Source organism: Indicator indicator, chromosome 2 (assembly GCF_027791375.1).
Source record: "Indicator indicator isolate 239-I01 chromosome 2, UM_Iind_1.1, whole genome shotgun sequence".
In the NCBI taxonomy this organism is placed as follows: domain Eukaryota; kingdom Metazoa; phylum Chordata; class Aves; order Piciformes; family Indicatoridae; genus Indicator; species Indicator indicator.
The window spans coordinates 64,641,136-64,785,314 of NC_072011.1; the positions used below are offsets into that span (position 1 = coordinate 64,641,136).

At 44.4% G+C, this 144,179-nt stretch overlaps 1 protein-coding gene across 8 annotated transcripts; it reads right to left on the bottom strand.

The window, feature by feature from the left end:
- Positions 1-227: 227 nt before the first annotated feature.
- Positions 228-71,285, bottom strand: FAM135A (family with sequence similarity 135 member A). 8 transcript variants are annotated; one of them, XM_054392532.1, is made up of 21 exons: positions 71,194-71,285; positions 48,459-48,542; positions 46,185-46,189; positions 43,561-43,694; positions 43,374-43,444; positions 42,051-42,224; positions 40,359-40,485; positions 35,882-36,035; positions 31,731-31,808; positions 29,013-29,062; positions 26,153-26,308; positions 18,211-18,284; positions 17,775-17,929; positions 14,705-17,006; positions 12,687-12,847; positions 9,690-9,781; positions 7,690-7,787; positions 5,491-5,642; positions 2,907-3,017; positions 1,818-1,931; positions 228-466 (listed from the first exon to the last, which is right to left on the bottom strand). In XM_054392532.1, the coding sequence occupies exons 1-21, from the start codon at positions 71,268-71,270 to the stop codon at positions 261-263; spliced, it is 4,575 nt and encodes a 1,524-aa protein (XP_054248507.1). In that variant the 5' UTR covers positions 71,271-71,285; the 3' UTR covers positions 228-260. The 8 variants fall into 8 exon arrangements, with proteins under 8 accessions (XP_054248507.1, XP_054248556.1, XP_054248564.1 ...); XM_054392581.1 differs by lacking the exon at positions 46,185-46,189 and having other exon boundaries at positions 14,705-15,520; positions 16,190-16,441; positions 17,771-17,929; ... (1 more) ...; positions 48,463-48,542; positions 71,194-71,270; XM_054392589.1 differs by lacking the exons at positions 31,731-31,808; positions 46,185-46,189 and having other exon boundaries at positions 14,705-15,520; positions 16,190-16,441; positions 17,771-17,929; ... (1 more) ...; positions 48,463-48,542; positions 71,194-71,270.
- Positions 71,286-144,179: the final 72,894 nt, after the last annotated feature.

Here is a 144,179-nt window from a genome sequence, read left to right on the forward strand (position 1 = left end):
GAAAAAATAATAGAAAAGTAAAAAGAAAAAATAATAATTAAAAAAAATATTGCACAGCCACATTACCTAGAAAGTAAAAGTTGATGTTAAAAAGCCCTAAGTGTGGATGATATAAATTATCTTCCATATAAAAAGTATAAATATCTCTTAAAATACAGCTGCAGCTAGACTTTAATACCACACATTATTTGATTCATCTGTTAATGAGGTAAGAAACCAAGTTGCTTACAATGCTTGTGTTTGTTTGTTTGTTTTTTTGTTTACTGAAAATATTTGAGGGCAGCAACAAGAAAGAATTTCTCTAAAAAGATTTCTGAATCCAGGACAGCGATGTGCGCGGCTCTGCCGATCAGAGAGTCTGCCGTGTTGGGCAGGGCGTTAATCACGTTGTAACGAACCAAGGTACAGTCCTTGTTCTGCAGAACTGGCAGCAGCAGGTTCTGGATCATTTCGGCATAAATTGGTCCTGGAGAAGAAAAAAGAAAAAATTCAGACCATGTCAATTCCCAGGCATAAGTAACACTTATTTGACCTTGAGGTCAAAATGATTGAACATCTCCCCTGCAAAGAGAGACTGAGAGCCCTGGGGCTGTTTAGTCTTGAGAAGTCTGAGAGGGGATCTGATCAATGACTATCAATATCTGAGGGGTGGGTGTCAAGTGGAGGGGGCCAGGCTCTTTTCAGTGGTGCACAGTAATAAGACAAGGAACAATGGATACAAACTTGAACAGAGAAGGTTTCACCTCAACAGGAGGAGAAACTTCTTTACAGTGAGGGTGACAGAGCCCTGGAGCAGGCTGCCCAGAGAGGTTGTGGAGTCTTCCTCTCCAGAGACTTTCAAAACCCACCTGGATGCATTCCTGTGCAGACCACCCTAGGGGATCCTGCTTTTGGCAGGGGTATTGGACTCAATGATCTCTGGAGGTCCCTTCCAATCTCTAACATTCAGTGGTTCTGCAGTCCCAGAGGAATAAGAGAAGTGCTGTGTTGCTATTCTGGGCAGACAGAATATGCAGGAAGTTTAATTTGCCCAGAAATGGTGGGAAAATGATTTCAAGGAATGCATTTTAGAGTTTGTATATTTATAGTCAGGATGTTCTCATTGGTATTCATTTATCAGACTATGTTTATTTGCTGTTGTTTATTTGTAAGGCTGGAATGAATCCCTGCAGACAGGGATCTGCTGGAGAGAGTCCAAGGGAGGCTATGAGGATGATGAAGGGACTTGAACGTATCTGCTGTAAAGAAAGACTAAGAGGCCTGGGGCTGTTTAGTCTGGAGAGGAAAAGGCTGAGAGGGGATCTGATCAATGTCTATAAATATCTGAGGGGTGAGTGTCAAGATGAAAGTGGTAGGCTCTTTTTGACATCTTACTGTTTCCACATTCCCATAGGATTCCCTTTGTCCCTGTAGCATTATCATAAAGTAAACCCAGGGTCTCAATATCTAATAGAGATGCCTCAGTTAAGCAGCCAAAATTCAATGGGATCAATGTGAGACCTTGGAGGTTTCACCTGAGTGCTCTATTTCCTTTGCAGGGGAGGGCTGGAGAAGGATTTTCCATGAGGGTGTCTAGGTCAAGGAGGATAATTTGAAGCTGAGGGAGAGCAGGGTTAGACTGGAGCTTAGGAAGAGGTTGGTGAGACTCTGGAACAGGTTGCTCAGAGAGGTTGTGGATGCCTCTTCCCTGGGGGTGTTCAAAGCCAGGCCGGATGAGGCCTTGAGCAGCTGAGTCTAGTTGAAAGGTGTCCCTGCCCATGGTGGAGTAGATGATCTCTGAGGTCCTTTCCAACCTAAGACATTCTACGATTCATTACCTGATTGTTTATCTTTTAAAGCTGTTTTACACATCTCAATGCGAGCTGAGTGATAAGGAACATAACGATCCTGCAGAGATCCAACCAACACAATGTTCTTGAAGTAATGAAGACCTACAGGAGAACAGAAAAAGGTACCCATTAGAGCAAATCCCCTGACAATTAATACCAAATGATTAACATACTCTAATATGATTAATATATTCATATAGAATTAATACAGTCTAATATAATACAGGAAAATAATATAGAAGTTTAATTAATATATAAATATAACTACCATAGAAATATAATATAGAAATTAATATAGAAATATAATTGTATACAAATATAATAGTATAGAAATATAAGCAATATCTGTTGTATTATTTTATACACTATTATCATTAATAATTTCACAACTGAATTTTGGCACTGATTTATTACAAGATGTTGCACTAAAAGGCAAAAAACTCCCCAGTGCATTAAGCAGAGATAGAGAGTAACAAAATGTTTGCTTCCTTTCCTCTGCACATACTGTAATACACAGAGGCATGACCCAGTTGTGATGTCTCCCGTTTCATAGATTCACAGAATGGTTTGGGTTGGAAGGGACCTTAAAGATCACATCCAGTTCCAATCCCCCTGCCCCCAGCCCAGGTTGCTCAAGGGCTCATCCAGCCTGGCCTTGAACTACTCCAGGGAAGGGACATCCACAACCTACCTGGGCAACCTGTTCCAGTGTCTCCCTACCCTCACTGCAAGAATTTCTTCCCAATCTTCAGTCTAAATCTGCCCTCCTCAAGTTTCAATCCATTTCTCTTCATCCTATCACTCCAAGCCCTTCCTCTTGATTCTTAGGAGGAAAGTGGTTGGTTTCTGGCTAGCAGAGAGCAGTAAAGCCTCCACATTGCTTAAAGAAACCTCAAGGTGGTTGGTGCCTTGTCTTCACTGGTATTTCAGTCACCATCGCAGCTGCAGCAGGATTCATCACCATCACTCTAGCATCCCTGGTCACAGTTCTGTATTGCTGCCTTTCAAAGAGCAAGTACCAAAGCAAGGATCCCCCAAAGCAGGGATCCCCCAAAGCAGGGATCCCCCAAAGCTTACCTGCTTTTTTACTGAGTTTGTAGAGGAAGGTTTGGCGTGGATCTGAATGGTCTCGACAGGTCAACTGCAATAAAGACCCAGACTTCTTCCATTTCTGCATAAACCACAGTCCTGCATTGTTAGGTACAACATCAGTATAGGGCCACAATAAAAGATGGAAACTCATTAAATGTGAGTAAAAAATGCAAAGTTCATATGCTTAGCCTCTGAGATGTTCATATTTCTCCTTGCCAGGAGTGACAACAGACAAATCTGTCAGCCACAAGGCAATACACAAACTCTATTATAGTAATTTCCAGACTCTTAGACCACTTTGATGCTCAGAGCACCTCTCCTATAAAGACAAACCGAGAGAGCTGGGGCTGTTCAGTCTGGAGAGAAGGTTCCAAGGAGACCTTATTTTGGCCTTCCAGTATCTGAAGGGGGCTCCAAGAAAGCTGGGGAGGGACTTTTTAGGGTGTCAGAGTGACAGGACTGGGGGGAATGGAGCAAAACTAGAAATGGGTAGATTGAGATTGGATGTTAGGAAGAAGCTCTTCACAGTGAGGGTGGTGAGACACTGGAACAGTTTGCCCAGGGAGGTGGTGGAAGCCTCATCCCTGGAGGTTTTTAAGGCCAGGCTGGATGTGGCTGTGAGCAACCTGATGTAGTGTGAGGTGTCCCTGCCCATGGCAGGGGTTTGGAACTGGATGATCCTTGAGGTCCCTTCCAACCCTGACAATTCTATGATTCTATGATTTTCAGATTCCCAAACATCACTTTATAGAACTGGGTTCATTAAATAGAACCTGACAAAAGGAAGCAGAATTTTCTTTGCAGGAATACCACAGTAGAACATTTTCTCTTGTGCTGTAGCCTCTTTATTAGTCAATGAGATTAATTAATCCAGATAATCTTCCTTCCCTCCCCAAGCAAAACAAAAAAGCAGGAAAGCAAGTGCTTGTAAGCCTCAAGAATGTATTTATGTGTTGCTTCAGCTCTCAGAGAAATCGTTATTGATTAGATTGCAATTTATTAGCAGTGAAACAGAAGAGTCATTTAGACGTCAGCAGCCAGGATTTATTATCTTGGCATCTTCTAAAATCTTAAGAGCTTGAAATACAGAGGAAGGCTATTGTATAAAAAGGATAGTTTGTACAGCCTTTAACTATACTCCAGAAATCCTTACTTTCTCCAGAATACATTCTGGATTATCCTCTGAGAGCTTTAACTTGAATTAACTGAAAGTCATTTGCTGGCAGTGATATAAACAAGCAAACAGCTCTCCCTGTCTGTATCCTGCAAAACTGCACTTTCTAAAAGTAAAATCACTTTGGGGTATTTGGGTGAAATTCAGTCACAGATTCTAATATCTGAAAGATATTGACAGTAGCCCTGAAGAAAAGGACTTGGGGGTGCTGGTGGATGAGATACTCAACAGGAGCCACCAGTGTGCTCTTGCAGCCCAGAAAGCCAAGCAGAGCCTGGGCTGCAGCAAGAGAAGTGTGGCCAGCAGGGCCAGGGAGGGGATTCTGCCCCTCTGCTCAGCTCTGGTGAGACCACACCTGGAGTATTGTGTCCAGTTCAGGAGCCTCTATTAAAGAAAGATCTGGAGGTGCTGGAACATGTCCAGAGAAGGGCCACAAGGATGAGCAGAGGGCTGGAGCTCCTCTGAGGACAGACTGAGAGTTGGGGTTGTTCAGTCTGGAGAAGAGAAGGCTCCCAGGAAACCTTCTTGTGGCCTTCTGGTATCTGAAGGGGGCTCCAAGAAAGCTGGGGAGGGACTTTTTAGGATGTCAGGGAGTGACAAGACTGGGGACAGTGGATCCAAGCTAGAGGAGGGGAGATTTAGATTAGAAGTTCTTCCCCATGAGGGTAGTGAAGTGAGTCCAACCCTTTAACCATTCTATGATTAAATGCCCAGCAGGTACCCACAGTGAATTACATTGTAGATATCTTTACCTTGAAGCCCATCTCCCTGGTAGTGTAGCAAGGGCTACAAGCTGTTTCAACCAAATTCAAAGGGCTCTGATGTTGCCCCTGCTTCTATTAACTCCAACAGTAACTCCACTTAGCCACCAATTCTTTTGTGGCACAATAGAAAACTTGAATCAAACATACTGGAAAATGCTTATAGAGTGCATCTCTTGCACACTTTTCATAGGATGGCTTAGTTTGGAAGGGACCTCAGAGATCATCCATTCCAACCTCACTGCCATGGGCAGGGACACCTCTCAACTAGACTCAGCTGCTCAATGCCAACCTGGCCCTGAACACCCCCATGGAGGAGGCATCCACAACATCCCTGGGCAACCTATTCCAGAGTCTCACCACCCTCATACTGAAGAGGTTCTTCTAAGCTCCAGTCTAACCCTGCTCTCCCTCAGCTTCAATCCATTCCCCCTTGGCCTATCGCCAGACATCCTTAGAAAACTCCTTCTCCAGCCTTCCTGTAGGATCCTTCAGGTACTGGAAGGCAGCTCTAAAGTCTCTCATGTTACAACAGTGAGATCTAATCACCAAAACAATGCAGAAACGTGCAGCCCACACTCACTTCCAAGACAAAATCCCCCCTTAAAGTGACAGTAGTGAAAGAAGACTTTACCTGTGTTCACAAGAGCACTGCTGTTGTAGAGGGTACCGAGGTGTGGTCCAGACAGAGACAGGAAGGTATGGAGTTTGGTGAGGTAATATTTAAATCGAGGTCTTGTGAGCACTGAACGGATTATTAAATTACCCAGGGAGTGTCCAATAAAGCTGTTTAAAGAGGGGGAAAAAAAAAACAGAGGAAAAAAAACCAAAGTGATGTCATAAAATGTTGGAAGAGCACAGGGAGAAAATGAATCAAGTTTTCATTCAGCAGCCTGGATTTTAGGCAACACAAAATATAGCTCGTGCACATCTCCCAGTCTCCTTGCAAACATGCTTCTGAGCTCCTCTGGAGTTATTTCATACATCACTTTTGAAAAGCTAATGAAAACAAACTCTCCTTCCACCTCTATCTCCCACTCAAACCCCAGATGATTTCTGGGTGTATATCCCACTCAAACTAGAGGTTGTTCAGCCTGGAGAAGAGGAAGCTCTGGGGAGACCTAGTAGTGACCTTCCAGTACCTGAAGGGGGCTACAAGAAGGATGGAGAGAGACTGTTTGCAAAGGCCTGCAGGGACAGGACCAGGGGCAATGGCTTCAAACTTGAGGAGATTTAGATTGGATGTTAGGAACAAGTTCTTTATCATGAGGGTGGTGGAATACTGCAACAGGTAGCCCAGTGATGTGGTTGAGGCCCCATCCCTAGAGATATTCAAGGTGAGGCTTGACAGGGCTCTGGGCAACCCAATCTAGGTGAGGATGTCCCTGCTGACTGCAGAGGGGGTTGGACTGGATGAGCTTTGGAGGTCCCTTCCAACCCAGACTATTCTATGATTGTTTCTGGATTTCTTTCTCTTAGCACCAAGTCCTGAGGAAATACTTGGTGAGTTGTGGTATGAGTGAATAAATCACCACTTTGATAGTGCTGGCACTCAGTATGATAACTGTGTGAGAGTCACTGAGACAGCTGAGTGGAGAAGGATTCCAAAAGTAACCCTGTAAGGAGGAAAATCATTACTTAACTGGATCTGATTACTTTAAAATAGAAGCAACATCTCAAATCTGCTTAACAGCTGGACCAAGATAAGTGATGATCAGTTTGAGTCAGGCAACTGAAGAGTATCTGTCTGCCTGGAGAAGACTACATTTAATTGTTTCTCCAGGGGGCAGATGGATGGGACTCCAGCTTTTTGTATCTAAGAGTAATTATCACTTAATCTGAGGTGCCTGTGATCAAACTCCCAAGTCTGCAGAAAGCATTTCTTTAGAAGGGACACCACAACATGGCAGGTATTTTGCAGCATTGCTTACAGAGCCCTGCTGAGGTAAGGACCACAGCATCCTAGGCTCTGTCTTAAAGAAGATGTAGTAGAGACAAGACTCAAAATTTCAAGGAAAAAAAAAGTGTCTTCTTATCTTAAAAATATAGTCTCGAGAAATGGAGAGAACAGCAAACCATCCCAAAATCTATAGTAGAGCTATTGTGAGGTGTCTCTGCCCATGGCAGGAGGCTTGGAACTGGATGATCTTGAAGTTCCCTTCCAACCCAAACCATTCTATAAGTCAATTGTGGCTGAATCATCTCCATGCCACACTTTTACACTCTTAAGATCACCCTTTCTATTTGCTCTGTATGACTAAATTCACCAACCAAAAAATAGCTGAACCAAAGCTACTGCTGATACCTGGGTAAAATATTGAGCTAAAAAATTCTGTGCCTCTTTAAATGCTTCCCAGTCAAAAATTAGTGCCTCTGAAAATTCCAATTTACAGCCAAAAGAAAATATTTAGACCTTAGGTTGTGGAATGGCAGAGCCACTTCTGAGCTGGATGAGGACTTGAGCAACCTGGGCTAATGGAAAGGTCCCTGCCCATGCTTGGGGATTGGAAGTGGATGATCTTTAAGGTCCCTTCCATCTTAAACCATTCCATGAATCTGTGAGGAAGCACAGGACAGCAGCTCCTTCCACAGGACAGCAGCTCCTTCCCTGCAGTGCTTAGCTCTGCCCTAACCCCACCAACAGGACTAGGAGAGCTTACAACCCTGCTCAGTCTTCTTTCAGTAGAGACTTCCCTCTCTCCTCTTTGTCCTCCTCCCTCCTCCCTGAAATGCTACTTCTCCCTCTCTCTCCCTCTCTCCTAAGCACCACATTTTCAGAACAAGCCAAGGCTCTGGTTTACTTTCTATAAATGGTATATAGAAGGGACTTTACCTGATTTTTGCCAGGGTTAGGTTATAAATCTGTATATACTGTATAATTTCATCTAAAAGGCGATCTGTCATGGAATCAAAATCAGCAAAGGTATCGTTCTGTAAGATAAAAGAAATTAAAAAACCAACCAATAACTCTCTTTTCTAATGCAGCAATGCACACCCTGCCATCACTGCGTTCTCACTCCCCAGTGTTTTGATCAACAGCACACGAACACGAGCATCCACATTAACTCTTAATACAAACACTACACCTACTTACTAGATTTTTTTCCCCCTTTTCTTTTTTGTCTTTCTTGGAACATGGGATAAAGTGATACACATTTTACTGTAAGAGCCATTTGTCTTCTGATACAGTAACCCAAATCTTAACCTCACACAGCCAGCCTTGCCTCTAAGCTTTCTTCTACACATAACCTTATCTGCAGTAAAACAGGAGAGCGAACTGCACAACTAAATCACGCTGCCCATGAAATAAAAATGGGACAATTGCTGCAATAGCAGAAAGAATCTATATTAATATTGCTTACTCCAAACAAAACAACTCTGTAAAGCCTTATTACCAGTTCATACCTGATTATCTACAGTGAGTACCAGTCAGAAGTTAAAACAGAAGTAGGCAAAGGCTTCGTAAAACATCTCAACACAAGTTCCAAAGGATCTGTGATAAAATCTGTTGTGTTCAACATATTGATAAATGATCTGGGAAAGGGAAGGGGGAGGTGTGAGATGTCAGAATTTGTAGATAAACCCAAATATTCAGAACTCTCCAGGATTTGAGAAGTATCTTACAGTTGTTACATGTCTGGGTGATACAATAGCAAGAAATGCAAATCAGGGGAAACCAGCCCTGACCATATCTGCATTCTGTATCGTCAGCTGTCTTAGGAAAGCAAGGCATGGACAGAAAATATCAGGGGAGCATTTTCTAAGTCCATAGTGCGCATCCACCTGAAAATGCCCTGTCTGGGTCCAATCATCCTATTTTAAATAACAAGAAGGTTGAAAGTGGGCAGGAGAAGGACCTCATGAATGGCCAGAAACTGTTTCACATGTGATCCCGAGTAATACTGGATGGACTAAGTCTCCCTCAGCTGCCTCCTGGGGGAGCAATTATACCTGTTTATAAAATACTTCATTAACTGAAGTGGAAAATGGGGAATCTTTTTTTTTTTAATTCCAAACCAGGCTTTAGTGGGATCTGCTGAAGTGTCCTTGTTTGCAGGTGAGTTACTGATGTGTATGAACTGTAGCATTAATCTCAGCTGTATGCTGTGGAAACTGGAAGTGAAAGCGTTCAAGGAGCAAAGTCCAGCCAGTAGCTACTAGGCCAAATGTCCTCAATGGAATTCCCAAATCAGAAAGTTTTAGAACTGTTGACTGCCAAAAAGCATAGGGCTGGAGAGGAGAAAGCATGGCCTGGTACCTGCCCAGTCTGTGTCACAAAGCATTCCAGCAACAGGAAAACGCTAAATGAACCTTTTTCTTTGAGCTCCTGAAGAGCCTCTTTGTTTTAATCCATCCCTGAAGCTGGCCTAACACACACCTAAAGCCTAAAAATTGCTCTTCTGTCATATTTACCTCATCTGAAAACAAGAACCACAGTTGACAGCAGCATGCTGAGGGAAGAACAAGAGGCAGGCATTCTGTATGTCTCAGGTGGTGTGAAGTAGCATCTCTCCCTTCCTGCCACACCACTTCTCACCAGCACCATTTCCACCACTAACAGAGAGGGGATTTTATCTACTCTCCTAAGTGATCACTGAGAACTTAGCAGCACACATAAATGTCACTCCTTAGATCTTTACCTTCAGTACCACCCTAAGTTTTGTAATGACTTCAATGCCAGCCACAGATCAATCCGATCACAGACTCCGTGAGAAAACAATAAAGGGCCAGAGAAACGTGGTGAGCTGCAAGGTGACAGTGCCACCAGACAGCCACATCTGAAGATGTCCCCTGGGCACTGCTTTGCAGAGCTGAAGTTTTGTTGGCAAATACCTGATTCCTTTCAGACATGAGAAAATCTATCCTCCCTCCAGGCAGCCCGAGCTCAATGTAAGTCTTCACTAATCTTAGATCTGCGCTGTTACCTTAAAAGGAAAAACAATCAAGAGTTAGAGACTGTGAGCTCGCACTGAAAGCTCTTACCAGACTCAAACGAACCTGGTTTATATTTAAACACAGCCAATGATGTTCTCAGCCCTAATTAAAATGCAGGGAGCTAAACTGCCAAGCCAAAAGTGGTGACAAAATGGGGCTATAAAAATGACACTCAATCCAGACATGGGTTTTGGAAGTCCTGTTCCTTTTTGTCTTAGCATCCCACAGATACACAGCACCCTGAACATCACAGTCTTGAAAACCTCATTAGTTGTGATAAAGGCCAGTTAAAGAATTCAGAGCTAGCTTAAGGAGTGAGGAATAAGGGCAAGTTGTAGATATTTTGGTGGAATGAAAGGGCAGAGTGGGCTGTTGGCAAATAAAGATGCATTTAGAGTGGTACCCAAGCCAACAAATCATAGAGTATCTTTGGCTGGAAGAGACCCTCAAGATCACCCAGTCCAACTTTTGACCCAGCAATGCTAGGTCACCACTAAACCCCATCCCCAGCATCCTGAAGATTTCTCTACATCAATGACCTTGCATTCTTTTGATTAAAGAGCAGCACTTTTGCCTTAATTAGAGAATGAGGGTTTGATTCAAACCTGTTATTAACAGGACAGAACTTGTATGAAGAACTCAGCATTTCAGGTTGTCCCTGCCCACGGTAGGGGAGTTGGAACTAGATGATCTTCATGGTCCCTCCCAACCCCAAACTATTCTATGAATCTGTAAATTCTAACTCTGTGGAATTGTCTAAGGCTTCAAAGAGGCGATGCTTTGTCACAACAGATTTTTCTGGCCAAGTTAACTTTTGCATCCATTCTAGGCATGCAACAGCACCTGAACATCTGCACGTCCCTTCCAACCCCTAGCATTCTATCATTCTAACACCTACACTAGTAAGAAGGAATACCTCTGAGTTTTGTTTTAAAAGAACTCAACAAAGGCTGCTATCTGCCCTGAGGAATCAAAAAACAGAGAGCTGTTCTGTTATTTTAATTATTTATTAACTTAGGAACTTGAAAAGTGAATGAGGTGGCTGTGCACTGTTGGTCCAGCCCAATATTCTATCATAGGATCACAGAATGTTAGGGGTTGGAATCCTATTGCTCTCTTGTGTTTTCTTGCATTGTTAAAGAAGCTGCTCAAAAAAAGATGAAACCATTGATCACAGAATGGCTTGAGTTGGAAGAGACCTTAAAGACCATCTAGATCCAACCCCCCTGCCATGGACAGGGACACCTCCCACTAGACCAGGTTGCTCAAAGCCTCATCCAACCTGGTCTTAAACACTCCCAAGGATAAGGTGTCCACAATTTCTCTGGGCAACCCATTCCAGTGTCTCACCACCCTCATAGTAAAGAACTTGATGGAGCACCTGAACTAGAGGGGTATAATTTCTTACCAGGCACAGATGCTCTGAACTAAAAGCAGGGGAACATATTCAAGCAATTACAACTTTCCAATTCTTTCAGTTTCCAAGAGATTTTATCATTTTGATCACTTCTGTGTCTCAGTCCTTGAAAATATTAAAACTCCAACTGGGTTCGGTCCTAGACAACACAGGCAACCTGCTGCAGGTAACCCTGCATTGAGCAGGGGAGGTGGGTCCAGAGGGAGTGAGTCCAGAGGAGGGCCATGAAAATCATCAGGGGAGTGGAGCACCTCTGCTATGAGGACAGGCTGAGGGAGCTGGGGGTGTTCAGCTTGGAGAAGACGAGGCTCCAGGGGACCTAATAGTGACCTGCAAGTACCTGAAGGGGGCTACAAGAAGGCTGCAGAGGGACAGGATGAGGAGTAATGGCTTCAAACTAGAGAAGAGCAGATTTAGATTGGATGTTAGCGACAAATTCTGCACCATGAGAGGTGGAACACTGGAACAGGTTGCCCAGGGAGGTGGTTGGGGGCCCATCCCTGGAGAAATTCAAGGCGAGGCTTGACAGCACTCTGGGCAACCTGATCTAATTGAGGATGCCCCTGCAGAGATGGTTGAACTAGAGGACCTTTGTAGTTTCTTTCCAACCCAGACCATTCTGTGATTCTGTGGACTTAACAGTCTCCAGAAATTCCTTCCAACTTCTGTGATTCACCAAATCAACCTTTTAAAAATCTTATAAACACTTGACTGCATTTTACAACTACTAATTGTTTACCCTAAGAAGAGACACCTATTTTATTTCCCTTGACAATCTAACACCTCAAATTCTGAACACAAATGGGTTGTTACTGGCTCCATTCTACTAGCATGACAGGGACAAATACCTATCTGACAGAAAAAAATGGGACATGTAGCTACTGTGAACTGTACTGTGAACTAAGGCCTTGAGCAACCTGCTCTAGTGTGAGGTGTCCCTGCCCATGCCAGGGGGGTTGGAACTGGATGATCTTTGAGTTCTGCTCCAACTCAAACCATTCTAAGATTCTGTAATTCTATTAAGTTGCTCAAAGCCTTGGTCTAGTGGGAAGTGTCTTTGCCCATACGAGGGGGGTTGGAACTAGATGATCTTTAAGGTCCCTTCCACCCCAAACCATTCTAGGATTCTATAATTCTATCAAGTTGCTCCTTGGACTAGTGGAAGATGTCCCTGCCCATACCAGGGGGTTGGAACTGGATGATCTTTAAAGTCCCTTCCAACCCAAACCATTCTTTTATAATTCTATGAGAAAAAGAGTTTATGTGCATGGAAATTTTACTAAAGCCAAATGTTACATAAAATTCTGCATGTAAATGATTCAGTGGAACGGGCTGGCAGATGTAGCAGTAGAAAGTCAGATTCCCATTTCCTTCCAGTGACTCTATCCCAGAAAGGTTCCCTTCAGAGTTGAAATGACAAAAGCTAAACCCAAGGGGTAGTCTGAACTGCTCTCTCAATATCACTTTCCCCAGCCTACCATCAAGGCCATGGACACAGACTATAAGATGTATTCCTTCTTCTGAGCAGTCATCCTCTTCCATACTGAAATAAGGTATTGAAGAAGCCAGTTTGAAAACATCACTGTACATAAATCCAGGAAGCTTCAGTTGTTTCAATTCTTCTTTAGCCTGCTGGAAACTGGAACAAAACCATATTTGTAATACATCAAAATTTACTCACAGGGTCTCCTAGGATACAGTTTTCTACTTTATTTTTGCTTTGTCTTCTCTGTAACTGATACAAAGGGAAATAGATTTATCAAATTATTATCTCCAAGCCAGTTCCCCAAAATCTTTTTTATTGCAGCTTCCTACAGCCCCTTTTCCTCTGTAACAAGATCTATCTATCAAGCTCTACTGACTTCTCAACTTGGAACATCTCTGCAGATCCTGAGGTGTGTCTGAAAATCAGTGAAAATCCTGGGTTAGCTCTGGTCTTGAGCAAGCACCAGCTTTGTTTAACAGCAGTAACAACATTCCAACAATCAAAACCAACCACGAGTCAGGGCAGACACTTCCCTTGACTTTGGTAGTTCTTGTCAAACTTAAAACCTATTTCCTAGGTCAGCAGAGAGCTGGAGCCAGGGCTGTAACTGCTCACCTGAAGTCCCTCTGGTAGGCTGAATAACTGATACTTGATTTAAAAGAACCCAGATGCAGAGCTCTGGTATTTTGTTTATTATCTGAAGATGTGCACTGTATGGTTTCTAATTGCTGCCTACATGCAAGGAGTTCCTTATGTTCCTCCTTTTCTTCCCCTTCCCTTAGTTTTATTGTGTAGGACCTTCCTACCTCATTTACTGTGTATCAGTTTCCCTGCAGCACTTCAAACCTGATGCTTCTTCCCCTCCTTAATCTCTCAGTGCTGTGTGCACCCTCGCAGCACCACACTGTGTCCCTCCTCTTCTGCCTGCTGTTTTCCTCCTGTTCTACTTTTTGTTCTCTCTTTCCCCAGTTTTATCTTTAGCTCATTCCTCACTAAGTGGCAAGAGCAAGCCTCAGTGAAGTCAGTCTCAACGGAAGCCACTGCAGGCAGTTGGTCTTATCACTCTGCAGCAGAAGTGACTTAGTTTGTTCTCAAGGTATCTCTTCTGAACTGAATGTACCAAGGTTGGTTCTCTACAGAGCAGATGGTGCCCTCTGCAATCCCAGTTATCCCATGCTCCACAAGACTCTGCTTTCCCCAAGGCCAAGTCCTTGATTTTCCTCTGAGTTCACTCTTTCATTGTTACAAAACAGCCCAAAACCAGTCCCTGCTTTTCATCCCATTCCACACCAGTACCCACTCTCCAGTATTTCAGAAGCTACTTCTCTGTGCACTTCTGTTTTACCCCAGCACCGCTCAAACCTTCCTCCTGTTCTCAGCTGCTTACCACAATTTTTTTAGCTTTTCTTCCTGTTTAACATTCTCCTTGCTTTAGTTTCTCTTCTAAGCCGCTTTCTTGACAGCCACCTGCACTGCAACCCATTAAGCTGCAGTATCCAAACTGCAGTGCACTGTGTTAGAGCCCTGTGGTCTCTGAGGAGTAAAATTTTGGCTGCCTGAAGTTAAGACTGAGAACTAAGGCCAAGACCTTGTCTCCCACTGCACATCTGCTTCATGCAACTCATTAGGTGGACAACCACTTACAGGATGTTTTTTTTTTTAAACTCAAAAGCACGTTTCCCTCTGCTAGAACTTCACAAAACACCATTTTTATGCTCAAATCATCACTTTCCTACCAAATAATTATTTTGTTTGTTTTCTAAATGAACACAATGAACAGAAAAAAAATCATGTGTGCTTTAGTTGAAGTTTGTCAAACCACAGGGAATGACAAGCCAACAGCAGAAGGAATTCAGTGCTAAGAACCTTTCTATCTGATCAGCTCAAACGTGATGTTACTTGAGCATGTGGAATCCACAAGCCACATTCCCGGGGGCATTCTAACCACGCTTCTTTCCCATAGTTCCATCACTTCTCAAAGCAAAATCTTTGTTTAAAGCAAGCACTTACGCTAACATTTGAGGTTCTGGAGAGCTCTCATACCAGGAAGCAGCTGAGGCTGAGCTGTAGTACGTGCTGCCTGGCTGCTGGGTAATTGCATCAGACTTACTACGTGCAGAACAGATCACGCTGCAAGGAGAGTCTCTCAGAGAAGAAGGGAAAGACAGACAGCCAGGAGCACAGACAGGAGGCACACTGATTCCATCTGGCAGGTGCCCACTGTCAATCCTTTCAGATCTGAGAGGTCTGTCTTCTGCTGAGCCATGACCCTGCTCAGCACTGGAAGCTCCATCTAACAGACTGTAGTCTGTTTCTTCATAATACCCATTTTCAATCATTTCTTGATCTTCCTCTTCCTCCTCTTCCTCGTCTTGCTGGGAAGAGCACATCATTTGTTTTTCATATGCTTCCTTCTGAGGGCTAACAGGATTGCTGCTGTCCAGAGGCCAGATATCAGAAATATCTGTGCTGCTTCGAGAGCCAAAATAGTTTTCCACAAGGCCCTGCTTTACTATGTCAGTGCTACTGGTTGGAGAAGGATTCTCTGTCCCAATGTCACTTCGAGCTGCTTCAGTTGTCTCCTTCAGTTCTAAAGGCTCAATATGTTTTCCTTCATTTGCTTTTCCAGCCTCACACACTGCATTTACAAACGAAGAACCTGAAACAGCAGACTGCTCACCCTTACAAGCAACTCCCACACTCAATTTAACTCTTTCTTCTGCAGCGCTGGGCTCCCTTTCAGGACCCTGAGCATCCTTGCAGGCTGTACCAAGCTCTGCCTGTGGGCTGTAACTTTTCACATCAGCAGATGCATCCTCATCTGACACAGCTAAGTGTAAAAGGTCTTTAGTTCCTGAGAGAGAGGAGTGTACAGAGAGAGCTTTGTTATCTGAGGGCCCTGAAAACGCAACACACTCTTGCTGCAAGGTGCTGTTGGTTCTGTTACTGTCACCAGGCTTTGGCAAGTCAGCTGCTCCAGGGTCTAACACAGTTTTACTGTCACTTAGCTGGCGCTCAGGTATGACAGAGATCTTTGAGTTCTCCTCAGGTGACAGCTCATCATCATCTGAAGGCAGAGAGTTGATGGATGTCAGGGACGACTGGATTTCACTCACCGCGCTGGTGCTCTCAGTGCAATGGCTTTCTAGGGCAGCTTTTACAGCACAGTCTGGCTTGAGTAAAAGCTGAGGAAAGGCTCTCTCCCCGTTCTGTGCACTTGGCCCTTGAGCATTTTCAAACACCTGGTCAGGGTTGGGGTGAGTTGCAAAGGAACTTGGCTCACTTTCTACCCCTGAATCCGAAAACCTGGAGGAGGCGCAGGTCACGCTGACGTCCGGTAGCTTGGTGCTGTCTGCGCTCGCCGAAAGCTGACTTTCCTTTGTGGCAGCAGCAGCCTGATTGCTCTTCACTCTTGTCAAGATGTCACTGCTGTGTGGGAGGGCATCTTCCTTTTCAAGCACTGCTTCGTGTTCTCCTGAAGTCAATTTATTTCCAGATTCCGAAGACTGGATATTTGGTACCTGCAGATTCTCTCCCTGCACTCCGTCCTGCGGGAGCTGAGCCCACGACCCGATGTGCACAGTGACCTTCTCCCCTTCGTAGGGATTCTTAGCACTTGGTTTGACCTCAATTGTCCTGACTCCTGAGGAAGCTGGTTGACCTCCATGACAACCTTCAAGTGTACCTCTGGGCTGTAGAGCACTATCTGCTTGTACAGTTCCAGAACCAGTCTGGGAGATAGTGAGTCTACCAAAACCAGCCACGTTTTCACAGTGCACAGGGCTAAGAGGACCTGGTTGGACACCTTCCACCTTGGCAGCCTTTTCCTCAGATCCAGATGGCAAAAATGGAAGTTCTCTTTGACTTGCTTGCCTGCTGCAGGTCTTTGTATCACAAGGAAATCCACCTAATGCAGGGTCCAGCCCTTCACTAGCATTGTATGAAGGCCTGCCTTCTGAGCTTCTAGAGGCATCTTCCAGTGCTGCACTTTTCAAGCATTTGTAGCCCACTAAGACCACAGAGTCCTTAGAGTTCTGTTTCACAACTTTTTTTGTGGTTTCAGGTTTCATTGTTTTCATGAGCTTAGTAACCTTAACTTTGGATTTATTTGCATCTTCATTTTTCCCTTTCAAAGCTTTTGTCAGCATCTTTTCACTTTCTGGATGCCAAAGGTTGGAGGCACCTGCAGGTCTCAGTTTCAGCTCTGGGCTAGTAAAACCAGCCACAAAACTTTCTTCAGCTTCAAATTTATCCAGTTTATTGGACTCTGACCTTGGAAGGCTCTGACCTGCCAACCAGGGTACATCCACATCTTGCATCAGAAGAAAAAAAAGGCAAGGAGAAAAAAGGATTGTTTACAACAAGGTTATGCAGGTAACTGAAGCTAGAAACTACTAATTACAGAGTTCTAACAAACCATCAAAACTCAACCTAAAGAAACATTTCTCCTCCCCCTCTATCCTGCCCTGGAGAGACCACATCTGGAGCACTAATATCCAGTTCTGGGCTCCCCAGTTCAAGAAGAATAGGGAGCTCCTGGAGAGAGTCCAATGGAGAGCTATGAGAATGATGAAGGGAATGGAGCATATATGTGATGAGGGAAGGTTGAGAGACCTGGGTCTGTTTAGCCTGGAGAAGAGAAGACTGAGAGGAGATCTTATGAATGTCTATAAATATCTGAAGGGTAGGTATCAAGAAGAAGGGTCCAGGCTCTTTTTGGTAGTGTCCTGTGATAGGACAAGGGGCAATGGATACAAACTGGCACACAAGAAGTTCCACCTCAACATGAGGAGAAACTTCTTTACTGAGAGGGTGCTGAAGCCATGGAGCAGGCTGCCCAGAAAGGTTGTGGAGTCTCCACTGGAGACTTTCAAGACCCACCTGGATGCATTCTTGTGTGATCCTGCTTTGGCAGGTGGCTTGGACTGCATGATCTCTGAAGGTCTCCTTCAACCCTTACCATTCTACAATTTCCTAGCAAATAAACATTCCCTTTGAGCCAGCAAGAGATGTGAATATTCAGGATACTCAGGTTTTACCTGGTTTTAACCCTCCTTTCATCAAAGGAGTGTGCATTTACCTTCAGTAACTGAATCCAAATATCGATCTTCAAAGATGATAGGCAGGGAGTTCATATCTCCATCTAGTTCACTGCATTCAATAGCGAGAGGTGGAAGAGAGCTGCAGAAGGAAGTGTTTTTGATAGCTGCACACATCTGTAGATGACTTTGAGCACTGAAAAGAAAAAGAGTAGTCCTACATGAAAACAGAACTATTTCTTTTTACATTCACAGGAAATAGCAGCAGTTTAATTACCTTTATTAGAAGCTTTTCTAATAGTCACTCATTTAATAGCTTTAGTATTCTTTAATAATTTCCTATACAACTGTCATTAAAAAAAAGCTTCAAATCTCTATTTGGAATCTAAGTTTCTCTCAACTTTTTACAGAAGTCTTTTTTTTGCACCACAGTGAAATACTGCACTAGATAATCATGTTGGGTAAGGTGCTACTTACTTTAGCTCTTGATAGGCAAGGGCAGCTTGCCTAGGATGCTCCAGACAGAAGAATGCCTCTGCGAACCTGCGCACCTGCAAGAGCCCAACAAAGTCAGACCTTCTTTCATGTCACATTCACTCTGCAACATCCAGCAGCATTCACAGAACCACAGGATCAACCAGGTTGGAACAGACCTCTGAGATCATCCAGTCCAACCCATCACCCAACCCTAACTAACCAACCAGACCATGGCACTAAGTGCCTCATCCAGGCTTTTCTTAAACACCTCCAGGGACCTCGACCCTACCACCTCCCTGGGCAGCACATTCCAAGGGCAATTTCTCTTTCTGTGAAGAACTTCTAAGATCAAGCCTAAACTTCCCCTGGCACAGCTTGAGCCTGTGTCCTCTTGTTCTTCTGCTGGTTGCCTGGGAGAAGAGACCAACCCCCACCTGGCTACAACCTCCCTTCAGGTAGTTGTAGAGAGCAATAAAGTCACCCCTGAGCCTCCTCTTCTCCAGGCTGAACACCCCCAGCTCCCTCAGCCTCTCCTCACAGGGCTGTGCTACAGACCCCTCCCCAGCCTTGTTGCCCTTCTCTGGACATGTTCAAGCAACTCAACATCTTTCTTGAATTGAGGGCTCAGAACTGGACATAATACTCAAGGTGTAGCCTAAGCAGTGCTGAGCACAGGGCAGAATGACTTCCCTGCTCCTGCTGGCCACACTATTCCTGATGCAGGCCAGGATGCCATTGGCCTTCTTGGCCACCTGGGCACACTGCTGGCTCATGTTCAGCCTCCTGTCAACCAGCACCCCCAGGTCCCTTTCTGCCTGGCTGCTCTCCATGAAAGTTAGAAAATCTGTTTTTTTCCCGTGTTGAGGCAGAGTAGGAGGGAAGAGGATGCCACAGACAAGGCTAGAGACTGAGAGTGTTAATTTGTGTACTGGATGAGTGAGGGGGAAATGATATGAAATTCAACTGCCTGCTGAAAATCTGATTGTGAAGAAAATCAATCAATCAATCAATCAATCATCCCAATCAGGCTCAGCTGAAAGAATAACACACAACAATATTATGAGATATTTCGATGAGAAGAAAAGGAATGACTGATGGACACTTCTGCATGTGCTTGAGGATTACCTTCAGAAGCAGAAACCCATTATACAGTCCCAAAATACACAGAATTATGTCTCACATTTTCATTGAGCACTCTCCAGCCCACAGTAAACTACTGTACAAAAAGTAATTCCTTTTGTAAACCTTCATGTAAAGATTTTGGGTGCAAATGACAAATACATAACAAAATCTATGCTAACCATAAGCATTCTGGCTAGCCTGATCTGGCTCTGGCCAGCCTGATTTAGTGTGAGGTGTCCCTGCCATGGCAGGGGGGTTGGAACTAGGTGATCCTTGTGGTCCCTTCCAACCCTGACTGATTCTATGATTCTGTTCAAGTCTTAATTGTATGCCTGAAGTCAATAAAGTATAGAATCCTAAAGTGGTGCTCCAACACCTGCAGGGGGCCTGCAAGAAGGCTGCAGAGGGACTGTTTTCAAAGGCCTGCAGTGATAGCATGTGGGGCAATGGTTTGGAATGAGAGAAGAGGATATTTAGGTTTGACATTAGGAAGAAGTTCTTTGCTATGAGGATGGTGGGACACTGGAACAGGTTGCCGAGGGAGGTAGTTGAAGCCCCATCCCTAGGGATAGTCAAGCTCAGGCTGCACAAGGCTCTGAGCAACCTGATCTGTCCTTGAACACCTGCAGGGAGGAGGCATCCACAAATTCCCTGGGCAACCTGTTCATCAGCCTGGTACTGAAGAACTTCTTCCAGTCTAGCCCTGCTCTCCCTCAGCTTCAAACCGTTCCCCCTTGTCCTGTCAATAGATACCCTTATGAAAAGTCCCTCTGCAGCCTTCCTGCAAGTTCCTTTGAGGTACTGGAAGACAGCTATGAGAAGTTCCTCTCCAGCTTTAACAGTTTCATGTTCTTAAGCTTCTATTTTTGCCTTTTTTTTTCCCCCTAAAAATAGAACTGGCAAAAAATTGCTCCATGGTGCTTAAGGAAAAAAACCCAACCACAAACCACAAACATTAAATCCCCAACCTCTAACCTGCTGTAGAAGCTGGAAGTCCTGACCCAACCTCCCAGAACTCAATTTACTGTTATATGAAATTAATCTCAGTGATAACAACATCTATGATTTGGCATGGAAAATGTTCTGCAGTAATAAGAAAACTACTTCATTCAATCCTCTCTTGTAAGTGCAACTTCTTCTCTCAGCTGGGACCAGACTTGCAGACGAAAGAGGGTCTGCTTTCCATCAGAAATCCTGTTAGGAGTTTGTGCAAACACATGTGGGATTAGAATCCCTGTTCCTAAGCACTCCCCTGTGTTTTCCCAGCTGCCTTTTCTAAGCAGACTTTTACCTTCCAAATACCAGGTTTTGTCAGTGCTAATTCCAAACCTTTCCCCCTAGAAAGAGAGAAGACTGTTCACAGAAACACAGAATGTTGGAGGCTGGAAGGGACCTTGAACATTATTGAGTCCAACCCCCCTGCCAGAGCAGGATCACCTAGGGTAGGTCACACAGGAGCACATCCAGGTGGGTTTGGAATGCCTCCAGAGAAGGAGACTCCACAACCTCTCTGGGCAGCCTGCTCCAGGGCTCTGTCACCCGCATAGTGAAAAGGTTTTTCCTCATCTTCATGTGGAGCCTCCTCTGCTCCAGCTTGAACCCATTGCCCCTTGTGCTGTCCTTGGACATCCCTGAGCAGAGCCTGGCTCCAGCCCTGCACATCTTTATCAACAGGAATGAGGTCATCCCTCAGGCTCCTCTGCTCCAAGCTCCAAGCCCCAGCTCCCTCAGCCTGTCCTCACAGGGAGATCTTCCACTGCCTTCAGCAGCTTTGTGGCTCTGTGCTGGACTCTTCTAAGCAGTTCCCTGAGGTCCTTCTTGAACTGAGGGGCTCAGAACTGGACACAATATTCCAGGTGTGGCCTCACCAGGGCAGAGTAGAAGAGGATACAATAGAGAGAAATTTACAGGTTTAAACATGTATTTTAAAATAACTGAGCATGGGGAGCAGGCTGATTATTCATCTAAACTACCAGTTGAAAAAGTAATTAAAGATCCTAATCCATCAGGAAATAAAACAGTAACAGGAATATTGCCCAGTTAATAGATGTCTGTAGTTCAAGTCAAGAAAAGAGCACCAAAGTGTTTCCCAGAAGGCAAGCAAGGTGGTTTAGACTTCAGAAGTGAGCACTCACATAAAGGAACTGGAGTTCTATGAGATCTTTAGAATTCTGCCACCCTCTCCAACAGAAAAGGAAGGCTTGGGGGATTTTGTCTGCAATAAACCTTGTTCATAATTAAGTAATTCTAGTGCTTTGGAAGAAAATCTCATTACCAGCTCCAGACAGCCCTTAGACTAATAGCAATGGGTATGAAACTAGTTGAAAGCAAGCTCCAAAAGCCCACATAAATCACTATTATGGAGGGAAAATAAACAAACAAACAAACAACAAACCAACAGTAGCTGACTGTGTTTAATCACTGCTTGACTTATGGAAGGACAGGAGGGGAATTTGCTAGGAGGCTGCTAAACAGGCTCTGCAGAACCACAAGTACCAGCTGGTGCTGCTGACTCAGGCTCTGCCGACTTGGGCTGACTCCACAATGACTTTGCAGCAGGAAATTGTATCCATCACTTCCAGACAAACTGCTATGGAATATATATGGAGTGCCTGCATATCTATCAGTGAGCAGGTGGAGATCTTACTTCCCACTTCTCATCTTTTAGGATTAATCAAAGTGAATCATTTTGGAAAAGCACTGAATCACAGAATTGGTTTTGGTTGGAAAAGACCTTTAAGATCAAGTCCAACCATTCTCTACCTCTGCAAAGGCTGATGCTAAACCATGGCCCTCAGCACCATAACTCTGCCCCTTTGAAACACCTCCAGGGATGGGGATTCAACCAACTCCCTGGGCAGCCTGTTCCACTCTTTGAGAATTCTTTCAGTCAATAGGTTTCTTCTAATATTCAATCTCAATCTCCATTGGTGCAACTTGAAGCCATTTCCTCTCATCCTATCACTTGTTCCTAGGGAGAAGAGACCAAACCCCCACCTTGCTCCAGACTCCTTTCAAGGAGCTGTAGAAAGCAATGAGGTCTCCCCTCAGCCTCCTCTTCTCCAGCCTAAACACCCCCAGCTCCCTCAGCTGCTCCTCCCCAGCCCTGTTCTCCAGACCCTTCACCAGCTTCATTGCCTCCCTCTGGACCCACTCCAGCACCTCACTATCTTTCTCGTGGTGAGTGCCCCAAAACTGAACAGAGTCCTGAAGGTGTGGCCTCACCAGTGCTGAGCCCTGCTCTGCTGGGCAGCTTTCCAGCCGCTCTCCCCAAGCCTGTTCACAGCATTGTTGTGACCAAAGCGCAGGACTCAGCACTTGGCCTTTTTGCATCCCATACAGCTGCCCTTGTCCTGTCGATCCAGCTTGTCCAGGTGCCTCTGCAGAGCCTTCCTACCCTCCAGCATCTCAACACTCCCTTCCCAACCATGTGTCATCTGCAGAGTTACTGAGGCTGAGCATGTTCAGACCTACCAGAAGATGTCACTATGGAACAAGGAGGTGAACTGCTTCAGACTTCAAAGTTTTTCTACTATAGAATGTCAGGCTCAGCAGTCTCCTCACTAAACAGTTGTCCACCTTCTGACTGTGCTAATGTAGATGATGGATATTCTAGCATACCCAAAGTGTTCCTAGCTCTCTGGTGCTTAATATTCAAAGTATATGAAATTAATTTAACATCTAAACAAGGAAAATAACTAAAATAATGAAAAAAATAGAGTTAAAATACTTATTATAAATAAATATATTTAATTCATTACTTGTAATATATATACTCTTGCATTATCACCTTATCTTCTAACAAGACTTCAGCAGAAATATCTGGTTTATAAGAAAGGTGGATTACAGTCATTTGACCAGGCACCAGTACAGACAAAAGGTTGTCCTGCTGGAAAGCAGCTCCATGGAGACAGACCTTGGAGGCCCAGTGGACAGCAAATTATCCATGGGACAGCAATGTGCCCTTGTGGCCAAGAGGGCCAATGGCATCCTGAGGTACAGCAAGAAAAGTGTGGCCAGCAGGGCTAGGGAGGTTCTCCTTCTCCTCTACTCTGCCCTGGTGAGACCAAACCTGGAATACTGTGTACAGTTTCGGGCTCCCCAAATCAAGAGAGACAGAGACCTGCTGGAGAGAGTCTAAGAGAGAGCTATGAGGATGAGTAAGGGATTTGAACATCTCCTCTATGAAGAAAGGCTGAGAGCCCTGGGGCTGTTTAGCGTGGAGAAGAGAAGGCTGAGAGGGGATCTGATCGATGTCTATAAATATCTGAGGGGTGAGGGTCAGGATGGAGGGGCCAAGCTCTTTTTGGTGGTGCCCAGTGACAGGACAAGTCAAAACACAGCTAAAACACAGGAGGTTCCATCTCAACATTTGGAGACACTGCCTTACTGTGAGGGTGCTGGAGCACTGGAGCAGGCTGCCCAGAGAGGTTGTGGAGTCTCCTTCTCTGGAGATTTCCAAAAAAACTCCTGGGTGTGTTCCTGTGTGACCTGCCCAAGGTGATCCTGCTCTGGCAGAGGGGTTGGACTCAATGATTTCTGGAGGTCCCTTCCAACCCCTAACATTCTGTGATTCTGTGACCAATACAGGTGACAGGCATTGCTAAGGGGCATTTCTAACACTAGTATCTAACTCAGTCAGATTAATAACTCCCTAAAGCTTTAATTTATCTTAGATTAATAATAAACTTTCCCAGTGAGAAATTCCTTGTGGAGAGTATACTCTAGAAATACTGCAGGATGAGAAGGTAGAATGAAGAGATTTTTCCAGTAGCAAACACATCAGAGTAACAATTTCCAGAATAAAAAAAGGGATTATTTAGAAGAAGACAATTTTGTATAGTATAAAAATTTTACTCTAGAAAGGGCAGACACTGTCTCAGGAGAAGAATTAATAAAGTCATCTCTCAAATCTCAACTAAATTCAGTCACCAGAAAGCCTGCATCATTTGATGTGTGCAGACAACTCCTCCAGTGAAATGTAACCATTGTAGGTTTCCCAAAAGAAGTTTACACCAAAAATCTATACACCTCAAAGTCTATAATCTCAAGATTTTAAGGTATAATTTTGAGGTATACACCTAAAAAATCTATAATCTCAAGAGATTTTTAATGCAAATTGCAAATTATTATACTAAGAACTGCAATCAGAATCTAAAATCAACAACCAAGGCGCAAATTTGGCATCTTTGTCAATTTAGAGGTTTATTGAATTTCTGGATTGCTGGCTCCAGCTCCAGTGCCATGTGGGAAGCCTGGTGGAGCTATGGTTTCTTACCTACATCTTCTTTACATGCATTAGCAAAGTATTACCACCAGCTCTTCACGTCTTGGGAGGAGAGAAAACAAGTGTCACATTTGCAAATTACCCTTTGTAAAATTAATTAACATCATATTGCTGGTTCCCCTGAAGCTGGCTCAGGTGGAATTTCCTTCTCAGTGCCATATTACTCCATTCTTAAGGAGCCAGCCTGCCTGCCCTGAGCTATCATGCCCTAAATAAAAGGCAAGTTTAAGATTACCCATGCCCTGCATCTCCTTTTCAGTCTCTGATGTTTGAGTAGATAACAAAGTATCCAGTAACTGCAGCACGCAATAAGAAAAAGCAATTAGCCACTTCTGGCAAAAATAAAATAAGCTCAACTTTTTTTCAGTTTCAAACTGGGGTTGTTCAGCCCAGAGAAGAGAAGGCTCCAGAGAGACCTAGGAGCAGCCTTTCCAGTACCTGAAGGGGCCTATGGCTGCAGAGGGACTGTTTACAAAGGCCTGCAGTGACAGGACAAGGGGCAATGGTTTGAAATGAGAGAAGAGCAGATTTAGATTGGATGTTAGGAACGAGTTCTTTACCGTGAGTGTGGTGGAACACTGGAACAGGTTGCCCAGGGAGGTAGTTGAGGCCTCATCCCTGGAGATATTCATGGTGAGGCTTGACAGGGCTCTGAACAACCTGATGTAGTGGAGGATGACCCTGCTGAGTGCAGGGCGGTTGGACTGGATGACCTTTGGAGCTCCCTTCCAACCCAGACCATTCATTGATTCTATATATTCTCATTAAACTGAATGAGCTCTCTGTAAATGGTGAGACAAGAAATCCCTCCAGATGATCTCTTAAAATCACCTATACTCTAATGTGTGCGAGATAAACACACAGATGGTGAAGCCAGACAGTAAACATTTTGGTTCTTAATTGAATATATTTCACCATGGGATTGAGCATTGCTGTGGTTTGCTGTGTAGCAAGCCCACAGCAACTCTGTACACACAGAAACAGATCAACTGTCTTTGTAGCTACCCACTGAATGTATCTCTATACATACACACACATACTCACATCTCTTCTTTCTTAAAATCCCACTTACAAGACTTTTCAAAGCTAATGAAGGCTATAAATTCTTAATTCAGGAGAGTACCCTTTGGTTTATGATGTAAGCAGGCAGCCTAAATGCAGCAGAGAAGTAAAATGCAGAGCAGGCAGCAGGCATGGCTCCTGCAGAACAATATCTCATCCTGCACAAATCTCTCTCGTTCACAGACTGCCATTTGCCTTCTCAACTGCATTTCTTACCCAAAAGATGAATGAATTAGATGGTTTGTAAACACAAATGATGTATTTTCAATACTGTACTCCAAGAACAACCTCTCACAAGATGATACACAAGCTAACAAATGCAATCCAACAGCTCCCTTTATGACTGCAAATTTCTCATCTAAAACTAGAAAAACGAGACTCTGGACTCTCACTTTGATACACATTTCTCTGACTGTGTCCCAGTAGGAGCATGAACATGACAGAGCTTCTAAAGCCAGGGTCAATACTTACTCTTAATGTGTGATGCTCTTGTGCTAGCAGTGCTGTGACCTCCTCTTGCAAGGTAATGACCTCCAGAAATTGCCCCCAGAGAGCCATTAGAAGTGAGCAAAGCTGAGCAAGATTCATATTTATAAGTTCTGCCAGTTCATCAGGATTTTCCATTTTCTGAAAGCAGGAAAAAGATTTAAAAGGTTAACAGATGAGACCATAAAGTTCAGACAAGAACAATAATAAAACAAAGTGTACTTGATCTTAGTGAGAACTTTCATTTGGAAATTAATTTCCAAATCAGAACTCTTTTGTCTAAGGATCAGAACTGAATTAATCTGTGTTACAACACCAAGAATTGTTCTACGTTGCTTTATCTGGTTGCCTTTTAGAATTAGGACTCCTGACCTTAAATTCAGGGTTAAATTCAATTAAAAAATTCTTGACCTTAAACTAAAAAATTCCATTTATGGCAAGAATAACTTGAGTTGTAACTGTTGTTTCTTCCAACATGCAAAACCAGAGTGAGCCTGAAAGGAATAGGAATCAGGCACCAGAAAATGGATCCTGCAATGTTAGTCCAATTTTGATACAATCATAAAAACTTCATCAAGACATCTCCACCTCAGAGCAGTCACAACTCACAAGAACAATTATATGGTGCTATATATCTACAAACACTTTATGCATAATGGACATGAGCCAACAGTGTGCACTTGCAGCCCAGAAAGCAAATGGCAGCCTGGGCTGCATCCAAAGCAGCATGGCCAGAGATGGAGAGAGATGATTCTGCCTTTGCTCTGCTCTGGTGAGACCTCACCTGGAGTACTGCATCCAGCCCTGGAGCTCTCAACATAGGAAAGACATAGACCTGAGGGATAGGGTCCAGAAGAGGGCCACAATGATCAGGGGGCTGAAGCACCTCTGCTATGAGGACAGGCTGAGGGAGCTTGGGGTGTTGAGTTGGGAGAAAGGAAGGCTCCAGGGAGACTTAACAACAGCCTTCCAGTACCTGAAAGGGGCTACAAAAAGGCTGCAGAGGGACTGTTTCCAAAGGCCTGTAGTGATAGTACAAGGGGCAATGGTTTGAAATGAGAGAAGAGATTTAGATTGGATGTTCTGCATGATGAGGATGGTGGAACACTGGAACAGGTTGCCCAGGGAGGTAGTTGAAGCCCCATCCCTGGAGATGGTCAAGGTCAGGCTGCACAAGGCTCTAAACAACCTGATCTAGTTGAAGATGTCCCTCCTGACTGCAGGGGGGTTGGACTAGATGACCTTTGGAAGTCCCTATTCTCCAGACCCTTCATGAGCTTTGCTGTCCTCCTCTGGACCTGTTCCAGCACCTCAATGTCTGTCTTGTAGTGAGGAGCCCAAAACTGAAACCAGTTCTTAAGGTGTGGCCTGATCAGTGCTGAGCACAGGGTGACAATCACTTTCCTGGTCCTGCTTGTATTGCACTGTTGATGATGCAGCCCAGAATGCTGTTGGCTTTTATATACAAGTAAGATCATTAGCTGCCCACAGTGAGCTGACTGCTGGCTCTGTCTCCCATGGTAAAACTCACATGCTTTCAAAGCCAGGTCCTTGCAGTTAGCTACTACTACAGCAATGAAGGTCAGGCTACTGCTCTCCAAAAGCTAGGCAGATGGCCCAGTCTGCAACACAGCATGGACAATATTCCCAAAAAGCTCTAAAACCTGTGCTTTAAACTATGCTGTGACCACTGAGTTTAGCTACTCAGCTGGGGCTAGCTGTGACTAAGGGGAGAACTGAGGGGACAAATCTAAGCTAACTGAAGCAGACAGCTGTTTCCTTAATATAGGAAAAACATGAGGAGACAGCATCAGGATGAGTCCTTCCATGAGAGGATGACTTGGAGAATCTGCTTTAGTACAATTTATTATTCCTGTTTGATCTTCTACCTTTGTTATTTGAGACTATCAAAAGGAAAGAACTCAAAATTATAAATGCAGAGAATTAAATATGTGATTTTTGTTACAGGTAATGCGCCTTTCTAAAATCTTTAGCTTCCTGGCTACTACTGACATGCCAAAGCCACGAGATCAGTAGTGAAGGTTTGGAGACAGTTGAGCAATTTCACAGTCACAGAATGGCTTAACTTGGAAGGGACCTCAGAGCTCATCTCCTCCAACCTTCCCTCCATGGGCAGGGATGCCTCTCAACCAGACTCAGCTGCTCAAGGCCTCAATCCAATCTGGCCTTGAACACCTCCATGGAAAAGGCAATCACAGGCTCCCTGGGCAGCCAACTCCAGAGTCTCACCACCCTCATACTGAAGAACTTCTTCCTAAGATCCAGTCTAACCCTTTTCTCCCTCAGCTTCAATCCATTCCCCTTTTTCCTGTCTCTAGATACCCTTATGAAAACTCCTTCTCCAGTATTCCTGCAGGATCACTTCAGGTATTGGAAGGCAGCTCTAAGGTCCTCCAGAAGTCTTCTCTAGGATGAACACTCCCAGCTCCCTCAGCCTATCCTTACAGCAGAGGTTCCCCAGCCCTTAGATCACCCCTGTGGACTCACTCCAGCAGCTCTGTGTCCTTATGATAGGGACACCAGAACTGGAGGCAGGATTGGAGGTGAGGTCTCACTAGAGCAGAGTCAAGGGGCAGAACTCCCTCTCTTGCCCAGCACGCAGCTGCCTTCTGGGCTGCATTAGGGCACTGCTGGCTCACCCGGAGCTTCTTATCAATCAATGCACCCAAGTGTCTGTCTTCATCTGAAACAAGCACTGGCAAAACCCACTCGGTATTACCACTGAAACAAACTATTCATTCCCAAGTTGTGTATGAAATAAACTTACTCCACTTTTCTAGTTATTTCACATGAAAAAAAAACCCCAAGATATATAAAATTGTACCTTTACTTCTTCACACAGTTCTGCAAGCCGAACTTCTACATCTATCTTTTCTGAAAGGTGAGAGGATATAGCCATTGAAAAATGTACAGAGCAAAACCAATTGTCCCACCAACTGATTTTACACCATGAAAAAGACCCCATCAGATAAAACCTGAACCCACATTAAGTGCCACACTCAACTTTCAGCCAAGCAAATCGTAAACTCTCATTAAAATAATTTCTTAGCAATTTCTGAGATTGAGGACAGAACACAATCAAGTCAAAAATGGGTTGCAATTGAGTATCATGATCGCTTACCATGATACCTTGTCAAGGATACCAATTTTCCATTCACAATTATGCTTGGAAATACTGTAATTTAGATTTTACAGCTGGAAATTATCTATTGAGACAATCTCTTATCTATTTGTCATCTAGGCAGCAGCAATGTCATCATTCACAACCTAGGTAACACAGTTCCTCTTCTACCTCAGATTTTCCAGAGATGCCTTTCTCCAATACCATTTTTCTACAGGTAGGTCATTTACCTGATTTGCAAGCTCCATAAATTTAAATACCACTCTTCAATTGTCTGAGAACTTCTCTTTCAGTCAAATAAAACTTTTCTTTCTCTCAATGTTAAGAGCAAATCAAATTTCTGTGGTGTGGCAGCCTAAACTGGATCTGAAACTTGAATGATTTAGTTGTAAAGAAAACAGATTTATTCCTTCTTCTAAGACATTTCTCCTTGCTAATCATTCCTGTTCTACTTAAAGGATCTGCTCAATTAAAGAACAATTTGGTACTGTGTTTTGATTTCCCTCTCCAGTTCACAAGGGAAGGGCTGTATCTTCAGTAGTGAATAAAACGCATCTAGGTTTGGGCCTTGAGCAACCTGGGCTAGTGGAAAGTGTCCCTGCCCATGGCAGGGAGGTTGGAACTAGATGATCTTTTAGATCCCTTCCAACCCAAACCAACCTATGATTCTATGATTTAAAAACCTTAGAACTGTCTCTGAACACCTATTTATCCATCAATTCATTTTTGAAACACAGTATTAAAGAAGAAATCTGAAATTTCATGAAAACATGCACTAACAAACTACATCTTGAAACCTGCTACAATAAATTTAGGATACAGATAACGAATAAAGCTGTACAGAATGGCAACAGCACATTTACTCAACTTGGAATGATAATCACCTAAATGCGGGCAGTCCATAATGATTTTCAACCAAATGCATCCATTATGCTCAGGGTTAAACTCAATGCCAAACAAATGAGCTCATCCAACACCAAGTTCTGAGACATCATGCAAACTGCAGAAGTGCATGAAGTTCTCAGAAGCAGGTTTAGCAATGTTTTTCAAAGCTACCTACACCACTGCTAGCTAACTACCACTTGATAATTATTCTGATAGTTAATTATGAATCCAACTTAAGATATAACTTTTGGTGTGTTTGTTGCCACACAAATTGTGCATTGAGTGAAAATTTTATTTTTTTTTACTTCTGAGACACAACACAGGTAGGTTTTTTACCTGATTTGCAAGCTCCAGGAATTTAAGTACCACTGCCAAATTCTTTGAGGAATTCTAATTGTCGAGGAATTCTAATTGTCTAGGAACTCTAATTGTCTGAGGAATTCTATTTCAGTCAAATAAAGCTGTTCTTTATTTAATCAATCTTGTTTGTCACGCTGCAAGCGAGAACAGCCTTTGAACAACATTTCAAGCTCTGATTTTCCACCATCATGGGAAATCCCAAACTACAACATTACATTAAAAGTAAAAAGACAGAACAGAGACAAGACACAAGGAAATGAAATACTAACATTCTACAGCAGTAATATTCAACTCAGCAAACATCTGATGCAGCTTTGCTGACTCTGCTACAAATAGTTTTGTTTTATTTCTAAAACAAAACCAAAAAGCAGTTAAAATCAAGCTGGTGACCTACTATAAGACTAAACTGCCATTTGATTATTACCCCATTACAAACTGCTTTGTGCTTTAGCAGCACTGGCATCTTTTGTCCCTCATCAGGACACATTTCAAAGGGAGTATTAACTATTTAGAGAAGGACAAATTCATAAGCTTTGAGTATGCCTTGTGTCATGTTTGGAAGCCTTGAGATACCAGAAACACCCTGAAAGATTTCTCAGGAAGTAAAGGTATCAATCTAGTTGAGTCTGTGATGAATTAAATTAAATTACAGGAAGGGTGGTGAGACACTGGAACAGGTTGTCCAGGGAGGTTGGGGACGGCCCCTCCCTGGAGGTGTTCAAGGCCAGGTTGGATGAGGCCTTGAACAACGTGGTGTAGTGGGAGGTGTCCCTGCCCATAGCAGGGAGGTTGGAACTGGATGATCTTTAAGATCCCTTCCAACCCCAACCACTTTATGAATCTACAAAACTACAATTTTTAGCTGTTTTATTTAAATGGTGACAACTGAATGGAATCTTCAACTTTTTAGAAAAGCAGACCAACATTAAACCAAAAAGCAGTCATAATTTCTCAGTATCTGTCTTTAGCCCAGAAATAGTATCTGATATATTTAGCCTACAGATAAGTAATTCAATTCTGCAGAATTTATCATGGAGTCCAGCATCTTTTCGCTACAGCTGAAGAGGGAAACAGTGCTTACAACACAAAGTCATATTTTCATATGATTTAAGAAGAAGAGATTTGATATGATTAATAAAAATCTGAGGGGTTATATCATCTGCTTTGCAAACATACCTAGGTAGGCGTCTCTCTGGGGTCGTGGATATTTTCTTCTGAGAAGGCGTTCATAAAGGACCTGCATGCTGGCCTTGGCTAGTTACAGGGATTGCACACACATGACTAGTTACTACACTCCTTGGTTTTTTCATCTCTGATTTATTACTTGCCTTTAAAGTTAGTAAAAAAAGCTTATTGCTAGCCTAGCAAATAATGCAGTTAGATCAGAGAAAGCACAGAACTTTACTGTAGTTTCCAGGTTAGGTATGACTCATGATATACATTAAAGTAGCATTTTTTTTATTCCCTGAGACCAATACAAGCTTCATTTACACTTCAGGAATCCAACATTTGTCTGCACATGCTTCTGCAAAATTACCGTCCTGGCTTAAAATCATCTGACAGAGCAATAGCAAAGCAAACAGAAGAAACAAAATTAAGGAGGTATTTATTTTAGAACAAAAAAACCAAAAAAAGGATGCTGCTGGGATTGAAACAGGATTTGAGATTCTCTTCTCAATGCTCACTTAAACTTTATACATAAAATATCCACTTAATACATAAAATATTATGTAATAGTTAATTGACTTTAAATAGTAAAAAAATCAAGGCAATTTCTCAATCAAAATTAAAAAATCAGGGCAATGTCTAAAGATGAAAAATGCAAGGCCATTACTGAATAAAAAGTAAAACTGAATGCAATTTCTAAATAAAAAGTAAAAAAAAAGCAATTCCATAATTAAAAATAAAATTCAGTGTAATTACTAAAAATTAAAACCTAATGCACTTTCTAAATACAAATTAAAAAACCAAGGTAATTTCTAAATAAAAATTAGAACGGAATGGAAATTCTAAATAAAAATTAGAAGTTAATGCAATTTCTGAATAAAAATTAAAAATCAATGCAGCTCCTAAATAAAAATTCAAAATCAAGGCAATTTCTAAATAAGAAGTAAAACCAGAATGCAATTCCTAAATAAAAATTAAAACTGAATGCAATTTCTGAATAAAAATTCAAAATCAATGCAACTCCAAAATAAAAATAAAAAAGCATTTTCTAAATAAAAATTAGAACTGAATGGAAATTCTAAATAAAATTTAGAAGTTAATGCAATTTCTGAATAAAAAATAAAAATCAATGCAGCTCCTAAATAAAAATTAAAACTGAATCCAATTTCTGAAAAAAGAAAATAAAATCAAAATCAATGCAATTTCTGAATAAAAATTAAAAGTCAATGCAATTTCTGAGTAAGAAGTAAAACCTGAATGCAATTCCTAAATAAAAATGTAAAAAATCAACACAGTTCCTAAATACAAATTAAAAATCAATGGAATTCCTAAGTATAAACTAAAAACCAATGCAATTGTGTGTTTTGTGAAGTCCAGAGAGCTTCAGTCTCTTTCCAGACATCACAGAAACACAATTTTTTTCCTTTTTACTGTTAATGGATTTTAGAGATATTAGTGCTAATGGCAGGCATTAGTTATTTTACATGAGCAAGAGATGAGCAATAGTAGCATCATTAATAATTACATTACTAGTCCTATGTGTTATGTCTATGATCCCAATCAATGTATACACAAAATAACTGAAATAAATGAAGAAAAAAAAAGTTTAGGAATAAGAAAACAAAGTCATTAATCAGCAAAGGCTTAAAAAATAAGGAAAAAACAACCCCACAGGAAAAAAAACCATCAGCCAAAAATGTACAATGAATGTTAAATGTAAATAATAATTTTTTCCTCAGATACATTTTGGCCATTTCTCCTCAAGCTTCTGTTCTGAAGGCAAGTGAAATTTCCCACAGAAATGACAAAAAGTCTGACTCAAGTTCCACCGAAAGGTCTCAAAAAGGTTTGGGTGATTTCAATGAGGTTTTAAAGACACAACCATCACCTGGAAGACTGTGTCCAGTTCTGGTGCTCCCAGCGTAAGAGGGACATTGAACTGCTGGAGTGGATCCAAGAGGCCAACACCATGATCAGAGGGCTGGAGAACCTCCCCTGCGGGGACAGGCTGAGAGAGCTGGGGATGTTCAGCCTGGAGAAGAGAAGGCTCCAGGGAGACCTTAGAGCAGCCTTCCAGTACCTGAAAGGTGCCTAGAAGACAACTGGGGAGGGATTTTTTACAAGAGCTTGTAGTGACAGGATGAGAGGGAATGGATTGAAGCTGGAGGAGGAAATTCTGGAAGAAGATGTTCTTTACAGTGAGGGTGGTGAGACACTGGAACAGGTTGCTCAGGGAGGTTGTGGATATCCCTTCCCTGGAAAGTGTTCCAAGCCAGGCTGGATGAGGCCCTGAGCAACCTGGACTAGTGGGAGTGTCCCTGCCCATGGCAGGGGGTTGGAACTGGATGATCTTTAACATCCCTTCCAACCTAAACTATTCTATTCATCTATGAACTATGTAACTCAGTGGACAGCTTTCTCCTATGACATATGGATTTTCCAGGAATGTTTTAGGGGAATTGAATGTCCTTCAGATAGGATACTGACATTGAAGTGACAAGATCATCAAGTCTCAAGCCTATCTATTTTGCCCTTAAAAGGAAGACAAGGAGTTGAGTCATTCCTTTCATAGAGTGTTCCCATCTGTATTTAAATTGACACATAAATGTTCTTTGCATCACAACTGCAGCAGTATTTACATCAGAAACTTCAGTTTCTGGTATTTTTCTGAGCATGGATTTGTATTGCATTCTCTCCCAAAAAAAAAAAGCTATTTTTTAAAAAAAAGCCTTGTATTTTGCAGTATCTATGTGAAACTTTGTCTAAATCACTACTTGACCACGTCACCTTATTAAATAGCTTTTATAGCTCAATTTCCAACCTTACTGTTTCACAGTTCTGAGCTTTGACATTAATGAAATGAAACAATAAGAAAAAAAAAATAAATCAATAAACCTATTCCTATGATCCATGCCTATGATCCACGTAAATTCCAAAATACCTACTTTTTGGATTTAAATAGAATTTTACAAGACTAAAAAGATATATTTGAGAAGGAAAAAGTCTGAGTCGTCCTTTATAATGAAAATGTCTTTTCCTTTTTTTACTTCCACCACTCTCCTAGTTCAGAGGCTGGGGCCAGGCTCTCTGACAGAAACATAACATACATTTTCCATACATTACATTTCATGTCATACTTAAGCAGTTAGGTTTTATCAAATCTAGTCTCCTGGAAGAATTTAAAATTTGTTCTAGAAGACTGTCCTTTAGGAGTTTAGTTTTGACTTTACCAATGGAAGAAAAGGTTCTGGGAAGAAAGTGAATTGGAGAGAGACCTTATAGCAGCCTTCCAAAACTGAAGCAGGGCCTATAAGAAAACTGGGGAGGGACTTTTGACAAGGGCTTATAGTGATAGGATGAGGGGAAATGGATTGAAACTTGAGGAGGGCAGATTTAGACTGGAGGTTAGGAAGAAATTCTTTGCAGTGAAGACTGGTGAGACAGTGGAACAGGTTGCCCAGGGAAGTCATGGATGCCTCCTCTCTGGAGGTGTTCAAAGCCAGGCTTGATGAGGCCTTCAGCAACCTGGGCTAGTGGAAGGAGTCCCTGCCCGTGGTGTGGGGGTTGGAACTGGATGAGCTTTAAGGTCCCTTCCAACTCAAACCACTCTATGAAAAACCTTCTCTGAAAGCATATTTTGACTACCCGTGTTTTTGGAAACAGTCTGTTCACAGCTTTCCCTAATGCTTAGGTCTGTATACTCCAAACTGAGCAAGCAGAAATTTCTTCCTGTAGGTCTTTTTTTTTTTCTTTTTTTTCCAGACAATTCTGCACTGTAATAACCTTCTCAAATCAAAGCTTTCAGAGTTCCAATATTTATATAAATATACAATGTTTCCTTACAACAAGCAAACAAGTGCAGCGTGCTACTTGGGTTGTTACTTTCTCACCACTAAAAAAAGTGATTTGAAACAACGGGGCAAAATAATACCAATTAAAAAAAATAGTATGTATTTGCCTAGATTTAAGCTGTTCTTTCCTTATTTTATTACTAATGTGACATTACTTTATTTTTTGTTTATTTGAGTTATTACTCCAGCTGAAGTAAAAAGACTTTAGATGCACAAGAGGTATGAAATCCATGCCAGTTTAGCCTAGGAGAGGGGTGTTTTTAACAGATATTGACAAGAAAGTGATGTATTTTAGTAAATTCAACATACCCAGTTCAATACGGTGAGAAGAGGGGAGCTCCTTGGTCACCATGATGAAATAGCTGTGTAAGCCTTTGAAAGCAAGCAGCAGACTGGCACAGAGGGTGTAGTGGAAATTGTAGGCATGGCTGAGGAAAGACTCTGAAACAACAAAACTGCAACCCTGAAATAAAAAAAGAAAGAAAGGGGGGAAAAAGGAAGGGGAGGGGGGGAAAAAAAGGAGAGGGGGATAAAAAGAAGGAAAAAGGAAAGGAAATAATAAGAAATAAAGAGGAAAAGAAGAGGGAAAGGGGGCAAAAAGGCGGGAAAGGGGGCAAAAAGGCGGGAAAGGGGGCAAAAAGGCGGGAAGGGGGCAAAAAGGCGGGAAGGGGGGCAAAAAGGCGGGAAGGGGGGCAAAAAGGCGGGAAGGGGGGAAAAAAGGCGGGAAGGGGGGCAAAAAGGCGGGAAGGGGGAAAAAGGCGGGAAAGGGGGAAAAAAGGCGGCAAAGGGGGAAAAAAGGCGGCAAAGGGGGAAAAAGAGAGAAAGGGGGAAAAAAGAGAGAAAGGGGGAAAAAAGAGAGAAAGGGGGGAAAAAAGAGAGAAAGGGGGGAAAAAAGAGAGAAGGGGGGGAAAAAAGAGAAAGGGGGGCAAAAAGAGAGAAAGGGGGGAAAGAGAAAGGGGGCAAAAGAGAAAGGGGGCAAAAAGAGAGAAAGGGGGGCAAAAAGAGAGAAAGGGGGGCAAGAGAAAGGGGGAGAGAGAAAGGGGGGCAAAAAGAGAGAAAGGGGGCAAAAGAGAGAAAGGGGGCAAAAAGAGAGAAAGGGGGGCAAAAAGAGAGAAAGGGGGGCAAAAAGAGAGAAAGGGGGGAAAGAGAGAAAGGGGGCAGAGAGAAAGGGGGGAAGAGAAAGGGGGGCAAAAAGAGAGAAAGGGGGGCAAAAAGAGAGAAAGGGGGGCAAAAAGAGAGAAAGGGGGGCAAAAAGAGAGAAAGGGGGCAAAAAGAGAGAAAGGGGGCAGAGAGAAAGGGGGAGAGAGAAAGGGGGCAAAAGAGAGAAAGGGGGGCAAAAAGAGAGAAAGGGGGCAAGAGAAAGGGGGGCAAGAGAGAAAGGGGGGCAAAAAGAGAGAAAGGGGGGCAGAGAGAAAGGGGGAGAGAGAAAGGGGGGCAAAAAGAGAGAAAGGGGGGCAAAAAGAGAGAAAGGGGGCAAAAAGAGAGAAAGGGGGGCAAAAAGAGAGAAAGGGGGGCAAAAAGAGAGAAAGGGGGCAAAAAGAGAGAAAGGGGGCAAAAAGAGAGAAAGGGGGGCAAAAAGAGAGAAAGGGGGGCAAAAAGAGAGAAAGGGGGCAAAAAGAGAGAAAGGGGGGCAAAAAGAGAGAAAGGGGGGCAAAGAGAAAGGGGGAAAAGAGAAAGGGGGCAAAAAGAGAGAAAGGGGGGAAAGAGAAAGGGGGCAAAAAGAGAGAAAGGGGGGCAAAAAGAGAGAAAGGGGGCAAAAAGAGAAAGGGGGCAAAAAGAGAAAGGGGGCAAAGAGAAAGGGGAAGAGAAAGGGGGGCAAAAAGAGAGAAAGGGGGGCAAAAAGAGAGAAAGGGGGGCAAAAAGAGAGAAAGGGGGCAAAAGAGAGAAAGGGGGCAAAAAGAGAGAAAGGGGGCAAAAGAGAGAAAGGGGGCAAAAAGAGAGAAAGGGGGGCAAAAAGAGAGAAAGGGGGGCAAAAAGAGAGAAAGGGGGGCAAAAAGAGAGAAAGGGGGGCAAAAAGAGAGAAAGGGGGCAAAAAGAGAGAAAGGGGGGCAAAAAGAGAGAAAGGGGGCAAAAAGAGAGAAAGGGGGCAAAAAGAGAGAAAGGGGGCAAAAAGAGAGAAAGGGGGGCAAAAAGAGAGAAAGGGGGGCAAAAAGAGAGAAAGGGGGCAAAAAGAGAGAAAGGGGGCAAAAAGAGAGAAAGGGGGGCAAAAAGAGAGAAAGGGGGCAAAAAGAGAGAAAGGGGGGCAAAAAGAGAGAAAGGGGGGCAAAAAGAGAGAAAGGGGGGCAAAAAGAGAGAAAGGGGGGCAAAAAGAGAGAAAGGGGGCAAAAAGAGAGAAAGGGGGCAAAAAGAGAGAAAGGGGGCAAAAAGAGAGAAAGGGGGGCAAAAAGAGAGAAAGGGGGGCAAAAAGAGAGAAAGGGGGGCAAAAAGAGAGAAAGGGGGGCAAAAAGAGAGAAAGGGGGGCAAAAAGAGAGAAAGGGGGGCAAAAAGAGAGAAAGGGGGGCAAAAAGAGAGAAAGGGGGCAAAAAGAGAGAAAGGGGGCAAAAAGAGAGAAAGGGGGCAAAAAGAGAGAAAGGGGGGCAAAAAGAGAGAAAGGGGGCAAAAAGAGAGAAAGGGGGCAAAAAGAGAGAAAGGGGGGCAAAAAGAGAGAAAGGGGGCAAAAAGAGAGAAAGGGGGCAAAAAGAGAGAAAGGGGGCAAAAAGAGAGAAAGGGGGGCAAAAAGAGAGAAAGGGGGGCAAAAAGAGAGAAAGGGGGGCAAAAAGAGAGAAAGGGGGGCAAAAAGAGAGAAAGGGGGGCAAAAAGAGAGAAAGGGGGGCAAAAAGAGAGAAAGGGGGCAAAAAGAGAGAAAGGGGGCAAAAAGAGAGAAAGGGGGCAAAAAGAGAGAAAGGGGGCAAAAAGAGAGAATGGGGGGCAAAAAGAGAGAAAGGGGGGAAAAAAGAGAGAAAGGGGGGAAAAAGAGAGAAAGGGGGCAAAAAGAGAGAAAGGGGGGCAAAAAGAGAGAAAGGGGGGCAAAAAGAGAGAAAGGGGGGAAAAAATAGAGAATGGGGGGCAAAAAGAGAGAAAGGGGGGAAAAAAGAGAGAAAGGGGGGCAAAAAGAGAGAAAGGGGGCAAAAAGAGAGAAAGGGGGGAAAAAGAGAGAAAGGGGGGAAAAAGAGAGAAAGGGGGGAAAAAAGAGAGAAAAGGGGGCAAAAAGAGAGAAAGGGGGGCAAAAAGAGAGAAAGGGGGGAAAAGAGGGAAAGGGGGGAAAAGAGGGAAAGGGGGGAAAAGAGAGAAAGGGGGGAAAAGAGGAAAGGGGGGAAAAGAGGGAAAGGGGGGAAAAGAGAGAAAGGGGGGAAAAAGAGGAAAGGGGGGGAAAAGAGGGAAAGGGGGGGAAAAGAGGGAAAGGGGGGAAAAGAGGGAAAGGGGGAAAGAGGAAAGGGGGGGAAAGAGGAAAGGGGGGAAAAGAGGGAAAGGGGGGAAAAGAGGGAAAGGGGGGAAAGAGGGAAAGGGGGGAAAGAGGGAAAGGGGGGAAAAGAGGAAAGGGGGGGAAAAGAGGGAAAGGGGGGAAAAAGAGGGAAAGGGGGGAAAAGAGGAAAGGGGGGAAAAGAGGGAAAGGGGGGGAAAGAGGGAAAGGGGGGGAAAGAGGGAAAGGGGGGAAAGAGGGACAGGGGGGGAAAGAGGGAAAGGGGGGGAAAGAGGGAAAGGGGGGAAAGAGGGAAAGGGGGGGAAAAGAGGGAAAGGGGGGGAAAGAGGGAAAGGGGGGAAAAGAGGGAAAGGGGGGAAAAGAGGGAAAGGGGGGAAAAGAGGGAAAGGGGGGAAAAAGAGGGAAAGGGGGGAAAAGAGGAAAGGGGGGAAAAGAGGGAAAGGGGGGAAAAGAGGGAAAGGGGGGAAAAGAGGGAAAGGGGGGAAAAGAGGGAAAGGGGGGGAAAAGAGGGAAAGGGGGGAAAAGAGGGAAAGGGGGGAAACAGAGGGAAAGGGGGGAAAGAGGGAAAGGGGGGGAAAGGGGGGGAAAGAGGGAAAGGGGGGAAAGGGGGGGAAAGAGGGAAAGGGGGAAAGGGGGGGAAAGAGGGAAAGGGGGGAAAGGGGGGGAAAGAGGGAAAGGGGGGAAAGGGGGGGAAAGAGGGAAAGGGGGGAAACAGAGGGAAAGGGGGGAAACAGAGGGAAAGGGGGGAAACAGAGGGAAAGGGGGGAAAAAGAGGGAAAGGAGGGAAAAAGAGGGAAAGGGAAAAAAAAGAGGGAAAGGGAAAAAAAAGAGGGAAAGGGAAAAAAAAGAGGGAAAGGGAAAAAAAGAGGGAAAGGGAAAAAAAAGAGGGAAAGGGGGAAAAAGAGGGAAAGGGAGGAAAAAGAGGGAAAGGGGGGAAAAGAGGGAAAGGGGGAAAAAAAGAGGGAAAGGGGGAAAAAAAGAGAAGGAAAGGGGGAGGAAAAGAAGGAAAGGGGGAAAAAAAGAGGCACGTTTTACTTTTGCACAATAAATAAAGCGTTAACAGAATAACCACAAAGGCAGCAAACCAAGCTGCTCTTTTCACAAACCTCACCCCCTGTTGTTTGCAATTTTCCGTGGATTGCAATATATTAAAAAAGAAGGTTAAGCACTTAACATTGTAAACTTTCCAAGCACTTAATATTGTAAGCTTTCCACCTATGTGTTCCTGAAGTCTGTAACACAGCCTCTTGGGAACAATTTTTCTCATTTCTCAACACTAACAAAGTTAATTTTTTAACAAATAATACTTCTGGGGAAAAAAAAAAAGCCACACTGCTCAACAACAACAAAAAACCCAATTAAATATGAAACTGATAAGATTCTTACATCTGCTGACAACTGTTTTGTGTAGTTATTGCCAAAGACCACGCTCTCAAGAGAAGGAATCACGGAGTCCCTGTTCTGCGCTGGTGCATTCCTGTTCAGCCACGTGTTCTTCACTGGGCGAGGGAAACTGCAAAAAGCACAGATGAACTGATCACCTGAGCCTACACACATCACAAAAACACTGCAGGCATAATAAAGTCTTGATTGCTCTTCACAAGCAGTAGAAGGAAGGATGCAAAGTAAGGTCCTGGAAGTTCCCAGCATGGTGGGCTGCCCTCTTCAAACCCCTCAGCCGGCCCAGATACCTCAGTTAACTCTGGTGCTGTGCTAAGGCAGAGCTGCTTCTTCAGCAGTTCTCTTCAAAGTATGTCTCCAGCTGGTTGGAGAAACCTAAGGAATTCATAGGTTCATAGAATGGTTTGGGTTGGAAAGGACCTTAAAGATCATCCAGCACCAACCCCCAAACCATGGGCAGGGACACCTCCCACCAGCCCAGGTTGGTCATGGCCTCATCCAACCTGGCCTTGAACGCCTTCAGGGAGGGGACATCCACAGCCTCCCTGGGCAACCTGTTCCAGTGTCTCCTCATCCTCACTGTAAAAAATGTCTTCCTAATCTCCAGCCTTAATCTTCCCCCTTCAAGCTTCAATCCAATCTCCCTCATACTATCACTACAAGCCCTTCTAAACTCCTTCCCCAGCTTTTTTGTAGGCCCCACTTCAGTTCCCAGCAGGCCACAAGAAGGTCGTCCTGGAGCCTTCTTCAGGCTAAAAAGCCCCAGCTCCCTCAAGCTGTCCCCACAGGACAAGAGCTCCAGTCCTCTGATCATCTTCATGGCCCTTTTTGAAGCATTATTACCCTCAGCTGTTGCCCTCTCTCACCATGAAAGTCAGAAGACTGTATGCAAGCTCTTCCTCATTACTTCTAGTGCAAACCTCACCTAATTTAAACAATATTCCTGGAAGTTTAAGCTGTAGAGATAAATCACAGAATGACTTGAGTTGGAAGGGACCTTAAAGATCATCTAGGCAAGGACACCTCCCACTAGATCAGGGTGCTCAAAGCCTTATCCAGCTAGGAATCACAGAATTGCTGAGGCTGGAAAAGACCTCTGAGATCATCAAGTCCAGCCTATGACCTATAATTCTGTTATTCTGTGAAGATAAAAACATAAAAGGTAACTTTAGAGTTACCCTTTGGTTTTCAAAGATACATCAGTACAAATCCAGGCTGGGTGAGCAGTGGCTCAAGAGCAGTCTGGAGGAGAAGGACTTGTGGGTGTCAACTGGTGACAAACTCCCCATGAGCCAGCAGGATGTGTTCCTGTGCAACCAGGGTGAACTTGCTCTAGCAGGGGGGGTTGGTCCAGATGATCTCAAGAGGTCCCTTCCCACCTCTACCATTCTATGATTCCATGATTTCATGTTGCAAAGTAAAGACTGTTTATCAACATGCCTTGCCATGAAGACTGTCAGCAGAAACATGATCAGTGAACTTAGTTTAGTCAGGGAGCATATGATAGTGCAAGACAGTATTGACCTAGGAGAACCTGCTTCAGCAGGGGAGTTGGACTTGATGATCTCCAAAGGTCCTTTCCAACCCCTACCACTCTGTGATACTGTGATTCTAATTTTAGAACATTTCCACCTGGACACTGGAGAAGTTATCTGCATTTTATTAACAGGAGGTTACCTTATCAGGGGCTGATGCAGAGCAACCAAAGAAGCATGGACTATAACCGATATGACAGAGAGGTGGAAGTAATCAAACATGACATTGACGTAATGATGAAGGCCCCGGCGTAAGTTAAAGTGCAACTTTAATGTTCGGCTACTAATCGGCTGTAGTGTGCTCAGGTCATCTGGCCTAGAAATAAATGAAAACCAAACCAGCTTTACAATTGAAAGTGCAACTTATTCATCACTAAGCAGTTTAGCTTAGGTCTGCGCTTTGGAGTGCAACAGCATCTCCCTCAGGGAAAAAAAAAAATTGTATTAAAAACCCTCAGAATGTGAAAAATCAGTTATGTAATTGAACAGAGAGCACTGGATTTCTTTTCTAGCTTCATATATGTCTAATATGAACATGCTGCATCTATATATAATACAGATTTAATCAGTGTGAAAAGTTTATATATATTGTTGTTTTCATAAAATTTATGTTGAAATCGAAATCTTCCACATTTAAACGTTCCCCATTTAAATTGAAATCTTGCCCATTTAAATTGAAATCTTCCACACTTAAACTGGAATCTTCCACATTTAAATTTAAATCTTCCATATTTACATTGAAATCCTCTAGATGTAAATGGAAATTTTCCATATTTAAAGTGAAATCTTCCACATTTAAGTCGAAATCTTCCACATTTAAATTGAAATCTTCCATCTTTAAATTGAAATTTGCTACATTGAAGTTCAAATCTTCCATATTTACATTGAAATCCCCTAGATTTAAATGGAAGTCTCCCACATTTAAATGGAAATCTTCCACATTTAGACTAAAATCTTCCATATTTGAATTGAAATCTATATTTATATTTAAATCCTCTACATTTAAATGGAAATCTTCCGTCTTTAAATTGAAATTTGCTACATTAAATTTGAAATCTTCCATATTTACACTGAAATCCTCCAGATTTAAATGGAAATTTTCCATATTTAAAGTGAAATCCTCCACATTTAAATGGAAATCTTCCACATTTAAATGGAAATCTACCACATTTAAATTGAAATCTTTATTTAAATCTTCTACATTTAAATTTAAATCTTCCTTATTTAAATGGAAATCTTCTACATTTAGAGTGTAATCTTCCATATTTTAAATTGATATCCTCTAGATTTAAATTGAAATCCTTAGACCTGAATGCAAATCTTCCATATTTAAATTGAAATCCTCTAGATTTAAATTGAAATCCTGTAGACTTAAATGCAAATCTTCCATATTGAAATTGAAATCTCTTACATTTGAATTTATATCTTCCACACTTAAATTAAAATCCTCTGTATTTAAACTTACGAGCAGTCTGTGTCCGTGAAGTGTAGATCTAATGTTAGCAGAAAATTCATTTCATTCAGAGACTCTTCAATCTATAAAGAGATTGCACATGCATGAAATCTTTTCAGGCCTCTAATTTCTATTAAACCAAATTGCCCATCATGAAAGTTTAATAATCTGACTCCAGCAAAGGTGAATGGCAGCTTACCTTCCTCTCATCTAACAGCATTTTGATTTTGAAAATCATCACATCATTGACAGAAACTTCCTCATTTTTGTAAAGGATTTGAAACGTTTTACTGCAAACTACATTGTCATGGATGGAAGCAGGAAAGGCAAGATCTGCACCTGGAAAGAGAAACAGGTAGTGGTATCATTAGCCCAGAACTTGCAAACTCCACAGCAGCTAATGAGTGCAACTGCCCTTCCTATCAGTTTCATCACCACAGGATCACAGGATGGAGGAGGTATCCACAACCTCCCTGAGCAACCCATCCCACAGTGTCACCACCCTCATACTGAAGAACTTCTTCCTAAGATCCAGTCTAAACCTGCTCTCCCTCAGCTTCAAACCATTCCCCCTTGTTCTATTGCTAGACAAATGTCCTTCTCCAACCTTCCTGCAGGATCCCTTCAGGTATTGTAAGGCAGCTACAAAGCTGCCCTGGAATCTTCACTTCTCCAGGCTAAACAATCTCATTTTCCTCAGCCTGTCCTCACAGCAGAGCAGTTCCAGCCCTTGGATCATCTCAGTGGCCTTCCTCTGGGCTTGCCCATAGAATCACAGAATGCACCGGGTTGGAGGGAATCTCTAGAAGCCATACAGTCCAAATCCCCTGCACTAAGCAGGGGGATATCCCCAACTAGATCAGGTTACTCAGAGCCCCATCAAGCCTGACCCTGAATGTCTCCAGGGACAGGACCTTCACCACCTCCCTGAGCAACCTGTTCCAGTGTTCCAGCACCCTCATAACATCTTCAGAAAGCAGAGACATGTACAAACGCAGAGGGTTGCTGAGGTGCTTTCTTGTGTATCATGGGTTTAGGTGTCCTGGATGCAGTGCTTACCAGGACTCAGTCATTACAGTTAAACTCCCCTGTGGACAATGCCACTTTCAGCTTACACCCATCCACGCCATCCGCACGGGTGAAGGACAGAGTGGGTTTCACATGGCACCGAATCCAATACAACCACAGGGCATCAGCAAAAGGGAACTCCCACTCCACTCTGACACAAAAGAAGCTCTGGAGATACCTGGCCACGGTCCCACTTCCTGTGCAGCATCCAGCTCCAGAGCTGCAGCCCTCAGCTCTGCTGACTGCAGTGTAATGTGAAACGGCCTCCTCAGAACTGACAGAGAGGAGGCGAAGAGGAAGAGCTGATGCCAGGAACAGGCTGAGCCACATCTATGTGGAGATGTCAAATGGGAAGCCAACAAGGCAGAACCACCACTATCTTTTAAGTCACCTAAGCAGCATAAGGACATGAAACTGTTGGAGCAGGTCCAAAGGGCGTCCACAAAGATGATCACAGGGTTAGAGCATCTCCCCTGTGGGGACAGGCTGAGAGAGCTGGGGCTGTTCAGCATGGAGAAGGCTCTGGGGAGACCTCAGAGCAGCCTTCCAGTACCTGAAGAGGGCCTACAGGAAAGTTGGGGAGGGACTTTTTGCAAGGACTTGTAGTGATAGGGCGAGGAGGAATGGACTGAAGCCAGAAGAGAGGAGATTTAGACTGGGTAATAGGAAGAAATTCTTTACAGTAAGGATGGTGACAGAGTAGAACAAGTTGCCCAGGAAGGCTGTGGATGTTCAAGGCCAGGCTGGATGAGGCCTTGAGGAACCTGGTCCAGTGGAAGGTGTCTTTGCCCATGGCAGGGCAGTTGGAACTAGATGACCTTCAAGGTCCCTTCCAACCCAAACCATCCTACAAAGCTATGAACTAGGCACTGACTGACCAAGACTATTTCTAGGCTTCTATCCACACAAAAAAAACATCTCAGCAATGAAAGGGAAAAGAAGAGAGGGAATGAATGTATTCTTGCATTGTAGAAATGGGAATCTCATTCCTAACCTGCTTTTTTTGTTGTTGTTAGGATTTTTGTTGGTTGATTTGTTTTGTTTGGGGTTTTTTTGATGTTTTGTTTGGGGTTTTTTTCCCTGTAAACCATCCACAAGTTTCTGGTAGAAGTTGGCAATCAGAACAGCCTCAACTCTGAGATAACCTCCTATAGGCTACAATTACATACATTTTTCTTTTAACATTCTAGAGCATGTCTACCTCTCTCTTCTGACTTTAAGAATGCCAGGAGACTTTCAAAAGGTTGGAGCTAAAGAAAGTCACTTGCCCTATCACATATCTGTAATGCCACTCATTTTGGGTTCCAGTCAGCTCTAGTGAACTACTAAAGGACATGAGGAAGAGAAATGGAAGAAACCTGGGTTTAAATTATCATGGGACCTCATGAAGAGCTGAGCTGGGAAGGGCTGGGCAAGGGGTGACAGCAGACACGAAGGAACAGGAAGAAGGAGAAAATTAGGACTGCAAATTTGCCTGGGGGCAACAAAAGCAAGACAGAGATCAGCCTGTGGGAGATGGGAAACACAAATATCTGAGGGGTGGGTGTCAGGAAGATGGGGCCAGACTCTTCTCAGTAGTCCCCTGTGACAGGACAGCAGGCAATGGGCATAAACTTGAACACTGGAAGATCCATCTGAACACAAGAACTTCTTTACTTTGAGGCTGGCAGAGCACTGGACCAGGCTGCCCAGCGAGGTGGTGGACTCTCCATTTTTGGAGACTTTGAAGCTCACCTGGGCATGTTTCTGTGTGACCTGTCCTAAGTGACCCTGCTCTGGACTGGATGATCTTCAGAGGTCCCTTCCAACCCCTACCACTCTGTGATTCTGTGAATGCTAGAAGTAGGAAACCTGATGTTGTATTGGAGTGGGAAATGCATGGCACTAATAGGATTTAGGAGAGATAAGTATGAGGAAGACAGAAGAGACAGAAAAGTACAGGATGAAGTACCTGACATCATTCCCAAGAGTGAGAGCTGTCAGCTCCTCCAGCCTCCTCCACAGTCAACAGGCAAGAGACACTTTCAGACAGTGGCTCAGTCCTCTTAGGGTTAGTCCATGCATAGCCTAAGAACAAACATTTTCTAGAAAACTCTTGTTTCTACAAACAGCTATTTTGTCCTGGTGCCTCAGCAGCTGGCACTGATGCCAGCAGGAAATAGCTGTTTGAGCAGGAGAGCTGAGTTATGAGCTGGTGGCCAGCTCTGCTAAATTAAGCAAGCAGCTGAAACAAATGGAAGGCAGAGCTCCTTGGCAAGACCAAGCCCTATCATATTCACAAGGACAAACTACTGCCCTTTCATGGACCAGCTTGTACCCTTCTCTCTGCTTTGTTGTGGCATAAACATTATTAGGAACTGTGTGGTAAACCAAAAAGAGAGAGTGATCTAGAAAGGCCTAGTTTTGGGCTCCCCAATTCAAGAGAGACAGGGATCTACTGGAGTGACTCTAATGGAGAGCTACGAGGATGACTGGGGGACTTGAACTTTCCTGTGAAGAAAGACTGAGAGCCCTGGGGCTGTTTAGTCTGGAGAAGAGAAGGCTGAGAAGGGATCTGATCAATGTCTGTAATATCTGAGGGGTGGGTGTCAAGGTGAAGGGTCAAGGCTCTTTTCAGTGGTGCCCAGTGATAGGACAAGGAACAAGAGGTGCAAGCTAGAACACAGAAAGTTCCACTTCAACATGAGGATAAACTTCTTTACCTTGATGGTGGCCAGAGTGGTTCTCTAGAGGCTTCCAAATCCCACCTGGATGTGTTCCTGTGTGATCTGTCCTAGGTGATCCTGCTTTGGCAGGAGGGTTGGACTTGATGATCTCCAGAGGTTCCTTCCAACCCCTAACATTTTTTATGATTCTGTGATTTTTAACTCAATGATCCATTGAGTAGAGATAAATTCCCTATACCCCACTAAATTTTGCCTTTGAAGTAGAGCAATCTTGGTTCCTAAGAATTCTCTGTTTCTATCACACAAATCCAAGAAATATTCAGGAAGCTTGGCTGAAATGCAGGATCTACATCATTGCTCTACTTAAAGAGTTACTTTTAGAACAGCCTCAAAAATTTACTTTTCAGTAATCTCCTATCATATTTTCTGAGACTGGTAGGTTTTTCATCCTTGCAGTTCCAGGAATTCCACCTGACCTTTCAAAACTTCAATCATTTCTTGAATTCCTCATTTTCACAGCATGTTGAGGTGTGGCTACTGAGTGCTAAGAGGCCTCTCCAGGTTCAATTTGCTTGGACAAAGAAACCAAAAGTGGGTGCCAGGTTAAGAAAAGAAAAAATACGAGGGAGCATATAATTCTGTGCAGGAGGTTGAATTTGTTTTGAACTTTGCCACCAGACAGCAAGACAGTAGGATTGAAAACAAGAAGATTGGATCCTCTCAGAGTTTTCCTTTTGGAGAAAATGGGCTTAGCCATCTGGTTAAGGGTCTGTATCTGAAGTTCCCCACTATTTTGAGATATGTGTTTAGAAGAGATCTGCCTTTGGTCATCTTAGCCTGCAATATGCAGATGATTGAGCAGATCAGAGGAAAAAACCAGAAGACGTAAAAGGTATCAGCAGGTTTTGCTACCAGCAGAGCAAATTAACAGAAGAAAAACAGTACCACGTTCTCTAATCAACTTTTAAGTCTCATTGCTAACAAGAAACCAGTTTTTCAGCAGGTCATCAGAAAACAACTTCTACCTAAACATGAGGAGCAACTTCTTTAATTAAAGGGTGCCAGAGCCCTGGAGCAGGCTGCCCAGAGAGGTGGTGGAGTCTCCATCTCTGGAGAGATTCCAAACTCATCTGGACGTGTTCCTCTGTGACCTTCTCTAGGTGAGCCTGCCATGGCAGGGGGTTGGACTGGATGATGTCCAGAGGTCCCTTCCAATCCCTACCATTCTGGGACTCTGTGTGATTTTATTTTTATTGTGTTAATAAAATTAAACCCACTTTTTTATTAGCTCTACCAAAATAAGACAAGAAGCACCCTCCCTCCCTTCATTAGCAAGGTAAGACAATGACCTCAGTTGTGGCACTTACCAGTTGCATGTAGCAAGCTGGCTTCTAATTTGTGAGGAATTCTTGGAGGAATTTTCATAGATGCACGGATCTGGTAAAAGCTGAAGCAAAAGATAATGCTTTAGAACACATATGGCATAGTTCATCTCATTTACCACAGACAGATACAGACAGTGACAGAGGCAGGAAGGAAGAGGGAGAAGAAGGAATAATATAAGGAGGTCTAACACTATTTTATTATTTTATTTTGACACTTCAAACACTATTTTATTATTTTATTTTGACACTTCATCCTGTTTTGGTTTTTTTTTTTTAATCATTAAGAATTATTGTCAGGCTCCACAAGGCTCTGAGCAACCTGATCTAGTGGAGAATGTCCCTGATCACTGCAGGGGGGTTGGATTAGATGACCTTTGGAGATCCACTCCAACCCAAGTTATGATTCCACGATTAAACAGAGTGGCAACTGAATAAAAGAAGGAAATAAAAGAAGCAAGCCTCAGCACAGAGCCAGTTTTTTCCCCATCCCACAGTGCTGGGCAAATATTTATGGAGACACCTGGTAAATGCTACTGCAGAAGCTATATGAATGAAAAATCAGGATTGTCAGCTACACTACAACCACCTCAGAAGGCTCTACCATGTAGCATGTCCCCAGGACTGCTGTGGCCACTTCTGTCATTGGAGAAGCTACATTCACAGATTCAGAGGTAGCATCAGGCTGGAAGGTCAAAGGTATTCCAATCCCCCTGCAGTCAGCAGTGACACCTCCAACTAGAGCAGGCTGCCCAGGGCCACAGCAAGTCTTGAATGACTCCAGGGACTGGGCCTCAATCACATCCCTGGGCAACCTGTTCCACTGTTTTACCCCACCCATTATAAAGAACTTCCTCCCGATGTCCAACCTAAATCTACCCTGTTCCAGGCTAAAGTTGTGGCTTCTAACACTTCAACTAAAGCAGCTTCCCTAGCAACTGATGCAACTGTGTAATAGCCTAACAGTTAATCAATTAAAGCGTTATTAATTTAATCCTTCCATAAATTTACAAAGTCAACTTTAGTCTGGTCAAAATCATCTGTCAAAGAATGCTTTATAATAGAAGAGACTTAATGAAACAATGATACTGCTAGAGATAACATGACAGCAAAAGAACTCCTACCTTTTGAGAAAGGGAATAAAACTTAAATGTTTGCAAACAAATAATTATGTATTTTGGTTTCAGCAACCCACAGGTTGAGCATGAACCCACATACACTTCTGTACTGATTCATAATCAGTAATTGAATTCATAGGATGCTTTGGTTTGGAAGGGACCTTAAAGATCATCCAGTTCCAACCCCCACACCAAGGGCAGGGACACCTCCCACCTGCCCAGAATGCTCAGTCTTCATCCAACCTGCCCTTGAACATCTCCAGGGAGAGGGCATCCACAACCTCCCTGGGCAACCTGTTCCAGTGTCTCATCACCTTCACTCTAAAGAATTTCATCCTAATCTCCAGTCTAAGTCTGCCCTCCCCAAGCTTCAATCCATTCCCTCTGATCCCATCCCTACAAGCCCTTGGAGAAGTCTCTCCCCAGATTTCTTGCAGGCCCCCTTCAGGTTCATTTGTACTCTTTTTGTGTTGGATTTAAAAAAAAATAACAACCAAACAATAAAAACATTAAGTTTTCACTGCCATCTTCTCTAAGAGTGTGAAGTATTGAGGAAAGCCTTCTCCATGTGAATCTAGAAGGATGCCATGCAGTACACTGATGGACTCCTTTGCTCATGGCCAGCTGTGACTTCCAACATTAAACTCATTTCACCTCCACATGACACATACAACGATAGAGAACAGTCTCAGCAAGGAGATACTTTCCACCAGCTTCACATTTCTGCCTCCACAGTAAACATTTGCCAAGAGCCTCAGAAGGTAAAAATTGGGTACTATAGCTCCTATTCAATATTATGTCTCAGTAGTTTAGAGCCATGCCAGCTCTCACCCTACCCTCCCAAACTGGGTTGCTTTAATAGACTTCAAAATAGCCAAAATCTGCATAATTCACAGCTCCTGTTTAGAACCACGTGACAGCTCTGCAGAGCAGGAATTCATCTCAGGCTGAACAACTTCCCTGGATGTGGGTAGATTAATGAATTCAGAATGGAACAAGGTAAAATGAAAGGCAAAGGCAAAATAAGAAGTGAGCACAGAAGACAGGTGCAATGTGATACTGCTGTGACTTAATGCAGCAAGATTCATGTGTCCTAAAGATGCTATTAAGTGACTGTTTACAATCTGGGCCACAGAGAAAGCAATCAATGGAACTGTTCATGTTTAGAATGCAATCTGTGAAAGCAAAAGGCTCTTAGGACATTTTTATTGTTAATGATTAATCACAAGCAGCCTATTCTTCCCTTTATTCAGTGTATTCTTTACCTGCAAGAAAACACACTTTATTCTGCCCTAAAAATAACTATGGAATAAGTAAAAATTACTGCATAGAAGTGTTTTGGTTGGATAAGACCTTTAAGATCATCAAGTCCAGCTATTATCTAACTCTGTCAAGGCTGGGGCTAAACCATGTCCCTCAGCACCAGATCTCTGCCTCTTTGAAACACTTACATGGATGGAGATTCAACCATATCCCTGGGCAGCCTATTCCAGCCTTTGAGAACCCTTTCAGTCTAGAACTTTCTTCTAACATCCAAGATAAACCTCCCTGGTACAACCTGAGGCCATTTCCTCTCCTTCTATCACTTCTTACTAAGGAAGAGAGATCAACACCTTTCACTGAGTTGTAAAGAGCCAGAAGATCTTCCCTCAGTTTCCTTTTCTGCAGGCTGAACAATCCCAGGTCCCTCAGCTGCCCCGTTCTCCAGACCCTTCACTGGCTTTGTTGCCCTTTTCTGGACCTGCTCCAGCACCTCAATATCTTTCTTGGAGTGAGGGGCCCAAAACTGAATCTAGTCCTCAAGATGTGGCCTCACCAGTGCTGCTCCCCAGGCACTGCTTTTAAGACCTTTCTCTGCTTTTTCTTTAATTTGGCTTAATGGGGAGATGAAGGTGAAGTGTTTGTTTGTTTGAAATGGGTGTCTTTGATTTTCAGCAGATTTTCTGCTTTAAGCACGTTAGAACATAAAATGTTCACCTGTTCATCTGAATAATAAAATCCTGTAGGAGTTCAGCTCAGGGCAGATATGTAAACATGAAATCATAATCTGACACCTAGATCTTTGAAACAATTACTCAACAGCAGGAAGATATTTAAATAAGAAACAAAGAACCTCCTACACAGTATTTACCTACATTATTCACTGTCACTCATCTTCAAGTGCTGTACATTTTCAGGCTCTATCTGCAAATGAAGAGCTATGATACTCAAACAGGGTACTTTAGTCATAAAGGAATTGCAAATGTAACAGAAAACCAGGAAATGCCTTATAAAGTTATGAAAATCTAAAGACAGAAAGTTTTAAAAGAAATGGTAAAAGAAAAAGCCTCTTCCCTCTCTTCCAGCCCAAGCCCTGCCTTCCTCATCTTCCTTCCATCTCTGGTTCAACTCAATAAGGCACTGGGCAACCTGATGTCGTTGAGGATGTCCCTGCCTTCAAACCATTCCCCCTTGTCCTATTGCCAGACACCCTCATGAAAAGTCCCTCTCCAGCCTTCCCATAGGATTCCTTGAGGTATTGGACGGCAGTTATAAGGTCCCCCACAGAGTCTTTTCTTCTCCAGGCTGAATAACCCCACCCTCAGCAGAGGTGCTCCAGCCCTTCACAGCCCTCCTCTGGACTCTCTCCAACAGCTCTGTGCGCTTCTTATGCTGGGGACACCAGAACTGGAGGCAGTATTTAAGGTGGGTGGTGCCATGATGTTTAGAACCAGCACCTGATAATGCAGCAGGATGCATTCAGATCACCTTTGGTAACAGAAATACGGTTTGGAATTTTAAAAGCCTCAGCTGCAACAGCAGCTAATGAAGCAGAGTCTTAACACGAGTCACTGCGGTACCATCAGTGCAGGGAACAGAGCTGGGATGAACAGCAGATTGACAACTGGATGAAGGTCTGATAATCAGGCAAAGACGTGGAGCAAGTCTTTGGCACCATGTTGCCAGGACAATGAGCAGATTGCAACTGCTTGACCTTCATGCTGCTGATGTAAGAGTGACTTGAAGGACAGTATCCAAAGGGAGACTGAGTAAAGATTTGAAACAATCTTAAGGATACTTAAGCATTGAAAAAGTTTGTCCAGATAAGCTGTGGAATCTCCACACATGGACATTTCCATGACCTGAGGGGAGAGAACTCCAAGCAACATGGTTTAGATTGAGTGCTGATCCTGCTTTCAGTATGAGAGGCTGGACTCCTTGACATGCTACCATCCCTCCACCTTCCATCAGTCTGTGATCCCAGAGGCTAAAGGAAACCCAAAAAACAGGGGCCAGCAATTCACCACGATGACCAAAAGGCGACACAGCAAGAAGGTGGAACAGGAACACTGAAACAGGTTGCCAGAGAGGTTGTGGATGCCCATCCCTGGAGGTGTTCAAGGCCAGGCTGCAGGAGGCCTTGAGCAGCCTGGGCTAGTAGAGGGCATGCCTGCCTGTGGGGTTGGAACTAGATGATCTTCAAAGTCCCTTTGAAAGGACTTCTAAGTCCCTTCCAACCCAAACCATTCTATGAATCTAAGTGCATATGGCTGGGAGTTGGTACGCAAACCAAGCTGGAGACACATCTGTGAATAAAGCATATTCCAGCTATGAGCTTTCCTGAGTCTAACCTCAGGAGGACATTGCGGAGTTGACAGAGCTACGCTCCCTGTCAGCAGCAGATTTGCTTGCTTCCCTGAAAAGCAGCATCTTCCAGCTCCTATTAAATTTCCAATGGTGTAGACACGAGGGGAAAAAACCCCAACAATCTGCAAGACTACCTCTGAAAATCTGCCAACCTCTCTCTAAGTGCTTCCCAGCATTTACCTTTACTTCTCTTGGCCACAGATTTGAGGCTGAACATAACCATTGGATCTCTTGCTCCAGCTGCACTGCTTAAAAGCTTTTTCCTGAAACAGTTCCACATTCATCCCACAAGAGGTACCTCTGCTTTTGCTTCACAATGTGTGAGATAGGCTTAAAATTTGAGATGTTGAGTGAGACAGCACACACATGCAAAGCCAGAGTCACCAGGGGAGAGCTTAGAAACATTCAGGACATTTCTGCCAACCCTAGCCTAGGCAGTCTTTCTCTCAGCAAATAAACATGGGAACGTGCTGATGTCCACTCATCTCCTTTGACCCTGAATATAATCAGATGCAAACACATGACCACACTCCTGAAAGGTTCAAGGATAGCTGCAGCTCAGTGTCCCTATGCAGGTCTCTTAGGAAAAGGTCTTCTAAAAGGTATCTGGAGTTACTACTCTACTGCAGGCAGAGGGTAGCTCTACTGTTCATTCTGTTAGAATCAGAGAATTGTTTCACTTGGAAAAGGCCTTTAAGATCAAGTCCAACCATGCTCTAACACTACCAAGGCTAAACCATGGCCCTCAGCACCACGTCTCTGCCTCTTTGAAACACCTCCAGGGATGGGGACTCAACCATCTCCCTGGGCAGCCTGGTCCAGTGTTTGAGAAGCCTTTCAGTCAAGAAGTGTCTTCTAATATTCAGCCTAAACCTCTCCTGGTACAACTTGAGGTCATGTCCTCTAATCCTATCCCTTCTTACTAGGGTGAAGAGACCAACACACACCTTACCACAATTTCCTTTCAGGGACTTGTAGGAAGCATTGAGGTCTCCCCTCAGCCTCCTTTTCTCCAAACTAAACAAACCCAGTGGCTGCTCCCCACAAGACCTATTCTGCAGGTTAAATCTTTTCCATCAAGCTGCATTAAGATGTTGAAGATTCAAAAATCTGTGTCAGAAGATGCTCTGAACACAGGGCTACAAAGGTGATTAGGGGTCTAGAACATTTCTTTTATGAGGGAAGAGCATCGGGTCCCTTTAGTCTGGAAAAGAGAAGACTAAGACAGGATCTCCTAACTGCTTATCAATACTTAAAGGGTTGGTGTCAGGAGAACAGGACCAGGCTTTCTTCAGTGATGCCCAGGGACAGGACAAGGGGTAACAGGGACAAAACCGAACATAGTAAGTTCCATCTAAGCATGAGGAGGAAATTCTTTAATTTAAGGGTGGCAGAGCACTGGAGCAGGCTGCCCAGAGAGGTGGTACAGTCTCCATCTCTGAAGACATTCAAAACCCACCTGGATGTGTTCCTGTGTGACCTTCTTTAGGTGACCCTGCCTAGCCAGGGGTGTGTTAGGATGTCAGGTAGTGACAGGACCAGGGGGAATGGATCCAAGGTAGAGAAGGGGAGATTTAGATTAGACATTAGGAAGAAGTTCTTCACCATAAGAGTGGTGAGACACTGGAACAGGCTGCCCAAGGAGGTGGTGGAAGGTTGAAAACCTCCCTGGAGGTTTTCAAGGCCAGCCTGGATGTGGCTCTGGGCAACCTGATCTATTGGAAAGTGTCCCTGCCCGTGGCAGAGGAGTTGGAACTAGATCCTCAGGGTCCCTTCCAACCCTGACAATTCTGTAATTCTGTCATCTCCAGAGGTCCCTTCCAACCCCTACCATTCTGTGATTCTGTGAAAACTGCTAAGTTTCTTTTTGTCATTAGGATCATCATTTAGATAGACACAAGGGATTTTTTTTTTCATCACACTTATTGAAAAATGTAAATTGTAATCTGAGCAGGAAGGAGGTTTATCAGTACCCAGAATGTCTCTTGCCACCACCAAAAAAGGAAATGTAGGAATTTGTGGTTATTTGACTTTTTAATGCTCTTACATGGAGCCACAGGCAGTAATGTGTGCAAATGAGTCAGAAGGGTCAACCATTATTAAAAAATAACAATAACCTCATGCATTATAAAAAAGCAGAGGCGCTTTACAGAGGTAGCTACACGAGCACTTCTGTGAAAAGCCACTTATCCTGCTTGCTAAAAGACACTCCATGGGAAACCTGTGTCCTGAAAAAGCTTCATAACACAATTTATTGTTGAAATGAAACTTTTCTGTAGTTCCTTCACAAGGGAGAGGAATGGCAGAAGCACACAGGGCAGAGTCACAGAATCATCACTGAATGGTTTAGGTTGGAAGGGACCTCAGACATCATCTATTCCAACCTCCCTGCCACAGGCAGGAATGCATATCAACTAGACTTGGTTGTCCAAGGCTTCATCCAGTCTGGCCTTGAAACATCTCCAGGGAAGACACATCCACAACCTCCCTGGGCAACCCATTCCACAGTCTCACCACCCTCACACTGAAGAACAACTTCTTCAGATCCACTCTAAGCCTACTCTCCCTCAGCTTCAAACCATTCCCCATTGTCCTATTGCTAGAAATCCTTATGAAAAGTCCCTCTGCAGCCTCGCTGGAGAATCTTTTCAGGTACTGGACGGCAGCTGTAAGGTCCCCCCAAATATTCTCCAGGCTGAGCACCCACAGTTCCCTCAGCCTATCCTCACAGCAGAGCTCCTCCAGCCCTTAGATCATCTTTGTGGCCTCCTCTGGATTCACTCCAGCAGCTCTGTGTCCTTATGCTGGGGACTCCAGAACTGGAGGCAGTATTGGAGGTGGGGTCTCAGCAGAGCAGAGTCAAGGGGCAGAATCTTCTCTCCTGCCCTGCTGGCCACATTCCCTAGGACAGGGTTTGCCTTCTGGGCTGCCTGAGCACACTGCTGGCTTATGCTGAGCATCTCATCCAACCTTTCCAGCTCCCTGTATCCCAGAGGGCACACTGCACACTTGAACATGCTCAGTCACATCAACAGGAGCAAGCACTGAACGTGGCAGGCTGCAAAATTCACTTTGGGTCACCTGCAGGGCAGCTTCTAAACTTATCTGTTCACCAGTGGAAGGAACAGCTGTGACACAGCCTCAGAGAGCTCTTGGGATCTACTGCACTAACAGAAAATTTCCTAGCTATGGTGAGAGGTTGAGTCAGCAAAATATTGCAAGAATCCAATGATGAGAGAGAATGTTCTTCCATTGCTGTTCCACATCTCTCTGTCACACAGAATCACAGAATGTCAGGGGCTGGAAGGGACCTCCAGAGATCACCAAGTGCAACCTCTCTGCCAGAGGAGGATCACCTAGGGCAGGTTACACAGGAAAGCATTCAGGGGTGGTTTGGAAGTCTCCAGAGAAGACGACTCCACAACCTCTCTGGGCAGCCTGCTCCAGGTTCCAGCACCCTCACAGTACAGAAGTGTCTCCTCATGTTGAGGGGGAACCTCCTGTGTTCCAGCTTGTACCTGTTGTTCCTTGTCCTAGCCCTGGGCACCACTGAATAGAACCTGGCCCCTTCATCCTGACACCCACCCCTCAGATATTTATAGACATTCACCAGATCCCCTCTCAGCCTTCTCTTCTCCAGACTAAACAGCCCCAGGGCTATCAGACTTTCTTCACAGGAGATGTTCAAGTCCCCTAATCATCCTCATAGCTCTGCACCATTGGACTCTCTTCAGCAGATGCCTGCCTCTCCTGAAACAGGGAGCCCAAAACTGGACACAGTATTCCGGGTGTGGTCAACAAGTTGAGCCTCTTGCTACTACAGATTCTACATGACTGATTTTTTAATGTATTTATGAAAATCCATCTGAAAAACAGCAAAGATATTTAGTATTTCACAGGAGCAGTCACAAGGCTGTAGTGACAAATGCCAGCAGCCCCTTTGCAAGGCAATCTGAGCATGCTTCTGATGTTTCAAGCATCTGAAATGAGTGTGGAACACAAATGCTCTATTTTAAACACCACCACAAAGTCATCAGAATATTCATAGGTATTCTGCTGAGTGACAAGGCAGGCACAGGCAGACAAATAATAGGCAAAGGGGACAATCAGACATGGAGTAAAAGCATAAGGAAAGAGAAATGAAAGACCACAAAAAGCCATTGAATAAAGCACAAATCAGAAAGGGAATAGAAGTGTAAAGGAACAAAGAAAAGAGTATTAAAAGACAGTGAATAATACAGCACAGGCAGTGATTTTTGAAGTGGCAAATGTAAAAAGAGAATTGCGTTGGGTTGGACGGGACCCTCAAAGGACATCTTGCCCATCTCCCCTACAGTCTTCAGGAACACCTCCAATTAGATCAGGCTGCCCTGGGCCACAGTTAAGTCTGACCTTGAATGTCTCCAGGGACAGGGCTTCAACCACATCCTTGGGCAGCCTGTTCCAATATTCCACCACTCTCATTGTGCAGACCATTGTGTCCAACCTAAATCTGCCCTGCCCCAGTTTCAAACCATTGCCCCTCATCCTACCACTCCAAGCCCTTCTAAACAGTCCCTCCCCAGCCTTCCTGTAGGTCCCCTTCAGATACTGAAATATAGCTCTAATGTCTCCCTGGAGCCTTCTCTTCTCCAGGCTGAACAGCCCCAATTCTTTCATCCTGTCTTTGTAGAAGAGGTGCTCCAGCCCTCTGATATCTTTGTGCCCTCCTCTGGACTTGCTCCAGCAGGTCCATGTCTCTCTTGTGTTGGGAGTTCCACAGCTGGACACAGCACTCCAGGTGAGGTCTCAGCAGAGCAGAGTGGCAGAATCACCACTCCTGATCTGCTGGCCACGCTGCCTTTCCCTCAGAAGTGAATTACAATTCAGAAGTATTTCACCTCTCTGGCAGGTATTACTTCTGACAATTCAAGACACACATAAACCAGTCCTCAGCCCAAAAGTTTGACGAGAATTATTTGGGAGATTAATGCCTCAAGTAGGTCCCTGCAGCTGGTTATGAAACAGGATTAAGTCCATCAGACAGGAGAGAGGGGAAAGTAAATGCAGCTGGGGAATTTTGCCTTATTATTCCAAAAGCCTTTTGCCCATGTTCTTACTACAGGCACAGAATTCCTGCAGTGGTTATGAAAATTTAACTAAATCCCTGAAACTCTCAAATATTTTTTCCTTCTTTAAAGAGCCATATAAACATCCAAGAATTACATTAGCTCTTACTTAATCAAATATATCTTAACTTATAGTAGGCTGTTTATAATGTAAGCCCCTCTCTTACTTCCTGTTATTACTGAAAGGAACAAGAAAGAAATTCATAGTAAATTACCTCGCATCTATAAATCATCAGAGCTCCATGAAGCTCACCTTCAGGGTTAATGATTTTCTGTATTCTCTTAGATTACAACCTTTTAAGTTTATTTATCTAGCTCAAAAATATTTTTCATTTGAGATTTTGCATTAAACAGAGCCCTGGAGCAGGCTACCCAGAGAGGTTGTGGAGTCTCCTTCACTGGAGACTTTCAAAACCTGTCTGGGTGTGTTCCTGTGTGGCCTGCTCTAGCTGGTCCTGCTCTGGCATTAGATGATCTTTTGAGGTCCTTTCCAATCCATAACATTCTGTGATACCACAACTTTTTAACCACTGAGTGGCTTGAACATTGCAATTTTCTGAGAACAAAGGTATGGGGCATCAGGTTTTTCTGGTAACCAAGATCAAGGGTTTACAAAGTTCCACCCCTTGCAAACAGGCAGAAGCTTTTACTCAGATCCATCACAAGACATTGCCATTGAGGTGCTGGAGAGGGTCCAGAGCAGGGCAACAAAGCTGGTGAAGGATCTGGAGAACAGGGCTGGTGAGCAGAGGCTGAAGGACCTGGGGGTGTTTAGTCTAGAGGAGGCTGAGGGGAGATCTCATTGCTCTCTACAGCTCCCTGAAAGGAGGTTGGAGTGAGGTGGGGATCGATTTCTTCTCTCTGGTATCAGGTCCTAGGAGAGGAAATGGCCTGAAATTGCACCAGGGGAGGTTTAGGTTGAAGATTAGGAAAAATTTCTTTCCTGCAAAAGTGGTCAGGCTTTGGACCAGGCTGCCCAGGGAGGTGGTGGAGTCACCATCCCTGGAGGTGTTCAAGCAATGCATGGACATGGCACTTGGGGACAGGGTTTAATGGCCATGGTGGTGTTGGGTTGATGTTTGAACTCAGTGATCTTAGAGGTCTTTTCCAACCAAAGCAATGCTATGATTCTGTGATAACATGTTAGCTTGGAAAGCAAGGTTTAACAAACACAACAGATGGGAGAGCAGAAGACAAGTCTGACAAGTAGTTTTTTGGCACTTACTGCCCTTTCAGATTTTTTAATTTTTGCAGCTGTGCAATTCTGTTCCTCTCATCTGTCAGTAAGCAAGGACCCAGGCCTTGAAATTCACTTTGCAGCTCATTTTACTGCAAAGCAATATCTGTTTTCACAGCTAATACACCGCATATTTAAACAGAGGTGGAAATTCAGGTACCACAATGAACACTGTTGCAAAAGAATCATGACAAAAAAGCCAAGGTGAACTGTTGGGTCTCATGGAAGATGCATCAAACCAAGGTCATCATTCATCTTCTCTCCCCTAGAATGCTATGGCAGTCAAGGAAGCCACATTACCTCCTCTAGTCCAAGTTTTAAAATTGAATCATCACAGTTTCAAACCACTGCTCTGAGATGTTATATGAGGACACTGAGAAAGATAAATATCAGAATCAGAAGCATCTATCTTTCTTCCTTCTAGCAAGGTACAGTTTTGTGATTCATTTAAGTCAGGCAGCAGGAGTAATTTGCAGTCCCAAACCCCTTTTATGTGGCTTTGCTCCTCCTCAAACAAGTTTTGATGTTCCAGCAACTGTGTAGTAAATCAGATCAACACACTCATCCACCTGAATCCAGTAGAGGTTATTACTACAGGCAGAACCCCAGAGCCAATGGGGAAAAGCAAAGGCACTGCCTTCCATGACATGACAATGGACTCAGGTCAGGCTGGGACTCCATGCTCAGAAATAATGTGCAATGGTACTGCCAATTCCTGCAAGTTGTTTTTTTCCTCAAATTCAAGAGTTTCAGCTACAAAAAGATTGAGAGAAGTGGATCTGCTCAGTGTGTATTGTGTTTATGGATTCAATAGCAACTTAGTTCTTAAGGACTAAGCTCAGAGAACATTATCATAGAATGGGTTGGAAAGGACCTTAAAGATCATCCGGTTTCAAATCCCCTGCCATGGGCAGGGGCACCTCCCACCAGCCCAGGTTGCTCAAGGCCTCATCCAGTCTGGCCTTGAACACCTCCAGGGAGGGAGCATCCACAATTTCCCTGGACAACCTGTTCCAGTGTCTCACCACCCTCACTAGCAGAGCACTGTTACAAGCAAGCAATGAAAAGTTAGCAGCAGAAGTCAAGACCTGTTCCTCAAAATTCCAAAATTCACATTCTTAAGAGGATCCTAAAAGCTCATGAATGTCAAAGAGTAAGGTGAGCCTTCAAGAATTGAAACCAAAAGACTCCCAAACACTTCTTACCCCTTCATGAAAGGGAAAAAGTTGCTGTTCTTGAACAGACTTTTAATTTTTGCCACAGTAGAGCCACCTCCTACAGTAAAACCATCTTTGGTCTCCTAACACCTCCTTCATCTAGTACCTGGCACAAAGGACCCTTAAAAGAACAAAGTTAAAAATCCAAACTCCTAAGAATTAAACTTTTGATGCCAGTTTAAATAAACAAGTGCCATGAGTATAGATTAAGGAGCCAAGCTCCTTTGTCTCCTGCCAGGTTCCACAAGTTGGGTACCCAAAGGACATGCAGTGCCCACTGAACCTGTCCAACAAGGCTAAAAGAATTAAACAAGCAAATAAACAAAATCTTACTTTTCTACAGCCTAAGGTTTGTCAAAGGCTTTTGTTTTGACAAAACCGTGACGAGCACTGCAGCAAACTCCAGATGGTATCCAGAAGAATTTGAAATAAGATGTCTGGAGAATGCATCTGGGAATGGTGTGAAACAAATGGCTGTAGGGAAGGCAAACAAAAATCCTAAGACCAAGAAGGGCAGACCACTACGATGGGGAAAAGTCCCAAGAAGCAGCTCTAACCATAGAGAACACGTCTGAAATGCAGAGTTGATCATCCAGCTGATCATACACCACAGTGAGGGTGGTGAGATACTGGAAGAGGTTGCCCTGGAGGTGTTCAAGCCCATGTTGGATAAGGCAACAACCTGGTCTAGTGGAAGGTGTCCCTGCCCACGGCAGAGGGGTTGGAACTAGATGATCTTCAACCCAAACATTTCTCTGTATCCATAAGGTGATGGTATAATGTACTCTGTATGTACACCGAGGATTCTCAATCTTTCCATGGGCATGGAATCCTTGTGCTTCCCTTATGAACCTGGCCTCCCACCACTGCTTCCCTGTAAGCTAGGATCTGCAAAACCCACTGCAGAATCCAAGCTCTCCTTGAGGAGCTGGAAGCTGGAGGTCTCTGCTGCTCTGGATGTCTGCAAACTTCCCTATCACCACCTTCCTCCTTTCAGAGCTGACCTACATAAAGGGAGGTGGCATTCCACGGTGATTAGGGTTGTTTCCCCAACAAGTATCACGGGCAAGTCCTTCTGTTTTGTCATGGAGGTGGGGTAGAAGGCTGGACTTGACCTTAACCACTCTGTGAAATCCCACCTCTCCTCATAACAAAGAAATACTAAGAATAATGTCTTGCAAATGAGATTGCACTGTTACAATAGAGAGATTTTTGCACAAAATCAAGTTCAAGGAGCTCTGTTTTCCCCTCTTCCTCTACCCTGTCCTCCCAGGCACTCACTCTCACCCCTCTGCTGCACCCCAGTTACACCAGCACATAGAGCAGTTCTGCTGCCTGGACCCAGCAGCACAACCTCCAACAGCAAAAGCAGCACAACCCTCAGGGCAGTGCCCTTGCGGCGGCAGGAAGCAGGCAGAAACTCTGCAAACTGGCACCGCCAGGCGAGCTCTGCACCTCCACAGGAGAGCTTAGGGAAATTACAGCTGACAGACCTGAGAGAGTCTGTCAGAACTCTGTGTCCTGCAGGCAGGGATGCCAGCTGAGATGAATGCATTAGTTCAAACAGAGGTTTGGTTTCAAAACATACTAATCTCTGGGCTGCTCTCACTCAGCAGATCATACTGACATCATTGGCCTCTCCTGCTCAAGGGATCTCTTCCTAACATGGAGGTTGGAGCTTCCACAGACATTTCTCACAGAATGTCAGGCTGGAAGGGACTCCCAGGATTATCTGGTCCAACCTTTCTAAGTAATAGTCTAGTTACAATGAGATGTTCCAGCACCCTGTCAAGCTGAGTCTTAAAACTGCCCAATGTTGGGGAATCCACTGCTTCCCTTGGGAGATGATTACCATGTCTGACTGTTCTCATGGTGACAAATTTTCTTCTGCACTCCAAGGGGAATCTCCCTGGCCTCAGAACAAGCAGAAGCTGCATGAGTGCATCCACTGCAGGATCAGAAACCTATCCAGTTCTAAAACTCAACAGACTCTTCAAACTAGAGAAGGGCAGACTCAGATTGGATATCAGGAAGAAGTTCTTCACTATGAGGCTGGTAGAACACTGGAACAGGTTGCCCAGGCAGGTGGTTGAGGCCCCTTCCCTGGAGATATTCAAGGTAAGGCTCAGCGAGGCCCTGATCTGGTTGGGGATGTCCCTGCTGACTGCAGGAAGGTCAGACTAGATGACCTTTAGGGGCCCCTTCTGGCCTGGACCATTCTATGATTCCATGTTTCTATGATTCTGTTCCCTTGAGTTTACAGCCCACCCTCCAACTCCTAAACCACTGTCACTGCTATTTGCATTTTTGTAAAACCGTAAGTTGGGGAGCAGAGCTCACCTTGCAACTGTGAGACACATCTGACAGCTTTCTTCTCCCTTTGTACAGACTGCGTTACACTAAGTAAAGATCACAGCACAATACTAAGCTATGTGTCAGGAGGCAATTCACAACACTTTATTTCCAGCAAGCTGTGGCATCCAGAAGTGTAGTCTGAAAGTAAAAGTATGACTTGAGTGCATGACTCAAAGAGAAAACCACACAGCTGAGCCTGAAAGTTCCTTTGATCATATGCTAACAACAAAAAAAACACATTCCTGTCATAGCCAAGAGAAGGAAAAAGTGTTCCTCCTGGAAGTGTTTTGCAGTTTTAATTCACAGGTTGCACTGGGTTGGAAGAGACCCTCAGAGGTCATCTTGTCCACCCCCCTGCACTCAGCAGGGACACCTCCAACTAGAGCAGGCTGCCCAAGGACACATCGAGTCTGATCTTGAATATCTCCAGGGATGGGGCTTCAAACCCTGGGCAACCTGTTCAAGTATTTCACTGATTTCAGTAAAGAGCTTCCTCCTCATATCCAACCTAAATCTGCCCTGCTCCAGTTTCAAACCATTGTTCCTCATCCTATCACCACAGGCCCTTCTGAACAGTCCCTCCCCAGCCTTCCTGTAGGTCCACTTCAGATATTGCAATGTAGTTATAAGCTCTCCCTGGAGCCTTCTCTTCTCCAGGCTGAACAGCCTCAACTCTCTCAGCCTGCCCCCACAGGAGAGATGCTCCAGCCCTCTGATCATCTTTGTAGCCCTCCTCTGAACCTGCTCTAGCAGGTCCGTGCCTCTCATGTTGGAGGTTCCAGTTTCTTCTTAATAAAAGATAAACCAAATGTAGACAGCTCCTTGCAGGCAGACAAAAAATACAACTTTCCATCTCTTGCAGTATTTCTCATTAAATCTGGTGTAATCATAGGGAGGTTCATTAAAATTCCTACTCTGATTCAGTATTTTCTTTCTTGCTACATTAACTGACTGCACTGCACACATGGAGCAGACAATGTCAGTGCTGCTCCCATACACCAGGAACTGCCTGCACACAGGAAAAATATAAATCTATGGAAGATTAAAAAAAAAAAACACCAAACAACAGAAAGCCAAACTTCCTGAAGTTTAAACTTTGACTTTCAATGGGATCCAGGTTCACAAACAACTTAGTGTTTCTGCAATGTTACCAATAACCTAATTTCTGACCTGATACACCTCCAACAATGTCCTTTATGTTAGAATCTGATAAAGTGTCTTTAGTGAAAGATATTTAGTATTCTTTTATCTGTTAACCAATGGCTGGAAAGATGCTTGGTGAAAAAGGACCTGGGAGTGTTGCTTAACAACTATGTAATCAGCAGTGTTCTCAGGTGGCCAAGAAGGCCAACAGCATCCTGGCCTGGATCAGCAATAGTGTGGCCAGCAGGACCAGGGAAGTAATCGTGCCCCTGCACTCAGCACTGGTGAGGCTGCACCTTGAATACTGGGTTCAGTTTTGGGTCCCTCACTACAAGGACATAGAGAGGTTGGAGAGGGTCCAAAGAAGGGGAACAAAGCTGGAAAAGGGTCTGGAGAACAGGGCTGGTGAGGAGAGGCTGAGGGAACTGGGGTTGTTTAGTCTGAAGAAGAGGAGGCTGAGGAGAGATCTCATTGCTCTCTACAACTCCCTGAGGGGAGGCTGGAGTGAGGTGGGGGTTGGTCTCTTCTCCCTAGTATCAGGTGATAGGATGAGAGGAAATGGCCTAAAGTTGCATAAGGTTGGAGATGAGGGAAAAAAATCTTTCCTGCAAGAGTGGTCAGGGATTGGAAGAGGCTGCCCAGGGAGATGGTGGAGTCACCATCCCCAAAGGTGTTCAAAAAATCTCTGGACATGGCACTTGAGGACATGGTTTAATGGGCCTGGTAGTCTTAGTTTGATGTTAGGCTTGATCTTAGAGGTCTCTTCCAACTACAACAGCTCTGTGATTCCATGATTTGTAAAGCAAAAATGCTTTAATAGTGTGGCTGTCTCTCATTACTAATATAAAGTCATGATATTATTTTACAAGGATCTTTTAGTCCAAACCAAAATCGAACAGACTGAAAGGGTTCTCAAAGGCTGGAAGAGACTCCCTTGGGAAGTGGTTGAATCCCCCATCCATGGAGGTGTTTAAAGAGGCAGAGATGTGGTGCTGAGGAACGTGGTTTAGCATCAGACTTGGTCGAGTTGGAGAAAGGTTGGACTTGATGATCTTTAAGGTTTTTTCAGTCAAAATGATGCTATGACTGTAAATAACCAGCAGGCAATGGCAGGAAATAGAGCAGCGTTATAACCAGGGAAACATCCCAAACTTCTCTTACAGACACTGCTACAATTGCCTCTACTGTCCCCCAGCCTTCTGCCTGCACAAACTTTTAAATACCAGGAAAAGGTAGGCAAAAATCACATAACCAGGTAGGACATCACATATTCTAACTGTCCATGTAGAGCTGATATTAGCATCACTAGAAGATAAAAAAAAAAAAAAAAACACACCAAGCATGCAGTGCTCTCAGTGCACACAAACAAGTTTCAAGAGAATATTGTCATCTGTTCCACATCCAAACCCCATTTTCATTTCAGTTCCCTGGAACAAGCTTGTTGACAAAGTACTAAAAGGTTATTCTCATTAGTGACTATTGTAAGTAGGCAGAACAGGCCTTTCACTAATAAACCTAATAAATTGACTAGCTGTCTGTTGTACAAACAGAGAAGAGCCCTTATGCTAAAGTACTTACAGGAGTAAGGGACAGCATGTGAATGGGAATATAAATAGGGAAGCACAGTGACACAGACACAGGATTTGCCAGTGTGGCAAATAAGGAGAGTTCAGGAAACAGCTTTTGGCCAAAGAGATTAAAAAATACCCACAAACAAACAAACCCACCCACAAACAAACCAACCCTCCCCAAACAAACAAAAACACCCACAAAACCCCAACACCAACCAACCAACCCCAAACCCAAAGCAAAGTACCCAAAAGAACCCAAAGCAAAACAACAAACAACTTTTGCCCATCCACAGCAGAGGAAGTAACATTAAACTGATCATACAGGGAATGGATTGAAGCTTGATGAGGGGAAATTTAGACTGCAGAGTAGGAAGAAATTCTTTAACAGTGAGGGTGGTGAGACACTAGAACAGGCTGCCCAGGGAGGTTGTGGATGCCCCCTCCCTGGAGGTGTTCAAAACCAGGTTGAGCAATCTGTTCTAGAGGAAGATGTCTCTGCCCATGGCAGGGGCGTTGGAACTAGATGATCTTCAAGAACCCTTCCAAACCAAACCATTCTATGAATCTATGAACTCTGGTCAGTAATTCATGACAGGCTCTGGTCAGTACCTCATGACAGAAGCCCTGTACCTCTAATAGTTCTCAAGTGTATGAGACTGCCACTCTTCCCTTTGAGGGTGGCAGAGCACTGGAACAGGTTGCCCAGAGAGCTTGTGGACTCTCCTCTCTGGAGGCATTCAAAACCCATCTGTGTGTTCCTGTTTGATTTACTCCACGTGAGCCTGCTCTAGCAGGGGTTGGACTAGATGATCTTCAGAGGTCCCTTCCAATTCCTACAATTCTGTGATTCTCTGATTAGTCACCGCTTGGGCAAAAATTTCTCTCATCACATTCCAGCTGTTCAAACAGGAAAGTAAGGTGAAGCCTTATTTGAATGTAACAACAGACTAAAATAACCCAACAGAGCTACCAGGAGCAAAGAGGTTTTAAAGCAAGCTTGCTTTTCTTATATAATAAGGAAGTGCAATGAAACTGCTGGACAAGGATGCTACTTAATTACTATTTAACTATGCTACCTATTTCTGCAACTTTCAGAAGAAGCAAACAACCAAAATCATCACAAAGGAACAACCTTTCCTTTACTAGTTGAGAAGCAAGGAGCATATAGAGACAAGCCTCATGTATCAGAAGGAAGTGTTTGTTCTGTGCCTTTCTCCTCCACTTAGAACAGTTACAGTTACCTAAAAGTAAAGAAAATAAAGTCTGCATTAAAGGATCAGTTAGGAGAATAATGTGGTTGTAACTGTGAGTCCACCAGAGAACCCTTCAGGTAAATTTGACCTGAAGTGAAATACTATGAGACAGTTTGGTTGAGTCTGCACTACAGGTTAGTTGAGATCAGCAATGTGATTTTGAGCTACTTTCCCCAATGACCCCAGTCTCCTGCAAGCTGATTCAGCTCACTGAGAGCTTTCCTAGATGTCTCCTGGAAACAGCTAAACCACAGGCTCTGATCTACAAGTCACAAAATGCACTTCAGCCCCTGGGGACACAAAAAGGTCTCAACAACTTCAAAATCCAGGCACGAAGGAAAACATCTGGTCCAGAGAACATGATTAAATCTAGTCTGAAGTAACCCTGGAACCACAAAGATATAGGGACATCAACACAGCTTCTAGTGATTCATTCCTGAAGTACAAATTAATTGTTAGTCTAAACACAGTCATAAGTGCTTCTGGCAATGCTGTCACTACAGATACAGATCCAAGAAAACATGCTGCAGTTGCATGCAAGAGCTGGCAGATTCCTTCCATCAGTTACAAACCCAGGAAGAGATGAGAATGGTTTTGATTGGGTATTAGGATAGGGAGGGGAAGGGAATGTGCCACAAATTCAAATTACCAAATGATTCAGTTCTTGTCTCATAAAAGAGAGAGAGGACTGATATCTAAAAATACATCAGGGTGAACACTGGGACTGATAAAGTCATTCAAAGCACAGGACAAAGCTGTTAAGAAAAGAAAAACAACATCACCAACTAGCAACTGATCAGAAGGAAATTTAGGCTGGGAATTGTGATGTCTCCAATAGTCACATGAGTGAGAATCTGGACTCACTCCCCAACCAACCAGTTCAGATAAAAATCTACCAAGTTTTTAAGCAGGGGGCTCTCCACTTCAATGTGATTACTTGCAATAGCCAACATTTTATTTTCCACAGTTCAGAAGGTCCTTATGCTTTTAACTCTGTGAGGCTGGCATGCTAAACTGGCTAGGCATGAATGCACACAAGCCCAAACAAAACCAGGACACAGTCAATTCTACATCTGGCTTCTGGTGAGATAAACTATGCTAAGCACAGTGGTAGCTCAAAAATGGAAAGCTGATAATGAAGCTAAAGGTTTTCTTTTTTTTGCAGGTTCATTCCATCATCCAAGAGCTCCTCTGACAATGTAATATTATAGCTATATAAATACTACAATAAAAAAAAGGTAATTCTTTAGAAAAATACCAGAACTGACCCAAACTGACAGAAATTACTGCAATAGTCACATTACTCAAGTCTTTCAAATTACTGTGGAAGCTCCCTCTCTTTCCTGACACCTGCCCAGAGTTAAAGGCTCAGCTTGAAAAGGCAGCTTCTACTCACATCACTTTTCTCATGGTGTCAGCATCCACCTCTCTGAACTTGCCCACTGAATTTACTGCTTTTGAATGAGTAAGCTAAAAAGAAACAAGACAAGTAGAGCCCTGGTAATTCCACTGCTGTGCTTTGCTTCTCAACTGACTTTTTGAGGAAATACTTGAACTGTAAGGTTAAGACAACAAAAACACTGACTTCTCTTCAGGCCCTTCCCTATTAGACTTACGACACTGTTCATATTCTACACTCTCCCACCTATCTCTTGAGATTAAAAAAAAAAAAAAAGCTACAGTTTTAGGAGAAAAAAAGTACAGACTGTGCTTTTTTGGTGTAGTACTTTGAATATATTCAGTGTTTTCCCAGATCTCTTAAGCTTTCCTTAGTGCTCTTCTTCTAGTGAAGAATAAAATTACAATTTTCCCTAAAAAAGGAGACTTAAACAGTTTGTTGCATACACTTTGATAGCAAATGGTAGCAAATACAATGGGTGATCACTTCTGGCACTACCAGCTTCAGGTCAAATTAAGAGAAAAGCTAGCTTTAGTAAAAGAATAGTTGAAAACAGTAACATTGGCAATGGCAGAGGCTAGCTAGTCACAGATTGACACGTTGCATTGGGTTGGAAGGGATGTTCAAAGGTCATCTTATCCAACCCCACTGCATTCTGCAGGGACACCTCCAACCAAATCAGGCTGCCCAGGGACACAGCAAGTCTGACCTTGACTGTCTCCAGGGATGAGGCCTGACCCACATCCCTGGGCAACCTGTTCCAGTATTTTACCAACATCATTGTGCAGAACTTCCTCCTGATGTCCACCTACATCTCCCCTGCTTCAGTTTCAAACCACTGCCCTTCATCCTATCCCCACAAGTCCTTCTAAACAGTCCCTCCCCAGCCTTACTGTAGGCCCCTTTCAGATACTGAAATGCAGCTCTAAGGTCTCCCTGGAGCCTTCTTTCCTCCAGGCTTAACAGCCCTAAATCTTACAGCCTGTCTTCATAGGAGAGGTGCTCCAGTTCTCTGATCATCATCGTGGCCCTCCCCTGACCCAATGCTATATTTTATACCTCTTTCTCCTGAGCTCCTTCTCAATGATGCCTTTTCTTTGTATCACTCCTCTCTAAAATATCCACCTCAGAGGGTTAATAAAAGAACTATGTGCACCACAAAGCAATGAAATTTTCCTGTTACTTTACCTTCATCAACTCAGTCAAAAAAAAAACAAAACAAAACAACAACAAAAAGAACTAACCCCCAACCCAACAAAAAATAATAACCTTGCCCCACTGCCCCCACCCACTGCCTTGAATTAAGACAAGTTTACAAACAAAGGGCTATGTTTCAAAGTTCTTCTGCAATGTTTTGGAAAAAGGAGCTATCATAAATCAACCCTCATCTATATTGTTCCCTGACTGTAAACACTGAACACAGCCTCACCCAGCCAAAGCAAATATAAGAACTCCAGCACTGACAATCTCATTTCACTGACAATCTGTTAGAAGATTGACAGTAGGGCAATGTCCCACACTGCCAGGTGACCAACTGTCTTTAATAACTCAAAAATCAGCTGCAGAGCATTATTTCCTACGTAGCCATGGGAAAGGAGAACCTTAGAAAGTTAGCTGGGGACAATCAGGTAATGTCAAATGAAAGCAATATGCAAAAGCCTTCTACAAAGACCTGGTGGAGCAAGAGTTAGTCAGGAGAGTCTAATGAGGCAGTATAGAGTCATCTGCAACTGTGGAGGGGCAGAAGAGTGAGAGGAAGAGAGAAGCTGGTGAAATTCTCCACTGCCAAATTGATAAAGGTGTAAGTTAATTGGGGCAGCAAGAGTTTTAAGTTATTCAAGAGCAACACCTATCATACTCCAAACAAAATCTTAGAATGGCTTAGGTTGGAAACGACCTCAGATATCATCTTCTCCAAACCCCCTGACATGGGCAGGGACACCCCTCAACTAGACTCAGCTGCTCAAGGTCTCATCCAGCCTGGTCTTGAACACCTCCAGGGAGGAGGCAGCCACAGCCTCTCTGGGCAGCCTATTCCAGAGTCTCATCACCCTCACACTGAAGCACTTCTTCCTAAGATCCCATCTAAACCTACTCTCCCTCAGCTTCCAGTCACTTTCCCTTGTCCTGTCTCTAGGGACCCTCATGAAAAGTTCCTCTGCAGCCTTCCTGTAGGATCCCTTCAGGTATTGGAAGGCAGCTCTAAGGTCTCCCTGGAGTCTTCTCTTCTCCAGGCTGCACACCCCCAGCTCCCTCACCTATCCTTCACAGCAGAGCTGCTCCAGCCCTTGGATCATCTTTGTGGCCTCCTCTGGGCTCACTCCAGCAGCTCTGTGTCCTTCTTACGACAAGGACACGGTAAAGGGGTTAGAAAAATTAAGATATGAAAATGTAAAGTATAAGATATATAAAGGATAAGAATATAATCTACCCTCTAAATCTACAGAGCTTCCTTCCTCCCCAATTAGAAATTATTTCATAACAACTTAAGTTTCCGACCAACTTATTTGAGCATTCAGTTTTAATTCCTAGAAAGTATACACTTTTCCAACAAGGAACAGACAGTTTTTCAGGTCACCATAAAAACAGCCAATAAAATACGAAGCAAAACTATGGGATGATACCCATTAAAGTCTTTCCAACATCAGCCATCCACCAGGGTGAAGTTTGAAAGGAGGCACCACCTACCCTCTTTGAAACAAATCCACATTGAAGAATTTGTGGAGCTCCACGGAGAATTCTACCATAGCCTGAACTTCACTCATGTTTATGAGGATGAAGAAGTCAAAACTTGTCAGCACCTTAGTTACTGCAAACAAACAGAAAACAAACTTTTTAGAACACAAGCTGGGAATAATACTTGGGCTAGTCCTTAAAAAGGACACAATTTTACACAGCTTCCTTAAATACACAGCCCCTGGGGTAAACAAGAATCTAGGATGTACCAAATCCTGCCCACAATAATTTCTGTCTTTGTTTTGAAGGAATCAAATTGTTATCAGAGGAGTTTCACAACACACCATCAGCATAATACAATCCTGGCATTTACTGATACCTACAAACTGCAGCTCTGCTCTGATACTTGCCTGGAGATGGAAAAATACTGCCAAGGAGAAACTGAGCACAGGCTACTTCCAGCCCTTGCTGAAGCAGAATGATTGTGCAGCAGCAGTGCCTCAACCCTGCCATGAGGACAGGGACAAGCTGAATTACAGTGTGACCAAACAGGGCAGAGAAAGTGCCTGCCCAGGTTATAGAAGGCCTTAGAAAGAGAGGTTCTAGAGAGAAGGCAGGAGTTAAGGAGAGCAACATGCCCCATGTTTAGTCAGTCTTAGTAGTAAAGTGTTAATTCTCACTGTCTTCTTTGCAGGCACAGACTGGCACATTCCTGCTAATTTACAACTGCCTGCTGATACTTTAATTAAAATCCTACAGGGTTGTCTGGATTTTGCTGTTTTTTCTTCAACAACATTCATCTACATTAATAAAAGAGCCTACACTTTTTTGCAAACACTTGCCTTCAAACTTCCCAGTTCTTGCAAGCACTGTTCTGGTTTGAGGAATAAGCAAACCCAAAACTCAAAGCCAGTCTATCGTAGAATCATAGAATTGTCAGGGTTGGAAGGGACCTCAAGGATCATCCAGTTCCAACTCCCCTGTCATGGGCAGGGACACCTCACACTACATCAGGTTGCTCACAGCCACATCCAGCCTGGCCTTAAAAACCTCCAGGGATGAGGCTTCCACCACCTCCCTGGGCAACCTCTGCCAGTGTCTCAGCACCCTCATGGGGAACAACTTCTTCCTAACATCCAATCTGAATCTACCCATTTCTATTTTTCCATTCCTCTTACTCCTATCACTACCTGACACCCTAAAAAGTCCCCCTCCAGCTTTCTTGTAGCCTCCTTCAGATACCAGAAGGCCACAAGAAGGTCTCCTCAGAGCCTTCGCTTCAGATTGAGCTCCAGAACTGGACACAATACTCCAGGTGGGGTCACACCAGAGAGGAGTAGAGAGGGAGAATCACATCAGTCCATGCAGAATCAATGAAGTCAGAAAAAGGTAGCCTGGCTCAAACCTGAATGGGTTTTCTTTTGTTTCTGGAATTTAGACCATGCATTTGGGTGTCTGTGAAGTGGCAGCCAACACAAATGCGCCTGTGTAGGAGCAGGCAGTACAGCTGACACTCTAACCCAGGAGCAGGCAACAAAAGTCCTTGCCACAGCAGGTATCACTCACCTGAATGCAAAGTTACCTTTAAGAGCCACTTCCAGCTTACCAACTGAATTATCTTGGCAAATGACTCAAGATAAGATTTACCTTTCTGTACTCACTCTAGAGGAGCTGGAAGGCTTCAAGCACCAGGTTTAGATTTCATAGTTATAAACAAGAAGTTAATTCTGACCTTGGTTTAAGAGCCAACACAAGAACTCTGCATGCACTTGACAAAACCAGAAACAGTACATTACTGAAGTAACAGGGACAGAGAAAGAGCAATTCTGCTTCTGAAGCTGTAAGGACAATATGAAGAACTCAGATCAAGGGCCCTGTAGTTTGCAAGATCCCAACTACAGCATCTGTAGTATTGAAGTTCTTCTCTATGAGGGTGGTGGAACACTGGAACAGGTTGCCCAGGGAGGTGGTGGAGGCCCCATCCCTGGAGACATTCAAGGTCAAGCTTGATGGGGCTCTGAGCTACATGATCTAGTTAAAGATGTCCCTGCTTACTGCAGGGAGATTGGACTACCTGACCTTGAAAGGTCCCTTCCAACTCAATACATTTTATGATTTTACTATGTGCATCACCCACCAAAATGCAAGCACATGGAACCTGATCTGCCATGGAGCAGAGATCCAGAGATCCTACAACCACCACAACCCTTGTGGGCTGTGCATATAATCTGTGATGGGTCTGTCCAATACCTCAGGAAGGAGCTCGTTTTAAAATACTTAGGAAAAAGTCAAACATCTTAAAGGATGCCAAGGGGCAGTCTCATCCAGTTTGCATTTCATGAAACTCTATTTTCAAGGAAGGAAGACACCACATGCCTCAGGCTTCCCAGCACAACGAGGGGCACTATGTTCCTGAACAGTTAGCCACTGCTGAGAGAAAGAAAAGCTGTTACTGCAGGAGCTGCTGGGCCAAGCAGTCACTCCCAAATGCTTCAAGGTCCCTTAGGCCCCTTATAGGAAAGCTCAGAACAATCTAGAAATTGTTCAGTTAGACAAGTTCAAAGGTCCATTTTATGAATGAGTTAACAAGAAAAGCATAGCTGCCAAAAAGGGCTGTCCAGTGAACTTGTGGCATTCTATTGTGCTTGCACGGCTCTAGCTGGGGCTACTCCCTCCTTCCTCTGTCAAGCTGACATTCCCAGCCAGCCCACTAAAAGCTGCCTGGGCAAGCAGTATCTGCAGGTCTAGCAAACCATCACAGAATGCTAGGGGTTGGAAGGCATCTCTGCAGATCATTGAGTCCAACTCCCCTGCCAAAGCAGGTTCACCTACACAACACAGCAGCATGTGTTCTAATTCAGAAACAGAGCAACAGCATTTGGAAAAGTGGCATCCACACCTTGCTCCAGTGGCAACTGCAAAACCAGCCCTGGGCTGACATCAACCAAACCTTTACTTTTCTGTCAAAATCTTTCTCATCAACAAGAGAAGGGACTTTTTACAAGGGCTTGTAGTGATAGGATGAGAGGAAATGGATTGAAGCTTGAGAAGGGGAGATTGAGACTGGAGATTAGGAAGAAATTCTTTACAGTGAGGGTGGTGGGACACTGGAACAGGTTGCCCAGGGAGGCTGGGGATGCTCCCTTCCTGGAAGGGTTCAAGGCCAGGTTGGATGAGGCCTTGAACAACCTGGGCTGGAGGGAGGTGTCCCTGCCCATAGTGGCGGTTTGGAACTGGATGATCTTCAAAGTCCTTTCCAACCTAAACCATTCTATCAACTGATGAATCCATGAACACAAAGGAAAATACTGTGTTTTGAAATCCATAACAGAAAGGGTAACAGTGATTAAATACTTTAAAGGAGAAAATCAGAACTTGGGACAATGGCTCTGTTTCGTATGCTAACCACACGAAAAAACAAAGTTCAACTCCTTTAGAAGGATTTGTAGAAGATTCCATTTAAAATTACAGCTAAACTTCACTAACTTCAATGACATTAAATGGCTACAACTCATTTTAATACTGAATGAGTTCATTGCTGTATTTTAAAGCATATAATTAGCTCTGGAAAAAGCAGAAGCAGCCTTCAGTAGGAACTTAACTACCTGTAAGCATCGGAGTTTAACATAGCACAGGAACACCTAACAAGATCTGATAATGAATGAGAAGAATGCAGAAGGTTAGAGCAAGAAGGTTTCAGAACTTCCAGGAACTACTTAGCAGAATCAAAACAGCATTTCAATATTCAAAAGTATTTAAATACTGAGACTGAACATTTCCCATAGTTAAAATGTCAGCTAACGCCACTTGATGCCATATTGAGGGCCACAAATTTACTTTCTTTCACATTCTAGGTGTTTATTTATCTTCTTCAGTTGGAAAATCTCCTATACATCTTGGTCAGTCCCTCCTTTCCTCACTTCTTTAGTTATCCAAATTAATCTTTTTCTGAAGCCACATGACAAAAATGCATCACAGGATACCAGATTTCAAAGGACCACCAGAAGGAAAAATACATGTTTTTGACTCTCCTTTGTTTTCCTAAATTGATCATTTTAGTGATACTTTACAGCAGCTGCATCAGGGCACCCAAGAGTGCAATGAAAAGGCAGATGGAGTTGTCCAGAAACCTCCTAAACCAGCTTTGTTCTCCCAAGAAATGCTTGGGCAACACTACCATGAATCTAGCTCCTTGTACTGGGAACTGCAAGACAGTAAGATTAAAAAACCACAGCAGGGGCAAAGAATGTCTTACCTCCACTGCTAAGCATTCCATTTTAGTATCTTCATTAACCAGTCTTCCAGTTCTTCACTACTGCTGTCAAAGACATCCTGTTTGAACTGAAAACCAAACAAACAAACAAATATTTTACTAATGGCATTCTCTCTAGAATTTTTCAGTGCTCATGTTCTTCAGCTTCTCTTCCTGTGTCCCAGCAACAACCCCTGCCTTCTCCAATCCTAGAATGGCTTAGTTTGGAAGGGACCTCAGAGATCATCTAATCTAACCTCCCCGTTATGGGAACACCTCTCAACTAGACTCAGTTGCTCAGAGTCTCATGCAACCTGGCCTTCAACACCCCTATGGAGGAAGCTTCCACAACCTCCCTGGGCAGCCTATTCCAGAGTCTCACCACCCCCATACTAAAGAACTTCTTCCTAAGATCCAGTCTAACCCTGCTCTCCCTCAGCTTCAAACCATTCCCCCTTGTCCTGTCTCTAGACACCCTCAGGAAAAGTCCATCTGCAGGCTTCCTGCAGGATCCCTTCAGGTACTGGCAGGCAGCTCTGAAGTCCCCCTGGAGTCCTCCCTTCTCTAGGCTGCACACCCCCAGCTCCCTCAGCCTATCCTCACAACAGAGGTGCTCCAGCCCTTGGATCATCTTTGTGTGCCCTCAGTTTGTGCGCTGCAATGTTCAGCTTTCTCCAAGTGTCCAACACTTGTTTTTGCAAAATAAAGTTAAAAAAACCACCTTGTGACAGGACAAGAGGGAATGGATTGAAGCTCGAGCAGGGGAGCTTCAGATTGCAGATTAGGAAGAAATTCTTTACAGTGAGGGTGGTGGGACACTGGAACAGGTTGCCCAGGGAGGCTGGGGATGCTCCTTCCCTGGAGGTGTTCAAGGCCAGGTTGGATGAGGTCTTGAGCAACCTGCTCTAGTGGGAGGTGTCCCTGCCCATGGCAGGGGGGTTGGAACTGGATGATCTTCAAGAACCCTTCCAAACCAACCCATTCTATGAATCTCTGAACTCATAAAGTCCATGCTCTGGCAAAGCTGTGCCGTGGGTTGAGTTGAATCTGCTGATGAACCAGAAGAGCTGGCAACCCAACTATCTCTGTCTCCACTAAGGGATTCTAAAACGCAGCTCCCAGAGGACTTTGGTACACCCCCAGCCACCCACCAGCCTCCATGATCTCCATCTAGTGAGCCTCTCAGCTCATCAGCAGCGATGCAGTGATGAGGAAGTAGGAGGATATTCTGGCCTGAGTCATCAAATACAGCTCATGCCCCCACGCAGTCCTACATAGCTACCACGGAGAAAACTCACAGGAACAGGTCAGATGAAACCTTCCTGGCAAATTCTGTATCCCCTCTCCTTTGGGGACAAAATTCAAGGGAGGGCCCTGAACCCAAGAACCACTTTCTCAGAGCAAATACCGTAAGTAGGTCAATACCACCTCATATTCTGAAGCTCTCCTTGAAGCTCCTGCTAAACCACTACCTTAGAACAGCCTGTTAAGATTCAGTCCCCTGTGTGTTTAAACCATTAGGGCATTAAAAAAAAAAAATAAGTCTCCCTTTTATCTGACAACCAGTAGATTTCAGACACAAACAAATGAGAAGAGTTAGTTATCCCTTCTTAGAGGAACTTAGTGTCTTCTACAGACACAGAATCTGTCCTATCTTCTGCAGGCAAGTTGGGAAATAAACTGGTTTTGCCATAGCTTTGAAGAGAAGAAAACAGAGCAAGTGAAGAAAGAATAAAATACATTATCTGCAATTTAAAAAAAAGTTATGTGTGATACTACAAATTATTAATCACAGAATATCCTAGGCTGGAAGGGACCTTAGAGATCATCTAGTCCAACCTCCCTGACATTGGCAGGGACACCTCTCACCTAGACTTGGTTGCTCAAGGCCTCATCCAACCTGGCCCTGAACACCCCCAGGCAGGAGGCATCCCCAACCTCCTGGGCAGTCTACTCCAGAGTCTCACCACCCTCATAATGAAGAACTTCTTCCTAAGATCCAGCCTGAACCTACTCCCTCTCAGCTTCAAGCCATTCCCCCTTGTCCTGTCTCTAGACACTGTTACCAGAAGTCCCCCTGCAGCCTTCCTGTAAGATCCCTTCAGATATTGGAAGCTAAAAGGTCCACTCAGAATATTCTCTTCTCTAGGCTGAGCAGCCCCAGGTGTTTCAGCCTCTCCCCACAGGGCAGGTGTTCCAGCTCTCTGATCATCCTTATGGCCTCCTCTGAACCCAGCATATGCTCACAGCAGAGGTGTTTCAGCCCTTGGATCATCTTTGTGGCCCTCCTCTGGACTCACTCCAACAGCTCTGCATCCTTCTTATGCTGAGGACAGCACAACTGGAGGCAGGATTTGAGGTGGGGTCTCACCAGACCAGAGCAAAGGGGCAGAATCACCTGTCTTGACCTGCCTCCCACAGTCCCTTTGATGCAGCCCAGCACACAGCTGCCTTCTGGACTGCATGAAAGTACTGCTGGCTCCAGGGGAGCTTCTCAGCAACCAACACCCCCAAGTCACCTTCTTCAGGGCTAGCCTCAACTCACTCTGCACCCAGCCTGGATTTGCACCTGAGACTGGCCCAACCCAGGTGCAGGACCTCGCACTTTGACTTGTTGCATCTCATAGCCCACTTCTGAAGCCTGTCAAGATCCTTCTGGATGGCATCCCTTCCCTCAAATAATTACTTGTACAATCCTAATGCCATAAAGCTACACCAAGTGGCACCAACATTGATTCTATTTGTTTACAATACAGCCTGTGTCATACCAGTTCCCTTTTAAAAAGGACTAAGTTCTTTTTTAACAGAGAGAAAAGATGCAAAATTCTAAGTAATTGAACTTGATCCAGCCTTAGAGTTAATATTTTATATTTGGTTGAAGTCAAAAACAAAAATAGAGAATCCTGCAAATGAAAGTACAACAAAATGTTTATTTTCCTCTGCCTTTTTTTCCCCTTAGCTGCTCATTTAACACAGCCTTTAGGTAATTTTTTTCCTTCGGATTTTCTGGAGGAGCTTTGTACACCTCCATCCCTAACCTTTTTCCCCTTGTCCTCTTCTCCTTTATGCTCAAGACATCCAGCAGCTGCCAACACAAACTCAGCCACCATCTATCTCTGTGCTGATGACTCACAGGTTTGTCCCCCTACCTGAGAACTATCTTCCAAGTCCAATTTTAGCTGTTTCTTGGATGCAGCCTTTAGTTGAAACTCAGTGTGGTGAAAACAGAGTTCTTGACCTGATCTGCAAGGCTGTTTCTAATACCTGCTTTCTGAGAGTGCATGACAGCACAATCTGACTGTAAACCTAGACTTTGGCAAGCCCATGCACAAGACCTGCCAAATTTTTCTGCCTGTGATTAGAAATATGTTCTATCCAGACAGCCAAAACTCATCCAAGTCAATATCCTCTTTTGTTTTAATTACTGTGAGGCTGAAAAAAAAGGAAAAAAAAAGGCATAATTCACTGTATGTATTAATTCAGCAAAGAACCAGACACTTATTTTGATCATTTCACCTCTCTCTTGGCATGTCCTGCAGAGAGAGCCTGGACTACTGCATCCATCAAGCACAGCCCTCTTGCACTCCTTTAAAATGCCTTCTGCAGCACCTGTATCACCATGTTTTGGGTGAAGACTTGAGCTTCCCAGCACTACAGCTAAAACTTGGTTCTCATAATTAAAAAGGTGAGGGTGTAGAAAGGAAAGGCTATTTGAATTTTGAATGGCATAATCATCATGTTGTAAAACAAGGAAACAAACAAAAACCCCTGACCCTTAAGTGGAGGTATATAGGATATGTAGATAGGTAAAAGTGGGGCCAGAAGATCCTTGGGATGTCTTCCAACCTGGCATTCTGTGACTCAATTCATTTTCCTGGTTTTAAAGAGACAACACAACTATCACTTAGAAAAAGCAGAATAAGCTGCTTACAGAATCACAGAAAATCTGGTTGGAAAAGACCTCCAAGATCATCCAGTCCAACCCTCCACCCAGCCCTGAAGGGTCAACACTAAACTATGCCCCTAAGCATCAGGCTGCTTGAACACCTCCAGGGATGGTGACTCCACCACTGTACTGGGAACACCATTCCAATATTTGAGAACCCCCTCTATGAAGAAGAATTTCCTAGCATTCCATCTCAACCTTCCCTGGCTCAGCTTGAAACCATTTCCTCTGGTCCTCTTACTTGCCACCAAGGAGCAGAGGCTGCCCCCTCCTCACTCCAGCCTCTCCCTTCAGGCAGCTGTAGGGAGCACTGAGGTCTCCTCTCAGCCTCCTCTTCTCCAGCCTGAACACCCCCAGCTCCCTCAGCCCCTCCTCATAGCCCAGGTGCTCCAGGCCCTTCGCCAGCCTCATTGCCCTTCTGTGGACAGGCTCCAGAACCTCGATGTCCTTCCTGGAGTGAGGGCCCCAGAACTGAACACAGTACTCCAGGTGTGGCCTCACCAGTGCTGAGCACGGGGATGACCACCTCCCAGTTCCTGCTGGCTGCTCTGTTTCTAACACAAACCAGGATGCCACTGGCTTTCTTGGCCACCTGAGGTGATATCAGGATTTATTCAATATGTTTTTTTTAAAGCTTCCCAGTCATAAATAATTCTACCAATGTAAATAACTGCAGTTACTTAAATACAGCTTTTATTTTTAATGACCTAATTTCAGGGCTCAGGGCAAAACTCAACTATTAGTTTTCTTCCTGGCTGCTTCTCTAAGCCTAGATTACTTCTCAGCCAGCCACTGTAAGGTTTGATTCACCATTTCTGACACAGCTAATGTGAGATATCTATGACATTTTAACAGGCTAGATAAACAACCAGCTTCATCAAGCATTAAAATTCAAATTTGCCTACATTTTTGCTTTAAATTTAGCACCAATATCTTGGCCCAGTATGCAGCACACTGATAAAAACAACATACTCACTACTTTGAGCTGACAACTTGATTATTCCCACTGAGGACGGAAGTCATTAACATGTTGCATTTATTTCTTTTCTTCTCCCCTATTAATAGATTATGGATGTGATACAGTAATTCATCTTGAACATTTATTAGGCTTATTCCCTTCTACCCTAGCATTGGTCTTTGTCTGCTCTGACAAATGACATGTCACTTCTAAGCTTCTCCATTAAAAAGTTTAACATGAAAAGTTCTGTGACCAGCACAGTTAATAGTCTGCTTCCCAACTTATGTGTCTTTTTCCTTCAATGATGGCAACTCCTAACCTTTCATGGCCCCTAGACTGGGCAGAAGATCATGTATCCCACAGGTACAATGAGGATAAATCTACAGCAACTGGCCAGCTGCTGCAAAACAGACCCCACACTGGATGACTGCTCCCAGTTTGGACACTAACTTCAGCGTCTTCTTTCCTCAGCCACTAATCCCCACTAAACAAAAATACTTCATCACAGAATGGTTTGGGTTGGAAAGGACCTCAAAAGGTCATCCAGTCCAACCCCCCTGCAGTCAGCAGGGGCATCCTCAACCAGATCAGGTTGCTCAGAGCCTTGGGGAGCCTGACCTTGAACATCACCTCACACAGGGGGCCTCAACCACCTCCCTGGGCAACCTGTTCCAGTGTTCCACCATCCTCATGGTGCAAAATTCATTCCTAACATCCAACCTAAATCTGCTCTTCTCTCATTTCAAACCATTGCCCCTCATCTTATCACAGCAGGCCTTTGCAAACAGTCCCTCTGCAGCCCTCTTCAGGTACTGGAAGGCTGCTAGTAGGTCTCTCCAGAACCTTCTCTTCTCCAGGCTGAACACCCCCAGCTCCCTCAGCCTGTCCTTGTAGCAGAGGTGTTCCAAGCCCCTGATCATCTTTGTGGCCTTCCTGTGGACCTGCTCCATCAGGTCCATGCCCTTTCTGTGTTGAGGACTCCCTAACAAAACAAACAAACAACAACAACAACAAAAAACTTCTCTCCATGAGCAACAGTTTCATCAGCAATTTGCAAAGAAAGAGAACATGAGCAAACCAAATGGGATGCTTGATTTGTCTTTTACAAAAGACCTCCTAAAAACAAACCCCACATTTTAGAAGTTCTGGTTAAAAGGATATGAAATAACTGGCACAAATTTGACTGCCTATGAGCCTGACTTACCAAAATGCAACATTTAGCTACAAAGCAGTGGGAGTTCATGTGCTACCTGCCCTTTGTCCCAATTTGTTCCTGTCTACCAGCTCAGTGAGTGAAAATGAACCAAATACTACAACTCTCATGCTAAGATCCAAGGAGAGTGGACAGTGTAAGTCATCAGTTAAGTTGTCCATTCACTATCGAGCTGCCCAGAAGGCCAACCATGTCCTGGGATGCTATGGAGGATGATTTGTGTTTAGGTGACCTTGAAGGAGATATGTTTTGCCCTTGAATTGAGGGCTAGATACTTTATTAGTAGCTAGATGGAGTAAGGGGCAATGTTGTTTAATGTTCCAAAAAGTTCTTGTGTAACTTGTTAGCCAACGATGAGTGCATGCTAGTGAGGAAGCAGCCAACTGCACTGCTGACCACACCTTGACTGCTTCTCCTGGACGACCTGGAACCATACAAAAGGCAAGCAGAATGGTTTAACAAACATCTTCGACTGGGAGTCCGTGTCCTCTGTCGTCACAGGATGCGCCAAAGGAAGTGTGACCAGCAGGAGGAGAGAGGTGATTCTGCTACAATGCTCTGCTGTCAGGAGACCCCGTTTGCAGTACTGGGTCCAGTTCTGGTGCTCCCAGTGTAAGTGGGGCACGGAACTGCTGGAGCAGATCCAGAGGAGGCCATGAAGATGATCAGAGGGCTGGAGAACCTCCCCTGGGAGGACAGGCTGTGAAATTTAGAGTTGTTCAGCCTGGAGAAGAGAAGGTTCTGGGGAGACTACTTAGAGCAGCCTTCCAGTACCCTGAAGGGGACCTACAAGAGAGCCAGGAAGGGACTTTTTACAAGGGCTTGTAGTGACAGGACGAGAGGGAATGGATTGAAGCTGGAGGAGGACAGATTTAGACTGGAGATTAGAAAGACATTCTTTACAGTGAGGGTGGGAAGACACTGGAACAGGTTGCCCAGGGAGGTTGTGGATGCCCCCTCCCTGGAGGTGTTCAAGGCCAGGTTGGATGAGGCCTTGAGCAACCTGGGCTGGTAGAAGGTGTCCCTGTCCATGGCAGGGGGGTTGGAACTAGATGATCTTTAAGGTCCCTTCCAACACAAACCATTCTATGAATAAAACGATTTTATTCAGACCAAGCGAATAGGTTCCTCACAAAATATTAAGGGTTTCTTTGACAGTACTTAACACACACTTCATTTTCCTACTCATGCAAAAGAAGAAAGTATCTCTTTGAATCCCATGTACCAAGGAATGCCATTAGATGAAGAATAAGTCTCACATGGATGAATGAATTTGGCATTAAAATGTCTGCTATGACTGTTAAAGTCATTACTCCACCATACTTTATAAATCAGAAGAGTATCCAAGATACATCTCAAACTTATTGTCAAAAAAACCAAAGCTTTGATTTCAAGAGAGATGAAAAATAAATCTAACTATAGAGTATTTTTTAAGAGGTAATAATTCCATATTATTGTCCTCTGTAAATACAACACAGCACAATTTGCAGAGTTGAGTTTTTGTTCCAGTATCTGCTCTGAGGTCAAGGGTTGAGAAGACAGTAAATACAGCTCGGATCTGACAGGCTTGCTTTGTATTGGAAGGCTTTATGCCAAGTAGTTACCTATTTCCCCCACAGCAGGCATTAAGTCAGAGCAAATGAGATATTGTGTACCCTTATTAACTTAAGAAATGGGATAGTTGGCCTGCCTGATCGAAGTTACATTAGGAGATAATCTGGTGGTAAATCTGATCCAGGCTCAGTGGTCACAAAACCACTTCCTCAGTAGTTTCTACACTACTGTCTCTGGTGATAGGCTGCATGTGCAACATGGAAAAAGTCCATTAAGACTTTCAAACAAATGGAAGTTATTTTAGAAACACATGGTACTAATGTATCAAAGCCCATACTGATTCCCTAGATATGAGAGAAGTGGAAGACCTCCAGTGACTCACCATCCCTGGAGGTGTTCAAAAAAGATGCAGGTGTGGCAGTTCAGGACATGGTTTAGTGGGTGTGGGGGTGTTGGGGTAATTTGATCATCTTAGAGGTCTTTTCCAACCTTAATGACTCGAGGGTTCTTCTTTCAGCAGACAGAGCTGTTGCTGCAGTAGCAAAATAGAGTATGATGTGCAGCAAAGAGAGCTCCAAGTGATCTAGCAAGGCCCTCCTAATCACTTACTTCCTCAACTTACATTATTTCCTACTCACCTGTGAGAGACATCACTTATTAATATGTTGAGGCAGTCTTAACTTGGATGGAGCACCAGAGAACACTCTTAAGTAAACAGATCACACAGGAACACATCCAGGTGGGTTTCAAATGTCTCCAGGGAAGGAGACAGGGGGATTGGACTGGATGATCTTTTGAGGTCCCTTCCAACCCCTAACATTCTGTGATCCTGTGTGTAGAACCTAACAGAAAGTCAGCTGATTCGAGGCTGGCTTTCCAGTACTGTATCTTTAATACAATGCTTGATTTTATTTTTTTCCTTGTGGTTTTGCTTCCAGTTTCCTATCATTTTAACAAAACAAATGGAGATAAGCATTAAAGCACATATATTTAGGTTAAAAATTTTGATTTTTTTTTTAATTTAAATTGAAAATCAGAGTCTGGAAATATAAACCATTGGATTGACTTTCTCTTAATTTCTGTCCACTGCCTTTATTCAATACCCCACCTAAAAATGCCATTGATTCTTTTTTGTTCTTCCTTTGTTGATGATTTTCTGACCATAGGTCTTCAAAGACCCTGCCTGCAACTCTTCTGTTCCACAAACATGCATAACTTTTACAGTCAAACCATGTGATTCTAATATAAAGTGCAGTTTAGCTATGGTTGTTTGATATAAGAATAAAGTTGAAGGACAATTAAGCAGACTGCCATTGTGAGCAACAACCTAACTTGGTCATGGGAAAGCATTTCAGAATATGCATTAAAGCTTTTCAAAAACATATGGTAGCAAACATGTCAGTTTGATGGAAGACTAAGCTCTTGCTCCTTGCTTGTCTTCATAGTGACCAGGTGAGGGAAGAGCCATGCTATTCTCTTCAACCTCAGATGGCTCCTGCAGCAACTTATTTCTTGTTTCCCTCCGAATGAAAGAGCACAGAGTTGAAACATAGAATTGTTTCTGTTTGAAGAGACCTCTAAGATCAAGGCCAACCTTCCACCTAACACCACCATGGCCATTAAACCATGTCCTGAAGTGTCATGTCCACACATTTCTTGAACACCTCCAGGGATGGTGACTCCACCACCTCCCTGGGCAGCTTGTTCCAATCCTTGACCACTCTTGCAGGAAAGGATCTTTACCTAATATGCAATCTAAACACACCTAACCTTAAAAGTTTACTTAGCTATTACCAAAACCAGTCAAGCACCAGATTTTAGTGCTCTGTCCTTGGTATCTCCACTCTCTTTGCTACCATTGATGCCTGAAGCAAACCAAGTCTAACCCAAGAGCTACTAGCAGGGTAAAAATAAAAGGCAAACAACCAAAAAACCAAGCCAGCAAATAAAATCCCCCACAAACCCCCAAAATAAAATTAAATTACTCCCTGGTTTCCTTTGTCTGCTTAGAAGAGAAGGGACTAAAAGAATGTAGGGTACTGCATGCGCTTTTGAATCAAAAAATGCTCAGGGAAAGAAGTTTCTGAAGAAACAAGGCTCAAGTAAAGAAACTCAGCAGTGCTGGACAACTGTGTGGCAGCTTGAACTAACTGAGCAGAGCTCAGCATATATGCTGTAGGAAGGAACTGGTGTCAGTAAGCACCATGAGAAAATAGCACATTACAATATATCAGAAGCAAAGTCTTTAAGGGATTTCCCTCTGCTACCTTTGGAGACCTGCTCCCACCCACCCCATAAACAGCTTTCTCTGCAATTGCACTGGCAGTTGTGGAGAGCGAAAAAAACAACCTACCATCATCAAAACAAACCTTTACAGGTGTTTTGGGGCTTACTTTGCAAGGGGTTTTTTGGTTTATTTCTATTGCAACATTTCACTCATTGTGGAGCGGAGTCCTGCAAACATCTGCACTGATACACCTGACAGAGTACACCAATATCAACATCTAACCCCCAAGACGTAAGCAAGGACATGGCAAGAATTTAAGCCAACTTTGCCTGTGAACCTACAGGAAGTCTTCCACACCAGCAACAGCTTCGGAAGTTTCTGCCCCAGGTGCTCATTCCCATCTTCGCAGCATCAGGAGATCGCCCCCACAACACTGCCAACACAGTGCTCGTGGGACAGCATTTTGAAATGAATTAGTTACCATATTGGAATCATCTATTTTTGCAGAGCTTGATCAGATCCCTTCCTTATCCTGTTTCAAAGCACAGATCCACAAATAGCAGTGCCATCAGAATGACAGGGCAGGGAAGGGGAACACAGTGGTTCCTCTGGCTAGCTGTCCCCACAGTGTGCCCATCTCCTTAAGCCACTGCCTTGGCACAGGAAAGCAAAGCGGTTTAAGTGGCAGAGCAAGAGAAACTGCCCCTTCCTTAAGTAAAATAGCCTCCATTCCTTCCTTAGATGCACTTGAAATGCTGAAAGAGGAAGGAGACAGCACTTCTCCCACCCAGGGAGGGCGACAGCCCCAGAGCCCAAGTGCCAACCCAGACTAAGCTCTGTCCTGCTCCCTGCTCACAGGCCAGGCTGCCCAGGGAAGCAGCCACGCACCTGGGACCTGCCCTGGCAACCTGGACCAGGACTATTTCTTGCCCAAAGGAGGCACAGGAGACTGAAAACTGAGCAGCTTCCAGAGCTCTCTGTCCACACAGACCCTGAAACATGCTTCTACTGGGGAACAGGAACAATTTTTGCTGAGGAAGGGCTCTTCCATTCCTTGTCATGGAGGAAGACAGGGTCACCCTGGTCACCAGAGCTTGCTCCAGCCCCGTGCCCACCAGAGCTCCACAGCAACCCTTACAGCACTGACATTGCTTCCTTCCTCACTAGAGTGCCAAAATAAAAATTACTTTCAAAGTCTCTATTAAACAGCTTTATCAAATTCAAGTTTTGCTTTTGTTTATTTTGCAGCTTGAAAGCTTTCTGCCCCTCTTACCTCCCCCTTCCCCGCCTGGCATTTAACTGACAGAACAACACTGATGTGTGAGAAGCTGCTAAAGCAACTGACACAAACCTAAGATGGCATTGCTCTGTTTTCCAAATAACACATTCAAAACAAAACAAGTCTAATAATCATCTGCAGTAGCTTCAAGGGCTAGACTTGAAGGGCCCCATCAAAATAAAGCAGGAAATTATTTTTTTAATTACCTTGAACCATTACCAATGCTATTAAAACAATTTCAGCAACGTTTTATATGAAATAGCTTTTGGGTTTTTTTCACTTCTTTTCTCCTACCATTTACTTGTCATATTCAGTCAGAAATTCTTGTACCGACATTTCAGAGATATTAAATTCCTTATATGCTGCTTTCACATTTGATACAATTAAAAGCTAAAACACCTATTAAATACAACATAATGTATCTGAGGAAGAAAGCCCAACAACCACACTGCAATAGCGTAAGATGGTTCAGAATCATAGAATGATCTGGGTTGGAAGGGACCTCTGAAGGTCATCCAGTCCAACCCCCTCTGCAGTCAGCAGGGTCATCCTCAACTAGATCAGGTTGCCCAGAGTCCTGTTGAGCCCCACCTTGAAAATCTCCAGAGATGGGACCTTGACTACCTCCCTGGAAAACCTGTTCCAGCCTCAATCTCCCCTCTTTCAGCCCAAAGCCATTCCTCTTGTCCTGTCACTACAAGCCTTTGTAAAAAGTACTTCATTTGTTTTCAACCAGGTCCTTGTTCCCTCCTGTCCTACCTGAGAAAGACAAACTGGCAGCTGACCATACTGATCAGCCAGAAAAATTCATTTTCCCACTTAAACTCCATCAGCTTTTACACTTTTCAGGAGTTAAAAGGACATCAATGAGAGCTTCTAGTCACCAACCCAATTTCAGACCAAACATTTGTAGCATTGACTGTCGTCCAAATTAATTTCAGAGTCACACAATGTACTTTTCACAGAGGTAGTCCTATCTTAAGAATATGCAAAGTAAAATTAGCAGCAGGTAAAACCCAATGGCTCAGAACTTTCTACCCCAGCGGCAAGACCTTTCACTAGAAAAAGAAGTCCAGCGTGAGGAAATGGCCACAAACTTGAAGATCCAAGTCCTGACTTCCACCTTCCATTGACCTCAAACATTGTAACCTTCACTCTGGGTTGTGCCACATGTAAAGCAGTAAAATCTATGTTTTCTCTTATCTATGCCTCAGGTTTTGGTACTTCAAATATCCTCTCTTGGCACATTTTGATCTGAATAATTTCTCTAAGGTGAAGGGGTTTAAAGTCAGAGGTGGATGAACCCATAGGCCCTAGAATTATCTGATAGCTGGAAGAATCTCAAAGTTTGCCCAGAAAATATTTCTCATATGCATCTATATATATTTATAGAAAGCTTGATGGGCCACATAAATAGACAGGGAAGCAATATATACTATAGTTTAAAAGTACTAGATAAACAAGCATCTCTACTAGTAAAAGACAGCAGCATTGAATACGATATCTAGATGGAATTTTTATACATGGAAATGTACAATCATTATGCATCAAGCGACAACTGAATTGACAGCCTGGAAAAGAAAAATACTGCTTCTTACAATGCTACTTCTTAAACCTGCAGAAGAGCAAGTATTATCACACTGCTCTTGTGAGCATAAATAGAAAGAAGATAAAAAGATATACAGCAAGTCACTCTGATACCTAAAAAAACCTAATCCAAAAACCTTGCTTATTAACTTTAGAAAAAAAATATCTAAAGCACACGGAGATTTCAGTACATTTTACAGCTAAAAAGCCTGAGAAGCTTATCTGGCTTCACAACCTGTACACAAGGGGTAATCTATGTCATGATCAGTAATAGGGGTATCTTAAAGGTCTTTTCCAGTCTTACTGATTCTGTGATAGATTCATGACATTACACCACATGAACAAAGTAGTGATTATCATAAAGAGAGCTAGATCTGAAAAACAAGCCAGCTTATGATTTCAAAATGTCAGAAGTCAAGCATCAGGCTTCCTGCACCATTGATGAATGCTGTAGATTCATTCTTAATTCTGAGAAGCTGGGCATGTGGTGTGCACAGGTTTTTTTTATATGTGAGATCCTGTAAAATATTTGCATAAAGATGTATCTGCAGTTCTATAGAAGTAACAAATGTGTAACTTTTTACTTGAAAAATCCAAACACTAAGAAGTACATGCTTTCAATTTTCCTGATGTAAGCCATGCAATCCAGAAGTGAGGAATCTTTTCATTTTAGTAAGAAATATTGATGAGAGACTCCTTATCTTGTTTTCAACAAAACTGCTTGCAAAATAAGAAGTTCAGGATTCTTAGCACACCTGTGCTGAGGTGATACAGGACAAAAGAGAGATGCTGGTGCTCGTTGTAGGGCTAGGAGCCAGCATTCTGGAATATACAAGAGCTGAGCCTGCAGCAATATCACAGCTTGACAAGGATGCTCAGGAGTTCCTACTGCTGCTGCACACTTCAGTCTGAGACATCACCAACTGACACATGAATTAACTTTTTGTTCCCCCAGTTTACGCTAGGCTCTGTCATTGCACCAAGCTTCAGTGCAGCTCCTGTGTCAACTAAATTTCTTCAGGCATCCAAAACTTCTGAAGAAAAATCCATTGAACAAAAAAAAGAAGACAGCACTGAAATTATATAATCAGAAATAGAAGCCATGTCATTTCAATCTGCTTTAGCATTTTCAAGTCGTTCAGCTTGTAAGTTGAACTCCAGGAGGTTTCATCCTGTTCCTCATTTCTCTGCCTGCTCTTTCCAAGAAGAGTGCTGTCACTGATTTCCTGCTTGAAGTAAACAAAGTTTGCTCACCTGACTTCTCCCTAAACTATAGTAACCTTATTTCCTCCCTTTCTAATTTATTTTTTTTCTTGTATACTCTTTGTTGTATGCTCTTGTTACCACGAATGTTCCAGGTATTGTTCTTTGAGGAAAACAGCTTGTACGACAGACAAATACCAGCAACGCTGCCACGCTACCCACATGCCAACTGCTGTTGCTAGAGGAATCACAGAATGTCAGAGGTTGGAAGGGACCTCAAGAGATCATTGAGTCCTAGCCCACTGACAAACACAGGATCCCCTAGGATAGTCTGCACAGGAATGCACGCAGGCAGGTTTTCAAAGTGTCCAGAGAAGGAGACTCCAGAACCTCTCTGGGCAGCCTGCTTCAGTGCTCTATCACCCTCACTGTAAAGAAATTTCCCCTCATCTTGAGGTGAAACCTTCTATATTCAAGTTTGTGTCCATTGTTCCTTGTCTTATTACTGCACACCACCAAAGAGAGATTGGCCCCCTCCACTTGACACCCATCCCTCAGATATTGATAGACATTGATCAGATCCCCTCTCACCCTTCTCAAGACTAAACAGCCCCAGGGCTCTCAGTCTCTCTTTACAGGGGAGATGCTCAAGTCCCCTAAGCATCCTCATGGCTCTCCATTGGATTCTCTCCAGCAGGTCTCTGTCTCTCTTGAACTGGGGAGCCCCAAAACTGGACACAGTATTGCAGGTGTGGTCTCAGCAGGGCAGAGTAGAGGGGGAGAAGAATCTCCCTAGCCCTGCTGGACACACCTTTCTTGATGCACCCCAGAATCCCACTGGCCATCTTGGCCACAAGGGCACATTGCTTTCCCATGCAGAACTTGCTGTCCACCAGAACGCATAAACATTTCACTGCTCTCTTCATACTTCTACAGTGACATTGGTTTCTATACACAGTATTTCCTGAGGTGCATCCCATGAATGACTGTGATCAAAAAGTGCTTAGTGAAATGCTAGAGAAGGCCAAGATCAGCAGATGCTTATCAAACGTTAACGGCATGTGTCTTGCCACATAGAAAAGGCAGAGTGAACAAATGCAGACAGAATGTAAAGACATAATTTACTATTTTGCCTCGCTGTAGCAGAAAACCACAGAAGCAGCATTATTCAGAGGCACAGTCTGATTGTAGCAAGCTCACAGGGACAAGAAGTGGCTTTTGAGTGCATTTAACCAGTCAAACCCAGTCTCTCGCTCCTGAAGTAAACCAGCAAGATTGTGACTTGCAGGTTGAAGGACAGGCACAAAATTGAACATAGGAAGTTCCACCCAAACATGGAGATGGGAATTCATTACTATGAAGGTGGTGGAGCACTGGCACAGGCTGTCCAGAGAGGTGGCAGAGTCTCCTTCTCTGGAATCATTCAGATACTGCCTGGATGCTGCTCTGTGCAACCTGCTCTAGGTGAACTTGCTCTGACAGGGGGGTTGGACTAGATGATCTTTAAAGGCCTCTTCAAAACCTTATTGTTCTGTGACTCTGTGTTCCTATATCCTACATATAAAGCATTTAAAGGTTGCTATGTAAACAACCTTTCCATTTAAAAATGAAAATCACATTTTCCAAGCTTTTTCACTAGGAGAAAAAAAAAAAAACAACACGAGAGTAATTTGTAATTCAAGAAACTTTCAAGTTATGCTCATAGTTTAACCAAAAGTAAAAATAAAGTACTGGTACTTCCCATGGATACTTTATTTTGGCTACAAGCTCTCTGAGCTGATGGCCTGTCACAAGTACCTGACATCCAACAGCAGGCTGGGAAAACAAATATCCGCCAAGACCAATTGCTGGTCAATATGCAGATGGTACTCATCTGTCCTGTCACGAAAACAATTAAAGCACTAGCAAGACTGTATTTTTCCATACAGAGAGGAGAAGGGGAGGGAGGGAAACAACAAAAAATGCAACTCTTCCATCTTGGTTAACAAGATTCTGCCAAGCCTACTCCATAGTCTGTAGGGACTGAGGGCCGAAGAAGAACAAAAAGATTTCAAGACAGAAGACACAAAGCGTAATATGAATCATTTAGCAAGCAAGGCTGAGAAGCTCTGCGTCAGCAACAACTTCAAACACTGAAACAAGGTCAACAGTAACAAGAATTCACAATCATTTATTACAATTCTCACACCGAGCTCCATCTTTTGTACCAGTTTAACTTCCACATTTGTTGGGGACAGCACCCAGGCCAAGACAGAGTCAGGCACCAGCACACTCAGGATTACATTAATAAAACCATTTAGTTACCTGCCTCTTAGGCTGGTTCTCTTCAAAGAAATGGACTAACAGTACAAGTGTCAGAGGTCAGGCAGGGCTCCCATATCTCTACCTGCAGTAGCTCAGAAGCTTGTCGCTCACTAATCTGCCTCACGCCTCTGCCAGACTTTGCTTTCCTATCCATCTTCACAGCTAGACAAAGTGCTACAGCATACACATCCCATCCTAATCACTCCCAGCACCCTCACAGAGACTGTTACCTGCTGAGAGCGAGATACTGACAGAAACATCCTGTCACCGGCTGATCACAGGGTCATGAAACCACAACAATCAAGCCCCCCAGAACTTGTCAAGCGTCTTCCTCGGTGGAGAACTGACTAGCAAAGTCAACAGGGAATGCTGGAGAGAGCTATGGATCTTGACTTTCACATCTCTTCCTGCTTGGGAATTGTATCCCCTAACTCTTCTGTGTGAGATAATAATAGAAAAGACCCAGCTCTGGAAACCAAGTACTTCCAAACCAAAATATTCAACCCACAAAACTAGACTGCCAGGTAGCAGTTGCACGTCCACCACCAAAGCTTCAGAAGAGACACCACAGCTTAACTCTAAAATCTCAACAGAACTCAAGGTGTTACTTCCGAGGTTTTGCTGAACTCAAACCACAACTAAAATGCTACAGCAATGGAATTCAATCGAATCACCGAATGTGTTGGGTTGTCTGGCACAAAATTAGTATTTTCACATATTATATCAGTCAGTTCTTGCAGTTTTTCCAGGACTGTATTTCACGAGGGAAATTTAACCATTCCAAAGAACGATCTCGGATTCATGCTGAAGGAAAGCCAAAGCACTGACTTACGCTGCTTACAGGGGAAGAAATGAGAGGCAGGAAAACAAGTTGGTCCACCCAAGGAAAATGCTGACTCAGATTTAGAGTTGTGCTCTGACATACCAAATGCAGGTAACAGACTCTGACTAGTGCCACAGTCACATGGAAGAAATAGGGCAAGCTGATGATTGTGTGTTTCATTCATTTAGAGTACTCACAAAGTACAACCAGAGACTGGATTATTGTTCACTTCCTAAGAAAGAGTATTTTTGGTTCTAATAAACAATGAGTTGTTAAGTACAACAACAAAAAGGATACCTAAGTACTCAATTTGCTCTTCCACAAACCTTTCAATCAGAAAAAGCCACTGCAACCAGAAGAAGGGGGAAGTGAGCTTAAGCACTTCAGCACAGACATCTCTTTAGTTTATATCACCATGACTGTACATCTTCCCAATTGCCATTGTTATAGTTATACTACACAGTTTTCCTTCTAAGTGGTATGTCTGCAACATACAATCATTAAAAAGAAGTTTTCAAATAAGTTCTACTGAAAAAAATGATTAATACAACACAAGACAGAAAAGAAAGACTTTACACAAGGCAGAAAGGCGAAATGACTTCCACGAGAGTGCTTACTGATCACACGGAGCCCTAGAGTTAATTCATCCCTGAAGATAGCCTACGGATGGCGGTAACAGGAGCTAGGAGCATGCACGGAGCGACTGCAGTGCCCTGCCGCACGCACTGGAACGCTCTGCCTGCGTTTGGGAGCCCAGGCTCTGCCCTGCTCGGACGGGGCGAACAGAGAGCCCGGCCGGCCCCGCCAGGCGAGCGGGAAGGGGGAGTCGCCAGTGCCGCCCTCGGCACACCAGGAAATAGCTAGGAGCTATTCCTAGCGCTCGACCAGCAACTTTCCACGGGAGAAAAAAAAAGGTATTAAAAATAAATTAACAACCAAACACTATTTCAAACGCTGGGAGAATCCCATTATTTCTCAGGAAGGCGAGGAAGGAGAAGGCAGCAACGCCTCCGCCTGCCCGAGCTCCTCGGCCGGTACTGAGGCACTTTAACAGCGGGTAGGAGCTGGACGTTATTTCTGACCTATTTTCGGTGCCGCCTCACCGCGATAAACAATCAACAGCGGCGGTCAAGCGGTGCCTGGGCCGAAACTTCCCAGTCACCGGCAGCGGGGAAGCTGCGGCGGGCGAGGGGCCCGGAGGGGTGGTGGAGCGTCCCCTGCCCCGCGGCCGAGGCCCCCCGCTCCCCCGCTCCCCCGCCCGAGCTGCGGAGAGGTTCCAGGACTTTTCCTGCCAGGGCTATCCTCGGTCAGCCCGATACAAACAAGTCCCCCGCCCGCCATGCCCGCAGCGGGTACAGGCCGGGCACCGAGGGGCACGTTTCAGCGCCCACCAGCCTCAGCCCTGCGGGAGGAACTGGGGTATCCGGCAGGAGCCCGTCCCAGCCTACCCCGCCGCTCCCCTCTCCCGCCAGGGTCCCGCGGCTACTCCTCCCACAGCCCCGCGCCCCCTCGTCGCTCCCCAACACCGACCTGTGACACAAAGGAGCGCCCGCAGCTGCCCGCCGATCGTCCGCCGCCTCCTCGCCCGCGCTCCCCGCGGAGTCCAGGCCGCGGCAGCACCGGGATGGCGTAGCGCAGGCATCCGACGCCAGCGCCTGCTGCTCCCGCGGCGGCTCGTGCCGCCGGCGCCCGCTCTGCGCTGGGCGGGGAGGGGGAGGGAGCAGGGGTGGGGGGAAGCGCTGGGACCCGGCCGCACCGGCTGAGCGCCGCTTCCTGCTCCTCGGCACCGAGCAGCGGCGGGTGCCGGAGCCTGGCAGTTGTGGCAGCCTCGCAGCTGCCGCCGGGGACGCTGCGCCCCGCGGCTAAGCGGAGGCTGAAGGCGGCGAAGCCCGCGTTCGCCGCATCCTCGGCTTCTGCGCTGGGCTTTCCGTGCCGCCTGCGGCACCGAGTTGTTGCCCGCCCGCCTGGCTCCCGCGGTGGCTGCTACCAGCTGGAGCTGCGGCTCGTCCCGCTCCTGCACCCGGCTCGGGATCGTGCTCCCCCTGCTGCCCCGCCGGGCCGGCCCACGGTTCGGACTCCTCCTGCGGCTCCGCGGGGCCGACCTGGGACGGCCCCGGGCAGGCGGCGGCGAGGGGGAAAGGCCGGGAGTCCCTGGCCCCAGGCGCGCGGTGCCTGGGTCAGGCCAGGCCGGGCCACTTGCGAGCGGGACGTGACCCAGACCGGGCTTACCTCTGGCCATCCGCCAGCCGCGGCCCCGCGCCCCACAGCCCCTTCATGGCGCGCGCGCGCTTGAAGGCGAAGGAGGCCTCCCTCCTGCCACCCTCAGCCCTGGCCTGGGCACGGAGCCCCCCAGACAGCAGCCGGAACACCCCGCGGGGGAGAGGCAGCTCGGAGCTGGCGGGGAGGCCGAGTTGTGGGGAACCTGCCTGGATGCAGGGCTGGAGATAATGAGGACTTACCCTTACGAGGAAAAAGTATTAATTTTTGGATTAAGGCTTTTTGGCAGTACGTGATAGCAAAATACGAGTAACTCGGCTGTAAGAGGCACTAATAAAACTGATAGTTTGTAACATTGAGAAGGAGGAGTGCTGGGTGCTACAGTCTCATTAACAAGTGTGATGCACAGCTTGAAAAGCAGTTGGCTCAGAGAACTACTTAAAATGATCTGCTGTCTGGAAATAAAACCTTTTTCTCCCCTCTGTCTGCTTGCTTTCATTTGAAAATAAGTAAATAAATATTTAAAATTAACTGGACATGAGAAAAACTTGCATAAAGTTCTTTCTTAAGGCTCTGGAAATAAAATAATTTTCTCCCCTCTGTCTGCTTGCTTTCTTTTGAAAATAAATAACTAACTAACTACCTAAACAAATAAATATTAAAAAACCTGCATGTGAAGAAAACTTGCATAAAGATAGTTCTTCAGACTCCCAGTGTGGGCTCACCAACTGGAAGGCAAACCTAAAGCCTGTAGTTGTTTTGCAGAAAAAGGAGCTACAAAGTAGGTTTGAAGTATAGGGAATCCTTCAGACTGGCCAGGTGGCCAGCAATGCTAACTTTGATCTGTCAGGCTTCAGGTAGGATTCCTTCAGAATTTTTGTCACTCACTGATTTAGCATCCCAAAAATCCATACAGAAAATTCGGATTGTGACAGCAGAAAGCCTGGGTGATGCTGGGTTGGGATGAAAGCTGATCTCTTGAACAGGCTGCCCAGGGTGGCTTATGGATCCTCCCTCTCCAGAGATATTCAAGATCAGGTGATCCTGCTTTGGCAGCAGGGTTGGACTGGATGATCTTTTGAGGTCCCTTCTAGCCCCTAACATTCTGTGATTCCATCGTGTATCAAGACCAGCTTTGTGAGGTGTTCTTGCCAGTTTCTCATCACCTCTTTCTGTGGAATCTGACTGAGGTTCTACAGATCACTGCTGGCAGAAACTTAACTGCAAGGCTGATCTCATGGCTATCTGGGAATTCAATTTTCATAAATCTCAGTTCAGGGGAGATTAATGATTCAAATTAAACTTGCATCTCATTTATCAGGACCATGCAGGCGCCTGAAGGCTTTACAAAAAGGCACTTTTGAAAGCAGCAGTATTGATCCTTGAACCTGGGAACACATGGCTGTCGTCTGGCTTTTCTGCCCTTGCTTATTTCAGGATGGGCTTAAGGCAACTGTTTCCTGGTCCTGTAGAGTCAGCTCTGACATACCAAACAAATACTGGAGTGGTTTGTGCATGGCTGCTGAAAGGACCCACCAGGCCTAAATGCAGCACACCTCAAACTTCTCTCAGAAATACAAGATTTACACCAAAAATGCTCAGCACCAGGCAGAAGACTGTGGCAAGAGCCTTGGAGAAGATGTTCTGGTTTCTAAATAGTCTGAAGGCCAGGCTGATAATTTGGACTGACTTCATATCTTTGCACAGATAACTACCTGTCTGGCTTGTTATTTTTGTCCTTTTTATCTCTCCTGTACCTTGCCTGGACTTTTTGCTATAAAAAAAAAAATATATATATATATCTTGCAGGGTTCTTTCCTGTTAAATGGAGGCAGCATTTCTTGGCAGCAATCTTTTCCTCTGATAGAGGCAGAAAACTGGCATAAACGACAGAGCTCCCATTAGAGAAATCTAATTTGCTCCCCCACTAAAATCCTCTTGTGAAGATCTATCAGCCATCAGCCCAGCTGGGAACCCTGCCCTTCTTTTCAGGTGGCAGTGAGTGCTGCCTGAGGGAATGGGGTCCAACCCACACCCTGGCGTGGCCTTCTGGTGCCACCCTGTTCATTCACAAGGTGGTCTGACAGCCCTTCTGAATGAAAAGAACCTTCTGGAACAGCAAGGTCTCAATCTCTATGCAAAGCTGCCCTCCTTTCCAGGAGATATTCAAAGTTTGAGTGCCACAAAATGGCTACCCCCTGTCAAGACCAGAGGTGGTTTATCCTTACTAATAACTGCCCTAGAGAGGCCTACGAGGAATTCATTGCTTACATATGATACAGGGGACCCTGGAAGCCCACTTCAGAATCACAGAATGAACCTCTGAAGACTGTCTAGTCCATTCTCCCTGCCAAATCAGGATCATGTCCAGCAGCATGTCTGGGTGGGTTTTGGATGCCTCCCCAGAAGGAGGCTCCACAACCTCTCTGGGCAGCCTGCTCCACTGCTCTGCCCACCCTCCAAGTAAAGAAGTTTTTCCTTATGTTTATGTGGAACCTCCTGTGTTCCAGTTTGAGTCCACTGCCCCTTGTCCTGACTCTGGACACCACTGAGAAGAGTCTGGCTTCATTCACCTGACACTCTCCATTTAGATACTGATCAGCACTAATGAGATCCCTCCTCAGGCTAAACAGCCCCAGGTCTCTCAGCCTTTCCTCATAAGATAGATGTTCCAGTCCCCTCATCATCTTAGCTGGTCTCCACCATGACTACTAAACCATGTCCCAAAGTGCCATGCCTACAGGTTTTTTGAACACCTCCAGGGTGGCTCAAATCTTTAGCCAGCCTGGCCTTAAAAACTTCCAGGGATGGAATGGTTTGGGTTGAAAGGGACCTTAAAGATCATCCAGTTCCAAGCCCCCTGCCATGAGGAGGGACTCCTCCCAGTAGCCCAGGTTGCTCAAAGCTTTATCCATCCTGGTTTTAAACACTTCCAGGGTTGAGGTGTCCACAGCTTCTCTGGGCTATTTGTGCTTGAGATTCCTGTCAAAGAAGGAGCAGTTGATTGTGCTTCTTTGCTGTCAAAATAGGGAAAAATGGTGAATGAACGTTCAACTGATTGCTCAATGAAGCTAAAATCCTAGACAACTGCCAGATTTGGCTGGGTGCCCCAAATGAATCTCCAGATATAGGATCCACAGCACTAAGTACGTTCATTTTCAGATAACAGATTTGTGGGAAACATCCTCTGCAGTGGCTTTAATCATAAGAAAACATAGAAACTAATTGCATCCTGAGAACATTTTGATAACTCTGTGTTGAAAACAGTGACTAGGAAGACACTGTTGTGTACAGCAAGGGATTGCAAAGTTCTCGTTAGAATATATAATTACAAACTCATAATTAAACCAGGATGGTGCTAAAATAGGAAGTGTTACAACTGCAAGTGGGTTTGATTGGGGGGTTTTTTTCTGGGTTGTTTTCTTTTTTTCTTTAAATAACTTAATCAGTGCCATCTAAAATTGCCTTTTAAACTTTATTTCCTAAAAATGGATGCAGTGCATTGATAGGATTCACAGAAGGCTGGTTAAAAGCTACTTTTTCACAGTAGTTAGCTCCAAACAATGGGAGGGTTTTGATCACTTGAGGGTTGCAAAGTGAAAGGAGTGAGGAATCCGTGAGTCATCTATAGAGAACAAATTAGTGCTATAAAAAGATGCCTACAGAATTTAAAGGGTCAGCCTCCACTTGTCAGCAGAAGCCCTGTAAAGGTTGCTCCAAAGGGGGAACTCAGTGGTGTGGCTATGTCAAGTTGATGTAAAAATGAGGAACTCGCTTTTTTAACACACAGCCTGCTCACAGTGATATAGGGAACCCTTCAGACCACAGCTACAGACAGTGGCTTCAGAGGCAGCAACATGCATTTAGGTTTAGATGCACTGACTTTGAAAAAGGCACCTTCAGGAGGTGTCCAAGTGGCTAGATAAAGGATTAATGAATCGACACAGGTCAGGAGTTGGAAATGTGCAAGTAAAGATAGGGAAGGAATGAATGCAAGGAGATCAGAAAAAGTTGAAGTTGGAGAGAGAGAAGAAATCTAAAGGTGGAAGTACATTCAAAAGGAAAAGGGAAGGAGCAAAACCACTAGAAGAAAGGAAATGTGAGGCTTGCATTAAAAATAAGACATAAATACAGCATGTTAATTATCCCTAAAACACAAGAGGAACAAGGATATGGAAGAAATATAATCCATATGGTATTGGGACAGAATGGAATCATAAAATTGTAGAATTGCTTTGGTCAGAAAAGACCTTTAAGATCATCAAGCCCAATCATGAGAGTAGTGGAACAGTGGAACAGGTTGCCCAGGACGGTGGTTGGGGCCCTATCCCTGCAGATATTCAAGGTGAAGCTCAGCAGGGCTCTGGGCAACCTGATCTAGTTGAGGATGCCCCTGCTTACTGCAGAGGGGGTTGGACTAGATGACCTTTGGAAGTCCCTTCCAACCCAGACCATTCTATGGAAAAGAGAAAGAGAGGTATGCTGTAAGAAGCATGAAGAGGAAAGGAGAGGGAGAGAAGGGGGAGAGGAGGGGAGAGGGAGAGGAGAAGAAAATTCAGGAGTCAGCCTATTTTGCTCAGCTTGTTCTGTGTTTGTCAAGGACAGTTTTTAAAGCATGGGGGAAGAAAGTTAGTTTGTAGATGGCAGGGCATTGGAATAGGCTGCTCAGGGAGGTGGTGGAGTCACCGTCCCTGCAGGTGCTGAAGAAATGAGTAGCTGTAGCACTTCACAACATAGTCTAGTGGTGATAGAGATGTTGGGTAGAAGGTTGGACTTGATCTTAAAGGTCTTTCCAACCTTAACAATGCTATGATTCTAAATCTACAATATCATTGATTTTAAAACCTCTTAAGATGAAGGGTTTATGTACAAGCACCTATGAATTAATTTGTATTTAAATTGTCATCTTTTCTATCCTCCCACCCCAGGTGTGGCCACTTTCCCTCCCCTCCCACTCCCCCTTTTAATTCCTCTTTCCCACCATTTCTGCCCTATTTTTCCCCTTTTCCCCTCAAACCCAGAGCACCTGGGCTCTATTGGAGTCTCCTCCCACCCCAGGTGTGGCCACTTTGCCCTCCCCACCCACTCCCCTATTTAATTCCCCCAGGAAGGGCAGAAGCCCTAAGCTGAGCCCATTATGGACTGAGGATCCTCCTGCTCTCACTGGTGAGTACTTCTGGTGCACATTGGGTGAGTGGTGGTGGGGAATCAAAAGGCTGAGGGGCCTGGTGGCCCCCCCCTCCTCTCCAGCTAGCTAGGTTAGGGTCCATGACTACTCTGATATCATTCATGTATGTTGATTGTGTCTCCTTATGGGGACTGAGCTCCTCTGTGTGGTATTTTGGCTGCTTAAAAGTCTTGCTCCTTGCTCTGGGATGGGTGCACATAATGGTGGTGGTGGAGCAGGAGCAAGAGCTGTTTGGGGGCTGATGAAGGATGGTGAAGCATCTGCTGAAATGGAAAGATGTAGAACTGCTTGTATGAAGAAGGATGAGCAAGAACATCACAAATTCTGCTCATGTTCAGAAGTCATATAATGCTGCTTACAAGTACAGAAGAAAAACATGTAACTAAGGAAATGGTGAGAGGGTTTTTATTCTTTACCTTGTGTCATGGTAGGGCCAAAGGAGCCCAGCACAAAACCCAGACACACCCTGATGTGTCTAGACATGGTGCCCCTCTTCCTCTCTTTCCTGCAGAAAGTCAGGGTAGTGTGGGAAAAGGAACAAAGGGGACAGGACCATGGGTGTCTGGTAAACAACTCTCCTCCTAGGGTAAGAGCAGGTGTACTGGCTGCTGCTCCTCCCTCACCAGGTTTATGTTTCTGCCTCTTGTGGCCATAGCCTGGCAGAACTCCTTTTCTTTGAGTAACTATGTGCTGGCTTTAGTTGCCCTCTTGGCCCAATTGAATCTTGGGTAAGATATATATGGAGGTTGATTTGTAATTAATTCATTGCCTCTTTGGCTTAACAGCTCTTGTTGAGTCTCCTCCTGCTCCCTGTGGTTGAGCACCATTTTGCTCCCAGGGATTCTCTTTCTGTTACTCCTCCTGGTTTTGCTGAAGTTGTTCAAATTATTTTATTTGCTGAAATACTGTACATTCCCACTGTAAATATGTTTTAACTGTACATTGAACCTATTTAATAAGTTTTAGCATTTTTCACACTTACTGATATTTGTATTGGTATTTGACAATATTGTTTATAAATTAAATATTTCTTAACACCATGTCAGCTAGAAAATATTTTCATTATTTTATTATAAATTGCACAGTATCTGGCGGGGTTTAAATGCCACATATCCTAATAATCACTGCAAGGAAGACATTGAGGTGCTGGTGAGCTTCCAGAGAAGGGAAATGAAGCTGATGAAGGGTCTGGAGAACAGGGCTGGGGAGCAGCTGAGGGAGCTGGGGGTGTTTAGTGTGGAGAAGAGGAGGCTGAGGGGAGATCTCATTGTTCTACAACTCCCTCAGAAGAGGTTGGAACAAGGTGGGGATGGTCCCTAGAAATGACTAATATGAATGAAAGGAAATGGTCTCAAGTTGCACTAGGAGAGGCTTAGTTTGGGTATTAGAAGAAACTTCTTGACTTGAAAGGCTTCTCAAACACTGGAACAGACTTCCCAGGGAGGTGGTGGAGTCACCATTCCTGGAGGTATTTAAGAGCTGTGTGAATGTGGTGCTGAAGGACATGGATTAGTGCTAGTGGCTTAGCAGCAGTGGTGGAAGTGTGAGCTCTAGGTGAATGGTTGGGTTTGATCTCAAAGGTTTCTTCTAGCCTCAACAGTTCAGAGTCTATGGAGTATGCTAGGCTCACTTATATTTGCTTTCCACAAAGAATGTGAAATTTGTGGGTGGGATTTGCCCTACCCTCCCTTGCTGCTGCAATGATGGTCAGAGGATGCTTTCCCTGTGCTGCAGGCCAGCTCTGTTTTGGCCTTCATTCCTTGCTCATGCTATGATTCTGCTTACAGCAGTGGTGGGAAAATCTCTCCTGCAATCTGGCAGCAGGCTGGTTGAATGCAAGAGTATCTTTTAATGGAAAGCATTAATACAAAAAGAGCTTCATGGAGCACACTGCAGCAAGGCATGACTTACTGTAATGGCCTGCAGAGACATTGCCATACTTGAGATATTGAGACATTATCCCCTAACTGCTGCTTTTACTCATTTTATTCCTGGAGATTATAAAAGATGGCTTTGGGATCATCAAGAGTTCCAATGCATTTCTGAGTGTTGCTGTAATTCCATCTGACAAGGCATAGGATGGTTGTGCCTGCTCAGGTGGATGGCTTCCTTTCTTAACTCAGGTCTTTCTTCCAAGCTCACATCTGAACAGCACAGTATTTATGAAGTTACAGCATATTGAAAAGCATTTTAAACCACATACTTAGTGCTCTTCCTGCTGAGATCTATCATGCTGCTAATTTACAGATGATTGGTAATTGTTTCCAGTGGCATTCCTGGTGCAGATAATTCTGTTAGGATGTTTTACAAGATGCAGAAATTGTCTCAGAGATTCAGCCAGCCCAATGGATTATTTTTTGGATAAAAGTAATTTCTTCTCAGTTTTGGGTGTGGACTCTGAGGAAAGAATTACATTATACCCTTCTAAACTCTAATTTTATCTATCAGGGTTATGTTCAATAAGGTCAGCTCTTTCTATATGAGCTAGAAGCACAGAATGTGTAGGGTTGGAAGGGACCCTCCAAGGTCATCTTGTCTGACACCCCTGCAGTCAGGTTGCTCAGGGCTCTGTCGAGTTTAACCTTGAATGTCTCCAGGGATGGGACCTCCACAACATCTTTGGGTAACCTGTTCCAGTATTTCACCATTCTGATTGTTCAGAACTTCCTCCTGATGGCCAACCTGAATGTTCCCTACTCCAGTTTCAAACCACTGCCCCTTGTTGTATCACTCCAAGCCCTTCTAAACAGTCTTTCCCCAGCCTTCTGTAGGTCATCTTCAGATTTGAAATGTAGCTATTAGATCTCCCCAGAGCCTTCTCTTTTCTGTCCTGGACAGCCTTAGCTCTTTCAGCCTGTCCAAATAGTAGAGGTGCTCCAGCTCTCTGATCGTTTCTGTGGCCCTTCTCTGGACCCACTCTAGCAGGTCCACATCCCTCTTATCTTGGAGGTTCTATAGCGGGACACTGCACTCCAGGTGAGGTCTCACCAGAGCGGAGTGACAGAATCACCTCTCTTGACCTTCTGGCCATGCTTCTTTTAATGCAGCCCAGGATGTGATTGGCCTTCTGGGCTGTCAGTGCACATACTAGTGACATGCTTCAAAGAAGGAGGTCAAAATAAGGTAGACCCAGGATGTTAGAAAGTTGCATGCAGTCTTTTCAGGATTTTTCTACTGCAGTTATTGCAGCTCACCTTGAATACCTGCAGAAATGCTGAATTGAATTTAAACTCATTGACCATGTTTCAACAGCTTTCTTCTCATTTAAATATGTGCAGGTGTTCCTTAGTGTCTCTGCTGAGACAGACAATGTGCAGCCTTCATTATTCAGTGGCTGCAAAGCTGTTTTCTTGTCCTCAGAGGTATTGTCAAGAGGAAAAACATTTCCAGTATCCAAACAGGAAAGCAACCAACCCCTTTTGTTGTCAGTGTGCCAGGACTGAGTTCCACCATGGCCCTCCAGTGCTCCAAGCACCATTAGGCTGCCACTTGTCCTGCTGGCACATGTCAGGACAAGGAGGCTGCAATCAAGGCAGCAGATGGTTCTTTGGGTGGCCTGAACCAAGGGTTGGCATGGACCCATCATTTGTGACGCTGCTAAGAGAACAAAATATTGGCATGCAGATAGCAACAGATCCCTGGATAATGAAGGCCGCCTGTGTCCTGGCAATCCATTCAGGCAGAGCAGTAGACTCCAGATTCCTGAACAATGTTTCTTCTATTCATGTGCTTGCTTGTCTCATATTTTTATTCAACCCAGTACCCTTCCATTTAAACTCAATTAAAGACAACTGTTTGGGGAATATTTCAGGTTCTGACTGTGCCTGTGGACAGCACAGCAGAAGCTGCCTCAGGAGCATCTGTGACTGCTGGGCCAACCACAGGATTGTCAAGACTCAGTTCATGGCCAATCCATTTCTTTGTGTTTTGCCAGGCTCCACAAGGTGAAAGCAACACATTTCTCTGCAGTGTTTGACACAATGGTTTAAACCCCTCAAAAGTTTCTGTATTGCAGAGATTTCAAGGCCTACTGGTGTTTGTGTTCCATTTTCACTGTGGTATCTCCAAAATAAAGAAGAAGAACCCAGATATTCAGTATTCCCTTGGGATAGCAATGTGCCCTTGTGGCAAAAACCTTTTTACTGTAAGGGTGTTGGAGCCTTGGAACAGGCTGACCAAGGAGATTGTGGAGTCTCCTTTTGTGGAGTCTTCCAAATCCTGCCTGGATGTGTTTCTGTGTGACCTGCCCTAGGTGTTTCTACTTTGGCAGGGGGGGTTGGACTAGATCATCTTCAGAGGTCCCTTTTATTTTATGATTCCATGATTCTTTCCTTGCCATGTCAGCTTGAGTTGTTCTGGGAAGTGTTTCCAAGTCTTAGATCATGTCCTGTTTTAATGTTCATGTTAAGCTAGAGCAAGGCAATGAATGATGAGACCACAGGTTAGAGAACATGCACTCTCCTAGCTGAATTGCTTGGTATAGCCAAATGCAGATACAGAGTGCTGGTATTGATCTCTGCACTTACAGTAATGGTGTGAGCCTTCTGCAGTGGAGCAGGCCACCATGCCTTAAATACTCTCTAATTAGCATGAAATTACTCCTTGTGTACATTTTCAGTTAAACTCTGAGGGGGAGGCCAAGTGTCAGTATCTCACTCAGGAAAAAAAAAAAAAGCAAACCATGTCTTCTGAGGAAGGGAGGAAGGAAGGTAGGGCAGAATGAAGTAGAGCAGAAGTAAGGGAGATAGGGGGGAAGGAAGGGAGAGTGGAATGGCAGAAAGAAGGGTGGAAGGAAGAAAGGAAAGAATGGGAGAAGGAAAGGTTTTTCAGTTATTTTCTTTTCAGACCTGATTACAGATTCACAGAATAGTAGGGATTAGAAGGGATCCCTGGTGATCATCTAGTCTAACCTCCCTGCCAGAGCAGGCTCTCCTAGAGCAGGTTGCACAGGAACACATCCAGGTGGGTTTGGAATGCTTCCAGAGAAGCAGATTCCCCAAGCTCTCTGGCCAGCCTGCTCCAGTGCTCCAGCACCCTGCCAGCCATGTCCCATCTCACTGCCCCAGTCAGGATCAGGGCAGTGAGGGGCACTGGGGCTGCTCCAAACCAGGCATTGGGCACCTCCTGGGTTGTCATAAAGTCCTGAGCAGTGGGCAAGTGGAGGGCACACTTGAAGGGCTGGGCAGGTACAGTTAAGCCTATTAATGCCCTGGCATGGGTTTGTTGGGTGTGTGTGCTCAGCCCTGCTACTGGAAGCCCCCAGAGATGCAGGGCTGAGGCAGCCTCACCTCAGCTCCTAGCAATAAATCCACTAATAAACTATTGGGAATTGTAAAATTTCCCATTATTAATTTCATTTTTCTTAATATGCCAAAGATCCAGCAGTCATAGAATCACAGAACTGCTGAGGTTGGAGGAGACCTTTGAGATCATTAGGTGCAACTCCTCACTTACATTTCATTGAATGGCATTTTTCAGCTGGAGGATTTGTTTGTAATAGGTGATAAAGCTCCTCTGAATGTTTCCTATTATTGTGTTTGGGGTTTTTTTTCTGAAAGGGTATGTTAAACAGTTGCATGAAGCATCCAGAAATTGCTGTATCCACTAAATGTCTCACATTTTAAGGGTTATTTTAGATATTCTATTTGTTTTTCTTGTGGATCACACTCACAGAGCATTGTGATTTACTTCTGCTGTGGACATTGGTTTCCATTAATAGGAAAAGGGATTGCTTTATGAATACAAAAAGAACAAAGTTTTCCAGCAGCTTAAATATCTTTTAAAATCCCCAAACTTGAAAAAAAATTACCCACAACCATTGCTGAGTTGGATAAGGGTAGTCCAAGTTCTTTAAAGATAGCTTTGAAGCTTTGAGTCCAGGTAAATAAAAACAAAACCAAAGAAATAGATTCAAAGACATTTCTTCTTGGTCTCTTCTAATATCCATCCTCCTGTACTTCTCAAAGTAAAAATGTGGGGCTGATTTTCTGACACACATGGTCTTGGGAGGAGGTGAAGGAAGTAGTGCACAAATTGGTGGGTGACTTACAGCACCTTTGAAACCATGTCCAAGTAATAAGTTTGCCACTTGAGCTCAGCCAGACTCAAGAATTCTGGGATCTGTTCTAGTTTTTTTTTTTTTGGTGGGTTTTTTATGTGGGGGTTTTTGTTTGGTTTTTTGGGGTTGGGTTTTTTTTTTTGTTTGAATTGCTTTGCTTGGGATTTTTTCCCCTCCTTTTGAACAACAGATTCTCCTCTGTGATCTGCAAAGCAGCAACTTGAAACATGACTCTGCCCATTTCCTTATCTTACCTGGGCTCTGACTGCATTTAAATTATCGACTGTTCCAATAATTAAGCTGTGGTAGTGCAGCCTCCTGCTGAGCAGGGTGAACGTAGGATCAGCACTTTGCAACAGGAAGATCAGCACATCCCTTGCCTCTTTGGCACTCTGCAGGTCTCCAGTGTTCAGCATGACAATAAGAAATATTTAAATTGCAATCATTTGCTCTGATGTGTCCAGACATTACTGGGGAGCAGCTCGTTAGTTCTGCACAGTGCTGCAGTGAGGAGCTCGGTGCTGGCAATCAGGCACAAGGTGTTCTTCACCTTGGACTTGGGTATCATGAGGAAACTCAAAGATCCTTAATCAAATAAGCTCTTGTGGGAAGTGAGGCATGACTATAAGAGTTGGAAGACACTCAGTTTGCTTAGTGGAGACAGTTTATTCGTGGTTATAAAGTTTTAGAAGTGATATTTTTTTAGGGACACAAATGACATTTTCCCCTCTAGCATGTTCATCTGTGCAGGAACAGCTTACAGGGAAAGGAAAAATGATATCTTAGAATCACTTTTTGTCCCCCTAAGTGCCCAGGAAATAGAAACTAGTTGCTAATATTAACCAATGGACTGTGAAATTAATAGAATACAGTCTGACAGGGAATTATTTTGGAAAGCTGTTTATCCAGAGCCAATGAAAACTACCAACAGCCTACTCTGCAGTACCAAATGGAACAAAGTCTGTGTTGCAACCAAATCCAGTGATGAAATTTTGTCTGTGCTGTCAGCAAGCCTTCAGCCCAGTTTCTCCTGGATTCAGTCTGCATTTGCTGAACAAGCCTAGACAGGTCAGCCCAGCAGAAACCAGCTTAGATTCAGCATGGTTAGGCATCCAGTACAGCGTGTTAGGATTTGTGCTTTACTCTTCACCCTTGGAGCCAGCTCAGACCTACCTCTTGCACAATGGTGCCAGGGTTTGTATCATCAAAGCATTTTATGTCTAGATGGGAAGATCATCAATTAAAGATATGAATGAGCCAGAGTATGACCTATCCACACTGAACCTTGAAGACTACATGAAAGCTTAGCTGTGGGTATGTAATACTACCTATCCAAAACCTCTCTTAAGAAGTTGCTGTGCTCAGCAGCAATAGCTCACATGAGGACTTCTCAATCCATTTCATTTGCAGGCAAATCTGTCAGCTTAAGTAATACATTATTAGCTTCCCATCTTTTCATTAACCCAGGCAATACAGAGGCTTAAACTATTCAAACAGTGCTAAACAAGAACTTCTGAGTGAAAGGTGAGGAGCTCTCTTGGCAAATTATGGGATTCAGCACAGAGGCCAGACAGAGCAGAGGGCAAAGCTGAGCAGTCTTGTACACCAGGGCAGATGAATCCAAGAAGCCCCCAGCCAAAGCATTGAGAGTCATAGCCAGGAAGTGATTGCACAGTAAATAATTAATTCCATATGCTTCCTACTTTATATTCTTTTCTTTGCCTTAGCTAAAGCCTGTTTCACTTTAAAAAGTAGGGTGAAGCTAAATGTCAGAAGAGTTTATTTCCAGATGAGTGATACAATTATTAACAAGCAAGTAATCAAGTCCTCAGATATTATACAATTCAGAGCACACCTTTGATATTTCCACTAAAAGTAGAAAAAGTACAATTAAATCAATGCACTTTCCTAAGAGGGTTCTTACATCAAAATTCTGGATAGCTAAGGTTAACTCATAATGATTTAATTAATAATTTATTTATTCATTTATTTAAGTAGACTTGGTCATTGAATCATAGAATGTCTTAGGTTGGCAGGCACTTCAGAGATCATATGTTCCAACCTCCCCATCATGGGCAGGGACTCCTCTCAAATAGACTTCATTGCCCAAGGCCTCATCCAGCCTGCCCTTGGACACCCCCAGGAAGGAGGCATCCACAACTTCCCTGGGCACCCAGTTCCAGAGTCTCATCACCTTCATGCTGAAGAACTTCTTCCTGAGATCCAGACTAGCTCTACTCTCCCTCAGCTTCAAGCCATTCCCCCTTGTCCTATTGCTAAAAAGTCCTCTCCAGCCTTCCTGGAGAATCCGTTCAGGTATTCAGTTCTGTCCATTTCTGCAGAAAATCATTAATGCTCTTCAGTGAAACTGGTTTTCTATCACAAATATTGTGCTATCTTATTACTCAGACTTCTGATGGAAATTTGTATGTGCCATAAATTTCAGAGACAAAATTATATAAAGGTGTCATGCAGCCAGTTTAAATAAGTCTAGATGTGAATGCCCTCAATTGTATTTTATTCTCAAGACAAACAGATTTTTGTTTCAGGCTTGTAGACAGAAATTGTATCTCTCCTTTACATTGAGCAGTCACCAAAAAGAAATCATCATTTGAGAAATAAATCACAGGCTCACAGGATGTTAGAGGTTGTGAAGGGACCTCTGGAGATCTTCCAGTCCAAATACCCTGCCAGAGCAGGACCATAGAACCCAGCACAGGTCACACAGGAACACATCCAGACAGGGCTTGAAAGTCTCTGGAGAAGGAGACTCCACAACCCCTCTGGGGAGCCTGTTCCAGTGCTCTGTGAGCCTTAGAGTAAGAAGTTCCTCCTCATGTTGAGGTGGAACTTCCTGTGCTGTAGTTTCTACCCATTGCCCCTTGTCCTATTCACAGGGCACAAGTGAGTAGAGGCTGTTGCTGTCCCTGTCCCTTCCTTCCTGACACCCAACCCTCAGATATTTATGTACATTGATTAGATCCCCTCTCAGTCTTCTCTCCAGACTAAAAAGCCCCAGGGCAATCCTTGTAGTAAGTGCTTTGTTCTCACCAATCCTAAAGCTGACATGAAATTGCAAAGCTGCTGTAACTTTCATTATGTTCAGATTTCCCAGGTATATGTTGTCTTGAAATGTCAGAAAGACAATACAACCCAAGGGATTTAAATACCCATTTCTCTTTCTCATCTCCATATCCCCAATTTTATTTTCCTATCACCTGAGAGTTCAAGAAATGGGTCCACTACAATAGTACAGCAGAAACAAAGATCTCATTTCTGTACAATTTCTCTTGTGCTCTAAGCCACATGTCTTGCTGGGCAGCTGAAATCCACTGAAATCACATGCACACAAAAAACAAACCCTCGTCAACCCAGCCTTTTAGAGTGAAATTGTTCAATCAGCCAGCTGGGCTTGAAATTCTGACCTGATATCTGCCTTCAAAACCTGAGTCCTGCCAACCTTGTGAGGATGGTTTAATCTTACTCCTGATCAGTCTGGCTACATTCAATCTCCCTGATGGTTTTAGAGTGAAGTTTCTCAAGGAAACTTTTCCTTGTGCATCTGAGCTGACTGCAAGAGCAGACAAAATGGCTGTGAGACAAATAAGAGTTTTCCAAACACTTCACATGTTTTGTAAAGCCTTTGTTTTGAAAGAGGCAGGCCTAGAAGCTATAATTAAACAAAGGCACAATATTATTAAACCCAAAGCAGGGTCATGTCTTTGTTTTCATGACTATTTATAAATATTTGATTGCTGGTGTTAGAATGGCTGTAACCTGATTTTACCCTGGTCAGCAGACAGGTAAATACTCTGCAACTCTGTATCTGAATGATCTTTTTTTTTTTTGTTTGGGTTTTTTTGCCGGTAACTCCTGTGTGTATCTTCACCCATACCTCTTCCTTTTCAGAGTTTTACTTGAAAGAATCCTTCACTCAGATTCCTGCCTCCTATGGGACCAGGATAGGAATATTTGTTCACAGAATCATTTAGGTTGGAGAAGACCCTTGGGATCATCAAGTACAACCATTAATCCTACCCTACAAAATTCACCCTTAAACCATATCCCCAAGCACCACATCTTAACAACCCTTAAACACATCCAGGGATGGTGACTCCACCACCTCCCTGGGCAGCTTGTTCCAATGCCTGACCACTCTTTCTGTGATTTTTTTTTTTTTTCCTAATGTCCAGTCTAAATCTACCCTGGTGCAGCTTGAGGTCATTCCCTCTTGTTCTATCACTAATCACCTATGAGAAGAGACCAGCACCAACCTCTCCACAACCTCCTTTCATGTAGTTGTAGAGAGTAATGAAGTCTCCTCTTAGCCTTTCCTTTCTCAATCTGAACAGCCCCAGCTCTCTCAGTTGCTCCTCATAAAACTGTTGATGCCAGAGGAATTGCAGTGTGGAACTGCTGCAGCTATAACAACAGGACCAATAACTGAGACTGGTGATCAGCAAGCTGTGAGCAAACATTTGAAATGGCCTTGTGCTGAGCTTTGTATTGATGATCGATGAGCTGCTCATCACATTAGGGTAAAGCTGCCATTGCTTATGCTGTGCTCAGATACTACAGATAAAGTCACTTGCCAGAATAAATGAAGTGTCAAGACACATTAGGTCCCTTTTTGATTGGTTTTGGGTGGTTCATGTTTGCTTGTTAAAAGGAAGGTTGAATAACATACAATCATTAAGGTTGTAGAAGACCTCTAAGAGCATCAAGGTCAACCTAACACCACCATGGCCACTAAACCAGGTCCTGAAGTGCCATGTCTACACATTTCTTGATCACCTCCAGGGATGGTGACTCCACCTCCTTAGGCAGCCTGTTCCAATGCCCGAGCACTCCTTCAGGAAAGAATTTAATATCCAAACTAAACTTCCCTTGTTTCAACTTAAGGCCATTTCATCTCAACCTGTCACCAGTTCCCTGGGAGATGAGACCCACCTTATGACAAGCTCCTTTCAGGTAGAGAGCAGTGAGGTCTCCTCTCAATCTCCTTTTTTCCAGACTAAACATCCCAGTTCCCTCAGCTGCTCCTAACCGGATCTGTTCTCCATGCCCCTCACCAGCTTCATTGTCCTTCTCATCCTTACAGTAAAGGAAAATGTGGCATTGTTTCACATATGTTCTGAACCTTCTTTGAACAAAAGCTTAGTGAAAGGCATTTTTCTTTATTCCATGCTGTCCCTTGTTCTCAGTTAATGTATATTTCAGTCAGGGTGTAGAGAATATTGCAGGAAATTGGGTTTGCAATAATGTTTAGGACTGATGGTAAGCAAAAAAGATTACAATGCATGATAGAGGCTCTCGTTGCCTCTGTTCTAGATGCTGTTAACTGAAAGCATAAAAATTCACTGATAACAATGCACAGAAATGGTTATTTGCTGCTCTTTTTTCAGTTGTAGTTTTAGTGGCCAGCTTTTTGCCTTCCAATTATCTTTAGCATATTTGACCCCTGGCTACTGATTATCATCCCTCCATGCTTATGAGCCTCTCATCAGAAAAACAAATTATTTTAGCTGAAGCATCCCCTTAGATGCTAATGCTGTGTTTGATCTGTGTGTAGACCCAGAAATCTGGAGAACGAATTCCATCGCATTTGACATCCAGAGGGACAAACAAAAGCTCTAAGAGGGCTTATAGCAGCCTAGGGGAGGATGCTGAGGACCCTGAATGAGCTGTGTTGGTGTGGAGGCCAGCAGTTTGAGGTAAAGGGTGGAAGTCTTTGCTCTGCGGTGCAGACTCAAAGAATGCACGGGGTTGGAAGGAACCCTTGAAGGTTACCTTCTCCAACCAACCCCCCTGCAGCAAGCAGGGATGTCTTGAACTAGATCAGGTTGCTCATTAAGTTTGACCTTGAATGTCAAGACCAAGTCTCCTTGTCCACTCAGTCCTTCCTTACATCAGTGTTCCAACCACATTTCCATAACACCACACAGGTACCAATTGTGCCCATTAATGAGAACTCAGAGTTCTTCTGCTCTGTTATTCACCCTTAACACTCAGGTGCAATTAAAGGATCGTTTTTTGCTGGCTGATGTCTCTTAATTCTGGCCTCAGCATCTTGGTGTTGTGCTAAATAAGGACCAATCCACCTTCCCACATCATCAGATCCCGTTGAAGTGGGTCAGCATTATGAGAAGCAGCCTCAGAATCAGAGAATGGTAGGGGTTGGAAGGGACCTCTGGAGATTATAGAATAACAGACTCATAGACTCACAGAATGGTCCAGGCTGGAAGGGACCTCTAAAGATCATCCAGTACAACCTCCCCATAGTCAGCAGGGACATCCCCAACTACATCAGGCTGCCCACAGCCTCATTCAGCCTCACCCTGAGTATCTCCAGGGAAGGAGCCTCAACCACCTCCCTGGGCAACCTATTCCAGTGTTCCACCACCCTCGTAGTGAAGAACTCTTTCCTGATATCTAATGTAAATCTGCCCTTCTCTAGTTTGAATCCATTGCTCCTCGTCCTGTCCCTGCAGGCCCTTGCAAACAGTCTCTTTCCATCCTTCCTGTAGCCCTCTTCAGATACTGGAAGGCTCTCTGGAGCCTCTTCTCCAGGCTGAACACCCTCAGCTCCCTCAGCTTGTCCTCATAGCAGAGATGGTCCAACCCCCTGATCATTTTTGTGACCCTCCTCTGGACCCTCTCCATCAGATCCATGAAATTCCTGTGTTGAGGGCTCCAGACCTTTACACAGTAATCCAGATGAGGTCTCTCCAGAGCAAAGTGGTCATCTAGGTCAGCAGCCAGCTGAGGCGAGTGGCAGGGTTCTACATGTTTTGTAGAACACAGGGTGAGAACTGAAGGTCCTTTCCAACTGAGCTCCTGGCTCTGCCCAGGCTCCAGTCAAACCTCTCTACTTTAGAAGCTGGAGGTGGTGTGGACATAGTGCTGTGGAGGACACAACAGCCCAGGATGCAGCTTGTGACTTTGTGGCTTCCATGTCCATTCTGAATGGCATTAGGAATCACTGCCACACATTTGTAGTCTAAACAGAAGGATGCAGAGGTAGCCTAAAGCTACTTCAGCTCTCTGAATCATGCTTGATCATCAGGTTCTTTATTATGCCTGTGAGGTACACAATACAGATTCTCTCCTGTTTCTCTGAGGGAAAGTGGGGTCTAAAATTAAGGCAGATTGGTTGTATTTCAACGATTAAGGCATTTGCCCTGGGAAGGGAAAATCAGGTTTGTTTAGATACTCTTCTGCCCAATTCCTAAGCTTGAATGCTCTGTGACCTGTGCAGACTTCTTTTCAGCTGAAACAAATCACTCTTGTGACATGCCAGCAGAGCCCCAGACTACTGACCTCCAGGGCACAGCACAAGAGAGGCTCATTTCGTGGAGCAGCTGATTGACTAGCTATGGATTTTTTTTTCCTTGGCTTTGTTTTTGCCAACAGCATTTCACATTTGGGATCTAATCTCTTTATTCCATGCCTAGCTGCCTCAGCAGCCCTTTTTAAAAACTAGCAGATGAAATATATGCATTTTTTGTGTCTGTTGTTTGCAAGTAATCATCAGTAATTATGCTGGGTAATTATCTATCCCATTTAATTTAAGATCAGGAATGGATGTATATTAAAGTTACTTCTGCCATCTGCATGGTGGATTCCCCCCCCCCTGCCAACTTCTATTCAGAGACCAGATTTTAAGGCACTTTCTGAGCAGGGGAAGATGGCCATCTGCTAATCTTGACCATGCATATATTTTAAGGTTTGTTGCCTTGGTTGTATAATGGAATTTGAAATAGAGAATCATAGAATCACAGAAACATTCAGGGTGGAAAAGAGACCCTCAGGATCACCAAGTCCAATCGAGAACCCTACTCTACAAGGTTCACCCCTAATCCATATCCCCAAGCACCGCATCTAAACCAGCTTTAAAACACCTCCAGGGTTGGAATATGATAAATGTAGTTGAAGACTTGGTGGATCAATCAATATCTAAGTCATTTCTCAACATTGCTCACATAACCAGAGAATTTTAGGCTGAGATCAAATGAAACAGAAGTACTTCACCTGTTCTAGTTTATTACTATTATTTTGTTAAAAATATTCCTTACATTTTTTGAAAATTCACTTTAAAATTATTATTTTGATGGAATGTGAATTGATACTTCTAGTTGTGGATCATTTCCCACTATTAATTTTGTTGTTGGTGGTGGTACATTTTGATACACTCTGAAAGAATGTTTTTGGAAATGAAGAAAGATGGTTCTAGAGAAAAGGAGGCTGAGGGGAGACCTTCTGGCTCTCTACAGCTCCCTGAAAGGAGGTTGTAACAAGGTGGGAGTTGGGCTCTTCTCCCTAGGAACAAGTGATAGGAGGAGAGGGAATGGCCTCAACTTGCACCAGGGGAGTTTTAGGTTGGGTATTAGAAGAAACTTCTTGACTGAAAGGGTTCTCAAAGACTGGAAGAGGCTGCCCAGGGAGGTGGTTGAATGCCCATCCCTGGAGGTGTTTGAAAGAGGCAGAGATGTGGTGCTGAGGGACATGGTTTAGCACCAGCCTTGGTGGAGGTAAAGTAGGTTGGACTGGATGATCTTCAAGGTCCTTTCCAACTGAAGCAATTCCATGATTCATACCTTGTGTACAGGTCACTTAGAGCCTCCTCACTGCTTAACAGAACTTGCTCTGAAAACACTGCTGCTGCATTCTGGAAGGTGTAATTAGTTCCTGTTGCTGCTTTCTCCAAAAGCATGAGAAATGAGATTGTTAGATGTCCATATGACTATTAATATTACAGTACTGACATATTTGGGGTTGATTATTAGATGAGAATTGCAGAGAAGGCAAAACCTGAAGCAAAAAATGAGCAAGAATGAACTACATAGCTAAGATCTGAGAATTGTTAACAACTGAGGACTGGAAAACTCTACACCAAGAGGAGGTCAGAAAATCACATTCCAGGTCTTTACCATCAGAAATGATTCTATGATTCTCCAAGGCTAAGAAGATACAAAGGAATTCACAGATGTTTATGCAAAGTGTTTCTGTGTTTCTGAAATTAACTATTTGGTTTTTATATTAGAAATATTTTTTTTTTGGAGGAGGAGGGCTGGGGGCTGGGAAGTGGGGGAAGGGGGAAGGATATTAATTGTTCATTAAAACATATGGTCCAACACTTTTCTACTGATATGAAAAAAGTGGTCTTGTAGATAATGATCAGAGATACTTTAACAGTGATTTCAGAAATGTCATCCAATAATCATATAAATTCTTCTTTTTTTACTGTTAAATGCTAATAAAGTCCACACATTGCAAGAGTTACAGTATAAAGCCAATATTCTTAATTCATGGAAGACAGAAAATCAGATGATGCTATCACCTCAAGCCACTTTTTTTTGCTGTTTTTATGTACAAGAAGAATTATGTGAAGAATTTCACCTAATGCTTAAGAATTATTTTCCAACTACATCAACCACATCAAGCATTCAGAATTCTGCCAAGTCAAGATACTGCCCTTATCCCTCCCAATGCTCTCAGCAAACCTGAGTCTGTTACTTAATCCGAATTCTTTCAGTGCTGTTTCATTCATCAGCTGTGTAAAGAGCAACAGAGAAAAAATGGAGCCATCCTCTGAAATATCTTTACTAAAAAGGCCACTTACTGCTCCAGTTGTGCAGAGTACACTTACACTGCAGGGTGTTATAAAGTGCAGCTACTGGGAAAAAGCCATAGATTCATAGAACTGTTTGGGTTGGAAGGGACCTTAAAGATCATCCAGTTCCAATCCCCCTACCATAGGCAAGGACACCTCCCACCAGCCCAGGTTGCTCAAGGCCTCATCCAGCCTGGCCTTGAACACCTCCAGGGAGGGAACATCCACAACCTCCCTGGGTAACCTGTTCCAGTGTCTCACCACCTTCACTGTAAAGAATTTCTTCTTAATTTCCCAGTCTGAATCTGCCCTCCTCCAGCTTCAATCCATTTCCTCTCATCCTATCACTCCAAGCCCTTTTAAAAAGTCCCCCCCCAGTTTTCTTGCAGGCCCCCTTCAGGTACTAGAAGGCTGCTCTAAGATGTGCTGAGTCTGTTTAATGTAGTCATACATTGTGATGGTTTGGTCTTACTGTACACATCCCTGTTACTGACAGAATCTGTGACTCAAACATGGGTTTTTGTGGATAATCATTTCCACTCATTTGAACCACTGAGCCTTTCCATGGGTGTATTTTGCTCCACTGTATTAATTGATTATGTTTTATCTTTGTCTTTTTTTTTGGTCATATAACTAAATCATGGAATCACAGAACATTAGAGGTTGGAAGGGACCTTGAAAGATCATCCAGTCCAACTCCCCTGCCAGAGCAGGATGACCTAGGACAGGTCACACAGGAATGCATCCAGGTGGGTTTTGAATATCTTCAGAGAAGGAGACTCCACAACCTCTCCAGGCAGCCCCTTCCAGTGTTTTGTCACCCTCAGAGTGAAAAATTTTCTTCTTATGTTCCTGTGGCACCTCCTCTGCTCCAGCTTGCACTCGTTGATCCTTGTCCTGTTACTGGACACCACTGAGCAGAGCCTGGCTCTGTCCTTCTGACACTGCCCTGCACATCTTTATCGACAGCAATGAGGGCACCCCTCAGGCTCCTCTGCTCCAATCTCCCTCAGTCTGTCCTCACAGGGAAATGTTCCACTGCCTTCAGCATCTTTCTGGCTCTGTGTTGGACTCTTTCAAGCAGTTCTCTTGAGGTCCTTCTTGAACTGAGGGGCCCAGAACTGGACACAATATCCCAGATAAATGCTGTAATCTTGTAAGCTAGCTGCTTTCCCTAAAGGCATGCTCCAACTTTATAAATAAAGTGAGTGAAATACCAATAAATGACACAAAAAATTGCCCTTGAGGGTAAGGTTTGGACTGCTAATGGTGTACAGTTGTATTCTTTTTCCTTTCCAGTGTATTGAAGTTTCATTATTTTCCTTTCATTGGCTTTTGATTAATCTTTTGGTAGTACAACATAGCTGGAGCTGATGCAATCTACAACAGCATGTGACAAGCAGCAAACAATCCATCTAATTTTAACCTTCTCTGCCTGCATACGTGGTTCTTGTCCTAGCAGCATTAGAATTACTAATCTGCCTGGAGCTGAGACCTAAACGAAGCACTGCAAAGTCATATAAATATATGAGAAACCATATTTGGTTTGGAAAGCTCAACTGAAACAGCTTGAATTGGGAGCAAGAAAAAGCTGCATAAAATGTTCAGCAAAGCCCACAGTGTGCTTAGACAACAGGAATTGTTCACCTCATTCAGTGTGTTGTAACCATGAGCCAGCAATGTGCTCTTGTGGCCAAGAAGGCCGATGCCATTCTGGGGTGGATTAGAAGGGCTGTGGGGAGTAGGTTGAGACAGATTCTCTCCCCTCTCTGCTCTGCCCTGGTGAGGCTGCATCTGGAATATTGTGTCCAGTTCTGGGCCCCTCAGTTCAGGAAGGGCCTCAGGGAACTGCTTGGAAGAGTCCAGCAGAGAGCTACAAAGATGCTGAAGGGAGTGGAACATCTTCCTTATGAGGAGAGATGGAGGGAAAACTCTTATTAGCGTTTGATGTAAGATAGAGAAGTGATTCTAAGAAAACATCTACATCTCCATATTGGACCAAGGTTTGGATGAAAAGATTAGTAACAGGTGGATTCAAACATTTTTTAAGTAATCACAGAATGGTAGGGATTGAAAGGGACCTCTGGAGAGCATCTAGTCCAACCCCCTCCTGTGGTCAGAAGCAATTCTAGAAGACATCATCTACCTCTCCATACTGGACCAGGTCTTAGTTGAAAAGACTGTCAGCAGGTGGATTCATACATTTGTAGGTAATCCCAGGCTCTCAGAATGGTGATTTGGAGATCATCTAGTCCAACCCCCTTAGCTAAAGCAGGTTTGCCTGGATCAGGTTGCATGGGAACTCATACCGGTGGGATCTGAAAGTCTCCAGAGAATCATAGAATCATTAAGGTTGGAAAGAGGAGAAGTCCATTTTAGTCCACAAAAAATAACAAGTATAGGGACCTCAGGAACTGTTCTGGTGAAAAGAGACATGCACAAAGACTTCTGGACAAACACAAAGATTGGTGGGATTGCATCCTTGACTTCAGGACTCCAAATTCTGCATGACCTCCTACTTTCAGGCTGTAGGTGCTTATATGGATCTTAAAACTAGCAAGCTAAGAAAGAGATCATCTAGGTTAGGCAGCACAAGTATTAAGATTGAGAAAGAACCACTGGCACTACTTGGAGAGTTTTAGATGGGTCATGCATTAAGACAGGTGGAGGACAGCCTGTTTTGTGAGTTGTACTGAGTTTTAAGTATGGAAGAGCATGGTGGGGGGGAAGGGCTGTTGTACAACGGTCTGCAGGACAGAAATGTAGGCAGCCATGGATTCTAGTAAATCCCTGAAGCAAAGTGGAGGTTCAGAGGGTACTGTTGGCTTAGTTTTGATTTAAGGCATCTATAACTCCTTTGAGTTTCAAACCTGAAGCCCTGATCCTGTACTGCTTCGTGTTTTGTGTAGTCATTTCCAGCTTGCTAAATGACTTCATAATTTCTAGCAGTGCCTTGAAGCCAAACCATCTGGTTCTTATCAATCAAAGTTGGTATGAAGTTGAAAGAACACTGTTAGGTCAAGCAGCTGCTTTACTTGCTTTCATGCTTTCAACCTCAGAGATACATTATGACAGATGTCCCCCGTTGGAGCTGCTTATTTTCATATTATGAAAACAACAAACCAAACCCCAAACCACTTCTGTGCTACTACCAGAACAGCCTGGGGCTTTTAAGAGAAGAGGGTGGGATTTTTTGTTTTATTCATGAACCTGATAATCTTCCCATCAGCAGGTTTGGTGTCATTGTAAACATCTCAGAGTCATTTCTGTTGACTGGGAAAAAGAAGGAAGTCAGCTGGTATTTCAGAGGCACTGGTGCTATGAAAGTTAATCAAGTTTAATAATAGTTGCAAGTAATTTCAGGCAATAGTTTATAGATTCATAGAATGGTTTGGGTTGAGAAGAACCTTAAAGATCACCTAGTTCCAACCCCCATACCATGGGCAGAACACCCATCACTAGACCAGATTGCTCATCCAACCTGGCCTTGAACACCTCCAGGGAGAGGAGAACCATGAGCTCCCTGGGCAACCCTGGTTCCCAGAGTCCTAGGACCTCCCTGGTTCCAGTGTCTGTTTTCTTATCAGTGTTTATCTTAATAGATGTTATTTTCAGAGTGATTCAGCCATAATCATAAACACAAATATGTAATAAACCCATAGCTAACACTCCAGAAATAATCTGTACATATATTTAAGAGTGTAGTGGAAAAAAAAAAATCTTGTCCTTGTTGGTGGGTCTCAGGATACCCACAGCAGCTCACAAACACATTCATTTTCTTTATTAATGTTTAACATTTTCATTTCACAAAGTCAGCCATTAACCATCTGATGCTAATCCCATTCTATGTCTGCCTTTTGCACATCTTTCATCTTTACCAAAGCACATCCAGGGCTGAAAGACTAGATCTACTAATATTCATTTATAAAGCAGTTTACATTAATGCCTCCAGACCTGCAATGGGAATCAGAATGAGGCATCTTTAGGCTGACAGGCAGTGGAACCCAAATGATGCATCTTTAGGCTGACTGGCAGTGGAACCCAAATAATGCATCTTTAGGCTGACTGGCAGTGGAACCCAAATAATGCATCTTTAGGCTGACTGGCAGTGGAACCCAAATAATGCATCTTTAGGCTGACTGGCAAAGTAACACAAATAATGCATCTTTAGGCTGACTGGCAGTGGAACCCAAATAATGCATCTTTAGGCTGACAGGCAGTGGAACCCAAATTGAGGCATCTTTAGGCTGACTGGCAGTGGAACCCAAATGAGGCATCTTTAGGCTGACTGGCAATGAGTTTTCCTTGGTGTAAGTAGAGGGGATTCAGAAAGCTTCCTCTTTCATCCATATATCTTTTGGCTGGTGCATTGAGTAGACTTGGAGCCACAAGCTTACCTGGTGAAAATGTTTGGGGTTTGTAACATTTTGCAACCTACGTATCTTAAGTACTCTTTAAAGAGATTACATGTGACACATGGATAAAGCAGTATCAGTCTTGGGAGCAGAGGGACTGAGCTAAAGAGCTTCCTCTGCTCCTTCAGGAATGCAGGATTAAGGGCCAATATGATGCAGCAGGGCTAAAAGCAGAATGTCAGTCTGTCCACATTCTGAAGCTGTGTGCTATGGGCACTCAGATTGAGAAATGATTTCTCTGTCATGCTCTCATCTCAAAGGTGGAGCACTTCCAGCCAGAGGCACTGAGTCACCACACATCACGTATGAACAATTAATCCTCCCAATTGCTGTCCTTACCTCAGTATTTACCTGAGCAGTTTGCAGGCTAACACATCCTCCTCCTGCTCAGTCTGAGATGTGAGAAGATAATGGAAGGCAGAAGAGATGGTTAAAGACTTTTACAGCTCATGGGGTAAATAACCTTTGTGTCATAATCACAGACAATCACGGAGCTGAAAGAAAATTGTGTGTCATCTTATCATTTAAATGATTTGGTTCCTAAGGATTTTTCCAACACTTTGAAGTAAATCTTTGCAATTTCCATTTTTTTTTTTGTTTTCCCCTCTATGGCTTTCTTCAGGTTTCTTTTTGTTTTACATAGCTATTAAAGCAGCAAATGAGAGGAGGCGATTTGTGTGTGTTGCAATGGTTGTATTGAAGCAGAAAAATGTGCAGGATTCTGCCAGTCTGTGATTCAATTGTTTTTTTATGTAGCTGTGCTAAGATGTATTAGAAATTACTGATATGTTAGGATGCATTAGGTGTTTTAGAATACCATCTGCATCAGAACAGAAGAAGTGATCACAATAAAATTAAATAGATGACTAATAAAGATTTAAAAAAAAAAAAGATTCAGCAATTTGAATTCTAATAGTCAATAAAGTAGTTAAGATGACTACTGCACAGGAGTGTTACCTACTGGGTGAGTTACCTTAGTCTTTTACTCACAATAAATACACAGGCTGATGGCATTTTACTTTATCCTTACACTTTTCCAGAAGGGAAGCAGCAAAGAATGCTGAGGAGCATCTCTGTGAAGAGGAGAGGCTGACAGACCTAGGGCTGATTAGCCTGAGATAAGCAGACAGAAGAGATCTTCTCAATACTGATCAATAGCTAAAGGGTGAGGGGCAAGAGGATGCAGTTGGGCTCTTTCCAGTGATGCCCACAAGCACAAACTGGAGCACAGGAAGTTCCACGTAAACATGAGGAAAAACTTCACTGCTGTAAGGGTGCCAGAGCCCTGGAACAGGCTGCCCAGAGGAGTTGTGGAGTCTCCTTCTCTCTATGAAGAATCATAGAGACTTTGTGTAAGAAAGAAGTGTAAGAAATCCAGGAAGAAGACAAATTCTAGATAGGTATTTTCATGTTTTTTATTTTTCACTGATGAATCTAGATGTCAAAGGAGATGTATGCTTGACTCATGCAAATCACAGCTACTCAAAATAGCTATTGAAAATGGACCTGATCAAGCAGCTCCAGAGAAGGGCCAGGAAAATCATCAGAGGGTTAGAATACTCTGCTAAAAAGACAGGCTGAGGGATGTGGGGGAGAAGAGAAAAGAGAGAAGAGAGAAGGCAAGGCTCCGGGGGGATCTAATAACCACCTTCCCTCACCTGAAAGGGAGCTACAAGAAGGCTGCAGAGGGACTGTTTGCAAAGGCCTGCACTGATAGGACAAGCAGACAACGGCTTCAAATTAGAGAAGAGAAATTTAGATTGGATATTAAGAACACGTTCTGCACCATGAGGGTGGTGGAGCACTGGAATAGGTTGCCAAGGGAGGTGGTTGGGGCCCCATCCCTGGAGAGGTGAGGGATGAGGCTGGACAGGGCTCTGGGCAACCTGGTCTAGTTGGGGATGTTCCTGCTGACTGCAGAAGGGGTTGGACTGGATGGCCTTTGGAGGTCCCTTCCAACCCAAACCATTCTATGATTCTATGATTCTTTGATAATACCTAGGCATTTTATAACCAAGATTCTTGGAGTACATAACAAATTTGGAAGCTTTTTCTGAAAATCCCAAATATATTTAAGCAGGCAATCTAGCAGGCATGACTGAGAGCCAGCTTGATTGAAAGGGGGGAACCTCACTGGCCTAAATACAATGAGGAAGTGTATGGAAGGTGGAAGTGGGGCCACATTACCCAGAAGGAGTGGAGAGGCATTGTCCAGGCATGCAGGGAAAAGCCAAAGCTCAGCTGGATTTGAAGCTGGTGAGAAATGTAAAAGATAAAAAAAGTCTTCTGTAGCAAAATGAAGAGCAGCAAAACCATGGCCAGTTACTGAATGGGGTGATTAAAAAGGAACATGGAAAACACAGAGAAGGACCTTCTTTGCCTCAGTCTTCACTGAGAAGGTCTGTCCTAAGGCATCTTCAGGTCTCTGTGCTTGTGAGTTTGAAGGAGAGAAGTACTGCCCCTAGTATAAGAGGATTGAGTTATGGACTACTGAAACACATTGGGCACAAAGAAATCCAGAGGTCCAGACAGCATGCTGAGGGAACTGGCCAACTATTGTTAAACCAAGGCTCTATCACCTTTGAATCATATAATGCACTGGGTTGGAAAAGACCTCTGAAGGTCATCTAGCCCAACCCCCTGGCAATAATCAGGGACATCCCCAACTAGATCAAATTGATGAAACTTCTTGACTGAAAGGATTCTCAAAAAGTGGAACAGACTTCCCAGGGAGGTGGTTGAATCCTCCTCATCATGTTTCAAAGAGGCAGAGATGTGGTGCTGAGGGACATGGTTTGGCACCAGACTTGTTAGAGAATGGTTGGACTCAATGATCTTAAAGGTCTTTTCTGACCAAAATGTTTCTATGTTTTTGCAGAACCAAAGGCAACCCTGTGATGCAGCCATTCTGTCAGGGCACTTAGGGCAGCTCCCAGGGTTCAGATACCCCACTGATACCTGCAGCAGCTCCCCATGGAAGGTCCACCCAGGCAGGACCTGGCTTCCAGCACCCATCCATCCACCCCAGCCAGGAGCAGGGTAGCTGGGAACACCCTGGGCATTGGGCACCTTCTGCGCTGAGGCCAGGCTAGGAATTGAGTCCATGGGTGGGCCTGGGTTGGTGTGGCCAGTTGCCAGGCAGGGCTGGGCTGCAGGATGCAGGAGATGGATCCTTGCACAACATCACTGGGAAAGGGATTGATGACTCCAATGGGGCTGACTTGAGGTCCTGGGACAGTTATGGGGAGCCCTGAGAAGGTGGCAACGGGCAGTCAGTCCCATTAGTGCCCTCAGGACCATGACATTTCCCCAGCATCAATTTTCTGTTTAAATACATTCAAAAGATGCTGAAGTTTTCCTTACTGGAAACGTTTTCTGCTCAGATAATTTTGAATGTTTTCATCTCAAAACAAGCCTTGACCACTGAAAAATGTCTACCAAGGTTGTCCATCTAATTTATCTTCTCTTTCTTGGACAGAAACCTTGTTTATATTGAAATGTTTGAGGCAGCATCTCTTTTCAGATGACAGGTGCAAATGTTGTGTATCTTAAGGCATGCCAGGTAGTAATTCTTTGGTACGCTTATTGTCTGCATGCATGTCATGTACAGCATAACAAGGTACTACACCAGTTACTAAGAAAAATAGCTATTTGTGATAGAATTCTGATATTCCTTAAAGTTAATTTGGCCAGCTGTCATACATAAGCCTTTGCCTTCTGCAGCTCAAAAAGAAATGACTCACAGGACACCAACTCTTTTAAGAGAGAGGGAAAAAAAGCACCACAAAGAGTATGAAAACAAGAGAATGCATTCTTGAATAGCTTCTTGGAAGTCAGAAACCCTTGATTAATTTAGTGAGAAGAAAGATTTGCATGAGCAATGCTATTTGGATATGTTTGAAACAGATTTCCAACTCTGAAAGCATGAAAACTTGCTCCTTTGAGTGCAGGAGGTTTGATCCTCATGATCTCTTTCACTTACCAGCATCATAGATAACTAACCATAGAATGGTTAGGGTTGGAAAGGGACCTCAAGGATCATCCAGTTCCAAACCCCCTGCCACAGGCACAGGGACATCTCACACTAGATCAGATTGCTCAGAGCTGTACCCAGCCTGTCCTTAAAAACCTCCAGGGATGAGGCTTACACCCCCTCCCTGGGCAATCTGTTCCAGTGTCTCAGCACCCTCATGGGGAAGAGCTTCTTCCTGACATCCAGTCTGAATCTACCCATTTATATTTATGCTCCATTCCCCCTAGTCCTATCACTACCTGACACCTTAAAAACTTAGATAGTTGATGAACATTATACAGGTAATGAACTGCATAGATTATCTGTGACAATAGGATTTATCTTTACACAGAAGAGTTTATCAGTCCTACCACACATTCTTTCAGGTATTTGTGTTACATTCAAGTGAGACTTTTTATTAAGGGAACAAAGAGATTAGAAGTGCACTCTAGAATAACCAATAATTGGATTTCTGTCCTACTCACAGCTTAATGGTTTTTATCCCTCTGTCTCCCTACAAGACCAAGGCTTGCTAGGTCCTTCCATGAACACACTCAAAAGCATCACCATTAGCATAAACATCCTACAGAGGGAGATGGAAGAAAAAGAAAAAAAGAAATGTCTGTTCCTCACACTGCTGTTCCTCATGAATTATCCTGTTGTTTTGGGACATGTTTTAGTGGGCATGGTGGTTGGATTGGCAGTCCAACCCAGAACCCTGCTCTGCAAGGCTCACCCCTAAACCACAGCCCCAAGCACCGCATCCAAACCACCTGAAACACATCCAGGCTTGGAAACACATCCACCACCTCCCTGGGCAGCACATTCCAATGCCTGACCATTCTTTCCATGAAAAAATGTTTCCTGATGTCCAGTCCAAACTTACCCAGTCACAGCTTGAGGCTGTTCCTTCTTGTTCCGTCACTAACTACCTGTGAGAAGAGACCAGCACCAGCATCACCACGAGCTCCTTTCAGGTAGCTGTAGACAGCAATGAGGTCTCCCTCAGCCTCCTCCTTTTCAAATTAAACAGCTCCAGTCACTCTTCATAAAGGTTTATTCTCCAGGATATTGTAATTTGTTCCATATCCTGCATCTCCCTATGGAAGAATCAAGCCTGCTGGTCATCTCTCTGGCCTCTCTGCTCCGGGAGTGTGGCTGCTGCAGTCACTCTCAGCTGTGTGGGAGTGAGGCCTGGCTGGCAGGACTCTGTCTGCTGCAGAGCTGAGGCCTGCTCTGGGACCGTCCTGGGCAGAGCAGTGAGGTCTCGCAGGGCCCACGCCGGGCGTACTATGGGGAAGGTTCCAGAGAATCACAGAAGTGTCAGGGCTGGAAGGGACCTCCAGGATCAGGCAGCTCTACCCCTCTGCCATGGGCAGGGACACCTCACACTACAGCAGGCTGCTCACAGCCACATCCAGCCTGGCTGCAAAAACCTCCAGGGATGAGGCTTGGCTGGTTGAAGCCCAATCGAGGCCTATCTTGGGGCTTAATTGAGGCCCAGCAGAGGCCGAATTTAGCTGGCAGGGCTAGGCCAGGGTCAATTCTGAATGTATGTGGATGTCCAAGCCCTCTGCCAGAGCAGGATCCCCTAGGGTAGTCCACACAGGACAGCATGCAGGTGGGTTTGGAAAGCCTCCAGAGAAGGAGATTCCACAACCTCCCTGGGCAGCCTGCTCCAGGGCTCTGTCCCCCTCACTGTAAAGAAGTTTCTCCTCATGTTGAGGTGAAATCTTCTCTGTTCAAGCTTGAACCTGTTGTTCCTTGTCTTATTACTGTGCAGCACCCAAAAGAGCCTGGCCCCCTCCACTTGACACCCACCCCTCAGATATTTATAGACATTGCTCAGATCCCCTCTCAGTCTTCTCTTCTCCAGACTGAACTACCCCAGGGCTCTCAGTCTCTCTTCACAGGGGAGATGCTCAAGTCTCCTAAGCATCCTCCTGGCTCTCCGTTGGATTCTGTCCAGCAGGTCTCTGTCTCTCTTGACCTGGGGAGCCCCAAACTGGACACAGGATTGCAGGTGTGGTTTGATATATTGGTTACATTTTATTTAAATAAAAAGGTTAGTCAAGATGTATGTTTGTTTTTTCCCCTCTAAAATTCTGTAGTTTTACGAAAGTGGAGAGCTTCCACAATAAACCCATGCAGGAGAAGCCTGGCTGTCTATCAATGCTGGTTTAAATATTCCAACAAGACTGGCACAGATCTGCTAGAGAAAAGAACAGTGGCTGAGGACCCAGAAAAATCTGCTCTGCAGTGAGGGACTCCATCCTGGCACAGAGGGACATTACAAGAGCAGCAAGAGGCCAAGGAAGAAGTGCAGAGTGAGACTTCTCTCCCTTGCAGCTGTGTCAGCATTGCACCTCCACTGCATAGAAATACTTGGATTTGTCAGGCAGTGCTGACAGAACACTTAGAACTCTCTTGAGGGCTACCATCTCTCCAAAGTGCACTTTATTTGATCTCTTGCTCTGTCAGGGCAAGCCTCCTGAAGACTCATGGCTGTGTTCCCAGTAGGTGACTTAGTTAACCCTGTGCTTCATTTGTTTGCTGTGCAAAAGAGTGGAGGACTCTTCAGCCAAGACAGTGAATTCAAAGAACAGCTGCTCTAGTGTGGAACACTTTGTTGAATGAACTTCTACATCTTCAGTGTGACTCATAGCCCTCCTGTGCTTCATGCATAAGTCATCTTTTCATGGTTTCACCAAGTCACCGTGTGAAGCAGAGCAAGAAAACACAAACAGGTAGGGGTTTTTTTCACAAAGACAATCACAGCCAGCATGGACAGGCCCTTCTGGAGCCAAAGCAAGGCCAAGCTTTACATACAACTGCACTATCTGACCTCCTTGTCTCTGCTCCTCCTCTTCACCACAGAACGTGCTTCTCCTCTTCACCACAGAAGATGCTCCTCCTCTCCACCACAGAAGATTGCTCCTCCTGTAGCTGCCAGCAGGTTTCAGAGAGGTATAGAGCAACACTTTGCTCCCAGTGAAGTTAATTTTTCAGGTTGCAGGGAGTCTGATATATATTTAAGGTTTTCTTCACACCCAGAGAGAATGAGAAATATTTTCCTTTAAAATGAACACCGATACTTTGATCTCATCATGTGGCCCTGGGCCCTCCCCAAGATTTGGAAGTGGCATGTCCATTCTCCCCACCCCAGGTGATTGAAAGTCTATCAAGTCCTGGCAATGCCTCTGCCAATTTATCTGTTTGTCTGCATGACTCAACTGTAATTGCTCTGAATTTGGCCATGGGAGCTTTGGCACATCAATCAGACATGAGATGAGTTGCCTGTTTCTTGCATACAGCTTTATTGCTCCATTGTTTCCTGTTGTTCTAGGTTTATAAGACACAGAACAGCTAATTTCGCCCACACAAGCCTGCCATGACTACCTACTCAACTGTCCTACTCAGGTTTGCTGCTTCCTGCATGTCCACCTAGGCACACCTAGGCATGCGTGGTAACCTGACAGAGACAGAGGAGGTAGGGAGTGTCACTTAGTGACACTTAGACAGGCTGGAGAGTTGGGCAGGGAGAAATTGAATGAAATTCAAGGAGGGCAGGGAGAAATTGAATAAAATTCAACAAGGGCAAGTGTAGAGTCTTGCACTTAGGGCAGGTTTGATGTCGCCCTTGGGCCCTGCCCAACACTTCTGAGGGGTGTGTTGATTCTTCTTAACATTAATGCTAAATGTTTAAAACCTGGGAGAGGTTTATGAAGGGGGTAACAAAGTGCTTCCAGCTTTTGCAGCATAGAAAGTGCAGCATGTGTAAGAATTTTAAGCTGAGGAGGACCTAAGCAAATTTTGGGCTATTACAGAAAAGTTTTAGCAAGTGACTAAAAAAAAAAATAATTTTTAAGTTTCTGAGTTCCCACAAAGATGCTTAAGAGGAAGGAAGGGAGGTTGGAGAATCCTCACATCTTGCAGCTGGCAAATACCCTATAATGAACTAATTCATGTCTTTTCTTAGTCACTTCCTTTTGAATCTAAACTTCCCAATTCTTATTCATATGGAATTATTTCCCTGAGTCTAATTGTTTGTTGTCACCTCTGAACTCTTCTTCTTCCTGGAGGTGTTCAAGAAATGTGTGGATGTGGCACTTCAGGGCATGGTTCAATGGCCATGGTGGTCTTAGCTTAACAGTTGAACTTGATGATCTTGGAGGTCTTTTCCAGTTGAAACAATTGCATGATTCTCTGATTCTTCCAAAGATAAGGGGAAAGCAGATCTGAGGGATGCCTGCTGTGTTATAGCAACAGCATGATGTGACAGCTCACCTTACAGGAAAAGAGAAAAGTTCATCAGTGCCATGAGTTGTGTAGGTAAAACAGCTTCAGGGTGTATCTGCATTGCAAGAGTAAAAGAAGATTTGGTAAGAGTAGACTGGTTGGCAGTCACTAGGGTAGATCCTGTGTGTGTGAACATTACACTGTGCAAAAAGGAGCCTTGGATCTAAAAAAACTCCTTTATGTCCATTGTGTCTTTAAGAAAATTATTATGCTTAATGCAAAAATCTCTCTTTTTTTTTTTTTTTTATAGCAGAACTGTGCTATATATAGAGAAAGGATACAACATAGCAGCAATACCAGTAGATCATCATAAAGTTTGAAGGGTGGCTTCCAGAAAGCTATAAAATTCAGGATACTCTGAGGCCCCCTTTTTTATTTATTTAATATTATGGATTGAATAGTTCAGCTCCTTTATGCCTTCAGTAAACTAACAGAATAGGAGGCCCAGTGGAGGGCTTTCCATCATAGGGTAAGCCTGTGCTGTTTTGTCATGCTGATTTAAAGACTTTATAAATTAATTGCAGTGCTGCTCACAAAAATCCTAAATCCAGTTCTATACCATATAAATAAGGAGAAAATACCAGCTGGTCCTTTGTCTCCCCTATACTTCTGTGTTTGGAGTCTTATGGAGGTTTGCCTGTTGTGTATCTCAGTGTTCATAAAAGCACTGTTGAGCTGTGTTCACAACTCTTGAGACTGAGGTGCATCAAGAAGAGTGTGGCCAGCAGGTTGAGAGAGGTTCTCCTCCCCCTCTACTCTGTTCTGTGGAGGCCACATCTGGAATACTGCATCCAGTTCTGGGCTCCCTGGTCCAAGAAGGACAGGGACTTGTTGGAGAGGGTTCAGCAAAGGGCTGTGAAGATGATGAGGGGACTGGAACATCCCTCTTATGATGAAAGGCTGTGGGATTTGGTGCTTTTTAGTCTGGAAAAGAGAAGACTGGGGGGGGGAGGGTGTCTTATCAATGTTTATAAATCAAGGGTGGGTGTCAGGAGGATGGGGCCATTTTTTTTTTCCAGTGGTACTCACTGACATGACAAAGGGCAGTGGGCACAAACTTGAGCACAGGAAGTTCCATCTAAACAGCAGGAGCAACTTCTTTAATCTAAGGGTGATGGAGCACTGGAACAGCCTGCCCAGAGGTGGTGGAGTAAGAAAAGCAGGAAAATTTAAGCTGGTGGTGTTCTTCCACTACATGTATTAAGTCTAAACAGGAACTGGCCTCTTTCTGTCTGATTGCTTAATAGGGCTGTTTTGTAACATTTCTTCTTCAGCTATCAAAACTTACTTTCTAACCACAAAAGCATAGGATGACGAAAGTGACCATGGTACTTCAGAAGTTATTAAACACAGACTTTGAAAAATAAAGCCTTATCTTGTAAACAAATCATTGTTTTGTTCCACAAGGCTGAAGTTACTTACCAGCTGGATGATGTCTTCAGGGTGATAATCTGAGAAGCTGGAGTAGAAAACAAATGTACAGAGCATAGTGTGACAGCTGCCACCAAGGCAACCTGAATGCTGGGAAGGGCCTTGCCACCTGCCCCATGCAGCCTCTTGGTCATGCACTGAGTCTCTCCAAATACCCATCTGGAGCTATGCTCTGTGTTCTGCACCCCATGGTCACTCTGCTTTCCCCCCTTGTTTTTCTGTAAATCTGTAGCCCTTCAGCAACTTGAAACAGAGAAGGACTGTGCCTGTTGTGTTGAGTATGAGGTGGTGTGAGGAGCAGCATCTGTGTTGCAAAGCTGAGCTCAGCCCTGGAGCAAGCAGACAGATTCACAGTTCTTGGATCACATCTCCTTTCACTAAAGGCTATGGTGATTATCTGTTCACATAAGGAAAGCTCTTGCCCATTCTTCTTGTTTTATTTTATTTTTTGGTGCAGATGCCTAATCTTTTCTCCCTGACCTGCACAGAAGCTGAAGTAAGAAGAGCAATGAAGTAGTTGGGAGGAAAGCTTCTAATTAAGGCTGTTGGAAACTCTACATTCCCCAGTTAACACACAATGATGTACAGGTGCCCAACATACAATGGTTTGCATTGGAAGGGACCTCAAGGATCATTCAGTTCCAAACCCCCTGCCATGGGACAGGGACACCTCACACTAGATCAGGTTGCTCACAGCCACATCCAGCCTGGCTTTCAAAACCTCCAGGGATCAGGCTTCCACCACCTCCCTGGGCAACCTGTTCCAGTGTCTCACCACCCTCAGTGTGAAGAACTTCTTCCTAACATCCAATCTGAATCTACCCATTTCTGGTTTTGCTCCTGTCCTTCTAGGAGAGGTGCTCCAGCCCCCCCTGATCATCTTCCTGGCCCTCATGACTTTTTCCCTGTTAAGATAAAGGTGAGCAGAGCAGTTTCAGATTTCACAGCAGATGTTCCCTCACAGAGGATTTGTTTTGTTACATTTTATTACTGCTGGGGAAGGTGGAACTGATGTTTTAATGCTATTAGTTAAAAGCTGGTAAGCATCCCCTTCTGGAAAGACCCTGGGGAGTTTAAGAGGCAAGAATCAATAGAGAAGCATTTTATCAGGAAGAGGTAATCTACTGAAATTGATAGAGGATTATTTCTCGTATTCTTTCTTAACGAATCTTAGCAAGCTCTGCACCACAGACATTTCTTTCACTCTTTTGTATTAAAAAAAACCTATAGCCTTTCTGATTAAAATCCATACATTACCTTAAAAAGTAAGGTAAGCTGGGATCAGAACAACACAAACCATCAATGAAATGTGACTTATTGGTTTGGTGTCATTCTTTTCCTTCATTTTTCAATCTAGCCCTTATATATTTACATGCACAACAAGAGTGCTCAGTATAGACATCTGTCTGCAAAACTTTGTAAATAATTGAAACCAAAAGTCCCCACTGAAAACAGAGAATGTGATCTCCCTGCCCTGCTGTGATTACATCTGGAGGATTGTGTCCACTTCTGGGCTCCCCAGTTCAGGAGGGACAGGGACCTGCTGGAGAGAGCCCAACAGAGGCTGAGAGGGTGATGGAGGGACTGAATCATCTGTCTGATGAGGAAAGGGCTGAGAGATGTGGGGCTGGTTAGCCTGGAAAAGAGCAGGCTGAGAAGAGATCTTATGAATGTTTATAAATATCTCAAGGGTGGGTACCAAAAAGGAGGGGCCAGGCTCTTTTCAGTGATGTTCTGTGATAGGACAAGGGGCAATGGATACAAATTGGAACACAGAAAGTTCCACCTAAACATGAGGAAAACCTTTTTTACTGTAAGAGTGAAGTAGCCCTGGAGCAGGCTGCCCAGAGAGGTTGTGGCATCTCCTCTAGAGACTTTCAAGACCCATCTGGAAGTGTTCTTGGATGACCTGCCCTGGGTGATCCTGCATTGGCAGGGGGGTTGGACTTGATCTCCAAAGGTCTCTTCTAACCCCTAACATCCTGTGATTCTATGATCCTGTGAAATGTGGAAAATGAAGAGGGAAGGATTAAGTGAACCATATGAAACAGCCAGAAAGTGTCAGCACCACGAGCAGAAATCAGGAGTGCCTCAGTTCTCATCTGGATGTAACCCATTGCAACAGCAGCAAAGTCCAGAGGGGCATAACAGGCAAAACAATTTAAGCAACATGAGCTATAACCAGGTGAGTGGAAGCAGGCAGGATGGCCTTTGTAACCTTTACAGCAGTTAACTGATTTTTTTTTTAATTTTCTTATTTTAATGTTCACAGGATCACACACAGGATGTTAGGGGTTGGAAGGCATCTCCGAAGATCAATGAGTCCAACCCCCCTGCCAGAGCAGGACCAGAGAATCCAGCACAGGTCACACAGGAATACATCCAGACAGGGCTGGAAAGTCTCCAGAGAAGGAGACTCCACAACCTCTCTGGGGAGCCTGTTCCAGTGCTCTGGGACCCTCACAGTGAAGAAGTTCCACCTCAACCTCCTGTGCTGTAGTTTATATCCATTGCCCCTTGTCCTATCACAGGGTGCAACTGAGCAGAGCCTGTCCCCTCCCTTTTGACACCTAGCACTCAGATATTTATGAACATTTATTACATCCTCTCTCAGTCATCTCTTCAGACTAACCAGCCCCAGGGCTCTCAGCCTCTCCTCATCAGGCAGTGCTCCAGTCCCTCAATCATCCTGGTAGCTCTCCATTGGACTCTCTTCAGTAGTTCCCTGTTCCTCTGGAACTGGGGAGCCCAGAGTTTTAGGTTATATTTTATAGATTTTCCAATAGTAAGGTGAATCCCTTCCCAGACCTAACCATTTGACACAATCAATACAGAAAGCATAAACATGCACCAGGAGTGGTCATTAATGATGCCCCATGACGATCTCCATCAGGAAGAGCATTTCCGTTCCTCCTCTCTTCCTCGTCTGTGGTGTATCTCCATTGCTTATCACTAGCCTGCCCTTGCTAAAATAATATGCCCAAAATAGGACACATTTTTGGCCACTGCCTAATGCTTTAATGTGGTGCTGTGTGCATTGTTTGGTTCAGCTGATGAGTTTTTGTTCAGATGAGCATTACAAGGTTTATCGAAGCATTCAGTGTTGAGTCACCATTAGCGAATTCCAATTGCCTCTATGCCTGGGAGAAGTAATTTTTTCTTTTTAAGGACATCATTATTCTTTTGAATTCTTACTCTTAGCTTGATAAGGGTGGGGAAGACAACATTTAGTCAAGGGCTGCTCATGTTTTAATGACAATTTGTGCGGTCTAGGTTGACGAGCAAAGCATTCTGTGCCCAATGACAAGGGGCAATGGGTGGAAGCTGAGGCATAGGAACTTCCATGGAAACAGGAGGGAAAATTTCTTCACTGTGAGGGTGATGGAACACTGGAGCAGGCTGCCCAGAGAGGTTGTGGAGTCTCCTTCTCTGGAGATATTCAAGACCTACCTGGATGTGTTCCTGTGTGATCTGCTCTAGGTGATGCTGCTCTGGCAGGGGGGTTGGCCTGGATGATCTTTGGAGGTCCCTACCAACCCCTAACATTCTGTGATCCTGTGCTTCTGTGATTCTTTCCTTCTGTTTTCACAGAATCACAGAATTATTGAGCTGGAATAGACCTCTGAGATCATCATGCCCAGCCTGTGACCTAGCATCACTACATTGACCAAACCATGTCTGACTGCCCTTTCCATGAGGAAGCGCTTCCTGACATCCAACCTAAACCCCCCTGGTGCAGCTTCAGGCCATGCCCTCTCACCTTGTCACAAGTTACCTGGGAACAGAGCCTGATCCCCACCTTGCTACAGCTTCCCTTCAGGTAGCTGTAGAGTGTGATAAGGTCCCCCCGAGTCTTCTCTTCTCCAGGCTGAAAACTTCCAGCTCCCTCAGCCTCTTCTCATCAGCCTTTCCCTCCAGTCCCTTCCCTAGTCTCGTTGCTCTCCTCAGGACCTGCTCCAGCACCTCAATATCTTTCTTGTTTTGTGGGACATTTACCCAGTACCATTTCATGCATGCTGTTGTGGGTAAAACCACATCATGTTCTGAAATCACAGAATCACAGATGCAGTTTGATTGGAAAAGACCTTTAAGATAATTGATTGCAACCATTGCATAACTACCAAGGTTGGTACTAAACCATGTCCCTCAGCACCACATCTCTGTGTCTTTTAAACACCGGCAGGGATGGGGATTCAACCACCTCCCTGGGAAGCCTGTGCCAGGCTTTGATAAATCTTTCAGTGAAGACATTTCTTCTAATAACCAGTCTAAGCCTCCCCTGGTGCAACCTGAGGCCATTTCCTCTCATTCTATCACTTGTTACTGGGTATAATATACTGCCCCACACCTGGCTCAAAAGTTCTTTAAGATTGTGGAGAGTGAGAAGGTCTCCCCTCAACCTCCTTTTCTCCAGCCTAAACACCCCCAGTTCCCTCAGCTGCTCCTTACAAGACCATTTCTCCAGACCCTTCCCCAGCTTTGTTGCCCTTCCCTGGATCTGCTCCAGCACCTCAATGTCCTTCTTGTAGCAAGGGACCAAAACTGAACCCAGTGCTCAAGCTTTGGCTTCACCAGTGCTGAGCACAGGGGGACAATCACTTCCCTGCTCCTGCTGGCCACACTATTGCTGATCCAGGCCAGGATGCTGGTGGCCTTCTTGGCCTCCTGAGCACACTGCTGGCTCATGTTCATCCAGCTAATAACCAACACCCTAGGTCATTTTCTGCTGGGCAGCTTTACAGCCATCTCTCCCCCAAGCCTGGAGAGTTTCATGGAGTGGTTGTGACCTGAGTGCAGAACCCAGCACCTGGCCTTGTTGAACCTCATACAATTGTCCTTGGCCCATTGATCCAGTCTGTCCAGGTCCCTCTGCAGAGCCTTCCTGCCCTCTTAGCAGATCAACACTCCCTCCCACCTCATTGTCATCTGCAGGCTTACTGAAGGTGCATTTAATCCCCTCATCCAGATCATGTATGTTCAAGAGGATGCATAAATGTGTGTGGAGTGGAGATCTGTAATATCTGTAAGCTTCAATGAGCCCTCCACCTGAAGCAGGCTGTTTCCCTGGGTGGCTTTTCCTTGCAGAACTTTCATATGTGCATGCAGAGGTGCAGGAGTTTCCATGGCAACTATAGGTTTGCAGAGTAGTCAAGAAACTTCACAAGTTAAAATTAGCTTTAGATGGTCATGCATAGATGATAAGGGCCTGGGGCTCTGCAAGTCTGTGCAAATTGGGCCAGGGGAATTTGGTGGGGGATGTTATAATCCAATCCCAACATATGGGAGGTATCAATGGATAGAGCCATGGTGGATCTGGAGTGAATACAGGGAGCTGGCAGACTTTGGGCATCTGAGATAAATGGAGTGGCATTTTAAATCACATTGTATAAGAAAATGTGACTTTTAAACTCGTTAGAGAATGAGGAAAAATTCCTTCTGATTAATTAGAATGAATGGGGGTTGAAGAGCTCAAGGAACCTTCTTGTTTTCATTAAGTGAAATTGTTCTTACAGTCAGCCCAGTTGATTTCTGAGTATTTTTTTCCTTGCCCTGATGCTCTTGTCACCCAGGATCTGTTGTAGCTTGACTCACTCCATTGCTGAAAACCTGCAAGTTTAAGAGAGACTTCCAAGAGGGCATAGCTTTGTGTGCCCCAGGTGTCCATTTAGGGTACAGATGGAAGCTGGAGGCTTCAGATAACATCTGTGCTTTAAAGAATTGCTCTCACAATACTGTGGCAACTGGAGTAACACATTAGCTAACCTGTTCAATCTCGGTCTGAGCTTCTCTGATGACTCTCTGTAGGTGAGTGTTTAAAGGCAGTACAAAGGTGAAGCTGTAATTATCACAGAATCACAGCATGGTAGGGGTTGAAAGGGACCTTTGGAGATCATCAAGTCCACCCCCCCGTGCTAGGGCAGGTTCACCCAGAATAAATCACACAGGAACGTGTCCAGATGAGTTTTCAATGTCTCCAGAGAAGGAGACTCCACAAGCTCTCTGGGCTGCCTGCTCCAAGGCTCTGCCCAGCCTCCAAGTGAAGAATTTTTCCTTTGTGTTTAACTGGAATTTTCTGTGTTCCAGTTTGTGTCCATTGTTCTGTTCCTGGCCACCACTGAGAAGAGTCTGGGTTCATCTTCCTGACACTTGCCCTTTAGATACAGAATCATAGAATCATCATAGAATTGTTAGGGTTGGAAGGGACCTCAAGGATCATCTAGTTCCAACCCCCCTGCCATGGGGGGTTGAATGAGATTCTCCCCTCAGTCTTCTCAAGGCTAACCAGCCCCAGCTCTCTCAGCCTTTTCTAGGTGTTCCAGTCCCCTCATCATCTTAGAGGTTCTTTGCTGAAGTCACTCCACTGCTTCCCTGTCTTGAACTGGAGAGCCCAGAACTGGACACAATATTCCAGGTGAGGGCTCACCATGAAAGAGTTGATAGGGAGAAGAACCTCCCTCAACCTCTTGCCCACACTCTTCTTCATCCACCCCAGGATGCTGTTGGCTTCTTGGACATAAAAGCACATTGCTGGCTCGTGGCCAGCCTGCTGCCCAGCAGGGATATAATCACAATGATAGAATAATTGATGGAATAGAACAATTCCTATTTATAAACCTTTGTCTTACCTTGCATGATGGGTTGTGCACCCTAATGCAGAGCAAATTCTCATGTTTTGAGGACACTGTAACCTGAGGAATTGAGAGATAAGTTTGGGGGTTTCTCTAAAACTATTCAGGAAATAGAAAAACAATTCACTTCTACTGCAGCCAGAAAGAGACTTAGATCTATGCAAAGGTGATGTGCTTTGCCTGGTCACTGCTTGAGGAGGTTGGAGCACTGTGTCCAGTTCTGGAGCCTCTATTACAAGAAAGATCTGGACGTGCTGGAAGGTGTCCAGAGAAGGGCCATGAGGATGATCAGAGGGCTGGAGCAAGCCATAGAGCTGCTAAGCAGCCACAGAGCTACACTGATAATAATAATAATAATTGAAAATTAAATAGGATGTGACCTGTAGCAAGGAGAATGTGTGGGACACAGGGAAAGTTTCCATGGGAACACCAAAACAAATTCTAAAACATCTCTGTGTTCAGGGAGGAAAAAATTGAGCAGATGAAAGCTCATCTCCCAGTGGAGAGCCCAAGCCCTCTTACTATCACTGCTTAAAGAATCATAGAGGTTGGAAAAGACATTTGAGATCAAGTCCAACCTCTTGCCTAGAGCTCACAATCTCACCACTGCTGCTAAGCTGCTACCAGCAAACCATGTCCCTCAGCACTACCTCTACATCTCTCTTCAACACCTTCAGGGATGGTGGCTCCTCAAGACCCACTCCTCCAAAATGGGGAACCAACTGGTAACAGTAGGTGCAAGAACAGGCTTCAGATCCTCACCTAGAGCCCAAGTACCTGACTCCAGGCTTCAGGACGTTTCTTCCCTGCCTCTGGGATCCAGAACGTGGAGTTCAGCCCAGAGATCAGGTCTTTGTACCTCATCATGGAAAGAACAATCAGGGCACAACCTTTTCACATCAACAGCAGTCCAGGTGGTTGCAGGGAACGGTACAGCCACACCTATTTTGTATGCAGTAACAAAGCAGCCTGCACACATGTCCAGCATGTGTGAGATCAAGCTTTAATTTGTTCTTCCATCTGTTGGGACTGACTGATGTCCTGCCGTTCCTGGCCACACCATGTGCAGAGAGTGATGCAAGATTCATGAGGGCAGAAGGAGAACATGCAGTAAAGGAGCATGACTTACCCATGAGAATTTGGAGCTAAGCCCCAAAGGAACTGATGTAGCTTTTGATAAGGCTGAGAAACAGCTGGCAGTCCACAGCTCTTCATCCATCTATTCCAGAAAACAGGTCTGGTGAGAGGCAGCTAAGGGACCTGGGATTGTTTAGTATGGAAAAGAGGAGGCTGAGGGGAGACCTCACTGATCTCTGCAACTCCCTGAAAGGAGGTAGCAGTGAGGTGGGGGTTGGTCTCTTCTCCCTAGCATCAGGTGATAGGATGAGAAGAAATGGCCTGAAATTGTGCCAGGGGAAGTTTAGGTTGGAGATTAGGAAAAATGTCTGTAGTGAATGAGTAGATTGGGACAGGCTGCCCAGGGAGGTGGTGGAGTCACCATCCCTGGAAGTGTTCAATAAACCTGTGGACCTGGCAGCTTGAGAACTGGTTTAATGGCCACAGTGGTGTTGATAGTTGGACTTGATGATCTTAAAGGCCTTTTCCAACCCAAACAATCCCATGATTCTATGAGAACATAAAGCTTGTTAATATTTGATAGAACAAAGTGTTCTGGATCACAGGCTCACAGGATGTTAGAGGTTGGAAGGGACCTCTGAAGATCACTGTCTGACCCCCCTGCCAGAGCAGGGCCATTGAATCCAGCACAGGTCACACAGGAACACATCCAGACAGGGCTGGAAAGTCTCCAGAGAAGAAGACTCCACAACCTCTCTGGGCAGCCTGCTCCAGTGCTCTGTGACCCTCACAGTGAAGAAGTTCCTCCTCATGGTGAGGTGGAACCTCCTGTGCTGTAGTTTATATCCATTGCCCCTTGTCCTTCTGGTATTTGTGCAGCAAAAAAACTTTTTAAACAAGGTGTGTGTCTTGTAGGTGATGTTAGAGTGCTTGGAAGCCAAATTTCCAAAATCTAATTTCTTGACTATCTCAGCAAGAGACCTAGAAATAGAAACAGGTCTTAACAACCTGCCTATAACAGAAAGATGGAAAAGATGAATAATGAATTCATGCAGGCAGGCATCCATCCATCTGGCATTATCAATATTAAAGAGCACGGACACGTGGGGAGGGCTAATTTCATTGCTAATGAGCCAAGGGCACACAGGGAGAGAACCTGAGCATCCCTGATTGTGAAACTCCACCTGTTGGACAGAAAAGTCAGTTCAGTAATTGCATCTCCACAGCCAGTTCATTTGTGCCCTCTCCCACAGTGGGAAAAAATAAAAGGAAGATTTCTCAATTTAGGTCACTGAAATGAAGCTCTGCTTTTCCTGCAGGGGCTTATGCCAGCTGAGCAAGTGAAACACCCTGTGCTGCTGAAAGCCCATGTGTCTGGGGTCATGGGATGCATACACACCAGGACTTCCCCAGTACAAAATGTCACAAGAAATCCCACACTCTGTCACAGTCTCACAGTACATTAGAGGTTGGAAGGGACCTCCAGAGATCATCCAGTCCAACCCCCCTGCCAAAGGAGGATCCTCTAGGGTAGTCTGCACAGGGAGGTTTTGAAAGTCTCCAGAGAAGAAAACTCCACAACCACTCTTGGCAGCCTGCTCCAATGCTCCATCACCCCCACTGTAAAGAAGTTTCTCCTCATCTTGAGGTGAAACCTTCTCTGTTCCAGTTTGTATCCATTGTTCCTTGATTTATTACTGTGCACCACCAAAAAAGAGCTTGGCCCCCTCCACTTGACACCCACCCCTCAGCTATGGATAGACATTGATCAGATCCCTCTCAGCCTTCTCTTCTCCAGACTAAACAGCCCCAGGGCTCTCAGTCTCTCTTCACAGGGGAGATGCTCAAGTCCCCTAAGCATCCTCCTGGCTCTCTGTTGGACTCTCTCCAGCAGGTCTCTGTCTCTCCTGACCTGGGGAGCCCCAAACTGGACACAGGATTGCAGCTGTGGTCTCAGCAGGACAGAGTAGAGGGGAGATGGCCCTAGCCCTGCTGGCCATCCTTTTCCTGCTGCACCCCAGGATCCCATTTGCTCTCCTGGCCACCAGGGCACATTGCTGTCCCATGCAGAACTTGCTCTCCACCAGCACTCCAAGGTCCTTCCCTGTGGAGCTGCTTTCCAGCAGGGCAGCCTCTAACCTGTCCTGGTGCCTGTTGTTATTCCTCCCCAGATGCAGGACCCTGCACTTGTCCTTACTGAAGTTCATGAGGTTTGCCTGCACCCAGCTCTCCAGCCTCTATGCCAGTAAAGGCTTCTCCAATATAGACCTGAATTCATCCTAAACAAAGTTTATCATAGATGACATTAAACAGGATTGTGGAGGAGATTTAAAGCCACAGAGAGCTTGAAAACGGGGAGGTTCCTGGGAAAAAATGCTCAAATTCTGCAGACCCTGAGAACACTGAGTGTCAAATTTGAGCTGCTTTACCTTGACAGTTGTGTTCAGTGCCCTGCAGTGTTCTTCCTGATTACATCAAAGCATCTGAGAAGTGTTCTAGAGGTAGAGGAGACATCCTGAGTGGCAGCACAAGTAGGAAAGGATCCCACTTGGAGATTTCCTAGAGGTAGAGGAGACATCCTGAGTGGCAGCACATATAGAAAAGGTGCCCACTTGTGTTTATCTGCTGATTGTGCCAAGTTCTGTTGGTGCTTCTGTGCTCCAGGACTGCTAACTAGTACTGCAGGCGATCCTGCTGCAACTGGGGGGTGGATTAGATGATCTTCAGAGGTCCCTTCAAATCCCTACTGTTCTGGGATTCTGTGAAACGAGAGTGCTGCTCACAGGTACCTATGTTCTCTCCATGACTTTACAAGGGCTTGAGAGATACTGTTTTAGCATTCCTGTAGAGCCCTCAGTTCATCCTCAGAACTGGTAGTGCCAGGGCAGCTAGCAGCTGCTTGCTCACCCTTCCCCATCACCTGGTTTCATCCTTAGCCTGGGAAGAATTTGGTCAGAGGAAACAAGGTAGTTAATTTTCCATGCCCAGTTAGTGGTTGGTGTTCGTAGAAGGGAGAATGATTTTGCAGTGGGATGTTTGCTTGCCAAGGGCTGGCCCCTGATCATTAATTCCTTCCACATGGACCAGCAGCCACGAGGCAGTAACAACTTTCGTGTAGCTCTGAGCAAGGCTCGACTCAGAGCGCTGACCTAGAAGTGGCAGAAGTCCTCACCCACTGCTAATTCTCTGTGCTGCTGCCCTCCCCTTGAACATGTGCCTTTGCCTCTCAGCTATTTAAAGTATGCTGTAAATCTCTGCAGCCACTGGCTGCTTGCCACAGTGGCTGCAGCACACAACACAGTCTGCATAACCCAGGTGAGATCACAGAGATTGGGAAGAAAGGTCATTGACATTGGAGAGCATTTTAATTAAGTTATTTTATTACCCCTTTGTTGTTTTGTGTGTGTGTGCATAGCTCCCATGGATGGATATGAGAATTCCACCCATAGGAGACATTCCCACTTGGTTTTTATGGTAAGTCAATTGACCCTTAGATTGTTGACTGCAAGAGTGGTCAGGGATTGGCACAGGCTGCCCAGGGAGGTGGTGGAGTCCCCATCCCTGGAGGTGTTCAAGAAACCTGTGGCCATGGCACTTGGGGACATGGTGTAATGGCCATGGTAGTGTTGGGTTGGTGGTTGGACTCAGTGATCTCAGAGGGCTTTCCCAACATTAATGATTCTAAGATTCTTTATTTGTCAGCCAAATTTCACAATATCACAGAATGGTAGGGGCTGGAAGTCACCTCTGGAAATCATCAACTCCAACCCCTCTGCCAAGGCAGGGTCACCTGAAGAAGGTCTCACAGGAACACACCCAGGAGGGTTTTGAATGACTCCAGAGATGGAGACTCCACCACCTCTCTGGGGAGCCTATTCCAGTGCTCCATCATCCTTACACTAAGAAGTTCCTCCTCCTGTTTAGATGGAACTTCTTATGTTCAGGTTTGTGCCTGTTGCTTCTTGTCCTGTGGCTGGGCACCACTGAAGAAAGACTGGCCCCATCCCATTCCACACTCACCTTCCTAACACTTCTGCAGGAGATATGTTTTGTTTAATTGATATTGGTGCTACAAAAAAGGCCTTCCCTCAAAGAAATGTAGTAGACCACAATGCTACAGGTTTCTCCAACCATAATTAATAGATTCATAAGTTAGAGCAATAGACTGTAAAGTACTTAGGTTTAGGAGAGCACAAGAACAGAGAACACCACCATGAACCTGTACAGTCTGGAGGTTGACCTGCTGGAAAGCAGATCCATGGAGAAGGACCTTGGAGTCCTTGTGGACAATAAGTTGTCCATGGGAAAGCAATGTGCCCTTGTGACCAAGAGGGCCAATGGGCTCCTGGGGTGCTTTAACATCAGTGTGGCCAGCAGGCCTAGGGAGGTTATCTTCCCCCTCTATTCTGCCCTAGTGAGACCTAGTGAGGATTGTGTCCAGTTCTGGGCTCCTCAGTTCAGGAGGGACAAGAATATACTAGAGGGTGCCCAATGGAGGCTACGAGGATGATGAAGGGACTGGAACATCTCTGTGATGAGGAAAGGCTGAGAGACCTGGGGCTTGTTTAGCCTGGAGAAGAGAAGGGGCTGAGCTGAGAGGGGACCTTATTAATGTCTATAAATAACTGAAGAGGGTGTCAAGAAGAAGGTTCTAGGCTCTTTTCAGTGGTGCCTTGTGATAGGACAAGGGCCAATAGATACAAACTGGAAAACAGAAAATTTCACCTCAACACAAGGAAACCTTCTTCACTCTGAGGGTGACAGAGGCCTGGAGCAGGCTGCCCAGAGAGGCTGTGGAGTCTCCTTCTCTGGAGATATTCAAAACCCACCTGGATGCATTCCTGTGTGACCTGCCCTAGGTGATCCTGCTCTGGCAGTGAGGATGGACTTGATGATGTTCAGGGGTGGCTTCCAACCTCTACCATCCTGTGATTCTCTGATTTTATGAAATCTTGAGCTACATTACAATTAATTTTATTGCTAAAAACACTTTCTTCAATCCTACATACCCAAATTTAGCCAACAGAGAGAGAGAAATTATGGCTTCTTTGGATAAGATGGCATTTTGGGTTTGTTGTACAAGAAGCCCTCTGGTGACAAACGCAAAACCCCAAGGAACAAACACTTGGTAGTAACAAGGGCTGTCTTGGGCAATCCAACTATGGGATAGGCAAAAATAAATGAGAAAGCAGCAGAACAAGTTCTGTGACATTTGGAGGAGTGACTGATTTGTAGATGAAAACAGGAAATATCTAAACACTTCAGAGCATTGCATCAGGAAGATGGGAGACACAGGAGCTTGTGTCACTGCATTACCAACACACATTTAATTAGAGGCACCCTGCATTCCTTCTTAAGTAGAGCTGCAGTACAACATTTGCCTTGGGAGTCCTGGTGGATAACAAATTATCTATGGGACAGCAATGTGCCCTTGTGGCCAAGAGGGCCAGTGGTCTCCTGGGGTGCACTACGAGAATTGTGTCCAGCAGATCAAGGGAGGTTCTCCCTTGATCTCCCTGCCCTGGTGAGACCTCACCTGGAGTATTGCGTCCAGTTCTGGGCTCCCCAGTTCAAGAGGGACAGGGATCTGCTGGAGAGGTTTTAAAATTTTGGCACAGTTGTTTCAATACAGAATCACAGAATGTTAGGGGTTGGAAGGGACCTTGAAAGATCATCCAGTCCAACCCCCCTGCCAGAGCAGGATGACCTAGGACAGGTCACACAGGAACACATCCAGGTGGGTTTTGAAGGTCTCCAGAGAAGGAGACTCCACAACCTCCCTGGGCAGCTTGTTTCAGGGCTCTGCCACCTTCAAAGTGAAAACATTTTTCCTTCTGTTCTTGTGGCACCTCCCCTGCTCCAGCCTGCAGCTCTTGCCCCATGTCCTGTCCTTGGACATCCCTGAGCAGAGCCTGACTCCAGCCCTGCACATCTTTATCCCCAGCAATGAGGGCAGCCCTCTGGCTCCTCTGCTCCCTCAGCCTGTCCTCACAGAGAGATGTTCCACTGCCTGCAGCATCTTTGTGGCTCTGTGCTGGACTCTCTCAAGCAGTTCCCTGAGGTCCTTCTTGAACTGAGGGGCCCTGAACTGGACAAAATAAATATTGATAGATTAAGTTCCATCATGTCAACAATTACAAAAAGTCCTGGTTTTAAGAACTGAAACTTGTGTTTGAGTAACATCTGGCTCAAGAAGAATCTGGGTATATTTAGAGCTATATTGTACTCCTCCAGTGATGTTGAAATATCAAAGGACAGGTTTGGGCTTTTCTTCTTCATCTCTTTTGGATAATATTTAGGCAATGTGCAGTGAAAGAAAGAGAATGAAAGAATATCATCATGACTTTTAGAACAGGGACTGAGAATACTTGCAAATTTTGGTGATTTTGGGGGGGGGGTTTATTTGGATGAAATTGTGAAGTTTGGACCTAGCTCTTAGCAATATTCTTTGTTACTGCAAAAGGGAAATTCTTTGCTGCATTTTATGCTCAACAAACAGCTAACCCATGCTGAAGTTATTTCAGTTGTTGAGAATCAGTAAAATCAGTGCAATCAGTAGAGGGACACAGATGGAAGTTAAGTGAGTTCAGAATCCTAATTTCTGCCCAAAACACAACAGTCTTCATTGCAATATTAGCATGGTTCTGCTTGAAGTCTGCTTACCTTTCCTCTTGATTTGCTTTGCCATTCCACTACAAAATAAATTCTCCTGC

What these genes read in the sequence shown, in the direction of transcription:
- FAM135A (XM_054392532.1), bottom strand. Translation starts at nt 71,270, where the DNA reads ATGAGTGAAGTTCAGGCTATGGTAGAATTCTCCGTGGAGCTCCACAAA. An exon ending in CTGCATCAGCCCCTGATAAG is followed by an intron (nt 40,486 to 42,050) that starts GTAACCTCCTGT and finishes TGCTTTTTGCAG; the next exon opens with TTTCCCTCGCCCAGTGAAGA. An exon ending in AACTGTGTGAAGAAGTAAAG is followed by an intron (nt 26,309 to 29,012) that starts GTACAATTTTAT and finishes TCCTGCTTTCAG; the next exon opens with AAAATGGAAAATCCTGATGA.